We start from the raw sequence: 130367 nt of genomic DNA, 5'->3' as shown, positions 1-130367 counted from the left end.
GCCATTACCCCAGGCTTGTGGGTGTGCTCTGGGAAGGGGATCAGCTGGATGTAGGCACCCCAGGGGAGACATCTGAAGCATAGGTTTGGTTGAGCACAGTGGGGTGGGTGGCTTAGTGTAGTCGTGTCCCCTACTGTCCCACCACAAGGGCACTCTCCAGTTTTTAGGCAGTCCATTTCCTTCTCTTCTGCCACATCTTTATATACTACTTAGATGGAGAAGGACAGTGTGGGAGGCTGCCTTACAGATGTGGCCTTAGGGTTTGTGGCATAAAGTACATGGCTCCAGCTTTCTTCACACCATGCCTATCTCTACCGTGGGGTCTTCATGGCACTGGGCAACTACCAGAGTCCTCCGCAAAGGCTCACCGTGTTGTTGTTTGAACGCTGAACCCAGGGCTCAGTTCAGTCCAGTTGTCTACTTTTGGTCTTCTTACTTAAATTCTAATTATTGCAACCCAGAATAATCATTCAAAACAAGGAGTCATTATTTACTAACCAATTCCTCCTTCTCCCGGGGACCTTTATTTGCAATACATGGTATAATGAACTCCAAGGCACTGGTGGTACTTACCTGCTTTATACTTTTACAGCTCCGTCTCTGGTTTGGTTTAGTTTTTTGTCAGGGGTACTTTCCCAAGCTGTTATTCTTCACAGCACAGGTCTAATCTTCTCTTTGGCAGCAGTTGTGTTGTTTTTCCCTAAGACATGGCCAGGTTCTCCCCACCTAGATCTTCCTTCCCCAGGGTGGGTCTTGTCCCTTGGCAGGAGCCTGGCTCTTTACTCACTTTTTCTTTGTTCGAAATCTCTCTTTCTCTTACTTTTCACGGACAGGTCCAGTTGAAATATCCCCTCCGGCACTCAGCACATGCCAGCAGAGGACCAAAGACCAGCTTCTCTCTGCATCGCTCCCTGGGAAGACTGGTCTGTCCTTTTCCCTTCTCAACACCTCTGCACCAGTCCAGGTAAGTTGTTGTACCTGGTCTCAGCCCCTGTTTGGGGTCACTCTTTTCTCCTCTGCAGCTCAGAGTCTTCTTTCCTCCCCATCTCTGCCTCCCTTGTTTTGATTTCCTTTTCCCCCTGCTTCACTTTCATACGGCCCATTTCAAGCCCCTGCATCCCCTTTTAGTCTACTCTCACTGCTGGAACCCCAGCATCGGCTCATCTGCAGGACCAGCATAGCAGGGGTCACGAGGGATGTGTGGGGTGGGGAGAGGGTTGGTACGAGGGTAGCACCAGAGGGGCAGAAAGTGTCCCAAATTGATTAAACAACCAGGACTCATAGTAGAGGTGATAGCTTTTATTAGACCAACTAGATTTTTGCAAAAAAATATAAAAAAATAAAAAATTAATTGCAAGTTTTCGGGCATAAAGACCCTTCATCAGGCATCAAAGAAAAGATTGTAAAAGCTCTCCTGGGTAGAAACGAAAGTTCATATTTCATAGGTGAGTTGATTTTTCATTTCTACCCAGGAGAAAATTAAAGATTTTTTTTTTTTTCCAAAAATCTAGTTTGTCTAATAAAAGATATCACCTCTACCAGGAGTCCTGATTGCTTTTTCTTCTAGACCACTATGGCTACAACCTGGATACCAAATTTATTATGTCTTTGTGTCAGAAGGGGTGGAGGTGGGGAAAAAGGAAGTGTTTGATGTGGGGTTTTTGGACGATCATTTGCTGCTGGTAGAGCTCTGGGGTGCAGGGATGAAAGGAAAGGGGCTCTGGAAGCTCAATACATTACTGCTGGAGAAGGAGGAAGACTGCTTACTGTTTCAAAGGGAATATGATGGATGGACTCTTACAGAAGTATTTTAAAACACAATGGGATTGGTGGGTGATGGTTAAAGGGAGAGTGAGGGAATGGTTTTTGATCATGGGACAGAGGAAGGTGAGTGGGGCTGATTAGGGAGCTGGGACGGTTACAAGGGAGGGTGCAGAGGCTAATAAGGGAAATGATGTGGGGGGGGCGTGAAAAGGGAATTGGATGAAGCAAAGAAAGTGATTGAGGATTGGTTTCAGGAGCAGGTGCAGGACAGGTATTTTTTGGCCGAAGTGCCATGGGAGGAAGAGGGAGAAGACTGGGGTAAATATTTTGCTATAAAAGGGTGAGAAAGGGGAAGGGGGAGGTGGGGAAAATTAAGATTTCATAGATTTCATAGACATTAGGGCTGGAAGGGACCTCGGAAGATCATCGAGTCCAGCCCCTTGCCCAAAGGGCAGGAAGTCAGCTGGGGTCATAGGATCCCAGCAAGATAAGCATCCAGTTTGCTCTTGAAGGTGTTCAATGTGGGCGCTTGAACCACCTCCGGCGGCAGGCTGTTCCAGACCTTGGGGGCTCGGACAGTAAAGAAATTCTTCCTTATGTCCAGCATGAAATGGTCTTGTAGTAGTTTGTGACCGTTCGACCTAGTCGTCATCCCTTGGGACGCTCTGGTGAACAAACGTTCCCCCAGATACTGGTGGTCACCCCTGATAAACTTGTAGGTGGCCATCAGATCACCCCTGAGCCTGCGCTTTTCCAGGCTAAAGAGCCCCATGGCTCTCAGCCTGTCATCGTAGGGTCTGCTTCTTTGACCTCTGATCATGCGCGTGGCTCCTCTCTGGACTCTCTCAAGCTTCTCCACATCCTTTTTGAATTGTGGAGCCCAAAACTGGACACAGTACTCCAGCTGCAGTCTCACTAAGGCCGAGTACAAGGGGAGAATGATGTCCCAGGATTTGCTTGAGAAGCATCTATGGATGCAAGCCAGCGTTTTGGTCGCTTTACTAGCCACAGCATCGCATTGCAGGCTCATGTTCATCTTGTGGTCAATGATGACCCCCAAGTCTCTTTCTTCCATAGTGTTGGCCAACATAGCACTGCCGAGCCTATAAGGATGCTGCGGGTTTTTTTCCCCAAGGTGGAGAACCTTGCATTTATCGACGTTGAACACCATCAGATTCTTGTCCGCCCGCTTGCTGAGCCTGTCCAGGTCAGCCTGGATCACCCGCCTGTCTTCTGGTGTGGATGCTTTGCCCCAAAGTCTGGTGTCATCTGCGAACTTGGCCAGTCCGCTTCTGACTCCAGTGTCCACATCATTAATGAAGATGTTGAACAGTATGGGTCCAAGGACAGAGCCCTGGGGGACCCCACTGGTCACAGGACACCACGATGAGTGACTTCCATCAATTACTACCCTCTGGGTCCGACCCCAGAGCCAATTTTCCAGCCAGTGGATCGTGGAGGACCCAAGGTGACAATTGGCCAGTTTCTCCAAGAGGTGATCATGGGAAACCAGATTGAAGGCTTTTTTGAAGTCAAGATATATGACATCAATCTCTTCTCCCTTGTCCAGGTGATAGGTCACCTAGTTGTAGAAGGAAATGAGATTGGTCAAGCAAGACCTACCCACAACAAACCCGTGCTGGCTATCCCTTAAGATGTTGGCGTTGGCCAGTCCATTAAGGATGGCCTCCTTAATAAACTTTTCTAAGATCTTCCCCAGGATAGAAGTCAGGCTGATGGGCCTATAGTTAGCTGGATCCGCTTTCCTCCCTTTCTTGAAGATAGGCACCACATTGGCCTTCTTCCAGTCTTCGGGCACTACACCAGAGCGCCAAGAGTTTTCAAAGATCCGCGCTAGAGGCTGGGCTATGATGCTCGCCAGCTCCTTGAGTACCCTGGGGTGAAGATTGTCAGGGCCGGCTGACTTGAAGGTATCCAGCTTCTCAAGATGTTCCTTCACGAAGTCAGCATTAATGGAGGGCAGGGGATCACCCTCACCCGGACTTCCCTGTCCCGTAGTGGGCACGGGTGTCCCATGGGGCTGATGAAAGACTGACGCAAAGTACCTGTTTAATAGGTTGGCTTTTTCCTGGGCGTCAGTTGTCAGTTGCCCCATCTGGTTCAGCAGGGGTCCAGTGTTGCCCCTGCTTTTCCTCCGGCTCCCCACATATCTGAAAAAGGATTTTTTATTGTCCTTGATGCTCAAAGCTAACTGGAGTTCAGTTGCAGCCTTGGCTTTCCTGGTCTGCTCCCTACAGGACCGGACCAGTGCAGAATAATCCTCCTTGGAGGTGACTCCCATCCTCCATCCTTTGTAGGCCTTTCTTTTTAGCCTCAGGAGGTCTGCTAGGTCCCTGGAGAGCCAGGGGGGCTGCTGTGCCCTCTTGCTGCCTTTCCTCCGAGATGGAATAGACTTAGTTTGTGCATTGAGGATCGCTCCCTTGAGGAGCAACCACTCTTCTTGAACTCCCCTCTCCCTGTGGTCATGGTCCCTTAGGGCCTCACCGACAAGCCTCCTGAGCTTGTCAAAGTCGGATGGGAGGGGGGTGTGTGTAGAGGAACAAGGGAAGGTGCTACAGGAAATCACAGGGGTGTAGGTTGTAGCCATGTTGGTTTAAGGACACAGGCAGACAAGGTTCTTTGGGTAAATCCAATATCTTTCATTAGATCAACTCAAATAGCTGGAAAAATTATTCTTAGCAAGCTTTTGGGAAATCACACATTTTTATACAAAGTTGTATGAGCAAAAACAGATGGGTAGGAGAGGTCTGGAGAGTTTTGTGGAAAGATTGCAGGCAGAGGTAGAGGAAGAAGAGAGAGTTTCTCTTTAGAAAGAGAGATCACAGAGGAGGATGTAAAGAGGATATTACAATTAATGAAAAAGAACAAGGCACTGGGGTTGGATGCACTGCTAGTGGAGTTTTATTTGACATTTTGGACACAGGTAGGGAAGGATTTAGTGGAAGTATATAGGGAGATTATGGAAAGGGAACACGTAGAGGAGGATTTTGCATTGCAGGGGTAGTCTTGATTTATAGGAAAGGGGGCAGGGAATCACTGAAAAATTGGAAATTAGTCACTTAACTTCATATAGATTATAAATTATTTACGAAGGTCTTGGCACAGCAGATGGGAGGGGTTTGTCACAGGTGGGGGGTGGGAACAATGATGACCAGATGTATGCAGTGGCAGGAAGGAGGATTACAGAAATGCAATGGGTTTTGAGGGATGTATTGCAGTATGTGGGGGATAGGTGGACAGTGCTGGGAAGTATGGATTTGGAGAAAGCATATGATAATGTCTCTCATGAGTTTTTGTTTTGGGTGTTAGAGAAGATGGGGTTTCCATGAAAATTCATAGGACGAGTGAAGGCATTGTATGAGGGGGAGCAAAGTAAGGTGCAGGTGAGAGGGTTCTTGGGGAAGGGATTTCACGTAAAGGCAGGAGTAAGACGGGGTGCCTGCTGCTGTCAGGACTCTTTGTATGTGTGATAGAGCCTTTAGCACACCGAATTAGGATGGCTAGGGCAATTTTAGGGGTGTTGGTGCCACGGGAAGGAGATGTTAAGTGCCAGTTATATATGGATGATGTTACTGTAGTGGTGAGAAATGAGGGGTCTCTCGAGTGGGCATTGCACCATATTACAGATTATGGGGAGACAGCTGGGGCATGGATTAGTAGGGAGAAAAGCACGCTTTTGGTGGGGGGGATTGGGGTGAGTTAGGGAAGCATGGGGTGCAGGTGGTTCAGGACAGTTTGAAAGTATTGGGGGTCACTATGGACATGGGGGGGAAGGGGTAATAGCATGGGCTGAGTTGGCAACATGGGTGAGACAGGCATTAGGTTTGTGGGGAACACGGGGATTGTCATTTCCAGGAAAAGTTTGTTTGGTAAAACAGGTGTTGCTGCCAATGAGCCTTTTTGTATCAATAGTGTATCCATTGCTCTGGCTTCAGGCCAGGAAAATACAAGGACAGGTGTGTTTATTTTGGGGGGGGGGCAGGGATGGAGAGGGTGGCATGGTGGGAGTTGGATAAAGAGGATGATTATGGGGGGTGGTTGCCGGAGGAGGAGTTTTTTGTTTATGTGCACTTTTGGAAGCTGGTGGTGAGAGAGGTGAGGGCAGGGACAGGGAAAGCAGCGCAGGGAGGTATTTAAGACAATTGGGGCTATTTGGGGGTTGGTGGACAGGGTTATGGGCATGAAGGCCAGCATTGTACTATGCCTGGGGGTGGAATTTTCTTAGGGTTCATGGATTGGGGGTATTTGGGGTGAAAGGGTTGTAGGATACGAAGAAGGTGTTTATGGTTATTAGGGGGGGAGAGAGAGGATCCCTGGTGCAGGTGATTTATCTTTAGCAGAGGTGAGACAGGTGTGGAAGGGGCTAGTGGGGAAACAGCGGAAAGGGGAGTGTGAAAGAATCCCCTTCCAGCTTTCTCTCTCTTCGGGGTTGTCTGTTTCCCTTCTCTCTCGTGTCTATCAGCCTGGTTGCCCTGGGTTACTGCGTAGGTGAGGACCCTCGGTAAGAGGGTGTCAGTCTAGCCTCTTCTATTGTCTTGAGCTCTGACCTCACAACACGGGGCAGGGGCTTGAGCCCACGTCACTGCAGTAGGTAACTCTGATGTTTTTCAAATGATTGGCTGGCATCAAATGCCACCTGTCCCTGACTGGTCCCAGGTGGTGAGGTCAGCAGGGTTATTTAAGAGGGTCCCTTGAGGAAGAATTGGGGAGGTGGACATTTTAAAAACACACTCACATGAAAGCTTGGACCTCCGCAGCTCTCTCTGGATGTGAAAGTGAGTAACTTATCAAAAACTTAACTAGGATCTTAGCTGACTCTAATCGAGTTGTGAATCAAAAGGCTGACAAGCCACCCAGCTTTGCTCAGGGTTGACTTTCTTTCTATATGCTGCTACTGGTATTCCTTCCCCAGCCTATCCCTCTTTGATCAATAAATGTATCAGTCTTAGCACGCCTTGCTGTGCATGTTTAAGAGGGAAGGAACCTGCTAAGATGGGCTCGGCTATTTTACTTTCCTCCCATACAGGAGGCTGCTGGTGAATGCTTCAGGCTAATAGAAGCACCCCAAAATCCCAAGGTCTACAGGGCCTGTGCATCCCAGGCAGCACAGGGCCCAGGCAAAGACCTGAGTCTGGTGGTGGCAGCGGTACCCCAGGCTAATGGGCATGCTCCAGGAAGGGGGTCGGCCAGACATGAGGCACCCCAGGGGAGGCACTCAGAGCATGATTTTTGGCCAGGTGTAGTGAGGCGAGTGGCTTTGCGCAAGAGCACCACTTACTGGTCTGCCACAGGGAGCACAAAGACTTTGTGTGGAGGGTGGTGCGCCACATCCTTCCAGTCAGGGGGACACAACATAGAAGGGGTCTAGCGAGATCAGTTCAAGGGAGTTGTGCTGGCGGGAGGAGATGGCGTATCATGTTTTGTGGGAATGGTTCCTTGAGCAATGGGTGTGGGGGCAGGTGCATCGTTTTCTTAGGGTGACAGGATGTTGTCAAGCTATTAGTTTTGAGAATGTGGTGTATGGGTTAGTGGATGAAGGGGAGTGGGAGGTGAGGGTCTGTATACTGTGCATTAAAATTGCTATTTGGAAAGTGTGGTGCTTATTGTCACAAAGGGGTTGTGTTTTTTGGTTAAGGAACATCTGCAACTAGCTTTTTCTGAATTATAGTTTTATAGGGAGAAAGGGGGTAGGGCAATTAGTGGGAGAAAGGGAGATGGTACATGGGCGCGAGTAAAGTGGAATCTTTTCTTTGATCCGAGTGGTGTTGAGTGAGGTGGGTTAATGTACAGGGGATGGGGAACAGTGAGGTGATGGGATAAAAACATAGTTATAGTTAAGCTTTCTTTATAATTTGGGCCTTTTGATGGATGTTTTTTAGTTTTGGGGTTTGTGTGGGATTTGGGGAGATTATACTGCTACTATATATGAGGAATAAGAGTTGTTTGTTTGTAAAACAACACTTGCAGAATTTGTTTTGTATATAATAAATTTGTATGTAATTTGATGTAAATAAGTTTTCACATAATTAGAGAAAACTATCTGATTTGATGTATATTTGTATAATTGTTTTATTTAATAGTATTATTGTTGTATAATGATTCTTGGTATGGATTTGTCTGTTATGTTTATGGGGCTGTGTACTTTATGAGTTGTATATTTTGATGTGTGATTTTGTGTCTAGGTTCCTTATTAAAAAAAAGAAGAAGAACAAGCATAGCAGGGGCAAACTCTGACTCCCTGCTACACCTGGGGTCTCCCCTGGACCTGGGACCGGGACACCTGGGTTCTCCCCTTTGCATGAGAATTAGGCTCCTGTGGGAGGTGACCAGGGGATTAGGGCTCCTGGCTCGCTCGGGGTGGTGGGGGGGTTGCCCCTCGTCACCCTCTGCCACCCCCCAGCCAGGCTGGCTTCAGGCCATGATCACCAGCTGCTCTGTTCCCCACCAGGTGCTAGCCTTGGGGACCGGGGTGTGGCCCTGCCGTGAGACCCTGTGTCCGGACAGGAGGGCTCCTGTGTGACCATCGACTGCAACTACAGCATCTCTTGGGGTCGGGGGGAAAGGATCAGAGCCGTGTGGTGGATGCAGAACGGATCCATCATCACATATCACCCGGCTGAGGCTCAGATTGACGTGGCCTTCAAAGGCCAGACCCAGTCCTTCAGCGAGCAGCCAGACAACTGCTCTCTGCAGCTCGTGGCGCTGTGCCCAGAGGGTCAGGGCACCAACTGGGTCTGGATTCAGAAAGGCTGTGGTAGTGAACGGCAGTTAAGTAGTGGATCCATGCAGCAATATGTGATGGGTAAGTAGGTCCCGTCTGCCCTGCTGGCCACATCTGTGAGGAGAGGATGGCCCCAGAGCTGGTTCTGTCCCCCATACCCCCTGCCCCATCTCTGCCCTGCTCGGTCATCCCAGAATTCAGCACTGCCCACGGGATGGTCTGGGGCGGCTGGGATGCGTCTCCCCAGGGGAGCTGCAGGTCGGGATCCAGCAGCTGGAGGAGATGCGTCTGGTGCGGGAAGGTGTGCCCTTCACCCTGCACTGTGCGGCCTCCCCGCCATGCACCCGTGTCCAGGTACCTCTTATCCCATGGGGATGAGTGGCTGCAGGAAACCAGGTAGGATTTTCATGTCTTCGGTGCCAGCGCTGTCCACGGAGGTGTCTACACCTGCAGCATCTGGGTCCCTGGCCCCGGCTGGGGGCTCCTGGTCTCCTTTGCCAACAAATCCATTGAAGTTCAGTGTGAGTGTTGGGAGCCCCCACAATTGCACCCTGAACATGGTGAGCGCAGCTGAGGGCTCACCGGGGCGTTAAAGGGGCCAGATATGACATCCGGCAGCCACTTCAGTGCCCTCCGCTGGGTTTCACAGAGGGGCCTGAGCCTGGACATTTATGTCACGTTGGAGGGTCCAGAAGAGGGTCTGCACAGCATGGGTGCTGCCGCTAGTTAAGCTGACAGAATAAACGAGTATTTCCAGCCCCCCTGCCCCGCGGTTTGAGCGCTTGGGCCCTTCTGGCCTGCTCCAGCTGCGAGCACAGGGCACCCCCCGCAGCCCCTTTTTCAGGGGGTTTCACCCCAAAACGCCCCCATGCAAATAACATGCAAATGAGGTGGGTTGAGATAGGGTTGCCTGGTTCTTCACCCCTCGCCTCCCAGGGCAAAGGGGGCCTGGATGCCAGCTGGAGCCTGGGGCGAGGGGAGCTTGATCCCTGGGAAAGATTCATAGATTCACAGATATTAGGGTTGGAAAGGCCCTCAGTAGATCATTGAGTCCAACCCCCTGCCAGTGGCAGGAAAAAGTGCTGGGGTCATGTGACCCCATCCAGGTGCTTGTCCAGTCTCTTCTTGAAGACCCCCAGGGTAGGGGAGAGCACCACCTCCCTTGGGAGCCCATTCCAGATGCTGGCAACCCTGGCCGTGAAGAAGTTCTTCCTGATGTCCAACCTTAATCTGCTCTGTCAGTTTGTGGCTGCTGTTCCTCGTTATTCCAAGGGGTGCCCTGGTGAACAGAGCATCTCCTATTCCCTGCTGCCCTCACCTGGTGACTGTATGTACGGCCACAAGATCCCCCCTCAGCCTTCTCTTGCGGAGGCTGAAAAGGTCCAGGTCCCTCAGTCTCTCCTCGTAGGGTCATCCCTGCAGGCCCTAACCATATGCGTGGCCCTCCTCTGGACCCTCTCCATGCTGGCCACGTCCCTCTTGGATTGCAATGCCCAGAACTGGACGCAGTACTCCAGCTGCGGTCTGACCAGCGCCGCATAGAGGGGGAGTATCACCTCCCTGGGACTGTTCGTGATGCACCTTCTAATGCATGATAAAGTGCGGTTAGCTCTGCTAATTATTTTGACACATTGCCACCTCATATTCATCTTGGAGTCAACAATGACTCTGAGATCTCTTTCTGCCACTGTGCTGCTGAGAAGGTCATCGCCCAGCCTCTAGGTGTGCTGGTGATTCCCTCTCCCTAGGTGCAGCACCTTGCACTTCTCCTTGTTGAACTGCATCCTATTGTTCTCTGCCCACTTCTCTAACCTGTCCAGGTCCGCCTGGATTCGGTTTCTTCCCATTAGTGTGTTTACTTCGCCCCAAAGTTTGGTGTCATCTGCAAATTTGGACAGTGTGCTTTCCACACCCTCATCCAGGTCACTGATGAAGACATTGAACAACACCGGCCCTAGAAGTGAGCCTTGGGGGACCCCACTGCCCACATCTTTCCACGTCGATACCGACTCATCCACCGCCACTCTCTGGATACAACTCGTAAGCCAGTTTGCCACCCACCCGACAGTGTAATTGTCTGTGACACAGCTGTCTAATTTGTTTATGAGAATAGGATGGGCTACTGTGTCGAAGGCCTTCTTAAAGTCCAAGTAAACGACATCTACCTTGACTCCTGCGCCTAAGTATTTAGTGACCTGGTCATAGAAAGAAACGAGGTTAGTCAGGCAGGATCGACCTGCTATGAACCCATGCTGGTTGCCCTTCAGCATTATATTACTTGCTAGGCTCCTACAAATGTGATCCTTGATAATTTTTTCAAGGGTTTTCCCTAGGATAGAGGTGAGACTAACCAGCCTATAGTTACCCAGATCCTCCTTCCTCCCGTTCTTGAAAATAGGGACCACATTGGCCCTTTTCCAGTCCTCTGGGACCCATCCTGAGCACCATGAGTACCCAAACAGTCATGCCAGTGGCTCTGCTATGAGGCTGGCCAATTCTTTCAGCACCCTTGGATGGAGCCCATCCAGCCCCGCTGACTTAAGCACGTCCAGCCCCTCCAAATGGCTTTTTGTAGGTCAGTGCTGCCAGTAAAGGGACCCAGGTGTCTGCGCAGAGCGTCCCCTGCTCTGACCCTCTGAACCCCATGGCCCTGTCCCAGCTTGGGAGAACTCAGACATCTGGGCAGGGAGGTCTCCAGGCCTTTGCTCTAACCACTGGCCCTCTCAGCCACAGCCTGAACCCTTCCTGCTGGGGCAGACAGGGCCAAGCATGGCCAGGAGGATCCCAAACTGGGGCAGGAGATTGAGCATGAACCCAGCCAGGGCCAGGTCAGAGCTGCAGCCAGGATCAATGCTGCGCTGGGTGCTGTACGAACCCCTGGGCCGGAGCCAGCCCCTGCTCCAGCCAGGATGAAGCTGGCACCAGGTAACCTATGACCCGGTGCAGACCAGCTCCTAGACGCTTGGGTTCCCTCTCCAGGGTCTGAGGGTTTGGCGCCAGGAGCTCGGACACCTGGGTCCTTCTCATGCCCAGGGGCTCAGCGCCTCCCCAAGGCAAGGGTCTGGGGGTGGCCCCCGTCCTGGCTGCTCTGCCCAGGGGCTTCCTACAGCCCTGGCTATGAGGGGAGTGAGGCAGTGGTTAGAGGGGGGCTGAGAGCTGGGACGCCTGGGTTCCCAGGCGCATGGATTCAAGGGGGGAGGGGAAGGTTCCTCTTAACCCTTCCACTGCCAGGCTCCCACCTCCAGGGGCGAAGGGGCCTGGATCCCAGCTGCAGCCTCCGTCCCTGGAACCCAGGACTCCTGGCCATGCCCCTCCAAACCCATTCGACACCCTGATCTGGGAAGAACCCAGGCGTCCGAGCTCCCAGCACCCCCTGCTCTCACCCCCAGCCCAGAGTTGTAGAGCAGAGGTTGTCACCCAGGGGGACGTGGAAAGGTGCTAGGGGGGACGTGTGAGCAGGTGGGGACTGAGCACCACCACCCACCACCCCACACTGCTACCTCCCAGGAGCAGACTGGTGGGGGGTGAGGGCTGGAGGCACGGCAGCTTGCACGTGGCAGCTGCTGCTGCCATCCACCTCATGCCACCGCTGCCACCGTGCATCACACATGCGGCTCTGTGGTTTGCTGACAGGTGGTGTACGACTGGCCAGGTGCAAGGCACATCAGCAGCCTGTAAAGCGGCATGTGAGACCGGCCTTGCGACGTGCGACTGCCACTGCCACCCACTGCCCCGCACTACCACATGCAAGCACCCCCCCGCTCCGCATCTGACCAACGCCGCCACCCTTCTGCCCCTGCTCCATGTCTGGCTAGAAGGGGCCACTCCTAGCTTCAGGTTAGTTAGACACTCCTTAAAAAAGGCTGAAAACCCCTGTTGTAGAGAACCCACGTGTCTGGGTTTCTGCTCTAACCACTGGCCCTCTCCAGGGGCGTGGCCTATTTGACCCTTTCCTGCCCCAAGTTGCAGCATGGGGTGCACAGTGCCAGGTGCAGCTAGCAGTGGTTTTCTGCCTGGACTACCCTGCCTGGTGGAGCCGGAGTGAGGACCAGGACAGGGACCTGAGTGCCAGGCCAGGTAGGAGCTGCAGCCAGGATTGGGGTTACCCGGGTGCCAGGCAGGCCCCCCCCCAACCCAGACACTTGGATCTCTCCCTGCTGTGGGAGGGAAGGGGGCTGAGGGTTCAGAGCAGGGGTGCAGGGAGCCCGGACACCCGGGTTCTCCAGAGGGGAGTTGGGTGTGGGGGCAGGGGGGAGGGTTTGCAGCCCAGGCGCCTGGGTCCTCCTCATGCCCCTGGCACCACTGCCCCGTGGGAAGGCTCCAGAAGCAGTAGGAAGTGTGGTTGTGGTGATAAGATTTTGGTGTTGCAAGCCAAGAAGGGGGAAGTGGTGACAGAGCTGGCAGCCAAGGGGGGGTGTACCCTGGGGGATGGGGCTGCTTCCTGGCCCCAGGCAGACCTGCAGGGTTCCCTTGGGGAACAGGGCAGGGGGCTCTAGGGGCACAGTGCAGTGGCCAATGGGGCCCCCCAGGGGATGCCAGGGCTGTATCAGCCCAGCTGGGGCTGCAGTGGCCAATGGGGGCCACTAGGGGGCATTAGACATGTTGCAATATCTCTGGCTTGGGGGGGAAACTAGGGAGCGCTGAGCTCGGCCTAGGGGAGCCAGGGGCAGGCTCAGGCCAGGCCCCTGACCCCTGCCCTGGTGCTGCCCTCAGCTGAATCCCTGCTTGCTCCACCTGCCCCTGCCCCAATGGCCTCCCGGCGCTAGAAGTATGTGATCACGGCCCTGCTGACCACCCTCGGCCTGCTGGGAGGTGAGTTGGGAGTCCAGATGCCTGGGTGCCCTCCGGCTCTGCAGTTCAGGATAGTTAGAGCAGCGAGGTTCTGGGAGCCTGGACACCTGGGGTCTCCCCTGGACCTAATTCCCATGCGAATTAGGCTCCAATAGGAGGTGTCCAGGTGACTTGGGCTCCTGGCTTTCTCAGGGGGGGTTGCCCCTTGTCACACTCCGGCTGCTCTGCTCCCCGCCAGGCTGGCCTTGGGGACTGGGTTGTGACCCTTCCATGAGACCCCATGTCCAGAGACAAAGGCTCCTGTGTGACCCTCAACTGCAGCTATGGAGGGCAAGAGATCGGAGCCATGTGTTGGGAGCAGAACAGTTTAATCACTGTGTATCACCTGGACAAATCTCAGATTAACAAGGCCTTCAAAAACCAGACCTGGTTCTTCAGTGAACCTCTGGGCAACTGCTCTCTGCAGCTTGTGGGGCTGTGCCCAGGGGATCAAGGCACCAACTGGGTCTGGATCCAGCAAAGCCCTGGTCCTGAATGGCAGCCTGGCCGTGGATCTGTGCAGCTTTGTGTAACAGGTGAGCGGGTCCTGTTTCCCCTGCTCGTTGCATCCGGGAGGAGACAAGGACCCCAGAATTCAGCCCTGGCCATCTGGGAGGGCAGTGGGGAGCCCAGACACCTGGGTTCTCCGGGAGGGGAGTGAGGGACCTGGGCTCAGCCTGGCTTGTGGGTGTCTCCCCACGGCCCACCTCTGCAGGCCCACCCTGGGGACAGGATTGGGACCAGGCATCTTCCTCTCCTGCTCCGTGCAGCCCGGCTGCCAGGGATCCCCGGCCTGGGACAGCTGGGACGGGCAGAGTTTCCCGGGGCAGAACCAGGCCTGGCTTTTGTTGCCCCTATCCCGCCTGGGCCCCAACATAAAGCTGAGCTGCCAGGTGGATGGATACAGAGACCTGTGCAGCCCTGAGGAGAACTGGCCCCTGCAGCCAGGTGAGCTCTGCTGGGAGGGGCCTCTGAGCCGGGGGGACGGGACATGTCCCACAAGCGGGGGAGCAGGGGGGCCGGGGCCCGAGCGCCTGGGATCTCTCTGTCTGGGGGCTGTGGGAATGATGCAGAGGGGTCCGGGAGCCCGGATGCCTGGGTTCCCCTGGAAGGGAGTGGTGTTGGGACTGATGGGGCACAGGGCGCCTTCGCTCCAGGCCCTTACCCCGCTCTCAGTCCCCCGCCAGGGGTGCCACAGAGTGGGATCCAGCAGCTGGAGGGGAGCAACCCAGTGTGGGAAGGCACGTCCTTCACCTTGCACTGTGCGAATCTCCGCTGGGTGCCCATGGCCACATATCTCTGGTCCCACGCGGGCGAGTGGCTGCAAGAAACCGGGCAGGATTTGCACATCTTCAATGCCAGCGCTGATGACGGAGGCATCTACACCTGCAGCATCTGGGTCTCTGGCCCCAGCTGGGGGTTCCTGGTCTCTTCTGCCAGCAAATCCATCATGGTTCATTGTGAGTGCTGGGACCCCCCAACCCTAGTGGTGCCTCAAGTTCGAGCCGCTCCAGCTGACCCCGACTCCCCTCAGTCTCTCCTAGGGGTCTGAGCACAGGTGGCATCGACGGAGCAGTCCTTGGGCCCTTTCTCCCCCTGGCCGATGCAGGGGCTGGGTACTTGCTCAGGAGACCCGGACAGGGTAAGTTGGGGTTTAGTGGGGAACTGAAGGGGAGGGATGAGACCCTGGCTGGTCCCACACTGCCCCGCTCTCCCTCCGCAGGTGCCAGGGACTGCAGACTCCCGGACCCGGAGCCCCACTATGAGGTGAGGACAGGGGTCTTGGCGGCCCAGGACCCGCCTGCCAGCTCCACTGGGGCTCAAGGTGGCCAATGCTGCCCTAGTTCCTGTACTGCATCATGCAGGGGAGACTCACCCCGCGTCTCTCTCTATACCGACAGGGCCTGTGTGGCCTGAGCCAGGACATTTATGCCACATTGGAGGGGCTGGAGAGTGCGGGCACTGCCGGTCGTTAAGCTGATGAGGAATAAACTTGTGCTTGAGGCTAACAAAGAATAAGTGTTTCCAGCTAACGAAGAATAAACGAGTGTTTCCGGCCCTCTCCCCCTCCCACCCCGAGGGCTTGGGTCTCTCCAGCCTGCTCTGGCTAGAAACACAGGGCACTCCCTGCAGCCCCTTTTTTCAGGGGGTTTCACCCCAAAACCCTCCGTGCAAATAAGGTGGGATGGGATAGGGGTGCCTGTTTCTTAACTCCTCATCTCCTGGGGCAAAGGGGGCCTGGACCCCCCTGTCCAGTGGGCCCGGTGCCTGGACTGGGGCTGGGGGCCCAAATGCCAGGACAGGTAGGACCCACAGCCAGGATCGAGGCCACCCAGGTGCCAGAGAACCTCCCCCCACCACCCCTCTTGGGACCCCAGACACTTGGGATCTCTCCCTGCCGTGGGAGGGAAGGGGGACTGAGGGTTCAGAGCTGGGGTGCAGGGAGCCCAGACACACGGGTTCTCCAGAGGGGAGTATGGTCTGAGGGTCGGGGGGAGTCCGGGCACCTGAGTCCTCCTCATGTGCTGGGCACCACTGTCCAAGTGAATGCTCTGCGCACAGTGGTGGTGGTGGGGGTGATAAGATCTATGTGTCGCAAGCAAAGGAGGCAGAAGTGGTGACAGGGCTGTGGCTGGCAGCCAAGGGGGGTGGCACTGGGGGATAGGGCTGCTCCCTTCCCCCCCGGGCAGACCTGCAGGGTCTCCTTGGTGGTGCTGGGGTGCAGGGGGCAGGGCAGGGGACTCTACTGGGCTCTGTGCAGTGGCCAGAGGGGTCACTCAGGGTGTGCTAGGGCAGTATCAGCCTGGCTGGGGATGCAGTGGCCAATGGGGGCCACTAGAGGGCATTAGACCCATTGCCTGCCTCTGGGGCATTGTGCTGTGCAGAGGGCTCAGGCCAGGTCCCGAACCCAGTGATGCCCTCAGCTTGCTCCATCTGCCCCTGCCCTGATGGCCTCCTGACCACCCTCGGCCTGCTGGGAGCTGAGATGAGAACCTAGATGCCTGGGTTCCCTCCAGCTCTGTGGTCTGAGGGAGTTAGTAGAGCAGGGGGCTTGTGGAAGCCTGGACACCTGGGTTCTCCCGTTCGTGTGACAATTAGGCTCCTATTGGCAGTGACCAGGGGATTTGGGCTCCTGGCTTGCTCGGGGGGGAGGTGGCCACTTGTCACCCCCCCGGCAGGCTGGATCCAGGCCGTGCCCCCAGCTGCTCTGCTCTCTGCCAGGCGCTGGCCTTGGTGTGACCCTGCCACGAGACCCCAAGTCTGGGCAGGAGGGCTCCTGTGTGACCCTCAAGTGCAGCTACAACATCTCTGGGAGGGGGGTCGGAGCTGTGTGGTGAGAGCAGAACAGATCTGTCATTGCACATCACTCAGACAAGGCTAAGACTGACACGGCCTTCAAAAAATGCACCCGGTCCTTCCATGATCACCCGGGCGATTGCTCCCTGCGGCTTGTGGGGCTGTGCCCAGGGGATCAGCATACCTACCGGGTCTGCATTCAGAAACAGAACGACCAAAGTACTGAACAGTGGTACAGGTCTGGATCCAAGCAGCTCCATATGCTCCATTCAGGTGAGCAGGTCCCTTTTCCCTCACTGGCTGCATTCGTGAGGCGATAACAACCTCAACATTTGTCCCTGGCCATCTGGGAGGGCAGCAGGGATCCCGGGTGCCTGGGTTCTCTCGGGGAGTGGGAGACCTGGGTTCAGCCTGGCTCATGGGCATCTCTCCTCCCAGCCCACCTGTGCAGGCCCACCCCGGGGACAAGATCAGGACCAGGGACCTTTCTCTCTTGCTCTGTGCAGCCCAGCTGCCAGGGATCCCCAGCCTGGTACAGCAGGGACAGGCAGAGGACCCTGGGGCAGCGCCAGGATGGGACGAGGCAGAACTCACTCTCGGTGCCCCCGTCTTGGCTGGGGCCCAACACAGTGCTGAGCTGCCGGGTGCTCAGACACGGAGACCAGTACAGACCTGAGGAGAACCGGCCCCTGAAGCCAGGTGAGCTCTGTTTGGAGGTCTCTCAGCCTGGCAGCCTGGATACCTGGCTTCTTTCCCCACTCGGTGGGAGGGAAGCAGGGGGCCCAGGAGCTTGGACACCTGGGTTCCCTGGGAAGGGAGTGGTGTTGGGGGGTAGCGCAGGGCTAGACCTCCCTGCCGGTGCCTCTAGACCTCCATGCCGGCACCACCAAGGGCCACGGCTCTCGGCAGTCAACACCGTCCTAGCCCCTGTACCAGCCCGCACTGGGGAGACTCATCTCCCAGCTTTTTCTCTGCACCAACAGAGGGTGGTGGTGGACGAGTCGTGTTCGACCTGGAAAAATGTGGGCAGTGGAGCTCCCCAAGGTTCGGTCCTTGGGCCAGTGCTGTTCAATGTCTTCAACAGTGACTTGGATGAAGGCATGGAGAGCATTCTGTCCAAATTCACAGACGATACCAAATTATGGGGCAAAGTAAATGTACTGGAGGGCAGGGAACAGATTCAGGTAGATTTAGACAGATTGGAAAGGTGGGCAGAACAGAATAGGATGCAGTTTAACAAAGGTAGGTGCAAAGTGCTGCATCTAGGGAGAAAGAATCACCAACACACCTACAGACTGGGAGGTGATTTTGTAAATGGCACAGCAGTGGAAAGGGATCGCAGAGTCATAGGCGACTCCAAAACGAACATGAGTCGGCAATGAAACCAAGTGATAAGTAAAGCCAACTGCACTCTTTCATGCATTAGCAGGTGCATCATGAGCAGGTCTAGGGAGGTGATACTTCTCCTCTATGTGGCATTGGTGAGGCCACAGCTGGAGTACTGTGTCCAGTTTTGGGCACCACGCTTCAAGAGGGATGCGGATAACCTGGAAAAGGTTCAGAGGAGGGCTACCTGTATGGTTAAGGGCCTGCACGTAAAATCCTATGAAGACAGACTGAGGGACCTGAATCTCTTCAGCCTCTGCAAAAGAAGGCTGAGAGGGGATCTTGTGGCTGTCTGCAAATTCATCGGGGGGGGGGGGGGCAGCAAGGAATAGGAGATACTCTGTTTACCAGCGCACCCCCCAGGGATACTAGGAACAATGGCCATAAACTGACGGGGAGCAGATTTAGATTAGACATTAGGAAAAACTTCTTTATGGTGAGGGTTTCCAAAATCTGGAATGGGCTTCCAAGGGAGGTGATGCTCTTCCCTACCTTGCAGGTCTTTAAGAAGTGACTAGACAAGCACCTGACTGGGGTCATCTGACCCCAGTGCTCTTTCTTGCCCAGGGCAGGGGGTGAGACTCAATGATTTACTGAGGTCTCTTCCAACCCTAAAAATCTATAAAACAGGGGCTACGGGGCCCAAGCTAGGATATTTTATGCCATGTTGGAGGGTCCAGGCAGTGTGGGCACCACCGCTCATTAAGATGGTGGGAGTGGGCAATTCACGCTTGAGGAGGATGGAAGGGGTCATCGGCCATCTGGATCCCTTCACGTGGGAGGTCTGCTCCCTTCTGGGCGCCTGTATCTGGGTTGTGACAGAGAATTACAAAACTTATCTGGCCCTCTGATCACTTCCCCATGCTGCTCATCCATGTGGTCATGAACGACATGGCTAGGGTCAGCCCTGGATGTGTCATGAGCAACTACAGGGCTCCGGGGGTTGCATTCAAGAGGTTCTGTCCTCCCAGTCAGGGAGAGACAGTTGTATTGAGGAGGTCAATGGGAGTCTCAGGAGATGGTGCCACAGCAAGGGTCTCGGATTTTATGATCCTGCAATGTTGTTCTGAGATAGAGGCTTGTTGGGAAGAGATGGCATCCCCCTCCCACCAAGGGGAAAGAAACTGGTTTCTTCCAGGATGGCCAACTTGCTAGAGAGAACTTCGAATTAGGTGTGTTGGGCGAATGGATGTGCAGACAGGAATGCACACCAGGGGACAGCCGAGCAGGATGGACGTAGAGAGGGCAATCAGGGAGGTGTTGAGGGTCTGGAACGATGGCAGGGAACAGGGGATTACCAATGGGGGACTTAAGTGTCTATACACAAGTGCTAGGGGCGCTTGTACATGCCACGAGTCATCCACGTACACATTATGAAAAGTTACGATAAATCGTCATTTTGTAGCATAATGGCATAGCTGTGTACACGTGCACATACACATACAAAAGGATGGGGAATAAGCAGGACAGACTGGCACTCCTGCTAGCAAATAGGGAATCTGATCTCGTCAAAACAATGGAGATCTGGTGAGATGCCGCGTGTGACCTGGCTGCATTTATATAGGGCCTGCACAGAAGTGATTGGGGAGGGAAGAAGGCAGGAGGTGTCATTCTTTATGGAAAGGAGTGTTTTTTTCCTTGGAGACTCAAATTGGTTCGAGAGAAGTGCAACCTGAGACCCTGTGGGTCAAGATACGAGGAGAAGGGAACTTGATGAGACCAAGGGGAAGGCTTGGCTGGATTCAGTTCAAGCCAAAAGGGACAACCTGGTGAGAGATCCCAGGATTGAGGGTTGTTTGGAAGATAGCGATGATGAGAGAATTCGCTGTTGTAGGGCAGGGAAATCAGCCAGTCAGGCAGAAGTGCTTGATTCAGGAAGGCCAACTTCAATGAGCTTAGGGAAATAGTGGGGGAGACCCTATGGGAAGAGGGACTGGAGGAGAAGGCAGGTCATGAAGGGTGATCGTTCCATAATGGAAACGCAGAACAGGGCCATTCCTATAGGCAAGAAAGGTGGAAAAGGGGCCAGGAAGCCCTCTTGGCCTAACAGAGGAGTCAAGGGAGGGCTTTAAAAAAAAAGGAGGCTTACAGACAGTGCAAAGAAGGGGTAGTCATCAGGGAGGAATACACAAGTATCGCCCAGATTTATAGGGAGAGGATAAGGAAGGCAAGGGCGACCACTGAAGTCAGGTTGGCGACCAAAAGCAAGGGCAGTAATAAGTCCTTCTATAAGCATATGAGGGCAGGAGGAAGACCAAGGGGAATCTATATATTAGTGGTGTTTCATTTTAATCACGGGAAAATGTGGATTTGGGGCACCTCTGCCTGACTGGCCAGCTTCCTTGCCCTACAACAGGTAGTGAATTCTCTCATCTCTTGATCGCTATCAGCCAGACGACCCTCGATCCTGGGGTCTCCCACCAAGTTGTCCCCTTTGGCTAGAACTGAACACAACCAAGCCTTCCCCTGGTCTCATCAAGTCCCCTTCTCCTCATATCTTGACCCACAAGGTCTTGAATCGCCTTTCTCTCGAACTGATTTGGTTCTCTAAGGAGGCAACTGCTCCATCCCACAGAGCAACTCCTCCACCCTTCTTCCCTTCCCAATCCTTCTGTGCAGCCAGTACCTCTCTATGCATGCAGCCTGGTCACACGTGGCATCCCACCAGATCTCCATTATTTCAAAGAGATCAGATTCCCTATTTGCTAGCAGGTGCACCAGTTCCTTTTGCTTATTCCCCATCCTTGTATGTGTATGTACACATGTTCATGGCTACGCCATTATGCTACAAAAAACAGCTATTTTTCACAACTTTTCATAACATGTACATGGACGACTTGCAATGTGTACAGGCGTTGGTAGACATTTAAGTTCCCCATTGGTAACCCCCCGTTCCCCACCATTGTTTCATCTTCTTGACACCTCCCTGACAACCCTCTGAAAAAGAGGCTGCGAGGGGTGCCCTGTGCTAGAGCAGGGGGGGCCGGGGGGGGGCAGAAACACTCGTTTGTTTGTCATTAGCTGGAAACACTCATTTATTCTTCATTAGCTTAAGGACCAGTGGTGGTCATGAATTGGGGACCCTCTTCTGGACCCTCCAACATGGCATAAATATCCTGGCTCAGGTGCGACGACCCCGTCAGATGCAGAGAGAGAGAAAGAGATGCTGTGAGTCGCCCGTGTGGGGTGCGCTACAGGGGCTGGGATGGTGTCAGCTGCTGAGAGCCCTGGGTCCTGGTGGTGCCAGCCATGGGGTCCCAGGGTGCCAAGACCCCCATCCTCACCTTTTAGTTGGGCTCCAGTTCTGGGAGGCCATGGTCGCTGGTGCCTGTGGGGGTGGAAGGGGGCAGTGTGGGGCCAGTCGGGGTCCCAACCCCGCAACCATCCCATGACCCTGACTTACCCTGCTGGCGCCTTCCGAGCCAGTACCCGGCCCCTGTGCTGGCCAGGAGGAGAAGGGGCCCAACAATGGCTCTGGCAATGCTGCTTGCACTCAGACCCCTGGTGGGGACTGAGGGTGGCCAGGGTCAGCTGGGGAGGGCTCAAACCCATGGCACCAGTGGGACCCCGGGACACCCCCCTGGGTGATGGGGAAAAGATGAAGATGTGGGAGTGGGAAAGCATGGAGGGGGAATGGGGAGCTTTCAGGTGCCCAGGGTTCAGGCCTGGATGGACCTAAAGCTGCTGGGCTGGGAAACCCCAGGGTGGGGTTTCCAAGGGAGCAGGGGGAGCACCAGGGGTGTTGGACATCATGTCCAGCCCCTTTAAGGCCCCATTGAGCCCTTGGGGGTGCTCACTCTGTTCAGGGTGCAATTGGGAGGGAGGTCACGGCACTCACACTGAACCGTGATGGATTTGTTGTCAGAGGAGACCAGGAGCCCCCAGCCAGGACCAGAGACCCAGACACTGCAGGTGTAGATGTCTCCGTGAGCAACGCCAGTGCCAAAGATGCACAAATCATGCCTGGTTTCCGGCAGCCATTCTTCCCCGCGGGACCAGAGGTAACTGGCCATGGGCACCCAGGGGCGACCCGCACAGTCCAGGGTGAAGGACTTACCTTCCAGCACCAGTGCGTCCCCTCCAGTTGCTGGATTCTGACCCACAGCTCACCTGGCGGGGGGGGGGGGCAAGGGTGGGGTCAGGGCTGGGTGCTGGAGCCGAGGCAGAGCAAAGGGGACGTGCTCTACCCCCCCCAACACCACTGCCTTCCCAGGGAACCCAGGCGTTGGGGCTCTCAGGTCCCTCTGCACTCACCCCCCGAGTGGAGAAAGAGGTCAGGCATCTGGGATTCATGGCTGGGAGACCACTGAGCAGAGCTCACCTGGCTGTGGGGGCTGGTTCTCCTCAGGTTTACACTGGTCTCTGTGCCTGAGCACCCGGCAGCTCAGCACCATGTTGGGGCCCAGCCAAGACGGGGGCACCGAGAGCAAGTTCTGCCTTGTCCCATGCTGGCTCTGCCCCTGGATCCTCTGCCTGTCCTGGCCAAGGATCCCTGGCAGTCGGGCTGTGCAGAGCAGGAGAGGAAGGTCCCTGGTCCTAAACCTGTCCCCAGGGTGGGCCTGCATGGGTGGGCTGGGAGGAGAGATGCCCATGAGCCAGGCTGAACCCAGGTCTCCCACTCCCCAAGAGAACCCAAGCGGCTGGGATCCCTGCTGCCCTCCCAGATGGTCAGGGCTGAATTCTGGGGCTGTCCTGTCCTCGCGGATGTGGCCAAAGGGACAGACGGGACCTGCTTACCTGTCAAATGGAGCCGCACGGCTCCAGACCTGCACCACTGTTCAGTACTGTGGTCTTTCTCCTGCCAAATGCAGGCCTGGTAGGTGCCCTGATCCCCTGGGCGCAGCCCCACAAGCCGCAGAGAGCAGTTGCCTGGTTGCTTGTTGAAGGACTAAGTCCGGTTTTTGAAGCCTCATCTGAGTGTTGTGCAATGATGGATCCATTCTGCTCCCACCACATGGCCCCGATCTTCCCTCCAGAGATGTTGTAGCTGCAGTTGAGGGTCACGCAGGAGCCCTCCTGACCCAACACAGAGTCTTGCGGCAGGGTCACAACCCAGTCCCCAAGGCCAGCGCCTAGCAAGGAGCAAAGCAGCCAGGGGTCATGGCCTGGAGCCAGCCTGGCTGGGGGGTGACAAGGGACAACCCCCCCAAGCAAGCCAGGAGCCCTAATCCTCTGGTCACCTCCATTCAGAGTCTAATTCTCATGGGAATTAGGTGCAAGGGAGAACCCAGGTGTCCCAGTCGCAGGTCCAGGTGAGAACCTGGGCATCCAGGCTCCCAGAACCCCCCTGCTCTAAGTCCCCCAGACTGCAGAGCCAGAGGGAACCCAGGTGTCTGGGCACCCAGCTCACTGCCCAGCAGGCCGAGGACGGTCAGCAGGACTATGGCCATGAACTTCCAGTGGCGGGAGGCCATCAGGGCAGGGACGAGTGCAGCAGGCAGGGACCCAGCTGAGGGCAGCACCCAGGCAGGGGTCAGGGACCTTGCCTGAGCCCCGCACCCTGCTCCCCCATGCCCAGCACAGTGCCCCCTAGTTTCCCCCCAGACCAGAAATATTGCAACATGTCTAATGCCCCTTAGTGGCCCCCATTGGCCACTGCACAGCGCCCCCTCGAGCCCCCCCAACTCTGCCCCCTGCAGCCCAGCACCCCAGCCAGGGGGAACCTGCAGGTCTGCCCGGGGGGCCAGGAAGCAGCCCCATCCTCCAGTGCCCACCCCTTTGGCTGCCAGCCGCAGCCATCACCACTTCCACTTGTGCCACTGAGATCTTATCACCCCCCACCCCCCTGCTGTGCCAGAGCCTTGCCTCACGCACTAGTGCCAGGGGCCGACCCCCCTGCCCCCAGGCCCGACTCCCCTCTGGAGAACCCGGGTGTCCGGGCTCCCTGCACCCCTGCTCTGAACCCTCAGCCCCCTTCCCTCCCACGGCAGGGAGAGATCCGAGCGTCCGGGGTCCTGCGGGGTGGGCTCTTCTGCTCCCAGGTCTGCCGATCCTGGCTGTGGGTCCTACCTAGCCTGGCAGTCCAGGCACCGGCTCCACCAGGCAGGGGCGTCTGGGCAAAGGACCCCTCCCAGCTGCGCCCGGCGCTGCCCACCCCGCGCCGCGCCTCGGGGCAGGAAAGGCTCCCCCAGGCCCCAGCTCTGGGAGGGTCAGTGGCTGGAGCAGAGGCCCCAGCGCCGGGCTGGGGTGAGAGCAGGGCGGGCTGGGAGCACGGATTCTCTCCCCAGATCCTGGCGTCGAGCGCCGTCGAAGAAGGGGCTCCTCGGGTTCAGGGGCGAGGGCTGCAGCCGGGATCCAAGCCTCTTTCCCGCTGAGGTGGGAGCCTGGCAGCGGAAGGGGTAAGGGAAACCTTCCCCCACCCCTTGAACCCGCACCTGCGAGGGCAGCCTCCCCCAGCGCAGAAGAGGTCCGAGCCCCGCACGTGGGTGACGGAGGCACGGGCAGGCCCCGGAGGCACGTGCCCGCGCGGGGCCGCAACGTGCCTGCGGCGGGGCTGCGAAAGCGGCTCGCAGGATGCCTCAAAAGCAAGCAGACAGGCGGGGCCCCGCGAGACGCGTCGGGTCTGCGCAGCCTGGGACATCAGCACCCCAAGGGCTCTGTCTGTGGGGAGGGGCTCGGGTGCCTGGGCTCCCGGGGGGCGCGGGCGGTGCCGAGGGGCTGCTGCTGAGATGCGGCTGCAAATCCCTTCCCCCTCAACCCCCCGTGTCACCGTGCCCGGACGGGACCGGCTGGCGGAGCGCTACAGCCCTGCCCCGTGCTGGGACGCGCCCGGCCTGGGCGGGCTCGTGGGCTCAGGCGGCAGCGGGGGGCGCGCCCGGCCGGGAGAGGCCGCCGGGGGCCGGCTTGCAACCGCCGGGCCCTCGAGCTGCCGGCGGGGGCGGGGGCGGGGGCGGGGCGAGGGATACGGTGCGCTTCCAAATTACTAAAAGCGCTAATCGTAGCCTCGGCCGGGAAAGACTCCAACTCCCAGCACGCCTCGCGCCCCCGGGCGCTGAATGGCTGCCGGCGGGAGCGCGATGCACGCCGGGACTTGGGGTCTGTGCAGGGGCCGCTGCCCGCGTGGGGAGCCTGGGCGGGGACTACAGCTCCCGGCGTGCACCGCGGCAGGGGCGGGGCGAGGCGGGGCCGGCAGGGGGAGCGGCTCGTGCGCGCGGTCCCGGACGCCGGGTGCCGCGGGTTTCGCCCGTGCGGGCCCGCCGCGCAGCCATGACCTTGTTCCACTTCGGCAACTGCTTCGCGCTGGCCTATTTCCCCTATTTCATCACCTACAAATGCAGCGGCCTGTGAGTGGGGGCCGGGGCCGGGGCCGGGGGGCGGCGGCGGCGACACGTGCCCCCTACTCACCCCCCGCCCCCCCAGGTCGGAGTACAACGCCTTCTGGAGGTGCGTCCAGGCCGGGGCCACCTACCTCTTCGTGCAGCTCTGCAAGGTAGGTCCGCGCGCCGGGGGCGGGGCGGGGCGGGGCGGGGGGGGGGGCACCGCGGAGCCTGGGTCCTCTCCCGTCTTTGCCCCGCAGATGCTCTTCTTGGCCACCTTCTTTCCCACCTGGGAAGGCGGCGCCGGGGCCTACGACTTCGTGGGGGTGAGTCCGGGGCGAGGGGGGGCGGCGGGGGGGGGCGAGGGGCACCGCTGAGCGCCCCGCTCCCCCGCCAGGAGTTCATGAAGGCGACGGTGGACCTGGCCGACCTGGTGGGGCTGCACCTGGTGATGGGCCGCACGGCCGGGAAGGGCGAGTACAAGATCCTGGTGGCCGCCATGGGCTGGGCCACGGCCGAGCTCGTCATGTCCAGGTGGGAGAGGGGCGCCCGTGGGGGGGCTGCGGGTCGGGAGCGAGGGGACCCTGGGCCGTGTCCCCCCCAGCTCTTCCCCAGGACTAGCTGCATTTCCCCCCCAGGTGCATCCCGCTCTGGGTGGGCGCCCGCGGCATCGAGTTTGACTGGAAGTACGTCCAGATGAGCATCGACTCCAACATCAGCCTGGTGCGGTGCTGCGAGCTTCCTTGGGACAGTGCGCTGGTGGCGGGATGCGGTCAAGGGGTGGGGGGTGTCATGAGCTTCCCTGGCACAGTGGCTTGATAAGGAACGGTGCCCTGGTGGTGGAAGTGGCTGCAAGCTTCCCCAGGGCGGTGCCCTGCAGGGGGACCTGGGGGTGCTGTGAGCTGTCTCAGGGCAGTGCCGTGACCCCTAACCCCCACCCCCAGGTGCACTACGTGGCAGTGGCGGCGCTGGTCTGGATGTTCTCACGCTACGACCTCCCAGCGCGGCTGCGCCTGCCCCTGGCTGCACTGCTGGGCCTCAGCCTCTACAAGGCCTTCCTGCTGGAGTGAGTGGGTGGGGCCATAGCAGGGGGCGGGGCCTCTGAGCCTGTGGGGGGTGAGCCTGGCAGGTGGGGGTGGGGCTAGGCAGGGGTGGGGCAGGGTTTGTGGTCGGGTGTGGGGCCAAGGGGGAGGGGCCCCAGGCCTGGGGGCTGTTCCTGTGGGGCTCTGGGGGTGAGGCCTGGGTGCATTAACCCCTGGCTGCCTGCAGGGTGGCGGTGCACGTGCTGGCGCTAGGCCCGTGGGCGGCACTGGGGGCCAAGGCAGGGCTCAGCTCCCTGCTTGGCCTCGGTGCCCTTGGCCTCTTCGTTGCCCTTGGCCACGGGCCCTGAACCCCGACCTCTGACTCCAGACGGATGCATGGATGCACCAATAAACCCCTTGCCCGTGGCCTGCCCGCTGTCTATTCTGTGCTGGGGTTGGGGACCCAGACACCTGGACCCTGTGCGGAAGGGCTGTGTGGGGCCTGGATGCCTGGTTACCTCATGGGGAGGGGGTGGGAGCTTGTGTGCTGGACACTTGGGGTCTGGGAGAGGGAGGGGGGCATCCCAGATGCCTGGATCCCTGGGGGGTGGGTGTCCAGAATGCCTGGGTCCTGGGGGTGCAGGATGTCCTGGGTGCCTGGGTCATTGGGGGGGGGGGGGCGGGGAGGAAGGAGATGTGCCCCAGACGCCTGGGTCTCGTGCCCGGGTTGTGTCCAGCTTGTTCCCTGCTCTTCCACCCTCCTCATAGGATGCCAAACACAGGGTGAATGAGCCCCACAATTTATTTGCCCTCTGTACATGCCCCAAGGGGGTGGGGGGGTCAGAGGCACATAACCCCCCCCCCCTTGCAACCCACCCCCAAAGTCCCCTGTTCCAGGCAGGGAGAGAACCAAGGAGTCTGGGCTCCCAGCTCCCCCTTCCAGTCCTGGAGCTGGAGAGAAGAACCCAGACATCCAGGCTTCCTGCCAGCAGCTTCCCGGTCAGTAGTATAGCTCCTTGTCCCACCAGCCTGCAGGGGGAGAAAGGGCAGTGTCTGCAGTAACAGATGAGTTGCAACCAGCTCTGGGGTGGAGCAAGGGGGGATGGCCATGTATGACACCACTGTCAGTGCTGCCAAGATGCAACCAACTCTGGTGCGCAGCAAAGGGGGAAAGTATAACATCACTGTTGGTGCAGGCCTGGTGCTGAGATGCGACTAGTTCTGGGGTGGAACAAGGGGGGGAACGGTCAAGTATAACACTGCTGTCAGTGCTGGTCTGGTGCTGAGATGTGGTTGGCTCAGGGGTGGAAAATGGCTGCATGGAGATACAGCCAGCTCGGGGGGTGCAGGGGCCACACGTAACAGGGGTGGGGAGGGCAGGACTCACTTCCTGGGTGCCGGCGGACGCCCAGCTTGCGGATCTCGTCATAGACAAAGATGAGGAGGCCATAGGGCATTGGCACCAACCACCACTGAAAGCTGTGGAGAGATGGTAAGTCCTTGGAGGGCCAAGAACCCAGGTGTCCGAGTGCCCAGAGCCCCTTGTTCTCCCACCGCCCCGAGAACCCAAGCATCCAGGCTCACCGGATGGGCATGAAGTTGAAGATGTTTGGCATCCCGGGGCAGTAGCAGAGGAAGTTCCCCAGGCACACTTGGAAGACAATGGCGATGACAAGGACCCGGTTCCTGGGGGTGGGAAGGGGGGCAGTGAGCTTGAGAGATGGACCTCCTCTGCCTCCCAACTCCCAGTCCCTTCTGGGGGGAGAGAAATTGCCCCCCCCCCATATAGCTCAGAGTTGCAGGAGTTTCATTCGGGCTCAAATGCAGCCAGCTCTGGGGTGGGGCAGCTGGGAACAGCTGCATATAACAGGTCTATGGTTAGGTGTTTAGATGTAGCCAGCTCTGGCCTGGGTATGGCTGCATATAACACAGGTCTTGGTGTCTATATGTGGCCAGCTCACGGGTGCGCATGGTTGCATATAGCAGATCTTTGGCATCTAAATGCAACCAGCTTTGGTGCATAACACAGGTCTTGGTGGGCACAGCTGCACATAACAAGTTTTAGTGCCCAAATGCAGCCAGCTCTCGGGGGAGGGGGGTGGAATGACTGCTGATAATGCAGGTCTTCAGAGCCCAGATGCGGCCTGTTCTGGGGCAGGTGCGGGCAGGAGTAACGCACCGGAAAAAGCCCTGCTGGAAGACAGAGAGTCGCCGCGTCTTGCGGATGAGCACGTCTGCAATCTGGCACATCTCAATACTGATGAAGAAGCAGGTGTAGCACACGTACTGCTGGTACAGCCGCTGCCCGAAGGTCTGGGGGCCAGAGATGCAGGTCAGTGCCTGCTCTGGGCCCTGATCCTCCCCTCCAGGACCCCTTTGAGGGCAGGATGTGCTCAGTTCTGGGGTGGAGCAGCTAGAGGAGCAGCCGAGTACAACCCTGGGTAGAACAGGTTGGGATGCGCCCAGCTCTGGGGTGGAGCAGCTAGGTAAGAGCCATGTGTAACACAGGGCAGAGGGGCTTTTCTGGCCCCCTGATGCAGCCAGCTCTAGGGCACAGCAGCTGAGTATAATGGTAGCCGGGCTGTAACCAGCACTGGGGTGGAATGGCTGGAGAGCAGCATATAGAGGGGCTTTGCCAGTGTGTGCATGTGCCCAGCTCTGGGGTGGAGCAGCCACATGTAGTGCCGTACAGAGAGCAGTTTCTGGCTCCGGGGACTCACCCACTCCTGCCCGTAGCTGTCCTGCAGGTCCTGGAGGTGGTGGTTCTCCCAGTGCGGGCGCAGGCCGAGGCACAGCAGGGGCCACCAGCCTTCCTGTGCCATGGCCGTGAAGTAGTCGGCGAAGCCGGCAAAGGACTGGATGACACCTGGAAGGGGGCAGAGTCAGGGAGGAGTGGGGCTTCCTCCACCCTGCTTCTGGCCCTGCCCCCCAGCAGTGTCAGGTCTGGGCAGGGAATCCCAGGTGTTTGTCACCCCCTAGCCCCCACTTCAGTCCCCGAGAACTCAGGTGTCCGGGCTCCCAGTGACCCCCCCCCACCCGCTCTGACTCACCAGGCCCTACTCCTCTTGCAGAGAACCCAGGGGTCCAGGCTCCCCCTCTCCCCAGCCCTAAGAAACCCAGGAGTCCTGCCCTCCAGCCCAGAGGAGACCCAGGTGTCCAGGCTCCCATTTCCCCAGGCATCCTTCCCGCCCCCCTAGGAGGGGACCCAGGTGCCCGGCGCACCGATCTGGAAGTAGGAATAGGCAGCCAGTGGCTCATTGACCAGCCGGTCTCGGCGTGGGTTGCGCGGCTTCAGGTGCATGATGTCGCTCTCAGCTGCCTCGTAGGCCAGTGACACTGATGGGAACTAGGAGGGTGGAGGGGGTGGTGGTCAGGCCAGGGACCCAGGCCTCCAGGCACAACTCTCCCCAGCCTGACGTTCGGGGGACTTGAGGGAGAGCAGATGGCCAGGTCCAGGGAGAGGGGACCCAGGTGTCTGGGAACGGGGGGGGGCCGACATCGCTGCCGTCAGTGCTGAGCTCAATGAATGATCACAGGTAAGCAAGGTGGAGTGGGTAGCTGGGGGTGTCTGGTGAGGGGACCCAGGCCTGCCTTCCTAGGGCCCCAGGTGTCTTGGAAAGGAAACCGGGAGGGGACCCAGGTATCCAGGATAGGTGGCACTCCTCATGCCAGGGCAGAGCTCAGTGAAGAATCAGAGATGAGGGCAGGGGGGGCCTGCCTAGGGCCCCAGGGCGTCTGGGCCGGAGGAGGACCCAGGCGTCCGATGCACTCACGATGTCAGTGCACAGCTCGATGAAGAGGATGGTGATGCAGCCCAGGGGCAGAGGAACGGAGGCCGTGATGTAGATGAGGTACGGCGCCAGCTCGGGGATGTTCTTGGTCAGGGTGTAGGCGATTGACTTCTTCAGATTGTCAAAGATCAGTCGGCCTGGGCACGAGGGGGTTAATGTGGTGAGGGCGGGGCCTGGAGGGGCAGGGGCGGGGCTGAGAGCCAAGGCCTGCCCCTTTCCCTGGTTCTTGGGGGGGAGAAGGGGGCAGCAGCACTAGAAGTGGATACAATGTAACTAAGTGGGGGTGTGGCTTCGCAGCCCCACCCCCAGAGCGAGTTGCATGTTGTGGGTGTGGCCAAGGTTATGTCATTGGCTTAGGCAGTGGGGGTGTGGCCTTGAAGTGCCCCGAGCTAGTCCATGGGGAAGCAGATGAGGGCGTGGCTTAGGCTTGGGCGGAGCCTAAAGGGGCTAGGGTGGATTCTCAACCTCCCATAAGTGGTTAAGGGGCGTGGCTTCCTCCAAGGGGGAGAGGCCTAACTGAGGGCAGAGCCTAAAGGGGCCAGCAGAATTTCTCACCCCCTGCTCCACAGCTGGTTTTAGGAGTGTGGCTTCCTAAGGGGCGTGGCCTAAGTGTGGGCGGAGCCTAAAGGGGTAGGGGGGTTCTGCCAGCTGGCTATAGGGGCAGACTTCCCCAAAGGCGTGGCCTCAGCATGGGTGGAGCCTAAAGGGGCCAGGGCCGTTTCTCCACCCCCAGCTAGTTATAGAGGGGTCCTCCTCCAAGGGGGCGTGGCCTGTGGGTGGAGCCTAAAGGGGGGCGGTTCTCACCCCTCCCCAGAGCTGGTTGCATTGGGGAAGCACCAATGGGCCCCTAGCCTCAGGGGGCGTGGCCTCTGTGGGTGGAGCCACAAGGGTGGTGGTGAGGGTGCTTCTGGCCCTCCCCAGCCCTGGGCGCTTTCAATTAAGTCTCAATGGTCCCACCCGAGAGCTGGGTGCATTTTGCAGGGGGCGGGGGTGGGGCCGGGGCACCTTGTTCAACACCAGTAACGATGGAGGCAAAGTTGTCGTCCAGCAGGATCATGTCGGCCGCGTTCTTGGCGGCGTCAGAGCCCGCGATGCCCATGGCTACGCCGATGTCAGCTTTCTTCAGCGCTGGCGAGTCGTTCACGCCATCCCCGGTCACCGCCACGATCGCCCCCTGCGGGGGGGAGGACACAGGGCTTCAGTAGTGCCACTCCAGAGCTGGGCGCATCACCCTAGTTGAGTCCTTCCTTTGGGCTGTTCTATTCCGCCGGGCCTCAATAGTTCCAACCCGGGCCTGGGCACAGTGTGGCACCAGGTGAAACCTTCCCCTGGGGTGTTCTACTCAGCTGTTCCCTGTACGCCGTACACCCCAGAGCTGGCTGCATCTCAGCCCCAAAGACTCCTCCCTTACTATTCAGTGTTACACTTTGCCATTTTCTAGCTGCCGTACCCCAGAGCTGGCTGCATCTTGGCCCTAACTAATGCTCCCCCTTGCAATTCAGCATTCTACTCAGCCATTGGCTAGTTGTTCCACCGCAAGAGCAGATCACATCTTAGTACCAAATAAGTCCCCTCCTATGCAATGTTACACTCAACTGTTTCCTAGCTGTTCCATCCCAGAGCAAGCCGCCTCTCTTCCCTACACAAGCCCTTTCACTGCACTGGTCTACTCAGCCCTCTGCTAGGCTGGCTGTTCCACCCCAGAGCTGGTCTCGCTTCAGCTCTGAATCAACTCCCGCTGCTCCCTGTTGCCTGGGGGGGGCCCTCCCCAGCTTGGGAGGGCAAGTTCAGTCCCCTCCTCAACCCCATCCCCTGGGGCCTCACCAGCTTCTGGCAGCTCTCAACGATGATAAGCTTCTGCTGGGGGGACGTGCGGGCAAAGACCATCTCCGGGTGCATCTTGAGGGTCTCCACCAGCTCCTCGCCCTCCATGTCCTTCAGCTGCCCTCCGTTCACCACGCAGGCCCGTGCAGCCCTGCAGGGGCAGCACCGGATGCCTGGGTTCCCTCCAACTCCCCTCCGGGAGGGGCACCTGGACCCCACATGGGGTGGTGGTGGTGGTGGAGGCACTCACCGCTTATCCACCTGATCAATGGGCATGCGGAGGCGGGCAGCGATGTCCTCCACCGTCTCACTGCCCTCGGAGATGATGCCCACGCCCCTGGCGATGGCCTTGGCTGTGATGGGGTGGTCACCCGTCACCATGATCACCTGTGGGGGTGGACTCAGTGGGGGAGCGGCTTCAAGCTTCCCTCAGTGGTGCCCTAGCTGGTACGTGCCCCGCTGGGCCTGTGGGATTTGCCCCAGGGCTGCGAGCTTCCCTGGGACAGTTGCAGGGTGCTGCAAGATTCCCTAGGACAGTGTTCCCAGGGCTGCAAGCTTCCCTCGTGTCCCCCCAGTGCTGCAACCTTCCCTGGGACACTACCCCTCATGTTGTGAGCTTCCCCAAGACAGTGCCCTACCCGGATGCCAGCTGTGCGGCACTTGGCAACAGCGTCAGGGACGGTGGCACGGGGCGGGTCGATCATGGAGACGAGGCCGGCGAAGCAGAGGCCGCTGGTGGGGAAGTTTGGCTCCTCGGCGTCGAAGGCGAAGCCGGGCGGGAACTGCCGCTCATCCAGGTACAGGTGACAGAAACCTGAGGGGATCAGGGCACTGCTGGGGTGAAGCTCGCAGCAGCCCCTACCCCACCACTAGACCCCGCCCCTTCTCTTAGGCCCCTCCTCCTAGGACTCATTTCCCCCCCTCACCTCAGGCCCCTCCCCCCTGCTTGGTTAAGTTCCACCTGCTTCCCCTGGCAGGCCCCGCCCAGCTTTATTAGGCCCCGCCCCAAGGAGGCCCTGCCCCCACGCCCCCTGGGGGACCCAGTGCCTTCTCCCCTGCCCCGCCCCTTCCCCCCAGGCCCCTACCGAGCACGCGCTCGCCCAGCCCGCCCAGCTGCACGTAGGCCGTGTGAAAGGCCTCCTGCCACTGCGCGTCCAGCGGCAGCTCCTGGCCCTTGATGAGGATGGAGGCGCAGCGCTCGAGGATGCGCTCGGGGGCGCCCTTCATCACCAGCACGTGCCGCGACCCTGCGCCTGCCCCCGGGTCCACCTCCAGCGCATGCACCGACAGCTGCGGGGGGGCAGGGTCAGCATGGCGGGGGGGCCGGGTGCCGCGGTCCCACCCCAGGGTGTGGGGGGGATCAGGGGCAGACCCCTGGGTCCCACCTCGGGGTGTTGGGGGGGGGCAGGGGCAGACACCTGGGTCCCACCTCGGGGTGTGGGGGGGCAGGGGCAGACCCCTGGGTCCTACCCCGGGGTGTTGGGGATGGCAGGGGCAGACCCCTGGGTCCCACCTTGGGGTGTGGGGGGGCAGACCCATGGGTCCCTCCCATTTCGGGGTGTGGGGGGGCAGGGGCAGACCCCTGGGTCCCATTTTGGGGTGTGGGGGGCCGGGGCAGACCCCTGGGTCCCATCTCTGGATGGGGGGGGCAGGGGCAGACCCCAGGGTCCGACCCCAGGGTGTTACAGGGGGGTGGGCCCCTGGGTCCCTGGCGCACCTGGAACTTGTTGGTGGAGTTGAAGGGGATCTCGCAGGTCTTGGGGAAGCGCTCGCGATAATCCTGCACGTTCCCCACCGTCAGCTCCGCGAACTTGAGCAGTGCCGTCTCTGACGCGTCCCCGATCACGATGCGCTGCAGGGGAAGAGGGGTGTCAGCCGGGCTGGGGTGGGCACCCCCAGGGTCCCCCTCCTGCCCCACAGCTGGGATTGCAATGGGTCTAGTGTCCCCTGGGGGTGTTTGGGGGCCACTGCATGGAGTCCCTTAGAGCCCCCCCAGGCCACAGCACCCCCCAGAGTCCCCAGGGACATTACAGTGCATCCCCTAGTGGTCCCCATTGACCATTGCAGCTGGGTTGATGCCACTCTGGGGGTCCCTGTTGGCCACTGCGTGGTGCCTCCTAGACCCCCCCAGGCCACAGCAGCCTCCCCAGGGCCCCCAGAGGGATTGCAATGGGTCTAGTGCCCCCTAGTGATCCCCATTGGCCACTGCAGCTCTGGCACCCCTTAGAGGTTTCCCCATGGCACCCCCTAGTCACCCCCCCGCCCCAACCAAGTGCCCTGACCCCTCACCTTGGGCACCGGGACAGCATCTTGGCCCCCCTTGAAGAGGGCGCGGTTGCAGAGGCTGATAATCTTGCTCAGGGCCCGCCAGGTCTCTGAGGACTGGTCGAAACTCTGGCCTGGGGAAGTGGGGGAGGCAGTTAAGGGTCTTTTAGATGCAGTTGGTTTGGGGGTGAAACAGCAGGAGAGCAGCTGTGTTGAACAGGGAAGATGCAGGACTCTGGGAAGATGTGGCCAGCTCTGTGGTGGAGCAGCTGGAGAATGGCAGCATATAACACCATGCCATGAGGGCAAGATGCAGCCAGTTCTGGGACTGAGTAACAGCCACATAGAACAGCACCCTGGGATGGCTGCAGCAGCCAGCTCGAGTGGAGCAGCTGGAGAACAGCAGCATATAACACCATGCCACAAAGGCAAGATGCAGCCAGCTCAGAGGTGGAGCCCTGAGGAACAGCCACGTAGAACAGCACCCTGGGAGGGCCCAGTGTAGCTGGCTCTGGGATGCCCCATACCTGACTGGTCCTCAGTGGTGTCGGCCGTGTGGATCTGATTGTCGAACCAGAGGTGGGCCACGGTCATGCGGTTCTGCGTGAGGGTCCCAGTCTTGTCCGAGCAGATGACGGAGGTGGAGCCTAGTGTCTCCACTGCCTCCAGGTTCTTCACCACACAGTTTTTCCGTGCCAGGCGCTTGGCCGTCAGTGACAGGCACACCTGGGAAGGGGAGAGATCTGGGGCAGTTTGGGGCTGGTGGAGGCTTTTGAAGGGCAAGATGCAGCCAGCTCTGGGGTGGAGCAGCTAGGGAACGGCTGCATATAACATTGCACTGGGAGATGCAACTGGCTCTGACATGCAACGGCTGCATATAACAATGCATCCTGGAGCAGGTCGCATTTCCCAGTGCAACATTATAGGTGGCTGTTGCACCCCAGAACTAGTTGCATCTCCCAGCACAACAGCCACCTATAACATCGCACTGGGAGGCTGAGATACAGCCACCTCAGGGTGGATCCCATAGGATGAGGCAGGGGGCAGGGACACTCACAGTGACAGTGGCCAGCAGCCCCTCAGGCACGTAGGCCACGACAATGGCCATGAAGAAGACCATGGCCCGGAGGAAGGGGTAGCCGATCACCATGGCGACAACAAAGAAAGTGGCACCGAAGAAGATGGCCAGGCCGGCGATGATGTCGACAAAATGCTCGATCTCAATGGCGATGGGCGTCTTCTCATTCTCCACACCTGAGGCCAGTGAGGCAATGCGCCCGATAATGGTGCGGTCGCCCGTGTTGATGACGATGCCTGTGGCCGTACCTGGGGGTAAGGAAAAGGTTAATGGGGCCAGGAGGCAGCCAACTCTGGGGTCAACACCTGCATATAACACAGCAAAAGAGGTGCCCAGATGCAGCCATCTCTGGGATAGAGCAGCTGGGGAATGGCCACATAGAACATGCAGGGCAGCCAGGGCCTGAGATGCAGCTGGCTCTGGGGCGCACCTTCCAGGCACATGGTGGAGAAGAAGGCAATGTTTCGCGTCTCCAGGGGGCTCTCGTGGGTGCACTCCGGGGAGCGTGTCTGCGGCTCCGATTCTCCTGTCAGGGATGAGTTATCCACCTGGGGGGCAAAGTTGGGGGTGGGAGAGGAGGTGAACCATGCCTGGGGGACCCAGGTGTCCAGACTGCACATGCTGCAAGCCACCCCCCTGCCCAGAGCCCAGCTGCCCAGGGCGTGGGCACATGCACACACAGAACTCGGGCATCCAGGGCATGCACACATGCACATGCATAACCCCCAGTTGTCCAGGTTTCTTGCATGTGCGTACACCCCCCCCCCCAAGGCATCTGGGTTCCTCTTGCACATACTTGTGCACCCACAGCCCCTGGACACACCTAGAACCCAGGCATCCGGTTCTCTCACACATGCACCCACACGTGAAACCCAGGTGTCTGGGCCCCACAGATGCACATGAAACCCAGGTGTCCTGGGTCCACGCACCCTTCCACCACCAGCAAGCAGAACCCAGGCCTCCGGGCCACACGCACCTTGCAGCCCTGGGCACTGGTGATGCGCACGTCGGCTGGGACCCGGTCCCCTCCCTTGATCTCCACCAGATCCCCGACCACAAGCTGGTTTGCGTTGAGCTGGAACTTCTCCCCATCCCGGATCACCGTGGCTTGCTGGGGGGGCACAGGGGTCAGGGGCAGAGAACCCAGGCGTCCAGGCTCCCAACCACCCCCAAAGGCAAACAGGATGCAGGCATCTGCCATCCCCAAGCCGGATGGGACCCTGGCATCCGGGGTACCTGGGGCACGAGGTTCTTGAAGCTGGCGATGATGTTGGTGCTCTTAAACTCCTGGTAGTAGCCAAAGCAGCCAGTGACAACTACGACCGCGATGAGCGCGATGGCCAGGTACAGCTGGGGAGGGGAAGAAGGGGTCAGAGGCCCAGATGCCTGGCTTCTTGCCACACTTTGGGGGCCAGGGGGAGGGGAGTGGAGAACCCAGGTGTCTGAGCCCCCCCTCCCAAGGAACCCAGGTGTCTGCCCCCCAGCCCCATGGGACCCGGGTGTCCTGCCCCCAACACCTGGGAACTCCGGCATCCTGCCCCCACCCCAGCCCCCAGGAACCCGGGCATCCTGCCCCAGGGGCCCGGCTCACGTTGTCGGCGCTGGTGAGGTCGCCCTGGCTGCACTGGATGCCGAAGGCGATGAGGCAGATGGCGGCCGCCACCCACATCAGGCACTGCAGCCCCCCCGCCAGCTGCCGCGCGAACTTGACGTACTCGGGGGTCCCCCGCGGCGGCTTCAGCTCGTTGGGGCCGTCCCGAACCAGCAGCTCGGCCGCCAGCCCCCCGCTCAGCCCCTGGGGGCGGGGACATGCAGATCAGGGGGGCGGGGCCCGGCCAGGGGAGCCCCACGCCCTTGGGGTCGGTCTGGGGGGATGTGGGGCGCACCCCAGAAGTGGACGCATGCTGGGTGGGAATAGGAGCATGGAGGGCAGGGGGCGGAGATATGCAGATGAGCGGGGGACCAAGTTTAGGGGCACCTTGAGTAGAAGGACTAGGAGGAGGGGCCCGTGAGGGGGCGGGGCTATCGGTGGGCGTGGCCAAGAGGGGCGAGGCCTCACCTTCCGGACGCTGGTGCTGTACTTGATCTCCAGGTCCTCGACGCTCAGAGTGTGGTCGTCCTGGGGGAGGGGGCGGGGCCTGTGAGTTGGGGGAGGGGCCAGATTCCCCCCGCCAAACACACACACGAACGCTTCATGCCCTTCCCAGAGCAGTGAGAGACCGCAGGTGTCCGGGCCCCCTCCCTCCCCAGCTCGCGGGAGAACCGAGAGGTCCGGGCCGCCCACCCACCACATCCATCTCCTTCTTCATGCTCTCCAGCTTCTCCTTTTTCTTGGCCCCGCGCCCCTTCTTGACGCTGACGCCCAGCTCCCCGTCTGCGCCGCGCCGCGCCTCCACCTCGAACATGTCGTATGTCTCCTGCGGGCGACACCAGAGCTTGCTGCAGCAGGGCCCAGAAAAGCCTTTTGGAGCGGCGTTATGTGTGGCCGCTCCACCCCAGAGCTGGCTGCATCTCGGCACCGAGTCAGGGCCTCTTTTGTTGTGTTATATGTGGCTGTTCTTCCCCAGGGCTGGTTGCAGCAATGGGCCAGGAAAGTCCCTTGGGGTGGCATTAGGTCTGGCTGCATCTCAGCCCTTCCTATGGGTGTTCTATGTAGTCTACCCTGACTGCTCCCCCCAAGAGCTGGCTGCCTCTTGGCATCAAGGCAGTCCTTCTTGAGCTGTGTTATAGGTGGCTGTTCCCCGCTCCCCCTGCCCACCACAGCTGACTGCATCTCAGCCCTTTCTATGGGCTGTTCTTTGTGGGCATTCCCCTGCTGCCCCCCGCCAGAGCCAGCTTCATCCTGGCCCTGAGCAAGCTCTGGATGCAGCTAAGAGCCTGGGGGTCCCCGGTCCTGTCTCCCCCTACCCCCACTCCCACCCCCACGGCCGGGCTCTTACCGCCTTCCCCATGGTGGCGACTGGTTTCTGGTAACTGGGTGAACTGGGAAGGCCCGTGACCTTCTCCAGCCCCTTAAATAACACCCAGCCCCTCCCTTGCCCACGTCACAGCTGATAACCTCAAGGGGGGGGGCAAAAAGGCAGGGAGGGGGATCACCTTGGGGGAAGCAAACAGGGCAAGGTGACCCCGGGGTGGGGCCTGGACGCCTGGGTACTTTCCCTGCCGGGGGGAGAGCAGACGCCTGGGTTCTCTGGGAGGGGAGGAGGGCTGGGGAGTGGGAGAGACCCCAGGTGTCTGGCTCTCTGCCCCCCCACCCCTGCTGTCACCCTCCAGCCATCATGCCTTGCCCAGAGAACCCAGGTGTCTGGGCTCTAACCAGTGCCCTCCACTACCCTCCCCGTGCCCTTGTCGGGTCCTTATCGGGGCCGTGTTATCGGACACGGGACACAGGACACGCACAGGGCTGTGGGGGTGGGAACATGAGTGTACATGGAACCTAGTTGTCGGGGACACGCACACAAGCATGCACGCACGCGTGCGCACATACACCCCCCCACCCCACACACACACCCTTGGGCCTTGTCCATGGCACTTCTCCCCCCCACAAGGAACCCAGGCGTCCGGCCTCCCAGTCCACCCCCCACCCCCAGCTTCCTCATTCCCAATTAAAACCTGTGTGATGTCACTGGGGTTCCCCCCCACCCCAGTGCCCCCTGGGGCAGAGGGGCCAGGCAGAGGAGAGGAAGGTTTGGACACTTGGCAAGTTCCTAATTCACTTCCTCTTCATAGGGGTGATCCCAGCTCTCTCCCTCACCCCAGACTGGGACCAGCTGACTGGACAACATGCCCGGTGAGTCACGGTGCATGGCACCTCCCCAGAGCTGGGCACAACTGGGGACCAGGAGAGGCCTCTCTGCCCCTGAAGGGGCATTGCACTTGGCTGGGCCCCTGTGTCCCCACCCCAGAGCTAGGCACATGTCGGCCTCTCTATGGGGTGTTAAACTTGGAAAGTCCCTCTCTGCTCCACCCCAGAGCTGCGTGCATCTCAGCCTTCCTCACTGGGTGTTATACTTGGCTATTTCCCATCTGTTCCACCCCAGAGCTGGGCACACCTCTGCCCTCCCTATTGGGTGTTATAGTTGGCTGTTCCCCACTTGTTCCACCCCAGAGCTGGGCACATCTCAGCCCTCCTAAGCTGGTGTTATACTTGGTTGTTTTCCCCACCCCAGAGCTGGCTGCATTCCAGCCCTTTCCATTGGGTGTTATAATTGCCCATTTCCCATCTGTTCTGCCCCAGAGGTGGGCACACCTCAGCCCTCCCCACTGAATGTTGTACTGAGCCATCCCTGCTCTGTCGTAGCCCAGAGCTGGGCGCATCTCATTACTCTGAAACCTGTGTTACATTTGGCTGTTTTCCCAACCCCAGGGCTGGGCACACCACAGCTCTCCCCCATGTGTTATACTTGGCTGTTCCCCACTTGTACCCCAGAGCTGGGCACATTGCAGCCCTCCTAAGCCAGTGTTATAATATACTTGGCTGTTATCCCCACCCCAGACCTGGGTGTATCTCAGCTCTCCACACTGAGTGTTATACTCAGTCATCCCCTCTCTGTTCCACCCCAGAGCTGGACACATCTCATCCCCAATCACCCGCTTTGGAGCACATGCCTGGGCCCAGCTGTGGTTTTTATTGGCAGAGTCCAACCCCCGTGGGGGGGGACACAGCCCCCACTGGGACCCCCCTTAGGCGGAGAAGAGGTGTGATGAAGACGATGGTGAGGATGATGGTGAGGAAGATGCCGAGGCCCAGAGCCACATGATTGATGACCCAGGCCCATGCCAAGCTGCGCTGCACCCTTTCTACATCACCCACCAGGTTGGCATCCCGGGTCTGCGGGGAGAGAACAGTGCGCCCGGACGCCTGGGTTCCTTGGCCCCCTGGTCTCATGCCAGGGGCCCCTCCCCGATTTGGAGAGACCCCAGGCGTCTGGTTCCCCAGTGATCCCTGCTCTCACCCCCAGACCCCCTCCCCTCCCCTCCCCTCCCCTCCCCGGGAACCCAGGAGTCGGGGCTCCCAGCCCCCCCTCAAAGAACCCAGGCATCCAGGTTCCTCTGCTCCCCTCCCCCAGCCACCCCTCCCTTCTCAAACCTGGAGAGAGCCCAGGTGTCCAGCCCCCAGCCCCCCTGCTCGCACCCCCCAACCCCAGAGAGCCCGGCCCCCTGGGCTCCCAGCACCCCTGCTCCCACCCTGGACCCCCAGTGCCCAGAGAACCCAGGAGTGCGGGCCCTACCTGCAGGGAGTAGAGCAGGGCCACCAGCCCCAGGGGCAGGCAGCAGCATACAGTGGTCACTGGCAAGTAGGGCAGGTAGTCGGGGGCCTGGGCGGGGGGCAGGTAGGGAGGGGGTGGGGGGCAGGAGGGCACCTGTGGGGGCCTTGGCATCTGGCTGCACCATGACCATGTCCATGCTCATCTTCCTCCTTCCCTGCCCCGGGCTCGGCTCCTTCCTCCTGGGGTTGCCTCATCCTGGCTATGCCCAGGCAGAGAAGTCAGGCGTCCCGGTGGGCAGCCCCCACCCCAGTTGGGCAGCCCCCACCCCGGTGAACCCAGGCATCCGGGATCCCAGCCCTCCTGCGGTCACCCCCAGGCCCCAGAGAACCCAGGAGTCCGCCGGGCTCCCTGCCCTGCCCTGCCCTGCCCTGCCCTGCCCTGCTCTGCTCTACTCTACTCTTACCCTGCCAGATAACCCAGACATCCAGGGGTCCTAGCCCCACCCCCGCTCTCACCCCTCAGCACCCATTCCCTACCCAGATAACCCAGGCATCCAGGGGTCCTAGCCCCCCCCACTCTCACCCCTCAGCTCCCATCCCCTACCCAGAGAACCCAGGCGTCCAGGCTCCCACCCCCCTGCTCTCAGCCCCTGGGCTAAAGAGCCATAGAGGACCCAGGTGCTTGGGCCGGGGACAGGGCCCACGAAGTGCCGGGAGTCAACCCCAGTTGCCCGTGCACCAGGCCGGGGCGCCAGGCTGGGCCCCGACTCCTGGGTTCTCGGGGGGTTGGGAGCCCGGACACCTGGGTTCTCTGCAGCTCTGGGGGTTGAGTGGGGGGCTTAGGGACTGAGAGCAGGGGGTGCTGGGGGCCCAGACCCCTGGGTTTGCTGGGAGGCAAGGGGGAAGGTGGGGGTGGGGCTGGGAGCCCCGACACCTGGGTTTTCTGATGGGTTGAGAGCAGGGGGGTTCAGCTCAGGCCCCAGTGGAGATGACTTATGCTGTGGGGGGGGCATTGGGTCCGGCAGCTTGTATGGTGGCCAGCAACAGGTGGTTTGGGGGTCCCAGGGGCTCAAGGTGTCCCAAGAGAGTGGAGTCAGGCAGGGATTTGGGCTGTCTCTCCTGGGGGATGGACAGATGAGGGGTGGGGGAAGAGGGCTGGGTGGTGACTCAGCCCTGTCCCTTGTCCATCTGTGCCCCCCCCATGATGTCACCGGTTGTCTTTGCATCTATTTTTAGTCCCCCAGACAATGGGCGCTTCCTGCCCCCCCCTGCAACCCCCCCCCCCCCCCCCCCCCCGCAGCCCTCCGCCTCCAGTGGTGCAGTTGGGACAGGCTTCATCCCGGGGCTGGAGTGTGGGCATGGGGTGCCAGGCTGGGCCTGGATGCCTGGGTTCTCGGGGGTGTGGGGGAGCAGAGGGGCTGGGAGCCTGGATGCCCGGGGTCTCGGGGGTGGTGGGGGTGACAGCACCAGCTCTGGGAGGGGAGTGGGGACTGTGGGGATCAGTGGGGGGGGCTGGGGGCGCCTGGATGCCTGGGTCCTGGTGCGTGCGTCAGGGGTGGGGGTGCGGGAGGATGTTTGTGTCTCAGGCATTGTCTGTTTATCTGGGCTGGGTCCCTATAGCTTCCCCGCCTCATCCCTCCCAGTCTCAACCAGTAAGACCCAGTTCCTCCCAGTCTCTCCCCCTGTGCTCATTTCCAAGGCCTGCCCCCCCTGCCCTGCTCCAGGGGAGACCGCCCAGTTCCCCCCCTCCCCCCACCCCTGCTACTGGGAGGAGGCCTCCCCATACTGGGCACCAGCTTGGGGGCCACCCAGTGTGGCTGGGAGCCTGGATGCCTGGTTGCTCTGTGGGGGATGAGAGGGTTGTTGGGGATTGAAGTGGGGGGGTTTGGGAGTCTGCACGCCTGGGTCCCAATGTGGATATTCAGGTCCTCCTCTGGGTGGGAAATACCCCCAGCCTGGCCCCCCGCAGCAAGGCAGGGGCTGGTTCAGGTTGTGGGGTATGTACAGTGCTTGGAGCCAGGGGTCAAGGTCACCAGCTGGGAGCTGGGCAGGGCTCCTCCCCTCCCCACCCGCCAGGAAACCATCATGGGCCTCGGCCCTGGGCCTGGCGCCAGGGAGCTGCGTCCGACTGCAGCCACAGCACGTGCAGGGGAAGAAACCAGGCATTCAGGACACACACACACACACACACACACACAAAACCCAGGCGTCTGCCCTCCCCCCGCTGGACGGGGGTGGGGGCTCCGGGCATTTATACTCATCCCTGTCCAGGCTCCGGCAGCACTGAGCTGACCCCATGCCTGGCAGGATGGGACCCCTCCTCCTCCTCCTCCTCCTCTTGCCCGGTGAGGACAGCCCGGGCACCTGGGTCTGCTCTCAGGCACCTGTCTCCGGGTGGTCGACCAGTGGTGCAGCTCTCTGGGAGAGCCTGAGTGTCCGGGCTCTAGACCCCTCTAATGTCACCCCACCAGGCTCCCCTCTCTCCTCCCAGAGCTGGGGAGGACCCAGGCGTCCGGGCGCTGCGGTACTGACCCCTTTCACTCCCCCCCAGAGTGGGTGCATGGCAGCCCTGGGACCCTGGAGATCATCCCGGCTGACGGTGCTGTGGAGCTTGGAAACGAGACCTTCTTCCTGTGCCAGGGTGAGTGCGGGGCACGGGGCCCCCTCCTCCCGGCTCCCGTCCCCCCATCCCTCCCTCCATCCCTCATCCATTTCTATAACTATCCCTCCCTCCATCTATCTCTGTAACCATCCATCCATCCATCCCTCCATCCATCCCTCCATCCATCAACATGGCTACATCCATGCATTTCTATGACCTTCTCTCCATCCATCCATCCATCCATCTCCATGTCCATCTGTCCACCTCCATATCTATTTATCTGTCTATCTATCCCCCCTACCCCCCGGTGTGACGCCCTCATTCCCTCCCCGGTGCTGGCAGTGCGTGGCGGGGGCGAGGCAAGCCCGATGTGGCTGGGCCCGGATGAGGCCATGGTGCCAGAGGGGGACCACAGCGCCGAGGCGGGGCCGTTCCGGCAGCGGCGGGTTGACGAGCGCCGCGCTGAGCTGCATGTGATGCTGACGGTGCCGGGGCAGGGCGGGCGCTTCCAGTGCCAAGGGCGCCTTTGACTCTGGGGATGACGTTGCTGCCAACATCGACATCCGCCCTGCTGGTGAGAGCTGGGTGCTACGGCCCCATATGGACCGGGGCCCCTCAGGCATCATATTATAAGGGTCCCTGGGCCTTATAGTCCCATAGGGACTGGGGTCCCCCAAGCATCATAGCCCCCTATAGACTGGGGACCCTGGGGCCCTATAGCTCCGTATGGACAGGGGGCCTGGGGCCATATAGCCTCATATGAACGGGAGGTCCTTAAGCATCATATATGAGGGTCCCTGGGCCTTACAGGCCCGTAAGGATTGGGGTCCACCAGGCATCATAGCCCCATATGGATCAGTGTCTCTGGGCTGTATAGCCCTGTATGGTCCCTGGGCTCTATAGCCCTGTAGGGACCAGAGGCCATCAGGCATCATATATAAGACCCCCTGAGCCTTATAGTCCCATAAGGACTGAGGTCCTCCAAGCATCACAGCCCCATATGGGTCTCGGGGCAGTATAGTCCCATATGGACTGGGGTCCCAGGGCCCTATAGCCCTGTATAGACCAGAGGCCCTGAGGCATCATATACAGCAGTCCTGGGGCCCTATAGCCCCATAGGGATTGGGGTCCCCCAAGCTTCACAGCCTCATAGGGACCAAGGTTCCTGGGCCCAATAGGCCTGTATGGACCAGAATTGCCGGTATGAATAGTGGGCAGGGCTTACAGCAGCGGGGCCGGGGGAAATGGATGGGAACTGGGCGGGGGCCGAGGGTGGTGGGCGGGGCTACATAGCAGGGGCAGGGCCTATGCAAAGTAGCTGGAGGCTGCTGCTGCCCCAGCCCTCATGCCCCTCCCCTGCTTATTGCCCCCCGGGCCGCTTGCAGAGGACCCCCAGATCGTGGCCCTGACCCCAGCGCTGGAGGTGGCCGAAGGGGCCGCAGCCGAGGTCAAATGTGAGGTCACGGGGACCCCAACCCCCACTGTGACCTGGGAGCGCGGAGGGCGTGACATGGCCACCTTGGGGGACCGTGAGTGATGGGGGGCGGGGCAGGGCGGGGCGGGGTGGGGCGGGGCAGGGCAGGGCAGGGAGGGACATTATAGGATTGGGGGGTATGATAGGGGGGCCCAGGGAGGAGCATTATGGGATTGGGAGGATTGATGGAGTGGGGGCCCCCAGGAAGAGGCATTATGGGATGGGGAGGGCTATGATGGGGGAGCTCAAGGGAGGGGCATTATGGAGTTGTAGGGTCCAGGGGGCAGCTAGGGAGAGGCATTATGGGATTGGAGAGGGTTGATGGGGGGCTCCAGAGAAGGGCATTATGGGATTGAGGGGCTATGAGGGGGTGGGGGGCCACCCACAAAGCCCCAGGCCCCAGTTCTCTATGGAAATTCCCCCTCAGTCTCTACTGGTTTGTACTGGGAGCAGCCCCCAAGCACAGTCTTGGGGTCCCCCCCCTCACAACCAGGCCCTATCCTCCTGCTTGATTGACAGCTGCCCCCCATGGTGCTGTCTGCCCCCTGCCAGGCACCCACCCAAGGCGGGGCAGCAGAAGGGGGCAGGAGGGTCCCTCAAAGCCCCCTCGGGCCTGGGGGGTGATGTGTACGTGTGTGTGCCGCAGGCCGCCTGGTAGTGCAGGAGGGGACACTGGTTGTGGTGGCGGCGCAGCCGGGCGACGCTGGTGTCTACACGTGTCGCGGGCGCCAGGCCCGGCGTGGGCGTGAGGTCATGCGCACGGTCACGCTCAGCGTGCTCTGTGAGTGTGCGGGAAGGGAGGGGCACTGGGGTTCTTTGCAGGGGGTGGGGCTTTGGTGGGCCTCGATGCCCGTGTGGGGGCGGGGTTGTCCCGGATCCGGGGGGGTGCACGTGCGCTGGATAGGGCTGGGGCTTGGTGGACTAGGCCCAGGGGGGCAGAGCCAGGGGTTGGTGGGTCTGATCAGGCCCCACCCACGCCTCAGTTTCCCCCAGGATTGAGACCCCCCACAACAGCTCAGTCTGTGCCTGGCTGGGGACTCCTGTGACCGTGAACTTCACTGTCTGGGCCCACCCTGCCCCCACAGCCACTGTGGCCTGGCAGGGCAAGATCCTCGCCCTGCAGCCCCTGGGCCGGGATGGCGCCCGGCACCACTATGCCCTGCAGGTGAGTCTCCACAACACTACGGGGCTCAGGACATGTGTGCTTCTGGCATGCAACACCCCCCTCCCCACAGCCAGCAGGAGCCGCAGATACCCTGAATGCCTGGGTCCTCTGAGTGTGTGTGCGTGTGTCTGTGCACACTTGTGTGTCCCTTACACCTGGGTCCTGTGTGTACGTGTGTGTGTGCACAACGGTGTGTCCCAGATGCCTGGGTTCCATGTGCACGTGGCCCGGATGCCTGGGCTGTGTGTATGTATGTGTCCCAGACACCTGGGTCGTATGTGTATGTGTGTGTGCATGCATGTACATTTGTGTGTCCCAGACACCTGGGTTCCACATATGTGCATGTGCACATGCATGGCCCAGATGCCTGGGTTCTGCATGTGCCCCCCCACCACACACACAAGACCTGCCAGGCCTGGCAGGAGGAGGGGGGGGACCTCTGGGGCCCCACTTCCCACCTTGACCCGTGACTCCAGGTGACCCCCAAGACCCTGTGGGACTTCTCCTCGGAGCTGGTGCTGGAGGCCTCCAATGCAGTTGGGGCCGTGCACCATGCCCTGCGCCTGGAACAGGCAGAAGGTGAGAGCCCACCCCAGAGCCAGCCACATCTCAGCCCGTTCTACTTGGCCAGAGTCGGCTGCACCCCAGATTGGGAGCGGGGTGTGCAAAACCCAGGCGTCTGGGCCCCTCCAGGAGCTGGGGTGAATCCAGGTGTCTGGCCCTAGCTCTGCCCTCCCTCCCACAGGCTGGAGGCTGCCCCCAGGGTCCGTGGCTGGGCTGGTGGCCTCCATCTTCCTCCTTGTCCTGCTGGGCCTGGACCTCGGCTGCTGCTTGCGGAAGGGCCGCGGGGTCCTGGCTTGGACCCGAGACCGGCTGCGGCACAGTGGGTGAGTGCAGGTGCAGAGTTTATAGGGGCCTAGGGGGTGGAGCTAATAGGGACCCCAGGGGAGTGGGGTCAAAGTCTGAGAGGCGGGGCCAGGGGAGAGCTGGGTGGAGGGGTTTAGGAGCTTGGGGATAGAGGGGTAAGGGTGAGTGAGGTTTGCTGGGGGCAGGGCTTGCTTGGGGGTGGGGCTTGGGAGGCCCCGCCCTCCCCCACGCCCTGTTCTCATTGGCTCGTCCATTTCCTGCCACCAGCAAGGCCCCGGGGCAGTCAGTCGTGAACGTGTCTAGCCTCGACGCCTGAGCCGGGAGGGAACCCAGGAGTCCGGGGACCTGCCCCCGGCCCCATGCCTGTCCTGGAGCTGCTGAGAACCCGGGCATCTGGGCCACTCTGGCTCTCAATAAAGCTATTCCTGACCCTGCTGCTGTCTCGTGGCTCTTTGCTCCGTGCCCGGCACTGTACCTGGCCCTCCAGAGGTAGCCGCATTTCCACCCTCCACCCCGTCCTTCCCATCCCCTCCCCTTGCCTCCCGCTGGTGTTGAGCATCTGCCCTCCCCTCACACCCAGAGAACCCAGGCGTCCACCCCCTACTCAGTGACCCACAAGATGTGACCAAGGACCCCCCGCATTCGTCTGTGGTTTTATTTGGTTTGATAACAGCCCCCCATGCTGCATTACACTCAGCCAGTCTCTGGCTCCACGCCAGAGCTGGCTCCATCCCCTGGCTGGTTTGCTTCCATCCATGAGCTGTTACACTTGGCCAGTACCCAGTGGATGCCCCCCAGAGCTGGCTGCATCTTGGCACTGGGTAAGTCCCCCCCCATTTGCAGAGCAGTGTTATGCTCAGCACTTCCTAAGCTGCTTCCCACCCCAGAGCTGGCTGCAACTCCCAGAGCTAGCTTGATCCCCTGCCTGAGTTGCATTACACTTGGACGGTATCCAGCGGATCCACCCCAGAGCTGCCTGCAACCCCCAGAGTTGGCTTGATCCCCTCCCTCAGCTGTGTGATACTTGGCTGATCCCCAATGGATCCACCCCAGAACTAGTTGCATCTCCACCCCAGATATGCTTGTGTCCCCCCTACCCCAAGTGCAGTGTTACACTTAGCCCTTTCTAAGCTGCTCCCCATCAGAGCTGGCTGCATCTTGGCACCAAGCGACCCCCACCTCAAAAATGACCCCCTTCCCCCGTTATGGATATGGGGTAACTCCAACGCCTCCATCTGAGGCAGCCCCCGTCCCTGACCCCCACGTTCCAGATAAGGAGGCTGCAGTTGCCCTTGAGGTCACTGAGGAAGGAGACCCCGGAGGCCAAGACCGGCTGCGCAGCAGCCCTGACCTGGGCCAGCTCCATGCCGTTGTAGCCGCGGGTCTGGGGGTCCCAGCGGAGGTCCCAGTACAAGACAAGGGTCTGCACGAGCCCTGGGCTGGCACCGGTGAAGGGGGCGAAGCAGACCTGGTAGTGGCACGGGATCTACAGGTAGGTGCCCAGCCAGGCCAGCAGCATCGCGGGCATCTCCATGGTGTGCTGGCATCCGCCCAGGGTGCCTGGGGGCATGAGGGGGTGGGTACAGCACCTGGCACAGCCCCAATCCTCACCCATGGGAAGCGTACAGTGCCCGGTGTGGGGGGCAAAGGCACCTGGGAGGTAGCAGGGCACAGAGGAGACGCCACATGGTCCCCCAGTGCCATTCAAGGCCACTCACCAGTAGGACTCGGGGGAGGGGGGGCACCAGGCTGGCAGACAAGATGCAGAAAAGCTGAGGCTGAGGGGGATCACACCACACAACCAGGTGGAATGGAGGGGACGTGTCCTTGCCCTCGAGACTCCAGGCTGTGCAGCAGTAGGTGCCCGATGCCGAGGCTGTGAAGGCCAGCTTGGGGCCCTGCTCTCCTAGTACTTCCCAGTCCCGGGTCCAGCAGTACTGGAAGATGTGGGGGGTTGGTGCCCTTGGGGACGTTGCAGCGCAGCCGCATGGGCCACCCCTCAGGCACCATTGACCTCAGTGTTGCCGTCAGCATAACGTCCCTTGGTGGGTCTGCGGGGGGGCGTACTATACCCAGCAGAACCACCCCAGAGCTGGGTGCCTCATCAGGCCAAAGCAAGCCAGGGATCCCAGCTGGGGCAGGGATGGGGTGGGCAGGCCTTCTGGTGGTCATGCCTCTAGCCCCCACTTGGGGTGCTGGGCAGGGCCAAGGTTGGGTAAAAGCCTGAGCCTGGTATTGGAACCTGAAGGTGATGGACAAGCTGAGCTGGGCAGGGTTTGGGGTGATGGTCAGGTAGGTCCATGCCTGGGTTGGCTGAGTGCCTGAGCCTGGAGCTGGAAGGGGCGGGGCTTGAGGTGTTGGGCAGGCCATGGGTGCAGTGAGAGCCTGAGCCTGGTACTGAAAGGCGCAGGGCCTGAGGATGATGGGCAGGCTGGAGTGGGAGGGGCTTAGGGTGATGGACAGGATCTGGGTTGGGTGAGAGCCTGAGCCTGGGCCTGGAAGGGGAACCGAAGGATGACTGACAGGTAAAGTGGGTAGGGCCAGGGAGGTGGATGCCTGGCTTAGGTCAGAGTCTGAACCCATGGGGTACAAAGTGGGCGGGGCTTAGGCTGATAAACAGGCCTAGCTCTAGTGAGAGCCCGGTGCTGGAAGGGGGTGGGACTTGAGCTCACAAGGGGTGTGGTCTAGTGGCTGCTTGAGTCTGAGAGCCTGAGCACTGCCCCAGAAAGGGGGTGGAGCCTGTGTTGAAAGGGGCGGGGCCTGGCCTATTATTGACAGATGGGGAGCTGCCAGAATTGGCTGCCTGCCTCCTCCTGGTGCTGCCCAGGGCCAGAGCCAGAGGTTGACTGACAAGCTGGCAGCAGCACTCACAGCACAGCAAGGTTGAGGGGTGCGGAGCAGGTGGCGCCAAGGCTATTGTGGGCCTGGCACACCTCGGGCGGGCTGGACATAGCTTCAGCTGGGCCCGATCCTGCCCTGGCAGCTCCCGCCCATCCTGGAACCAGTGGAAATCAGCAGCTGGCGGCTTGGCCTGGCAGGAGCAGAGCAGAGCAGCACTGCGGGTGCCCTTGCGCCCACAGGCAGTGCCAACACCAGTGCCATAGCCCAGGGGACGTCTGCAATGAGGCGTGAGGGATACACAGCGGTGAGGGACAGGGCCCAGCTGTCCAGGCTTCCCCTACCACCCCCCACCTGTAATGCAGGTCCCACCCCCAGGGTCTTGCCCTGCCCCCTCACCACCTAGTTCCACCTCAGAGCTGGGCGCATCAGCGCAGCAGAAACCCAGGGCAGTCTCAAACTGGCGCACCCAGGTGGGCTGGGGGTTTCCCTGGTCACTCCCTACTAATTCAGGCCCTGCCCTCACCTACAGAGCACATGCAGCTCCAGGCACGCAGCGGGGGTGCTGGGGGCATCCAGGATGCAGGTGAGGGTGCAGCTGTGGTACCTGCACTGGAGGGTGACGTGCAGCTGGGCTGCGGTCTCAGCATTACACGTGTCCAGCCGTGCCCAGAATTGGGGCCAGGCCTAGGGGCCATGGAGGGCAGTTGTGGGGCAGGGAGCAGCACAGCTGGGTTGGGGCCCCCTCCCGCAGCTGCCCCGGATCATCCAGGCAGGGCATGGGGGAATCCACCGTGGGGGGCAGCACAAGTCAGGGCGACCGGATGCCTGGGTTTGCACCCCAGGGCCCAGATTCTTTGTCCCAGAGTGAGAGGGGGCTCAGACACCTGGGTTTGCACCCTAGGGTGGGAGGGGGAACAGACACCTGGGTTTGCACCCTAGGGTGGGAGGGGGAACAGACACCTGGGTTTGCTGCCCTGGAGTGGGGGGGGGGGCACCTAGGTTCTCTCCCTTGGGTGGGAGGGGGACCAGACACCTGGGTTCTTTGCCCCCAGGTGGGATGGGGCTCAGTGCCCGGACACTTGGGTTCTCTCCCCATCAGGGAATAGGATCCTGGTGGGGTTGGGGACCTGGACTCCTGCCTGGGGCAGGAGAGGGTTGGGTGGGCCGGAACACCTGGGTTCTCCCTGGGATGGAAGGGGGTTGGGGGGGCCCAGACACCTGGGGTCGTTCCCCAGGGCAGGAGGGGGCCTGGACACCTGGGTTCCCTCCCACTCTGGGATGGATATGGGGGCTGCAGTGAGGGGGAGAGAGCCGGGGTTCCCGGACACCTGGGTTCCCTCACCTGCCACCTCCACCTCGATCTCTATCCACCACTGGTGCCGCTCCTCATTTGGCCGCACCTTTCTCCCTGGGGGGTGGGTGGCGCTGACCCAGACCCCGTAGGTGCCACTGTCCCTGACCCCCATGTTCCAGATGAAGAGGCTGCAGTTGCCCTTGAGGTCACTGAGGAAGGAGACCCCGGAGGCCAAGACCGGCTGCACAGCGGCCCCGACCTGGGCCAGCTCCATGGCGTTGTAGCTGCGGATCTGGGGGTCCCAGAGGGGGTCCCAGGACAAGACAAGGTTCTGCACGAGCCCTGGGCTGGCACCAGTGAAGGGGGCGAAGCAGGCCTGGTAGTGGCACGGGATCTACAGGTAGGTGCCCAGCCAGGCCAGCAGCATCGCGGGCATCTCCATGGCGTGCTGGCACCCGCCCAGGGTGCCTGGGGGCACGAGGGGGTGGGCACAGCACCTGGCACACCCCCAATCCTGACCCATGGGGAACGTACAGTGCCCGGTGTGGGGGGCAAAGGCACCGGGGAGGAGCAGGGCACAGAGGAGAGGCCACATGGTGCTGCCAGGCCTGGGAAGGGGAGAAAAAATGTGTAATGGCTGGGGGGGACCCAGGTGTCAGGGGGGGCCTTTAGCCTCCCCTCCCTGCTGGGACCCCCCAAACTGGACTCCCATCCCACAGAACCCAGGTGTCCAGGCTCCCAGGTCCCTTGCTCTCTCACCCCCGCCCCCACACCCCAGAGAGCCCAGGGGTCCAGGCTCCCAGAACTGTCCCAGAGCTGCAGGGAACCCAGGCGTCCAGGCTCCTAACTCCCCTGGACCCCACTCCTCTCCCCAAGAACCCAGGCATCTGGGGTCCTAACTCCCCTCGACCCTGTTCCCCCCCGCCAGAGAGCCCAGGTGACAGGGCTCCCAGACCTCTCCCGGAGCTGGGGGGAACCCAGGCGTCCAGGAAAGGGAACCAGGAAATTGAGGAACTGGGGGTGGGAGGCAGAGTCCAAGGAGGGGCTGGGTGATCTGTGCCCCCTTCCTCCCCACCCTTGGTTGCCATGACACCAGCACCTTTGACACCCCCCCCTGCTTCCTAGAGGATGGATCCCACTGCTTCCACCAATCACTTGGGTGGGAGAAAGTGTCTTTATCTGGGCAAGAAGGGGGCCTCCCCTTTGGGGGTGTGGCCCAGAGGGGACCTCCTCCTGCTTGGGGGGGTGGAGCCAGAGCTTCTCCTCGGGAGGGGGTGGGGCTCTAGGACACTTGGGTTCTTCTCCAGCTGGGCAGGGCTTTGGGGTGAGAGCTGGGAGCCCGGGCGCCTGGGCTCTGCTCTGGGTGGGGGGCAGTGGGGCCGGGGACCCCTCTCCTCCAGAGCCACCGGTGTCCCATTCAGGCACCAACCAAGCCCCCACCTGCTTAGATACACCATCCCTGCCCCCCTCCACTTCCTGCCCTGGGGGCAGGATGGTGGGATCCCCCAGCAAGCCCCTCCCCCAGCAAGGGGCAGGGCCTGAGTTCCCCCCCCCAACTCCCCACATCCACCACAGGCATCACTGCAGGTACTCGACGCCTGGGTCTCTCTAGCCATTGCGGGGGGAGCCCTGGGGACCCAGGCACCTGGGTTCTCGGGGGGGGGGGGTCAAGGGGGTGCTGGCGTGATGGGCCCCGACCCTTGGGTTCTCTGGGAGTGGAGTGAGGCCTGAGCAGGCAGGGACCAGGGCAGGGTGCAGGGGGCTGAGAGGAGGGGACACCTGGGTTTTCTGGGAGGGGATGGGGTCCAGGAGGTTAGAGCAGTGGAGGTGGGTGCCCGGACACCTGGGTTCTTTATGTGGGGGCTGACAGGAGGGGGCAACGGGTCCCCGGACACCTGCGTTCCTAGGGGGGTGAGAGCAGTGGGGCGGGAGCCCAGATGCCCGGGCTCTCTGGCAGGGCAGCAGGGGCTGGGCTGCTCCCCAGGACGTGGGTTGCTTTTTTTTTTGTTGTTCCACAGGAACCAAAGGGACCCATTTTGAGCTTGTTTACCCCCAAAAGGAGAAGTGAGAGCGGGCAGGGTGGGGGGCGGTGGGGGCTGGGGATTGGGGCTGCATCAGGTGAGGCATGTCCTCCCCACAAAGCCAGAGCTCCAGCTACACTAAGCAGGGCTGGGACTGGTCAGTGCTCGATGGGAGACCCCCAGAGCCAGGGGCTTGGGGGGGGTTATAGGGGCACCCGCCTCCCCCATGCCCCCCCCCTTTGGGCTCAGTTCCACCCCAGAGGAAGCCACAGTGAGGCATGGGAAGCACTGGACCCTGAAGGCAGTTGTGGGGGGAAGAACCCAGGCATCCGGGTTTGCAGCCCCCGCACCCCCCCAGGCCCTGTCAGAACCAAACTGGTGCCAGAGCTAAGTTTAGCTGTGTTCTTCCGCCGCAACAGTGCTGCCGCCTGGGCCCTGCAGCTCTGGGAGGGCAGTGGGGTCAGAGACTGGGAGCCCAGACACCTGGGTTCGCCTTTGTGGTGGCCTGGCCTGGGCCTGTGCAGGGGGAACCAGGGGTCAGAGTGAAGGGTAGGACACAGACGCCTGGTTTCCTGCTCTCAGGTTCTCGCCCTTTGCCGTGCGGCCAGCACCATGTGGCGGCTGGCCTGGGCCCTGTTCCTCCCAGGTGAGTGGTGGGCGGGCTGGGGGCTCGGACGCCTGGGTTCCCTGGGTGGGGAGCGGGGCAGGGGGATGAGCCCCGGGGGGCTGGCAGCCCGGATGCATGGGATCTCTGGGAGGAGGAGAGTGGGATCTCTGGAGCGAGTGCGGGGGGTTGCCTGGGTTCTCTCCAGCTCCAGGAGGCTGGTGGGGTCTGGGGGGTGAGAGCAGGGGATTCTGGGAGCCTGGGTTTCTGCTAGCTCACGGAGACCAGGAGGGTCTGCAGGGAAGGGGCTTGGCATCTAGGATGCCTGGTTTCCCTGAGGGGAGCGGGCCTGGGGGCTCTGGGAGCCCGGACACCTGGGTCAGGAGTGGGGGTGCCAGGAGCCCAGACACCTGGCTTCTCTGGGAAGCTGCGATCCGCCAGGCACTCCCCTGTGCCCCCAGGCGCCCTGGCACTGTACATCCCCCTGGACTGGGATCGGGGCTGCCCCAAGCGCTGTACATGCCCCCTTCCTGCCCCCAGGTGCCCTGGGCAGCTGCCAGCACCCCGTGGAGATGCCTGCAACACTGCTGGCCTGGCCAGGCTCCTGCCTGCAGATCCCATGCCGCTACCAGGCCTGCTTCACCCCCTTCAGCAGTAGCACCCCAGGGCTTGTGCAGACCCTCGTCTGGTACCACAACCCCCGCTGGGACCCCAAGACCCGCAGCCACAAGGGCACAGAGCTGGCCCGGATCGAGGCCGCTGCACAGTCGGTCTTAGCCTCCAATGTCTCCTTCCTGGGCAACCTCGAGAGTAACTGCAGCCTCCTCATCTGGGATGTGGGGGTTGGGGACAATGGCACCTACGGGGTCTGGGTCAATGCCTCCCGCCCCCAAAAGAAGCCGGTGAAGGCAAAAGAGGAGCAGCACCAGCGGTGGATGGAGAAAATTGAGGTGGAGGTGGCAGGTGAGGGAACCCAGGTGTCCGGGAGCCCCGGTTCTTGCCCTTTCCCCAAGCCCCCATGTGCATCCCAGAGTGGGAGGGACCCAGGTGTCCGGGCCCCAGCTCCCACTGCCCCAGCCCACCTGCCCCCATGGCAAGGGGAGAACCTGACCCCTGACCACAATTCACCACAAAGGGGAATCACAGAGCAGGGTGTCCGCCCCCACCAACCCCCTCCTGCCCTGGGGCACAAACCCAGGCGCTGGGTCCTGTCCCACCCCAGGGAGTGAACCCAGGCATCCAGGCCCCCACCTGCCCTGGGGCACAAACCCAGGCATCTAGGCCCTCTCACCCCCTCCCGCCCTCGGGCATGAACCTAGGCACCCAGGTGCCCTGACCCATGCCCCTGTCCCCACAGCGGGCCGCCCCACGCTCCGCCTTGAGGGTTCGGGGCAGCTGCGGGAGGGGGCCCTGGCCCAGCTGCGCTGCTCCATGCCCCACCACTGCCCCCCGCGGCCCCTGAGCCTGGCCTGGGGGGGCCTGGAGGGCCTGCGGGGGACACGGTCCCAATCCTGGGCCCGGCTGGACACAGGCGGCGCTGAGACTGTGGCCCAGCTGGACCTCACCCCCCAGCGTGGGGACCACGGCCATGTCCTCACCTGCGCCCTGGATGCCCCCGGTGCCCCTGCCGCAAGCCTGAAGCTGCACGTGCTCTGTGAGTGGTGGTGGGGCTAGGACCTTGGGGCAGGGCTGGAAACAGGGGTGGGGCCAAGGGAGTGGGGTGGCAGAGGGCTGTGCCCATTTCTGGAGTGGACCTGAGTGCAGAGGGTGTGGGGCCTGGCTTGGGAGGAATGGCCAGTGGAAGCCCCGCCTCCCAGCCCACCCTGGGATGCCAGCTTGGGGCTGCCCTGGGCTGCTGGGACCCTGATGTGCCCAGCTCTGGGATGGAGGTGGGTGGTAAGGGGGCAGGGCAGGGCCCTGGGGGTGGGGCCTGCACTAGGGGTGTGTAGCCAGTGGAAGCCCTGCCCCCAACCCGCCCTGGGATGCCAGCTGGGGACTGCCCTGTGCTGCTCATGCCCTGATTCATCCAGCTCTGGTGTGTAATGGCCCCTGCCCCCTGCAGACCCGCCGAGCAACGTGACACTGACGGCGATGCCAGGGCCAGTGGTGACCGAAGGGCAGTCTGTGCGGCTGCGCTGTGACGTGCTCGGGGGTGCCAACCCCGCCATCTCCCAGTACCGCTGGACCCGGAACTGGGAAGTCCTGGAAGAGAAGAGCCCTCAGCTGGAATTCACAGCCCAGGTGCCTGGTTCCACTGGCACCTACTGCTGCACAGCCCAGAACGATGAAGGCAAGGACACATCCCCCGGCCTCAACCTCCGAGTACAGTGTGAGTGGGGGGGGTTGGGAGGGGCAGGGTTTGGGGTCAGGGCAAGAAGGTGGCTAGGACCATGGCATCTGACACACATACACACGCACACGTCACTACTAGGATTAGTTTTGCTAGAGCCCTGCAAGGATTTACACTCGGGTCTCTCCTTATGCAAGGGTTGCATTCCAAAAAAACCTTGCATAAAGTGAATTCACATAAAGCGAATCCATTATTACATGTAATTAATAGAGATACGTGCCATCCTCACTCTACTGCCCCCCCAAACCATGACAAATTCAAACAGTAATTGCACAATGCAATAACTGCTGCGCAGAGAGGCTGTGAGCTCCACACTGCAAGCAGCGGCATGCACCGCGGGCACTTTGACAAAGCAGCATGGGGTGAGCACCTTCTCCGCATAGCCCCGCTGTTCCCTGCCCGCCAGCCTCCACAGCCCGGCGGGCATCAAGCTGGGGCATAGGTGAGGACATGGCCATGGTCCCTGCGCTGGCAGGGTGAGGTCCAGCCGGGCCGTGGTCTCAGCACCGCCCGTGTTCAGCCTGACCCAGGATCGGGGCCGTGTCCCCCGCAGGCCCTCCAGCCCCCACCCCCAGGCCAGGCTGTTCATCCTGCGCTGCCCTGGGGATGCGCCTCCTGTGCCTGCTGCTCTTTGAGGGGTGCTACCCCATGCCACAGGAGGTGTGTGGCCAGCTCAGCGGGGTGGAGGGTGTTGGGACCAGGCAGGGAGAGGAGCTGAGTTGGGCCCAGGATCAGGGCCAGGGCCTGCTGTGCCCATGCATCTGCCCCTTCCCCTTGGAAGTGTGCACGGCAGCAGGGAGCTGGCCCTCCTGACGAGCCACTGGAGACTCTGTCCTGCTCCCTGCTGGGGCCCTGCAGCTGCACACTGCACACCCAGGCCCCAAGCAACCCCCCCGCTGGACAGCAGCCCCAGTCTTGCGCAGCTCCCTCCCTACAGCGTCCTCAATCCACCTCTTCCCCCCACTTACCTGCCAGAGCTGCCCTCGAGGCTACTTGGGGCCACGTGCATGTACTGTACGTGCACGTGGCGCCCCCGTCTCACCGCCTTCCTTCCGCTTCCTGCCAGCTCCCTGTGGGCTGGAATGCTGCCAGCCTGCAGGGAGCTCATTGCCGGCTGACTTCACATAACACTGTATTTTTCTCACACAAAGCAAATTTCTGGTATAAATAAGGTCGTCGCATATAAGTGAATTTGCACAAAACGAATTCACATAGAGAGAGACCCGAATGTACTTAAATAGTACCCCCTAATCACTATTACAGGTGTTCTCTCCAGAATATGACCTGACAAGTGGCTCCTTAGACATTACAGCAGCGACTGTTGGGGACACCGGCCTCGGGTCTTCCACTGGGTGAATGGGGTCTTAGTTTCTGGCTCCCCACCCCGTTCCAGCAGGGACTTGGCAGTTGTGTGTTATCCTAGGATCACAGCAGACCCCACGCACGCACACACGCGCACACGCGCACACACACACAGCCCAGGTGTTCGGGACACCCCCCAACCTGGGGCCCCAGTACCTGGAGGGTGGAAGCAGGCACAGCTGGGGGCCCTGTAGCAGGTTAGGGAGAGAGCCTGGGCGCCTGGGTCCCATCCCTCACCCCGTGTCTCTCCCCCGTGCAGATGCCCCGCGGGCTGTGGTGGTGATGCCGGAGACAGTGTTGCCTGCGCACGCGGGGGCACCTGCAGCGCTGCTCTGCTCCTGCCAGGCTGAGCCACCGGCCGCCAATTTCCACTGGTTCCGGGAAGGGCAGGAGCTGCCGGGGCAGGATCAGGCCCAGCTGCAGCTGAGCCCGGCCCAGCCCAAGGATGCCGGCGCCTATGTGTGCCAGGCCCATAACAGCCTTGGCACCGCCCGTTCTGCACCCTTTGACCTCGTTGTGCTGTGTGAGTACCGTTGCTGGCACTGGCGAGGAGGGGCAGGGCTTCCAGGCTGTCCACCAGCCCCTGGCCCCAGGTGCAGGCAAGCACCCTGAGCTGCCAGCTCCCTGTCTGTCAATCACGGGTGAGGCCTTGTCCCTTCCCAGCCCCAGGCCCTGTCCGCTTTCCAGGATCGGGCTCTCGGTGGACTCAAGCAGCTTCTAGGCCCCACCCCTTGTGACCTCGAGCCCCGCACCCTTTTGGCACTGGGCTCTCACTGGAGCCAGACCTGTCTATCAGCCTAAGACCCGACCCCTTTGTAGCCCTGGGTTCAGGCTCTTGCTCAAGCCTGACATCCCCCTCCCTGGTCTCTCCCACTCTTCCTGTCCATCATCCTCAAGCCCCACCCCTTCCAATTCAAGGCTCAGGCTTTCACCAAACCCAGGCCCTGCCCACTACCCCAAGCCCTGCCCATCTCAGCCCGTCATCCTCAAGCCCTCCCCCCTTCCAGCTCCAGGCTCAGGCTCTCAGCCAACCCAGGCATCCACATGCCTGCCCATCACCCTCAGGCCCCACCCACCCCAGCCTGTTCATCACCCTCAGGCCCCGCCTCCTGGCACTACCAGGCTCAGGCTCTCACCCTCCCCAGGCTCTGCCCACCCCTGTGAGACCCTCCTTTCGCCTGCAGACCCTCCGGAGGCCGTGTGGCTGACACTGGAGCCTGAGGGGCAGGTGCTGGAGGGCACGGGTGTGCGGCTGAGCTGTGCCGGGGGGGATGCCCGCCCTGCACCCACCTGGGCCTGGTACCGCGATGGGCGGCCCCTGCCACTCCACCTGCCTGGGCCCATGCTGGAGCTGAGTGTTGGCCCCCAGCACCGTGGTGCCTACTTCTGTGAGGCCCAAAACAAGCTGGGCACCACCCGATCCTTCCCTGCTGCCCTCGATGTGCTCTGTGAGTGGGGGCACTGGGGTGGGAGGGATTGTGATGGGGGGACTGGGGGCACTGAGATGGGGGACTGGGGACATTGGGGTGAGGGGCATTAAGGGGACTGGGGGCACTGGGGATGACTGGGGGCATGGGGATGGCAGAGGGAGGAGTGTGGGGGGTGTCCCAGACACCTGGGTTCTGTGCGCACGTGTGCGTCTGCATCTGCGTGTGTGCGCATGCACAACCCTGACCCCAGAGTTCCCTGCACATCTGGGTATCCTGGGGGTGGGAGGGGGGGCAGAGGGGGTGCACAGGGGGTACAGGAGTTGGTAGAGGGGGGCTGGTCCCAGGCAGGGGTGTGGCCAGCCAGGGAGGTAGGCAGAGCACGGGCCTGGCAGGGGGCATGGCCAGCTGGGCAGTGGGCAGAGCCTGGCTCTGACTGACAGCTCCCCTGTCTGTCCCGTTCCCCCCCCCCAGTCCGGCCAAGGGAGGTGCAGGTGGAGCTGCAGGCAGGGAGGAGGGTGCTGGCCGGGACCCCTGTGGAGATGCGCTGTGCCGTGGGCAGTGCTCAGCCCCCACCCACCACCTTCACCTGGTTCCTTGACAATGCCACACTGGGCCCCCCTGGCCCCGATTCAGCTCTGCACCTGCCCCATGCCCACCCCCACCATGCTGGGCACTATCACTGTCGTGCTGAGAACATCGCTGGCGCCACCAACAGCTCCTCCTGCTTCCTCAGCATCTGGTGTGAGTAGCATCCCACCCTCTGCTCCAACTGGGAGGGACCCAGGAGTCCGGGAGGGATCTTACCCCAGAGGGACCCAGAAGACCGGGAGGGTCCTGAGGCCCCAACCCCCTGCCCCTGACCTCCAGTGGGACCCAGGTGTCTTGGCCCTGACCCCAGGCTTAGAATCAAGGTGCGCTGACCTCTGACCCCAGGCATCTGACCCTAGAGCTTCGACCCCAGGCATCCAGGCCCTGACCCCAGGACTTGGACCCCAGCACCTGGGCCCCTGCCATAGGGCATGGAACCCAGGCGTCCGGGTCCTGACCCCTGACCCCAGGGCTTAGGATCCAGGTGCCTTGACCCCTGACCCCAGGCATCCGGGTCCTGACCCCTGGGTGTGGAACCCAGGCGTCCAGGCCATGATCCTTGACCCTGTGCCCCCGCAGACCCTCCACAAGCAGTGCGGTTGTTGGCGGAGCCGGGCGGGCGCCTGGTGGAGGGGGGCGCTGCGACGCTGCACTGCGAGGCCAAGGCGTGGCCCCACCCCCACCGCTACGACTGGTACCGCGATGGGGTGTGGCTGGGCTGGGGGGCGGACCCAGCCTGGCCTTTGCCCCGCCTCCAGCTTCAAGCCACTGGGACCTACCACTGCCGGGCCACCAACCAGGTGGGGGCCACCGACGGTCCCCACCTTGTCCTCACCGTGCACTGTAAGGAACCCAAGCATCTGGGACCCCCCCACCCCCACCCAGACCCCTGCCACAGATCCCATGGAGAACCAGGAACGCCCCCCACCCCAAGACCCACTGGGAGAACACAGGCATCTGGGAACCCTGCCCCCCAAGACCCCCCCCAGAGGAACCCCCCACACCCAGACCCTACCGAGAACCCAGGCTTCTGGGAAACAGGCCCCCCAAACCCAGGCACCTGGGAAGCCCCCACCCCCAGGGAACCCAGGTGTCCAGGAACCCCCTGAGGCCCCCCGGAGAACCCAAATATCCAGGACCCCCCCCGCCTCCCCCCCCGAATCCCATAGAGACCCAAGGTGTCCGGGCCCTCCCTGCTCTCACCCCTCCCTTGCAGACAGCGCAGCCACCATGGGGCGCATCACGGCCGTGACCTTGGGGGGCAGCTTGGCCCTGCTCATCATGCTGGGGGCGCTGGTGCTGGGCCTGCGGCGCTGGTACGTGCAGGGGACTCAGGCATCCGGGCCCCCACCCTGACCCCCCAGCTCCATCCCCCCAGAGAACCCAGGCGTCTGGGGTTCACCCCCCTGCCCCCACAGGAGGAAGCGGCAGCAGGTGCCCAACGACATTGTCCCGGTGGTCGGGGGTCAAAGGTCATTCCGGGTCAAGCGCAAGAAGGTGAGGTCATGGTGGGGCAGGGTGTTGTTCTATGTGGCTGTTTCCATGCGGCTGCACCCCAGAGCTGGGCGCATCAAGGGGCCTGTGTTACGCCACGTGCTCCACCCCAGCACTGGCTGCATCTGGGCCCAATCCTGTGCAGGTGCGGCACCAAGAGGGCGGAGCCAGGCTGGGGTTCCGCCCCTCGGGTCCCCCAGGGACCCCTGACGACGCCCTCAACTACTCAGAGATCCAGTTCCCCCCTGGCTCCCATGACGGGCCGGCCGCCTCCCCCAGGTAACCCAGGGGTCCGGGCTAGGGGGGATCCAGGTGTCCAGGCTGCTTCTTATTGCCCTCTCCCCCCAATTATTTCCAGGATGCTGCGGGGCGACACTGTGGTCTACAGTGTCCTAAAAAAGCCGGATGGGCCCCAGAAGGTACCAACCAGGGTGGGGCTGCAGGTCGGGAGTGAGGGGCACTGGCAGGTGTGGGGTGGCAGGGGCTGTGGGTCAGGAGTGAGGGGCACTGGCAGGTGTGGGGGTGGGGCAGGGGACTGCAGGTCAAGAGTCAGGGGCACCGAGGAGGCTGCCCCCTGCCCTTTGCCCTTTGCCTCCAGGCCGAGGCACGGGGCGACTACGAGAATGTGGGGCCAGCCGAGGAGCCCGAGCTCCATTATTGCTCCCTGGTGCTGCCTGTACGCCCTGTGCGCCGCCCTGACCCCGCCTGGGACTCGGACTCGGACTCAGGGGGCAGCGTGCAGTACGCTGCCCTGCGGCACTGAGCACCCTGCACCCATCTCTGGGGGGCACTGCGGGACCCTGGCCCCATAGAACAGCTGCCTGCAGAGCCCGGGTGCCCGGCTGTGGCTGAAGGATGGAGAACCTAGGCGTCTGGGAGAACGCTGCCATATAACATTGCCTGAGAGAGCTCCATCTGGCCTGAGATGCACCCAGCTCTGGGATGGAACGGCCAGAAGCAGCTGCATATAACAGCCCAGGTGGGCTTGATTGGGCCCAAGATGCACTCAGCTCTGAGGTGGAACAACTGAGAACAGCTGCATGTAACAGAGCTCAAGAAAGCGTGATCAGGCCCGAGTTGCGCCCAGGTCTGGGGTGGAATGACCTGGAACAGCTGCATCTAACACAGCCCAGGAGGGCTTGATCAGACCCAACATGCACCCAACTCCGGGGTGGAACGGCCAGAAACAGCAGCATATAACAGAGTCCAGGACAGCTTGAATGAGCCCAAGATGCGTCCAGCTCTGGGGTGGAGCTTCTGGGCCCCGGGTGAGTGTAATACCACCTGGTTTTCCTCCCCCAGCCATGCTTGGTCCTGTACGGGCCACACGCCAGCCACATGCCCCACCTCCTGCTCCCCGCCCCCTCCCCACAGTCATAAATGTCCTTTATGGACCATTACCCCTGGACGCCTGGGTTCTCCGGGATCCCCGGGGCGGGGCCTGTTGTCGGGGCCAGTCTCTAGGCAACAAGTCTCCATCCCTTCCAGCCCATTACCCTCGAGGCTGTGGGTGCGGGGCCACGTACAGCACCTGGCGTGCGGGTGAGACTGGTGTGGGGGGGAGCTGGGCTGGTGTCCTGGACGCCTGGGTTCTCCCTGCTGGGGGAGGGGTCCTGGCGGGGGGTGTCAGTCTCCCGGGTGCCTGGGTTCTCCCCACTCTAGGATGAATCTGGGAGGGGGCTTTCCTGGGTTCTCCCCACCCTGGGATGGGTTTGGGAGGGGGGTATCCTGGACACCTGGGTTCCTCATGCCCTTGGGCAGCTCCCAGACACCTGGGTTCCCCTCATCCTGGGATGGGACGGGGAGGGGGCATCCCAGATGCCTGGGTTCTCGCTGCTCCAGGATTGGGGGGGGGAGAGAGGGGGATGCCTGGGTCCCTTCTCACCCCTCTCTCCTCCCCACAGGCCCACCATGCCCACCCCGGACTGGCTGGGCCTGTGTGTGAACGCAGGGGCAGCCGCCTTGGGCCTGCCAGCGGCCGGTGCTGCCCTGTTCCACCTGGCCCGGCTCCCCCCAAGCCCCAGCCGCATCTACCGCCTGCACCTGCTGCTGGCCGACCTGGCGCTGGGTCTCTGCTTACCCCTGCGTGCCCTGGAAGCCGCCTGGCCTGGCTGGGCCCCGCCGGGCCCCCTGTGCCCCCTGGCCACCCTTGGACACCTGGGTTCCCTCTACGCCGCCGCCTGCTTCTCAGCCGCTCTCAGCGCTGGGCGCTGCCTGGGCGCCGTCTACCCGCTGCTGTACCGGCGCTACCGTCAGCCCCGCTACTCCTGCTTCATCTGCGGGGGGCTCTGGGGGGTTGTGGGGGCCCATGGTCTAGCCCTGGTGGCCCTCGAGACCCCCTCCACCTCCAATGGGACCCTGGCCTCAGTTTGCCCATCTGTGCCGCGCTTGGGCCTGCGCCTGGAGCTATCCATGCTGCTGTACTTCATGCCGCTGGTGCTGGCGGCTTTCTGCACAGCTGGCTGCCTCCAGGCCCTGGCACGGTCCCGCCTGGGCTGGCGCCGTAAGCTGCGGGCCGCCCGCGTAGCGCTGGCCTCACTGGCCCTGCTGCTAGTCGCCTCGGGCCCCCACAACGTGGCACACGTGGTGGGCTTTGCCCAGGGCCAGGATGTGGCCTGGCACCACCTGGCGTTGCTGCCTGCTGCTGCCACTGCTGTGCTGGACCCACTGTTGGGCCTTGCGGCTGAGGGACGGGGAGCTAGGAGTTGTAGTGGGGGGGGGTTGTCGGTGGTGTTCCACCCCAGAGCTGGCTGCATCCGGGGGGGATAGGTGGGGTTGTGTGTGGGGGTTGTGTTGTTGTACCCCAGACCTGGCAGAATCAGGGTGTGATAGGAGACATTATGTGTGGCCTTTTGTATTGTTCCACCCCAGAGCTGGCTGCATCTTGGCTATGGAAGGCTTGTCTGTATGCTGTTATGTGTGGCTGTATTGTTCCACCCCAGACCTGGCTGCATCCCAGTGTGATGTGAGCCCTTTCTATGTGCTGTTATATGTAGCCATGCTCCAGCTTGCTCCACCCCAGAGCTGACTGCATCTGGCTAGCAAATGAGCCCTGGTTTGGATGGTGTTATCTGTGGCTGGGTCACCTCATTGCTCCACTCCAGAGCCAGCTGCATCTGGATTATGGGAGGCCTTCCCATGTGCTGTTGCATGTGGCTGTCTCTCATTCCTCCACCCCAGAGCTGGCTGCATGTTAGTGGTGATTGAACTCTATTATGTGTGCCATTATATATGGCTGTCCCCCACACCCAGAGCTGGCTGCATTTCAGTGTGGAATGAGCCCTGTCCTATTCGTTTCCCCCTTATTGCAACACCCCAGAGCTGGCTGCAGCCTGGTGTTATGTGTGGCTGTCCCCATCTTGCTTCACCCTGGAGCTGACTGCGGGAGTGAATGAACTCTGCTCTGCATGGTGTTATCTGTGGCTGGGTCCCTCGTGGTCCATCCCAGAGCTGGCTTCATGTTCCTGTTGTATGAGGCTTGTTCTATGTCTCCCCTACACCAGAAGCGGCTGCATCTCGGTGGCAAACAAACCCTGTTGCATGTGGCCACAGCTCCACCCCAGAGCTGGCTGCATTGAAAGGAGCCTTCTTATGTGTTGTTATGTGTATGCATTTCCCACCCCCACAACTGCACCCCCTCCAGAGCTGGCTGCATCTGGGCCCCTGATGTCCGCTGTTATATGTTCCCACTGGCTGCTCCTCCCCAGAGCTGGCCACATCCCCAGCCAACAACCCTGGCCCCAAGGGGGCCGCGCATGGAACTGTACGGGGTTTACAATAAAGATTTCTCAGCTTGGATCTGGTCATTGTCCTATGAGTGGGGGGGCTGGGCCCGGATGCATGGGTTCGCTGGGGGGGGGCAGTGGGGGCTGGGGGGTGACAGCAGGTGCCCGGATGCCTGGGTTCTCTCCAGCTCGAAAGCAGTGGGTTTAGGAAGGGGAGGGCAAGGGGGTGCCAGGAGCCTGGAGAGCAGGGCGGTCTGGGGGCTCAGAGTCCTGGTTTCTCCCCCCAGCCAGGGATCTGAGGGCTCTCGTGGGAAGGTGCTGAGCCCAGCCAGCGCCACATGTCACCCACTTCCCCTTCTGGCCACAAGACTTATCGGCCATCTCGGGCCCTGGCTGCAGCCCTGTCTGGCCCAGGGTCCTCAGCTGGACAGACCCCCCCACTTCCTGTCCCAAACAGGCCCAGGCTGTTCCACTTGGCTGCCAGCTCCTCCCCAGAGCTGGCCACATCCTGAGGCCGGATGTGTCCCCACTGGAGGCAGTGTCTTTGGGGAGCTGCTTCCAGCTGCCCCACCCCAGAGCTGGGTGCATTGGACCACCAGGTAAGTTTCCCCCAAGGGCTGTTCTATGCAGCTGTTCCACCCCAGAGCTGGGTGCATCCCAGGCCCTGGATGTGACCCTCAGGAGTGGGTGACAGGGACCGGTGGTTGGTAGCCAGGGCTGGGAGGAAGATGCCTGGGTTCCCTGGGGAGGAAGTGGGGGCTCGGGGTGAGAGCAGGGGATGCTGGGAGCCCAGACACCTGGGTTCTCTGGAGGGTGACGGGTGTGGGGGGTGAGAGCAGGGGGTGCTGGGAGCCCGGATGCCTGGGTTCTCAGGGGGGTGACACCGTGAGGGGGCCCAGATGCCCAGGGTCTCTGCAGCTCAGGGAGGGGAGCTGGGGGGGAACTCAAGGGGGTCGATTTTTGTAGTGCAGTGCTACAAGCCATACGGTAATCCCCCTACTACCGTATTTCCAAGTATACCAGTGCAGCTGAATCGGGGGTCTGTCCAGCTCTGGGAGGGGAATGGGGGCTGCGAGGAGGGGTCTGGGTGCCTGGGCGGCTGGGTTTGGGGGATTCTGGACCTGAGTTCTCTTTCTCGCTGCCCTGGGGCAGAGGGGGAAGAGGAAGTTTCCAGGAAGGCCGGGTGGGGGCTGTTCTGGGACATCTCCCCCGCCCAGACTCCTACTTCTGCTTTCGGCTTCCGGCTCATCGTGTTCCCTCCAGTCCGGGGAGCCCCCCCCCCCCCCCCCCCCAGCCCTGCCGGTGCCCCTCACTCCCGACCCGCAGCCCCTGCCCCTTTCTCTCTCCCCCTCTCGGGGAAGCCCCAGGTGGGGGGAAGTTCCCTGCCTCAGTTCCCCTCGCAGGTGTGTTGTGGGGGTGGGGGGGGGAACACAGAGTCTGGACCCACTCAGCCAGCTCTGGGCCAGGAGCCGGGTGCCTGGGTTGTCTCCTCGACTGTCTCTGGCTCTTTCCCGGTGGAGCAGACCCCTGGAGATGGGATGTGAGTCGGGGGACCGGGGCCTCGGCGGGGGGGCAGGAACTCGAGCTGCCCCAACAGCGATGCTGAGAGCCCTGATCCTCGCCCTGCTCTGGAGGGGTAAGAGCCGGGGGCTGCGGGGCAGGAGTGAGGGGCACCGGGAGAGCACAGGGGGCTGCGGGGCGGGAGTGAGGGGCACCGGGGGAGCACAGGGGGCTGCGGGGCGGGAGTGAGGGGCACCGGGGGAGCACAGGGGGCTGCGGGTCGGGGGTGAGGGGCACCGGGGAAGCACAGGGGGCTGCGGGTCGGGAGTGAGGGGCACCGGGGGAGCACAGGGGGCTGCGGGGCGGGAGTGAGGGGCACAGGGGGCTGCGGGGCGGGAGTGAGGGGCACTGGGGGAGCACAGGGGGCTGCGGGGCGGGAGTGAGGGGCACCGGGGGAGCACAGGGGGATGCGGGGCGGGAGTGAGGGGCACAGGGGGCTGCGGGTCGGGGATGAGGGGCACCGGGGGAGCACAGGGGGCTGCGGGTCGGGAGGGAGGGGCACCAGCCCTGTGTCCATCCCAGCTCTCCATCCCCGCAGGGTCCCTTCCCCAGGGGCCCCAATCCACCGACTACTCCTTGACGGTCCCGGCCCAGATCAAGGTCCTGCGTGGCATTTGCGGCCACATCCCCTGTCGCTTCACCTACCCTTCCTGGATGGATGTACCCTACACCAGGGACAGTCTCCACGGCTACTGGTTCAAGGAACCGGCCGATTACCTCTGGGACTCCCCCGTGGCCACCAGTGACCCATCTCGGAAGGTCTCAGCCGAGGCCCGGGGCCGGTTCCGGCTCTCGGGGGCCCTGCAGGCCGGCGACTGCTCCCTGGACATCCAGGATGTGCAGACCAGCGACGCCGGGACCTATGTTTTCCGCGTGGAGCGAGGGATGTTCAAATACACCTACAAGCCCAACAGAGAGCGACAGCACACCCAGCCCCAGGTCTCTGTGCTGGGTAAGGCATCCCCCCTCCAGCCCCCAACCCTCCTTCCCCTCTGCCCCCAGCCTGCAGAGGCCTGGTCCTGGCCTGGCTGGGCTGTGGTCATCACCCCACCTGCCCCTTCCTCCCACTGGCCACTCTCCAAGGCATACTTGGGACCCATATGTGCCCAGCTCTGGGGTGGAGCAACTGGGGAATGGCCCAGGGGAACAGGGAAGCCAGCCCTTTGTCCCAGCTCTCCTGGTCCTCTTGGAGCCAGGATGCGCCCAGCTCTGGGGGGCGGTGAAACAATCTGCCCTGCTCCCCCCCTCCCCCATGCCAGCCAGAGTGCCCCCATCCCCTGGCCTCGTTGGGCCTCTATAATGCAGCCAGCTCTGGGGAGAAGCAGATGCGGATAACCCTGCCTTGGGGGAAGGCCAGTGCCCCCCACATACCTCAGCTTCTGGCTCAATAGGTCTCACAATGCAGCCAGGTCTGGGGTGGAACTCAGTCGAGTACAATGCCTGCCACAACCCCACACCCCCCAACCCTCCTCTCTCCCCACAGACGGGCCCATCATCCAGGCGCCCTGGCTGGACGCCACCCCCGGGAAGCTGCGGGCTGGTAATGCAGTGAATGTAACGTGCTGGACCCCCAGCTCCTGCTCCGAGCCCCCCCCCAGCGTGGCCTGGACGGGGCCCTTGGAGCTACCTCTGGCCCCAGCGAGTCGGGATGCAGGGGGCACCATGTACAGCTCTGAGCGCGGCTTCAGGCCCGTCGCTGGGGATGATGGGAGGGACCTCGTCTGCCGTGTTTCCTACCCTGGGTTCAAGAGGATCACGGCCCAAGCCAGCGTCCAGCTCCAGATCGTGTGTGAGTGCCCCTGTCCTCCCCCGGGGCTGCAGGGGACTCAGGTGTCTGGGCCCCCTGCTCTAACCCCTGGCCCCCACTCCCCTAGCAGAGCAGGAGGGAACCCAGGCCAGGTGTCCAGATTTCCAGCCTGATCCCATGCTCTGTGGTTCCCCCCAGATCCGCCCGGGACCCCAGAGGTAAACGGGACGCTGAGAAGAGACGGACATGCTGGTGAGAGGCTGGGAACTGGGGCCACTGGAGGAGAGGGGACCCTCGCAGGCTAAGAGGGGCCTGGGCTGTTTAGTGCCTGGATGGGAGACCAGTGGAGGCTCCACCCCAGAGCCAGCTGCCCCCAGCACTGTTACACCCAGCCACCCACCCCAGACTCACCCGCATCTCCAACCCACCTTGGTCCTAATCATTTTCTTGCCTTCCAGAAGCAGTCATGGTGGTGCTCGCGGGTGACCCACTTTTAGTACTGACCTGGGAGGGGGCCGCACTCAACCTGACCTGCAGGGCTGGGGGCAACCCCCCCGCCTCCGTGCACTGGACCCGAGGGAACAAGACCCTGGGAGACCCCGTCCAGGGGGGGCCGGCACACCTGGAGCTGCACAACTTAAGCGCCGCCAACACTGGGGTGTATTGGTGCCAGGCCCAGAACAGCTATGGGGCGGCCAACCGGAGCGTGCGGGTCCCCATGCACTGTGAGGGCCCCAGGAGGGATTTGGGGGGCACTGTGCAGTGGCCAACAGGGGCCCCCAGGGGGAGCCAGAGGTGGTAGAGCAACTAAACTGGGACCTGCAGTGGTCAATGGGGGCCACTAGGGGGCCATTCCGGGGTAGTTATGGCCTAGGGGGGCGCTGGGTGGAGTGGGGGGCAGAAAATCCAAGGTAGGGTGATAATCCTTCCCCCGTGTGTGTTTCAGATGCCCCCCGGGACCTGGGCATTAACGTCTCTATCTCTGGAGCCAATGGGAGGAACTTCAAGATTATCCAAGGTAACGTCGGGGACCTCCGGGTCAGCCCCCCAGCACAGCGCCCCCTAGAGGGGAGGTCCAGGGAGGGTCTCAGTGCCCCCACATGGGGGCATTGCAATGGGTCTAGGGCCTGTAGTGGCTTCCATTGTTCATCACCAGTTGGGTTGATGCCACCCTGGTGCCCCCTGGAGGACCCTGTTGGCCACTGCATGGCACCCCCTAAAGCAGGGGAGGGCAATTATTTCGGGCAGAGGGCTGCTTACTGAATTTTGGCAAGCCATCGAGGGCTGCATGACAGGCAGCCAGGGGCAGACAAATATTCATTTTTAAAATTTTTTAGGAGCCCCGCGGGCTGGCTAGACTGGCCTGGCGGGCCGTATGAGGTCCACGGGCCGCATTTTGCTCACCCCTGCCCTAGAGCCCTCCCAGATCCAGATAGGATGTGGCACCCCTTCATGGTCCTCAGGGGGGATTGCAATGGGTCTCATGCCCCCTAGTGGCCCCCTTTGGTCACTGCAGCCTCCAGTTGGGTTGATGCTGCCCAAGCGCCCCCCGGAGGACCCCGATGACCATTGCTAGTGCCTAGCCAGGCTGTGCCTCAGTTTCCCTCCTTCTCTCCCAGGCAACAACGTGAAGCTGAAGGCTGTGGAGGGAGGCTCCGTGTGGGCGCTGTGCTCAGTGGACAGCAGCCCCCCAGCCCAGCTGAGCTGGGGGTTCAGGGGCCGTGACCTCAACACCTCCCAGCTTGGAGCAGGGGGCAGTGAGGGCATCCTGCAGCTGTTGAAACTCCACCCCGAGCACGCCGGGAACTACCAGTGCCAGGCCACCAATGACCTTGGGGGCATCCAGGGGGGCTTCCAGCTGGTGGTGGAGTGTGAGTGGGGGGCCTGGATGCCTGGGTTCCCTGGGAGATGGGGGCTGGGAGCCTGGATGCCTGGATTCTCTGGGGGCATGGGAAGTGGGAGTGGGGGGATGAGGAGCCCAGACACCTGGGTTCCCTGACCCCCCCGCCCACCGCAGACAGCCCCCGCCCAGCTGCTGGCCCTGATCCCGGCCTGTGGTGCAAGCACGAGTCCGGGGGGCTGTGCTGCCACTGCTCCCTGCGGGCAGAGCCCCCGGCCCAGCTGCACTGGGAAGTGAATGGGGCCACAGTGCCTGGCAAAGACCACCAGACCAAGGGGAACTGCACGGACAGTGCCATGCACTGGGAGGGGCCTGGGGACTCCGTCGTCTGCATTGGCTCCAACTACCTCGGCTTCTACGCGCTGCAGGGGTCCGTCCACACCCTGGCTGCAGGTCAGCCCCCTTCCCCCTCCGCTGGACACCTGGGTTCTCTCGGCGGTGGGGGGCCCAGATGCCTGAGTTCTGTAGGGGAAGAAGAGCCCTGACACGTGGGGTCTCTGGGAGGGCTGGCCTGGGAGCCCGACACCTGGGACCCCAAGGCAACTCAGCCCTGCTCTGTGCCCTGAGCAGAGGGATCCTCCAGGCTGCTGGGTCTGGGTGCAACGATAGGTGCTGGCGCCTTCCTCCTGCTCCTCCTCCTCATCATCACGGCCCTCCTGTGAGTTCTGCTGGGTCAGGGGGCTGCGGGTCAGGAGCAGGGCTTGGGCGGGGGCAGGCAGGGGGCTGCAGGTCGGGTGTGAGGGGCACTGGCAGGGCTGGGACCTCACCCCCATCTTCTTTGCCCCCAGGCTCTGGGGCTGGCGATTAACTGCCCCCCAGAGGAGCAAGAAGCCCCCAGACCTCAGGGAGGCCCAGGCTGATGACATCAACCTAGTCTACAGCAATGTCCCCACCAGGGTAGGTCCCCATCAAGGCCCTGGTGTTTTGTGGCTGAGGGAGATCTGGGGTCCCCCATCCCAGTTTCATGTGCAATGCATTGTGGGTAGCAGGAACCCAGACACCTGGGGTCTCTGCAGGTCTGGGGTGGTGGGGGGCTCAGGGCCCAGACGCCTGGGTTCTCTCCCTGCTCTGGTAGGTCCCCAAGCCCAGTGCATCATGGGATGACCCCCATTACCCCCCCTCCAATAAACCTCTCCCCTCCCTTCTCTCCTCAGGGCCCCCCCAACCCGGCAGCCCCCCTGGACCCCCACAGCCAGGACGAGACCCCCTACGCCAACATTGACTTCTCCCGCCTGCCGGCCCCCAGCACCCCCTGCGACACCCCAGCCACTGAGTACGCCCAGATTCGCTGCATGGACCCACCCCCCTGTCGGGCGTGAGGGACATCATCTGGGCAGTTGGGGAGGGGGCTGGGGGTCAGGAATGAGGGGCACCAGCAGGGCCGGATGGGGCAGGGGGCACCATTCCCATAGGGCTGGGGTTGGGAGTGAGGGGCACCCGCCCCCTTGGGCTGGGGGGCAAGTGGCCAGGGAGATGGGAGTCCAGCCCCCTGCAGATCCTTATATGGGAAAGGGGGTGGGGCTTGGTCTGGGCCTGGTGCATTGTGGGATACTTGCCCCAGTGTGTTGTGGGTAGTAGGGGGTCCAACACGCCCTCCTGTCCTATCTACTTGGGCCTGATGCATTGTGGGTAACTGGCCTCCCTTGACCTTTACCCTGAGGCTTGTGCATGGTGGGAACCTCCCCCACCAGCTGCCCCAGGGCATTGTAGGAAGGCATCCCCTGGGGCCCAGGGTATTGTGGGTAAGACCTGGGATGCCCCTGCCCTTGCCTTTGGGGGCTCCAGGCTGGTGCCTTGTGGGCAGATATTGATCCCTGAGTCCTCCAGAAGCCTGGCGAGGTATCCCAGCATGCTTTGCACCGGCCCCAGGCTTGGGAGGGGGGCTCCTTACAATACAATGTGTTGGTATTTTGTGGCGTGAACGACCCAAAAATGCAATAAAAAACCCCAGAAAATGCCCCCAACCCCCTGTTCTGATGTCATTTAACTTTAGCCCTTCCCTTCCAGCAGCGGGGACAACCCAGGTGTCGGGGCCTCCAGAAGCCCCCCCATTTCACAACCAGCCACAGCCTGAGGCAAGGCTGGGAACCGGATGCCTGGGTTCCTTGCCCCCATTGGGACCTTGGTGGCGGGTCTCCCCTCCTAGTGCCCCCCCAGGCCATGACAGCCCCCCAGTGGCCCCCAGGTGAGGGGTTCCAGTGGGTCTAGCACCCCCTAGTGGTACCTGTTGGGCACTGCAGCCCCCAGCTGTGTTGGTGCTGCCTTGGTGACCCAGGTGCTTGCAGTTGGCCACTGCCCGGTGTCCTCCTAGCACAGTGCCCCCTAGTGCTCCCCCAGGTGGGTCCAGCCCAGTTCCAGCCCATGAATGGGAGCACTGGGGGCACGCCTTGCCTAACATTGCTGTACCCTTGTGGGGACAGGAGGAGGGGCTGGGAGCATGGACACCTGGGTTCCCTCGCTCACACTGCCACCCCCCAATCCTCTTATATGCAGCTGTTTACTGTTGTTCCACCCCAGAATCAGCTGCATTTCTGCTCCAGGGAAAAGCTATGGGGAGGGGGAGGAGATCTGTTAGGTAAAAGCTTGTTAATTAGGAACAGAGCAGGGGTCAGGGGGTCACAGCCCCCAAGATGCTTGGGGGAGGGCTGGGGGGGGGGCAAGGATTGGGAGCCCAGATGCCTGGGTTCTCTTGGAGGGGAGCGTGGGGTGATGGGCGCCCAGATGCCTGGGTTCTCTCGACTCACCCCTGCCTCGGTTTCCCTCCCGCCCCTGCCCCCCCCCACTACCGTAAGGCACCTAATAGTGCAGAAATGCCAAAGCTCCCTGCAGTCTGAGCCCTGCCTGGGGGGAGAGGGGGGCCCGGATGCCTGGGTCCATTGCCTGACTCTCCACCCTGCCCCCCCAGCCCCCCATCCCCTCCCAGAGCTGGAGACAACCCAGGCGTCCGGGCTGCTGTGTGTGTGTGTTGGGGGGGGGGCCTGCGGGGTTCCCCCCCTCATCCCTGCTGCAGTAACAAAGACCCCCTCTGCTGTCACCCTGGCTGCTCTGCCATTGGCTGGCCCCCCAGCTCATTTGCATGCCCCGCCTCCCCCAGGCTTCCCATTGGTCCCTGGTTGACTGCTCACCTGCCTGTCAAAGCTGTCCCCCCAGTGTTCCCCCCCATTGCACCCCCCCCCCCAGCATGTCCTGATGTGATGCACCAGGGCTGGCTCTGGGCTGCCGGGCTCCAGCCGCGTGTCCGGGCCTTGCACACGCGTGTGCAAGCGTGTGCGTGGGGGGGTGCATGTGGGGGTGCATGGGGGGGGCCATGGGGCAGCCCCGGCATGACCGGCTCCTGCTGAGATTGGCCTTCCTCCTCCTCTCACAAGGTAAGGTGCCCTGGATGCCTGGGGTCTTTAGGGGGACCCTTCTGGATGCCTGGGTTCTCTAGGGGGCCCCCTCCCAGATGCCTGGGTTCTTTGGGGGCGTCCTTGATGTCTGCAATCTGGGGGGGTCCCTCTGGCAGGGGTGGGGGGGCCTGGACACCTGGGTTCTCCAGGGTTTGAGGGGTCCCCCGGACACCTGGGGTCTATGTGGGGGGTGTCCTGGATGACTGAGGTCTGGAGGGCGGGGGGGCGGGTCTTGGACACCTGGGTTCTGCAAGTGATGGGGTCCCAGACACCTGGGTTTTCTGGGTATAGGGTGGGGGGGACCTGGACACCTGCATTCTTTGGGGGGGTGTTTGGGGAGGGAAGTGGGGGGTCTTGGATACCTGTTTTTTGTGGGTGATGGGGGGTGCCCAGATGCCTGGGTTCTTTGGATGCAGGTCTGGGGGGGGGGCGGTTCTCAGACCCCTGGGTTCTCTGGATGGATGTCTTGGAGGGAGGGGGCCGGGACGCCTGGGTTTTTTGGGTGGGGGGTCCCTGGACATCTGGGCTCTCTGGGTGGATGTCTTGCAGGGAGGGGGCCCGGATGCCTGGGTTCTTTGCTGCATTGGGGGCGGGGGGGCGGTCTCTGAGGTGTGTGATGGTGTCTGGGCCTTGCAAGGGGCCCCAGTATATGCCCCGGGGTGTTCCCCGGATGCCTGGCTTCCATGTGCTGCAGGGGAAGGGGGGCGCAGTGGGCCCGGACACCTGGGTTCCTTGTGTGCGTGCGCTCACACTGCACCACGGGGCCGGGGGCGCCGCGGGGCCTGCGCGTGTTGGACTGCAGCACAGCGCTCAGGACACGCGCGCGTGTGTGTGCGTGTGTTAGGGGATTGCAGAACCCGACCACAGTGATGGGCATGCCACGTGTGTGTGTGTGTGTGTGTGTGTGTGTGTGTGTGTGTGTGTGGCTCAAGGGCAGTGGGAGACAGGTATGCATGTGTGTAGAGTGTGTGTTGATTATATGTGGGTGTATAGATTGTGTGTTGTGTAGCTTGTGGGCTGTGGGGGGCACAGGTGTGTTTGTGTAGATTGTGTGTTGATTGTGTATGTGTGTGTAGCTGGAGGGCAGTGGGAGAGAAGTGTGTATAGATTGTGTGTTGAGTGTGTAGGTAGAGGACAGTGGGGGACAGGTGTGTGTGGATTGTATGTTGATTTTATGTGTGTGTAGATTATGTGTTGTGTGTGTAGCTGGAAGGCAGCGGGGGACGCAGGTGCGTGTGTAAATTGTGTGCTAATTGTATGTCTGTGTGTGTAGCTGGAGGGCAGTGGGGGACAGTTGTCTGGAGATTGTTGATTGTGTGTGTGTATAGACTGTGGGTTGTGTGCGTAGCTGGACGGCAGTGGGGGACACAAATGTGTGCGTGTGTAGATTGTGCATGTGTGTGTATATATTGTGTGTAGCTGGATTGCACCATCCTGGATTGGTGTTGCAATGGGATACACCATGGTGTGTGTGGTGGGGGGGTCTGTGTATAGCTGGATGCACAGGTGGGTGGGTGTAGTTTGAGTGTAAGGGATACACAAGTGTGTGTGTGTGTGTGTGTGTGTGTGTGCGCGCGCGCGCATCCTGGGCACCAAGGGTGTCTGTGTGTGTGTAGTTGGATGTCAGTGGTACACAAGTGTGCATGTCTGTAGTTAGATTTTGGGGGCTACACAAGTGTGTGTGTGTGTATGTGTGTACCTGGATTGCAATGAGATGCATAGGAGTGTGTGTGGAGGGGGTGTCCTGGATGCCTGGGTTCTGTGTGTGTAGGTGTGGCTGGGTATTGACATGGGCTACATGTGTGTGTGTGTTTTTGCACAGTTTGAGGGTGAGGCAAAACACAATTGTTTGTGTGTTTGTGCAGCAGGATTAGAGAGTGTGTATGTGTGTCCCAGGTGCCTGGTGTGTGTACGTGCATGTGTGCATGTGTGTACCTCCCAGATGCCTGGGTTGGTTGTGTGTATGTATCAAATGCCTGTGTGTGTGTGTGTGTGTGTCCTGGACACCTGGGTTCCACATGATGAGAAGGCACCACCTGAGCCATGCCTGTGTGTGCGGTCAGAATGCACAATCCGGTCAGTGCGTATGTGTGTGACACTTATGTCATCTGAGCTGATCCGGGGCTGGCACAGAGGGCTGGAGGTGTGTGTGTGCCCCGGACACCTGGGTCCTCTGCGTGTGTGTGTGTGTCCTGGACACCTGGGTTCTGTGTGTCTGAGCTGTATGGGTTTCCTGGGTTAACTCCCTGATACACAGTGATTTGTGTGGGGGTGTGCACCTGTCTTTGCAAGATGCTATATTGTGTGCGTAACTGTGTGTGTGTCTGTTTCTGTGTGTGTGTGGCCTTGAAGTGCTGCTCACCCACATCCATGAGTGTGGTTCTGCAAAGGTGAGATGCACAATTTGGATGTTTGCATGTCCCAGATGCCTGCGTGTGGTGTCCTCTGTGTGTGTGTGTGTGTGTGTGTGTGTGAGAGAGAGAGAGAGAGAGAGAGAGAGACACACACACACACACACAAACACACCTGGGTGCCCTGTGTGTGTGTCCCTGATGCCTGGGGTGTGTGTGTGTGCATGTGCACGTGTATGTATCCATCCTAGGCATCTGGAGGAGTCCGTGCCCATCCCAGCGGGATGGGAAGGGGGGCACAACATCTGGCCTTTGGAGGATGGATAGAAAGAGGGTCCATAGTGGGGGGAGATGGATCAAGGGGGGCTGGGAGGGATGGATAGGTGTTGAGAAATGGGGGTGGATGGAGGGATGGAAGGCTATAGAGAAGGGATGGAGGCACCTGGGGATGGACAGACATGGGGTGGATGGATGGACATAGAGATGGATGGGTAGAAGGTTATAGGGATGGATGGATGGGTGGGTGGACATGAGGATGGAGGGATAGGTATTGAGAGGTGGATGGATGGATGGATGGACAGACGGACATGGGTGAATGGATGGGAATGGACACATGGACAGATGGATAGATAGAAGCTTATAGAGATGGGTGGGTGGGTGGGTGGATGGACATGGAGACAAATGGATGAATGAATAGTTACTGAGGTGGATGGATAACTCAGCATGTATGAAGATGGAGGGCCTGATGGACAGATGGATTATGGACATGAACATGGATGGATGCTTATAGAGATGGATGGATGGACGGACAAATATATGGACATGGGGACGGGTGGATGGTTGGATAGATAGAGGGTTATAAGGATGGGTGGAGGATTGGGTGGGTGGATGGACAGACACAGAGTGGTGGGGGTTGAGAAAGGTAGGTGGGTGCATGAATGGATGGATGAGGGGTGTGTGTAGAGACAGATGGGTGGCCAGAGTGACAAGAAGGGTCCATCCATTCGAAGGCCGGGGTGGACCCTCCTCCCAGCTCCACAACCCCCCCTGCTCCACCCTGACCTTTGCGATCCGCACTGCATGGGGTTGGGGGCTGCTGGGGTGGGTCAAGCATGGTGGTGTCACTCTCAGCCCCCAGGACCCACCCTTGCCATGGTGTCAGGGGCATAGAGACTGTGGGTGGGGGGGGTTATGTGGCCCACGGGGATGTCCATCAGGGTGATATTGTCAAGGTGGATATCGGTTGCACTAGCTGTGGCCATCACCAATGGCAGTGCTGTTGGCCTCCAGCAGGGGGCTGACAGATGTGGAGATGGATGGATGGATGGTTGGTTATAGAGATGGGTGAATGGATGGATGGACAGATGTGAAGATGGACAGACTGATAAATGAATGGACGGACGTGAAGATGGATGGATGGGGAAGCTGGCAGTGCTGTTTGTCGGCTCGGTGGTTCCTGGTTTGTTGGCACCTTTGCTCTCCTCGTTGCTGTGGGTTGGGTGGCTGTTGTTTGTGCTGGTGTATTGGTGTTGCCAACGGCCTCAGTGTGGGCCTCGGGGTGGTGTCAGTGGTCTCAGTGGGGCATTGGACATGGATCACCCATCTGTCTCTGCACACCCCAGCCATCCCGGGGGGCACATCGTTGATGTCTATGGGGACGGGGTTGGTGTGAAGGGTGGGGCCGGCTCCCAGAGGAGTAGGGGTCGTGTCACACAGTGCTACACTGGCCATGCTGGGCGGGTCGTGGCAGTGGCAGGGCTCTGCCTGGTGTTGGCATCAGTCGGGTCACCCCATCTCCGTAATGACCTGTCTGTCCTATCCCCTCCCCTCCCCCCTCCGTCGTGAAAAAGCCGTCCAGACAGCCAGCCATCCCTGTAGACTCCATCCTCCTAGTCCTGCCTGCCTCCCTCCAGTCCTACTGCCTTCCTTCCCCGCACTATCTGTCCATCCATCCATCCATCCATCCATCCATCCATCCATCCATCCATCCATCCTCTCTGCCCCGTTTCTCCCGCCATCCCCCTCTGCGTACCCCGCATTCCGGCCCTGCCTCGCCCGTGCCTCCACCCCGGCCCGTCTCTCTGTCCGCCCGGCCTCCTCCCCCCTGTCCCTGTCCCTGTCCCTGTCCCTGTCCACCCATCTCCGCGGGCGGCGGCTGGCACCCTCCGCGGGGTGCGCCCGTGGCCTGGGTTCTCGCGGGGAGCGCGGGCGCCTGGGTCCAGTGCCCCGCAAAAGGGGGCAGGAGTGACGGGCACGGGCCGCACACGCACGCACACGCTAAGACGCGCGTGCGCTCCCACAGGCCCAGTCACGCACACACGCGGGGGCAGGACAGCACCCAGGCGTCCGGCCCCCGCCCCAGGCACCGCGGCAGGAGCTGGAGCGGGTGACGCGGGCGGGGACGTGAACCGAGAAATCGCTCCAAGGCGGCTCTGCCGCAGGCCCCGCGCCGCGGTTCTCGGGCGGCCCGACCCGGGCAAAGCCGCGCGGGCGGGAGTGAGTGTGTGTTTTGGATACCGCGGGGGGCGGTCCTGGACACCTGGGGGATGTGTGTGTGTCTCGGACGGCTGGGTTCCCTGTGTCTGAGTGTGTGTGTGTGTGTGTGTGTGTCCTGGACACCTGCGGGGGCGGAGGGGTCCCCTGGACACCTGGGTTCCCTGCATGTGTACACCTCCCGCTATGTGCATGCAGGGCTCTCGACCCCTAGGCGCGTACACACACACACACACACACACACACACACACACAAACACACTCTCTCTCTCTCTCTCTCCCCCATGGCATGAGGTTGTAGTTTTCCTGGTGTGTGTATGTGCGTGTATGTCCCAGACACCTGTGTTCTGTGTGTATGTGTGCACCAGGTGCTGACCCCTCCCACGCATGTGCATGCACACACCCCCACCCTAATTAGAGGCAGTAATGAGGAGGGCTCATTATATGAATAATTTCTTCTAATTTTTCCCCCTTCCCCGAGTTTTCTTTCTGCCCCCAAGACCTCACGCTGCAGGGGGAGAATCCAGGCTCCCAGCCCCCCCCATCTGCCCCAAGCCACCTTCACTGCATTGCAATTTGCATAATCGCCCAGCGCCTCCTCGCCCTAACTAGCCAAGAAGTCACTAAATGCCACGAAGGCAGCGGGCTGTGGGTTGGGAGTGAGGGGCACGGGCAGGGCTGAGGGGTGAGAGCAGGGGAGCTGGGGACCCGGATGCCTGGGCTCCCTGGCCATCCCCCGTCCACTGATGCTTCCCTGTCCTGCAGGGCTGCTGGCACAGGGCCTCGACTACAACCAGCCCCCCGAGAACTACACCGTGTGCCAGGGTGACAATGCCACACTGAGGTGAGTGCCTGCACCCCGAGACCCCGGGCAGGGGGCTGGGCCCTGCAGGTTGGCAGTGAGGAACACCAGCTGGGTGGGGGGGGCTGTAGGTTTGGAGTGGAGGGCACCATGGTGTAGGGGACAGAAAATCCAGGGGCCCAGGCCCCCCAGGAAGATAAGAGACCCCAGGTGTCCGGGTCCCCGGGTGGATAGAGACCCCAGGCGTTCGGACCCCTGGGTGGATAGAGACCCCAGGTGTCCAGGGAGGGAGACCTCATGCATCAGTGGGGGAAGAGGGGGAGGCCCTAGGTATGACCGGGGGGGGGGCAGGGGGGCTAGACCCCACACCATGCTATGCTGACCCAGCAATCCTGGCCCAGCTGTGCCATCGACACGGAGGTGACCCGTGTGGCCTGGCTGAACCGCTCCAACATCCTCTTCGCTGGGCGCGACAAATGGTCACTGGACCCACGCGTGCAGCTCCTGGCACACAGTGCTGCTGAGTTTGCCATTGCCATCGCCCGTGTGGACGCCTATGACGAGGGGCTCTACACCTGCTCCTTCCAGACCCGCCTGCGCCCCCACACTGCCCAGCTCTACCTCATTGTGCAGGGTGCGCCATGGGGGCGGCAGGGCCTGGGGGTGGGGCCTGCTGAGCAGGGGGAGGGATCTGGGAGAGGAGGGAGGGGCTTGTGGAGCAAGGGAACGGGCCTAACGTGGGGGTGGCCCATATAGGACCAGAGGTGGGGCCTATGGGGCAGGGGGAGTGGTATATGGGGAAAGGGGCGGGACCTGTGGAGCAGGAGGTGGTGCCAATAGGGCATGGGGTAGGGTCAATGGAGCAGTGGGTGGGGCTTATGGGGAGGGGCCTATGGAGTAGAGGGAGGGGTCTGGGGAGGAGGTGGAGTCCTTGGTGGCAGAGGGCGGGGCCTGTTGGCTAGGGGCTGTGGCCTGGGGTGAGGCCTATGGAACAGGAGGTGGGGACTGGGAGAGGGGTGGAGCCTGTGGATCAGGAGGCGGGGCCTCTGGAAGAGGGTGATCTAAGGGGTCTGGGGAGGACTAGGGCAGGACCTGAGGCCTTGCCTCCCCCTGGCCCCGCCTCCTCCTTTCCCAAGGAGGTTGCTGCCAAACTGGCAGGAATGAGGCACCTGGAGATGGGACAATGGGAGCTGATTGGCTGGGGTGGGGGGGGTGGAGCTGGCACCTGGCCCATAGTTCTCCTTGATTGGCCGGAAGGAAGGCAGCAGCAACGGCCAATCAGAAGGCAACAATAGGCCTCATTAGCAGCTTTATTCCACTCTGAAGTACCCTGAGTCAGGGGTTAACTCCTTCCTGCCTGCTGCCAGGAGTCTGTTGCTGGGTGCCAGGGCTGGGGGCAGCTGGCTCTGGCAGGGCCAGCCTGGGATTAAGGGTTCTAGGGGTGCTCATTCATGTGTCATTCCCCCCACCCCCCAGTCCCTGCCCGGATAACGAACATCTCGTCCTCGGTGACGGTGAACGAGAGCAGCAACGTCAACCTGCTCTGCCTGGCGGCTGGCAAACCTGAGCCCAGTGTCACCTGGCAGCAGCTGAAAGGTAGGTGGGGCCGGGGGGGCAGGGTGCTCCTCACTCCCAACCTGCAGCCCACTGCCCCCTGGCCCTGCTGGTGCTCCTCACTCCCAACCTGCAGCCCCTGTCCCCTGTAGTCCTGCCAGTGCCCCTTGCTCCCGACCCACAGCCCCCCTGAACCCCAGCCCTGCTGGTGCCCCTCACTCCTGACCTGCAGCCCCTGCCCCCCCCACCCGTGCCAGTGCCCCTCACTTCTGACCTACAGCCCCCTGCCCCGCCCCCCCAGGCCCAGTGTCTGAGGAGGTCGATAACGGAGGTGTCATTGTGTGTGTGTGTTGCGTGTTTCTCTCGTGCGTAAGTCTGTGTTTGTGTCTGTCTCCGGGCCCCACCTCCCCTGCTCTGCCCTGCCCCTCCTCCCCCATCCCCCCACAGACGGCTTCACCAGCGAGGGCGAATACCTGGAGATCACAGGGATCACGCGAGAGCAGGCCGGCGAGTACAAGTGCATCACAGACAACGGCATTGCCTCCCCTGACAGCCGCACTGTGCTGGTCACTGTCAACTGTGAGTGAACCTGCCCAGGCATCTGGGGTGGAGCAGCTTAGTGGAACAGGGTGGTCTCTAACCCCAGAGCCAGCTGGTGCCCATGAATTGTGGCATCTGCCCTGCTTCTGGGTTTATTTGGCCCCATGATGTAGGCAGTGGTGGAGCAGCTGGATGTAACATTCCCCAAGAAGGAGGAAATCCTCTCCCAGAGCTGGATGATTCCCCTCACTACCAACTCACATCCCCCTTGGTACTGAGACAGCCCCAGCTTGGAGTGGATGAAGCAGTTGCCCCTAGGGGAGATGGGTTCCCGAGACAGCCAGCACCCAGGATTGGGGCAGGATTGTGGCCCCCACCTCTGACTCTTCCCTCCCTCCCCCCATAGACCCACCGGTCATCTCAGAGACGAAGAACTTAAATCCCCCCCTGGGTAAATCAGCCATCCTGCGCTGTGAGGCCATGGCCGTGCCCCCCGCCAACTTCGAGTGGTTCAAGGATGACAAGCTGTGAGTAATGAGCCTCCCCATTGGCCAGCAGGGAGGTTGTGCATCATGACTGGTGTTTGTTTGGTTGGTTGATTGGTTTGTTGTTTGGCTAGTTTGTTGCTCATTGCATTGACCACTTGTTGGGTGGTTGGTTGCATGTCGAGTGTGGTTGGTTGCATGTTGAGTGTGTTGGTTGATCAGTTGTTAGTGGGTTACATCATGGTGGAAGTCCTTCACTGGTGGGTTGTTGAGTTGATTGGGCATTGGATTTGGTTTGTTGGATTGGTTGTTGGTCGTGATGGTTGTGGGTTGAGCAGGTTGGTGGTTGGTTGTGGGTTGGGTGAGTTGGGTGGTTGGTGGTTGCATTGGTTCATGGCTGGGGTCATTCATTGGTGGGTTGTTATGCTGACTGGATATTGAATAGCATTGGGTGGGTTGATCCAGTTGGTGGTTCATTGCATTCGTTGGTTGTGGGTTGGGTGTGTTCATTGTTGGTTGCATTGGTTCATGGCTGAGGTCATTCATTGGTGGGTCATTGCATTGACTGGGCATTGAATAAGGTTGTTGGGTGGGTTGAGCTAGTTGGTGGTTCATTGCATTGGTTGGTTGTGGATTATTGTTGTTTGCATTGGTTCATGGCTGGGGTCATTCATTGATGGGTTGTTGCACTGACTGAACATTGAATAGGGTCGTTGGGTGGGTTGTTGGCTGTGTTGGTTGTGAGTTGATGGTTGAGCTGGTTGGTTGTGGGTTAGTTGCATTTGTTCATGATGGTCATTCATTAGTGGGTCATTGCATTGACTGGGCATTGAATAGGGTTGTTGGGTGGGTTAAGCCTTTTGGTGGTTCATTGCATTGGTTGGCTGTAGATTGGGTGTGTTGGCTTGTTGTTGGGTGCATTGACTCATGGCTGAGGTCATACTTTGGTGGGTAATTGCATTGACTGGGGATTGAATAGGGTTGCTGGGTGGGTTGTTGGTCACGTTGGATGTGGGTGGAGCCACTTGTTGGTTGGTTGTGGGTTGCATTGGTTCATGGTTGGGGTCATTCATTGGTGGGCCGTTATATCTGATGATGAATCAATGAGTTTGTTGGGTGGGTTGGTTGGTTGTGTTGATTGTGGGTGGAGCTGGTTGGTGGTTTGTTGTGTTGGCTGCTTATTGGGTAGATCTCTTTGTTCTTGAGTCGGTCGGTATTTTGGGTTGGCTGTTGTGAACCCTTTGTTGGCTTATCTGGGGTGTTTAGCTGCTGATTGGTTGTGTCAGTTGAGCAGGGCTCACTAGCTGGTGGGTTGTGTTGGTTATTGGGTAGGCAGATGGTTTATTGAATGGAGTGTTGGCTGGTTGTTGATTATGGGTTGAGCTGATTGGTAGTTCATTGTGTTTACTGGTTATGGTGTGGGTTGGCTGAGTGGTTGCCTTGCCTGATGGTTGGATCTCATTGTGGTTGGTTGAAGGGTGGTTGGGTTGAGTGGGTGGGTAAGGGGAGGTCTGGGTAAGTGGCTGGGGTGGGGTGATATGGGCAGGGTGGTTGGGTTGAGGGTGGTATCAGTCAATGGTTGTTTAGGTTGACAGGGTGGGTTGATGATAGGATGGGGGGTTGGGTTGAGGGTTGATTGGATTGGGGGTGGGGTGATTGGGTGGAGGGGGTTGGGTTGATGGGGGGGTGAGGTGACAATTAGGGGGGTTGACAGGGATGGGGGGAGGGTTGTTTGGTTTGATGAGGGTGGGTTGATTGGGTGGGGGTTGGGTTGACCATTGATTGAATTGATGGGGGGGGATGATGATTGGGTGCAGGGGGTTGGGTTGACGGGGGGCGGGTTGACCATTGGGTTGATGGGAGTCAAGTGATGACTGGGTGGGGGCTGGGGTGGAGGGTTGATTGGGTTGATGGTGCGGGGGTGTTGGTTGGGTTGAGGGTTGGGGGTGTGCTGACGATTGGATGGAGGGTTGTTTGGGTTGCTGGGGGGTGGGTTGACAGTTCCTGCCCCTGCAGGCTGACTGGGCGCCTGGAGGGACTGGAGATCCGCAATGAGCGCACACGCTCCATGCTGCACTTTGCCAACGTCAGCGCCTGGCACTACGGCAACTACACCTGCCTGGCCTCCAACAAGCTGGGCACCTCCAGCATCAGCCTGCGGCTCATCCGTACGTCCCTCTGCCCCTGCCCCACTCCCTGGGCTGGGAGGACCCAGGCGTCTGGGCTCCCAACCCCCACTGCTCTCACCCTACAGCCACCCCCCACCCCCTGAGCTGGGGAGGACCCAGGCATCTGGGCTCTCAGCGCCCCTGGACCCCACTCTCCTCTCAGAGCTGGAGAGAACCCAGGTGTCCAGGCTCCCAGCCCCCCTGCTCTCACTTCCAGACCCCTATCACCTCCTAGCGCTGGGGAGGACCCAGGCGTCTGGCATCCCAGCCCCGTCCTTCCTCTGTTCTCCCAGACCCAGGAAACCCAAGTGTCCTGACCCCCCCCAACTCTTTTGCAGGCCCTGATGCCCTGGAGAGTGCGGCTGGGCTGGGCCTGGGGTCTCCCGTTGTCTTGGGGCTGCTGGCGTCGGCCTTTGTGACCCTGCTGCTGAGGCTCTAGGGGTGGCAGCGGCGCCGGGGACTCCCCATCCAAGGGCTTTAGGCGCGCGAGCGAGGGGAAGAGGAGCCGGGACCTGCTCCCGCGGCGCTGGAGTGAGAGAGAGAGAAAACGAGGGGAAAAAAAAGAAAAAGAAAAAAAAAAAAGCAAGAAAAAATACAAAAAAAACCACCCAACACTGTGAAGGAACCAAAACCCCGTGAATTCACCCTGAACCCGAGCCATCCGCATCACCTGTCCCGCTGCCGGAGAGACTGCGCTGGAGCGCCCTGAAAGGGTTAAGGACCACCAGCCTTGCCCTGTGGAGCCCCGCCCACTGCTGGCAAGCCCTGTCCATGCCCCTGGGAGGGGGTTGAGAGGGTGCCTGGTAAGCCCCGCCAACTGGGGGGAGCCATGCCCCCCTCCTGGCTTTGGAAGAGCAGGGAGTGAAAGGGTTAAGGTCTGGGGGTGAGGCTCCCCCCCCCCTCCTGGTTGAAGCCCTGCCCTCCCAGCCTAGATCCGCCCCCCCCGCCCTAGGAACGAAAGGGTTAAGAGCTGTGGGTGAGGCTCCACCCCTGTCCTGCCTGAAGCCTGCCCTCCCAGCCTGGCCCCGCCCCCATCTGCCTGCTTTGGGAGCTATTGGTTTAAGAGCTCCAACCCCATTTCGCTGAAGTCCCACCCCCCTCTGCCTGTTTTGGACATGGAAGGGTTACGGGAAGCAAGCCCTGCCCCCACTTCTTCCCAGAGCCCTGCCTCTCCTAGCTGGCAAGCTCCGCCCCCCTTAGGCCATCAGTGGGCTTGAAAAGGCCAGCCCCACCCCTGTAGCCCCACCCCCACCCTCGTAAGCCCCACCCCCAAGCAGGGTGGATTATGTGGCCTCCCATCGGTGTGTGTGGGGGAGTAATCTGAATGGAACAGGGGTTAATAAAAGCAAGCCCCGCCCCCTCCCATAGGGTTCGTTGGCTTTCTAGGGGATTCAGGAGCCACAAGCTTCCCCCACTGGCTGAATTTTGGGAGATGGGAATTTCCGCTCGTGGGAGAGGCCGCGAATTTCCTTCCCAGGCTAAATTTTGCTGGTTAAAAATCCTCTGGTTGTGGAGGGAGATGAAGCTGGGGGTGGGACCTGGGAGGACTGAGGACCCCCCCTCATTGGCTGGAGGGATCTTGGAGGGGTTGAAAACAGCATTTTTTTTCCTTGCTCCATGTTTGAAAATGGCATCGGTTTTCCCCATTTAAGCTATAAATTCCCCTCATTGCCTGGATCTTGGAGCCGAACGTGTCCTAGCTGGAGAGATCTTGGAGGGGTTGAAAACAGCAATTTTTTTCCGGGAGCTGGGGTTGAGAATTGCATTGATTGATCCCACTTTGCAGCTGATGATCCCCCTCATTGGCCAAAATGGCATTATTCCCCCATGATCTAGGATTGAAAATGGCATTGATTTTACCCAGTTTTGGGGCACCCCCATTGGCTGGATCCTGGAGCTAAACATGTTGCAGGGCAGGGACTCCTTGGAGGAGTTGAAAATGGCGTCTTGTTGCGTGCTCTGTGTTTGAAAATGGCATTGCTTTTTCCCCCCATTTGAGCCAGGAGTTCCCCACATTGGTTGAAAACTGGACTGAAAATCCTCTCCAAAGTTGATGTTTTGTCAGCGGTTGAAAATAACGTTTCTTCCATGTCTGAGGGCGGAGACCCCCCCTCACTGGCCGGATCTCAGAGCCGAACGTGTCATGGGTTGGAGATGCCTTGGAGGGGCTGAAAATGGCATCTCTTTCTTTGCTCCAGATTTGAAAATGGCATCAGTTTTTCCCATGAAATTTTGAACCATGAATTCCCCTCATTGGCTGAAAATTAGACTGAAAATCCCCTCCAATTGTGAGCTAGTGCAGGCGGAGTTGAAAATAGCATTGGTTTTTCCATTTTCTCAGAGCCAAACATGTTATGGGTTGGAGAGATCTTGGAGGGACTGAAAATGGCATCTTTTCCCCATGATCTGGGGCTGAAAATGGCAGTGGTTTTGCCCAGTTTGGGGTCTTCAGATCCCCCTTACTGGTTGGATCTTGGAGTTGAATGTCTCACAGTTTCAAGAGATCTTGGAGAGGTTGAAAATGGCATCTTTTTCCTTGCTCCATTTTTGAAAAGGGTATTGTTTTCTCCCCATTTCAGTCAGAATTTCCCGTCATTAGCTGAAAATTGGGCTGAAAAATCCCCTTCAATAGGATGCTGTTTTCATAGGGGGTTGAAAATGGCACCGGTTTTACTGGTTTTGGGGCTGAGAACCCCCCCTCATTGGCCAGATCTCAGAGCCAAATGTGCCGCTAATTGGAGAGATCTTAAAGGGGTTGAAAACAGCATTTTTTTCTGTGATCTGGGGTTGAAAATTGCATTGGTTGATCACACTTTGCGAATCAAAATCACCCTTGTGGGCTGGATCATGGTGCCAAGCATGTTGTGTGTCAGAGAGATCTTGGAGGGGTTAAAAATGGTGTAATTTTCATTGCTCTGGGTTGAAAAATGGCATTGGTTTCCCCCCATTTGAGCCAAAAATTCCCTTCGTTGGCTGAAAATTGGATTGAAAATCCCCTCCAACCGTGACATTTTGTAGGGGGTTGAAAATGGCACTGGTTTTTCTGTTTTGAGACTGAGGACCCCCCTCATTGGCCGGATCTCAGAGCCAAACCTGTTGCGGGTCAGAGAAATCTTGGAGGAGTTGAAAATCGCATTTTTTCCCATGATGTGGGGTTGAAAATGGCATTGGTTGATCCTCCTTTGCACTTGAAAATCCCACTCATTGGCTGGATCCTGGAGCTGAATGTGTCACAGGTCAGAGAGATTTTTAGAGGGTTGAAAATACCACTGGTTTCCCATGATTTGAGCAGTGAATCCCCCCATTGGCTAAAAATTGGACTGAAAAACCCTCTTCAATGGTGACATTTTCTTGGTGGTTGAAAATAGCACTGGTTTTACCCCATTTTGGGGCTGAGGACCCCCCTCTTTGGCTGGATCTTGGAGCTGAATTTGTTGCAGGTTGGAGAGATCTTGAAAGGGTTGAAGATAGCATTTTTTCCCATGATCTGGGGTTGAAAATTGCATTGGTTGATCCCACTTTGCACCTGAAAATCCCTCTCATGGGCTGGAGCTTGGAGCTAAATGTGTCATGGGTTGGAGAGATCTTGGAGGGGCTGAAAACAGTGTCTTTTTCCCGTGATCTGGGGTTAAAAATGGCACTGGTTTTAGCCAGTGTTGAGGTTGCAAATCTGTCATTGGCTGAATCTCAGAGCCAAATACGTCACAGGTCAGAGACATCTTGGAGGGTTTGAAAATGGCACCTTTTTCCTTGCTTCATGTTTGAAAATGGCATTTTTCAAAATTCCCCTCAATGGCTGAAAATTGGACTGAAAATCTCCTCCAGTGGGGTGACATTTTGTTGACGGTTGAAAATAGTACTGGTTTTCCCTTGTTTTGGGGCTGAGAACCCCCCTCATTGGCTGGATCCTGGAGCTGAATTTGTTGCTGACTGGAGAGATGTTGGAGGGGTTGAAAACAGATACTCCCTGTCATTGAGAGGCCAGGTCTGGACCAGGATGACCGCAATGTGCCACAGGGGATGGGGAGGCAGTAGCCAGCCAGGGGCTGTGTGCCTCTATTTCCCCCCACCCCGCGCTTGGTGCTGTACGTAGGCCGCGACCTGGAAATCTATGCAATTGCTGTGCCCGGGCGCGGGACGCCTGGGTCCCATTCGCTGCTTGGACAGAGGGGTTGGGGGGGCGGGGAGGGGGGCCACTGTAGGGCTCGTGTGAGGAAGAGGTGGGGCTGCACACCTCTGCCATCACAAGACAGCATTCGGAGGTCATGGCGGGCAGCAGAGGCCTGTGACATCACCCTGGGTGAATTGTCCCATTCCCCTCCCCTCCCCTCGCTCTATGATGTCATTGGGCTGGTGCCTCTGACATCAGAGCCGCAGCCTGTGCCATCACCTTCATGATGTCTCTGCCACATCCCAGGTGTCAGATTGGGGCTGACCTGGTGATGTCACGGTAACCGGGGTGTTGTAAGCTGTAATATCATAATGGTGGGGTGTTCTCTCCTCCCTCCACCCTCTGACATCACAGCTGTGACCACATTGCATTAGCTGACATCATCCCCCCTGGAATTTAATCATTGTTGACAGGATGAAGCTGCCTTATACACTTTGACATCACACAGTTGTAGGCCCAGCATCATTGGTGATGTCACAGTCATGGCACCACCTTGAGCAGTGATGTCACAGCCCTGCAACTAGACACCACCTCGGGCCATGATGTCACCAGCCAGGGTAGCATCATTGGTGATGTCACAGTCACAACACCATCTCAAGCAGTGATGTCACAGCTATGGTAGCAGCATCAGTGATATCACAGCTGTGAAAGCAGGCAGCTGGCTGATGTCACAGGTTACAGCGTCCTCTGTTGGTGACATCACACTCTGATATCACAGGCTCAGAGTTCTTTGCCCCTGGCCCAGTGCCCCCTGCTGTAGGGGGAGGGCGGGGGGAAGGGCGGCTGAGGCAAGAGGATGAAGGAGTCGGGGGGACAGAGCCTGGGGGGATTGTCCCCCCACAAACAGCACACTGTGTTGCGGTGGGGTGCAAGCACCACACACACATCATACAGAATACATACCACACTACACATACACACACAGGGAAGGTACTGTGTATGCATGCGTGCTATGCTGTATGAAGTGTGTGCATGCTATGTATTCTGTATAGTATGTGTGGATGTGTATACACACACTCCCTCAAGCACCACATACAATATAGAATACATAGTGTGTGCGAACACACACACACACAGGCAACACACAAACACCCTCCTCCACATACACGCATCCCCTCCATACACACACACACACCGCCCTCCCACACACAGATGTCACACCCACACAACTCCCACCTCATTCAGACACCCACATAATGCCCCCATACACACAGCCACACAGGTAACACAAACTATGTACAGCTCACACATAACACGTTACACAGACTAGATGGCCCAACACACCTCACTATATGCATCTACCCAGCACACGCACACACATGCACAAAAACCTCACATCCACATCACATCCCTGCACACACATGCAGAACACACCACAGCCAATACACCTGCACACACACTATGCTTCCCAACTGCCACAACCAACATGCCGACAACCCACTTTTCACCCTGTGAAAAAGGCTGGGGGGGGGAGGGGCACCCACAACAGGGAGGGGGACTGACCAGGTCTAGCGTGAGGGGTGCACAAGGGTGCGCTAGGCCAGAGAGGTCTGAGGGGGCGTAGGTAAGAGGCAATACTTGATGGCACTAGACCCATTGCAATCCCCATGGGTAACTGGGGGGGGCAGGGGGGCTCTCAGGGGGTGGGCACCATGCAGTAGCCAACAGGGAACCTCATGGGGCTCTGGGCATGAATCTACCCAATTTCAGCCCGCAGTGATCAAGGGGCACCACTAGGGAGCACAAGACCCATTGCAATCATCATGGGGGTGGGTGGCCAGGGCAGGGCTTTTGGGGCAGGCACCCCGCAGTAGCCAGTGGGGACCAGGCATGAACCTACCCAATTGCAGCCTGCAGTGACCAAGGGGCAACACTGGGGGGGGGGGCAATAGACCCACTGCAATCCCCATGGTGGGGGCTGAAGTGGCCTGGGGGGATGGGGGAAGTCTTGGGGGGGTCACCATGCAGTGGCCAATGAGGACCCCCAGGGGGTGCCAGATGTGGGTTAACCCAACTGGGAGTTGGAGTGGCCACTGGCCCCTGGGGGGTGGAGACCCCCACAACCAGACACACACAACACCCACTGTATCCCTTTCCCCAGAGCTGGGCTCAGCCGTGTCCTGCCCCCCCACCACAAAAAAAAGACGACATAAAAAATGGTTTAAAAAAAAAAAAAGGGGCAAAACACCTCCCACTCCCCCAAAAAAAGAAAAGAAAAAAAGAGACTTTCTTGCAAGAAACCAACTCTACATCGTCTTCCATCCCCGCGGGGCCCTGGGGCGGCATCCCCCACCGCCAGGGTCCCCCCGCGTTTCCGTTAGTTTTTGGGACGTTAATTTATTGCCGGGTTGTTAATTTTTTGTTCTTTTGGGAGTTAATTTGTCCGAAATCCATGAACCGGGAGAGGACGGCGGAGCGAGAGTGCGAGCAAGACACACGCGGGCCTTTTCCAATAAAACCTTGTAAAAGCAACACCAACAGGTGGTATTTTTTGGGGGGACAATGTGTTGCGGGGGGGTCTAACAGTGATGTCATGGGGGGCAGGGGCTAGGCCCAGACGTGAACTGCCCCAGCTGGGGCTGCAGTGATCAACTGGGGCCATTAGGGGACAGAAGATGGGGTGGGGACACTTCCCTATCCCTTAAACCTGTACACCTGGGTTCCCTAAGGGCAGCTCTGGCCTGTGTCAACACATCCTATTGGCTCACATCTTTCCCCAGTTGCAGGGGACTCTAGCCATGCAGCAGCACGGCTGGGAGCAGCAGTGGCCAATCCAGGGCATAGGGGGGTGCTAAATGCCCACTGGGAAAATCACTGTGTAGGGGGGCACTAGAGGGGCCATGTACCCTGTGTAGCAGTGCTGGAGCTGAGGTCAGGGCAGAGGGGGTGGTGGTCAGTATTTTAGGGGTGTTGGCCAGGGTGCATGTGTGCACATGCATGTGTGTGTGTGTACATGTACACAGGGGCACTACTATGACCCTGGGGAATGACACGCAGAAAAAGTTTAAAACGGTGCAAAAGTTTAATTTGTTAAATAAAAACAAAAATCTGACGCGGTTTGACCCTTCCTCAGACGGAGGTGCGGGTCCTTTGTGATTGTACAACTGGACAACACATTTTATACCAATTTCTGGGGGGGGGGGGTTGTGTGGTTTGCAGGGGATGTGCAGTTGGTGCAAGTGTGCATGGGGGGTGGGAAGGTGTAGGAGTATGTGTGCAGTTGGGGGGAGTGGGGATGCCGGGGGGGCGTTGTGAAGGTGTGAGGTGCAGTTGGTGGGGGTGTGTGAAGGCGTGGTTGGTAGGAGTATGAGCGCATGGGGTTTGTGAAGGGGTGTGGGTGTGCGCACGGTTGGCGGGGGGCTGTGAAGGTGTGTAGGAGGAGTGTGCATGGGGCTGAGGTCTGTGCATGTGGATGTGGTTTGTGCAGTGAGCCCCTCCCCCACCCCGTGGCTCACAGCTGCACCCCCCCAGCAGCTCAGCAGAAGTCCCCCCTCCCCCACTTGCTGCCCCCATGCAGGGTCCCAGGAGCTGCCCCAGTGCTAGAGGCACAGACCCCGGCTGGAGTTAAATTATGCAAAATTATGCATAATTATGTGGCACTGCCTTCTATGTGCCGTAATGCCCCAGGGGCCAACTACAATTGCCATTGGGGCAGGGCAGGGCGGGGGGGGGGGGAAGAGGCAACAAACCTCTGCCCCACGGAAGGCTGCAGTGGCCAAGGGCAGCTACTAGGGGGCATCAGACCCATTGCAATCCCACTGGGGGGCACTGGGGCTCTGGGTCAGGAGTGAGGGGCACAGGCCGGGCTGTGGGGAGAGGGGCCGCAGATCAGAAGTGAGGGGCACGAGCAGGACTGGGGGTGGGGGGCGGCATCTCCTGGACACCTGGGTTCTCTCCCAGCTCAGGGCCCTGGAGAGGGGACCCTGGCCAGGTCTGTGTGTGGAAAGGAGGGGCAAGGACACCTGGGTTCTTCCAAGACAGCTGCCCCTACACACACACAAGCAAGCACGCCCCCACTCTTAGATTCCCCCCGTTTCTGGGTAAGAAGCCCCCACCCCTCAAACCCTGCCTTCTCACCCAGAAACCGCGGGGGGGAGGGGGGGGGGCACCAATTCCCCCCAACTCCCAGGGAATTCCACTAAGCCCCGCCCCCAACCCTAGGGCCCTCCTTCTGAGCAATAAGTCCCAGCCACTCCTCCCTACCTGCCCCAGGAAGCAGGGCTAGGACAGACCAAGGCAGACAGATATATCTCCAGCTGGTTTAATTCTGCCCTGGAAGGGGAGGGGGGGCAGGAAGGCACCTTGTCGGGTCTGGGATTATCCCCCCCAATAGCAGCAGGATCAGATCCAAGGGCTGCAAGAGAGAGATGGGGGTCAGTGGGCCCGGCCGCCTGGTTTCCCCACAGCTGGGGGGGGGTGGAGATGTGGGGGGGCTCACATACCTGTGGGGGGGGGGGGGTCAGATGCAGCCGCTCTCACGCAGTTTGGCCACCAGGTCGGCCACGGTCTCCACACGCAGCCCGGCCTGGCGCTGGGGCGGCTCCTCCACGCGCAGCACCGTGACTCGCGGTGCCAGCTCCACGCCCAGCGCTGCTGGTGCCAGCACCGCCAGCGCCTTCTTCTTGGCTTTCTGCGGGGCCAGCCATGAACCCAGGCACCAGGAACCCAGACCCAACAGCCCCCTGCTCTCACCCCAGGGACACCCAGCGTCCGGGCTCCCAGCCCCACTGCCGCCTCCCCAGAGAACTCAGGTGTCCAGGCTCCAAATGCCCCCGGCTTTCAGCCCCCAGAGAAGCCGGGCGTCCGCCACCCCTGCCTGGGGGCCCATGCGCACCATGATGTTGGGCAGCGTGGCGTAGCGCGGCTCGTTGAGGCGTAGGTCGGCCGTCACCACCGCGGGCAGACGCAGCCGCAGTGTCTCCAGGCCCCCGTCCACCTCCCGCTCCACCCGCAGCCACTGCCCATCCGGCTCCAGTGTCAGCGCCGATGCGAACGTGCCCTGCGGGGACCCAGGTGTCTGGGCATGCACCCCCTGCAGCCCCCCGGGGAACCCAGGCGTCTGGGCCCCCAAGTCCCCTAGACCCCTCCACTCTGCTCCCAGGGAACCCGTGCTGACCCCTGACCCCTTGCAGCTTAGCCCCGTTCCCAGAAGCCTTTATCCTCCTTCCCACAATCCTTTGCAGCCCGCATTCTCCCCAAGTCCCTCCCCCTGGCCCCGCCCCTGGGTACCTGAGGCCAGTCCAGGAGAGCGGCAGTCATCTGCCCCGTCTGGTTGCAGTCGTCATCGATGGCCTGTTGGGGGTGGCACAGGGGGCGGAGTCGCATCCTAGGGGGCGGGGTCATGGCTCATAGCCCCACCCCCACGGCTCAGTGCAGGCGGCAAGGCGTCGGGGAGGGCTCACCTGCTTGCCCAGCAGCACCAGGTCGACCTCCTCGCGCCGGGCCAGGGCAGCCAGCAGCTGGGCCACCTGGAACGGCCCGAGGCGCTCGTAGTCGGGGGCCGCCACCTCCACGTGGACCCCGCGGTCGGCCCCCATGGCCAGCGCCGTGCGGATGGTCTCCTGGCGGGGCGGGGCGGGGCGTACCGTGAGGACCCAGGTGGCCAGGAGTCCCCTCGCCTCCCCTCCCCCGGGAAAGGGCGGGGCGGGGTACCTGGCAGGCGGGCGGCCCGCAGGACACGGCCAGCACCTCGCGCACGGCCCCGCGCTCCCGCAGCCGCACGGCCTCCTCCAGCGCGATCTCGCAGAACGGGTTCATGGAGTGCTTCACGCCGTCCGCCGCCACCCCCGCGCCGTCCGCGCGCACCCGCACCTGGGGGCGGCCGGCTCAGCCCCACCGCACCCCCCCACGGGACCCACCCGTCCCCCCCCCGCCCATAGCAGACCCAGGTGTCCTGCCCGCCCCTCCCCCCACGGGACCCAGGCCTCTTCCCCCCCTCTATACGGGACCCAGGCACCCTGCCCGGGACGCAGGGCTCCTGCCCGCCCCGCCATAGGAGACCCATGCACCCCCACGGGACCCAGGGGTCCCGCCCCCCCACCTTGACCGCGTAGTCGATGACGCGCTTGACCCCGACCAGGGCTCGTAGCGCCGCCATCGCGCCCTGCTCCGCGGCCCCGCCCCCTTCCAGGCTCCTCACCAATCCCCGCTGGGCAATCAGAGGAGCCGCACAACCAATGGCGGCCCAGGGGGGCGGGTTCCCGGGCGGGTTCCCACCCAGTCAGGGACCTGTTGGGGCGCAGCCAAGGGAGGAGCAATGGGAGAAGAGGATTGGAAGCTCGCAGCCAATCGCAGAGCGCCGTTTCCCGCCGGCCTGCCGTGCAATGAGCGGGCCGTCCCGGAGAGGGGGCGGTCCTTGCAGAGACCCCAGGCTTCCCAGTGAGCCTCCCGCTCCCGTTACGCGCCGCCGCGGCGCCCAAGAAGCAGCTGCATTTCGGCCCCAGGCCTGGTTTAATGGGGGGGGCCGCCCCGCGGGGTCCCGATCCGCACGTGCCACGCGCCTGCAATGGGGGGGGGGTATTACACTGCGCCGCTCCTCCCCAGACCCAGCGGCACCTGCCTCCCCGTTACACTGCATCCCCTGCTCCCCCCGGGCCCAGCCACACCCGCCTCCCCATTACAGTGCCCCCCATGTCTCCCAGACCTAGCCTCCTCCCGTTACACTGCACCCCCATTACCCCCCAGACCCAGCTGCACCCCCCGTTACACTGCACCCCTACCCCCCGCGGACCCAGCTGCCTCACGGCTTACCTGCACCCCCAAGGGCGGCTACGGCGGCCCAACCCAGCGCCAGGGCCCAGCCCCAGCCCCAGCTGCGCTCGGGAACGTGCGCCATCCACGCCATGAAGTTCACCAGGCCGAGGCCGGTGGTCAGGGCTGTGGTGGGGGTGAGGGATAAAAAACAGGGGTGGGAGGGGGGTCTCAATACGGGGTGGGGGGAGTGCAGGAGCTGAGACTGAGATGCAGCTGTTTTTGGGGGGCAGTGGCCAAGTGGAACAGGATTGGGAGCAGGGAGACCTCAGAGGCCCCCCCACACCCAAGGCTCCAACAAGCCAGGGGATCTAGGCATCCCAGTCCACCCTGCCCCGTGGGACCCAGGTGTCCCCGGGGACCCAAGCATCCGGGCCTACCTTGCCCCAGGGAACCCAGGCATGCCAGCCTACCCCAGCACAAGACACCGAGGTGTCCAGGCCCACCCCACCCCAGGGAATGCAGGTGTCCAAGGCTCCCCCCTACAGGATCAGGCCTTGGGGTGATGGTCTCCTACCTGCCCCGAAGCAGAGCCGGGCAGCCCAGCGCCGCCAGCCGGGCCCCAGTACCCCGCCAGTGGCTGCCAGCACCCCCAGCCCTGTGCCCAGCACCAGCAGCACCCCCGACAGCCTGCGCGGCCCTGTGGGGGGCGGGGCAACACAGCATCAGATCTGTCCGGGTGGGGGGGGATAAGAACTGCCTAGGGGAGGGAGATCTGCCCCCTTGGACCTGGCTGGGGGCTGGCGATACAGCCCTGGGGGTCGCATTCACGCCACAGCCCCCCCCAGCGTGGCCCCCCCGGCCCCTGGCCCTGCAGCCACCCCTCGGCACCCAGCACTGTGCCCAGCACCACCACCCCCAGCCCAGCCAGCAGCACTGGGGGCAGGGAGCGCCGGGCAGGGGGCACTGGGGTCAGGGGGCGTGGGGTGGGGGGCGCCGGGCTCGGGGGTCGCAGGGCCTGGGTCGTCGAGCTGGAAGCCATGGCGCAGTAAAGGCATAGAAGGGTCCCAGGTGTTCCAGAACCCAGGTGGGCCTTAGCTCCGCCCCCTGGGCCAATATAGGTTGGCTCCGCCCACTCAGCCCTGGCTCCTCCCCCTGGGCCCATATGGGCTGACTGCCTCCTGGGACCATACAAGCTGGCTCTCCCCCCCCTGCCTTGGCACCACCCCTTAGGCCAATGCAGGCTGGCTCCTCCCCATCCTGGCCTTGGCCCCGCCTTCTGGGCCCCCACAGCCTGGCCTTGCCCCCTGAATCACAGGCACACGCAGGCTGGATGTTGAGGGAGGGGTTTATTTGTTGGGGGGAATGGGGAGGGGGCGAGCGGTGCTGGGGGTGGGGCTCTGGGGGCGGTTCTGCCACCCCCACTCATACCCAGTACGGTCTGTGGCAGAAGGCCACCTCTGTCTCTCCCCAGAAACTCTTCTCTGTGACAATCTGGTTCTCGTGGGCCCGGCAGAGGGCAGACATCCTTTCTCTTTAGGTACCCTGAGGGAGGGGGGAAACCTGCTCCCTCTGCCCACGTGACTGGCATCACATACCTGGGTGAGGGGCTCGGGCTCCCTGTTGTTCAAGAGACCCTGCCAGTCTGCCCGGCAGCCGGTGTTGCATTTCAAATCGGTTGGCTGGCAGCGAACAGGTGCTGGCCTCCATTGGACCAGGTAAATGAGGTCACAAGGGCTATATAAGTTAAGGACTGCCCTGGAGGAGGAGGGGGCAGCAGCCATGAGGAAGACTCAGAGAGAGAGAGACGAGCTAGACCACCTGAAACTTGCTCTCTCTCTCAAAACTCATGATCAAGGAACTGCCTGCCTCCAGGGGGAATCTCCACCTGCCTCTGCATGATCTTGTGAGTACGCTACCTGAGATCCAACTAGATACATAGCTTGTAGTAACTCGGATGCGTGATGAAAGGCTACCCAGCCATGCCAGTTTGCTCTGTGGGATTTCTCTGACTTTGCTTTACCCTGTACCCTAGTCCAACCCTACTCCTTGTAACCAATAAAGTTCTCCTTTGTACCCAGTGTGGCAGACTTATTGGGTGTGGGTCTAGGTTATGCCTTGGGGTCCCCTTGGTTCGGCTAACTGAGGGAGACCGCTACTTGTGCTTCAGACTGAGGGAAGCACCCCAAGTTCTTGAAGTGGATCAAGTACCCTCAAGGACTATGAGGCCTGTGTTTCCCAAGGGGTACAGTGCCAGGATCAGACCAGACCCTGGGTGGTGGCAGCACTACCTCCAGGCTAGTGGGTGTGCTCCGGGAAGGGGGTAGGCTAGATGTGAGGCAACCCCTGGGAGGCACTCGGAGCCTGGAAGGTGGTCGGGTGCAGTGAGGTGGGTGGCGCAGCGCAGGAGCACCCCCTACTGGCCCGCCACAGGTCAGATGCAGCTGTAGGGGCCACGGCGAAGATGCAGCAGCAGGGCGCAGCCACCTGGGGAGTGCCCGCCCACCCCTATAGCCCCACCCCTCCCACACCCAGCACAGCCCCTTCCCCTCCCAGCCCCACCCACAAATCCTGGTCCCTCCCCCCTAACCCCATGGCACCACCCACATGCTGTGGCCCCACTCACTAATCTTAGCCCTGCCCCCTCCACCCACCCACCCACACTCACATTGACTCCACCCTTTGCGCCACGTCTTTGCCTCACCCCTGCACCTAGACCCCCACCCATATAGCTCCATAGGTTCCTCCCCTAGGGTTAGCCCTTCCCCTTGGCCCATAGCCCTGCCCTATGGCCCATAGCCCCACCCTCAGGGCTCACCTACAAGCAGCAGGGCGCGGGGGGGTCTGGCCCAGCCCAGGCCAAAGGACCAGCCATAGCTGCTCTGAACCTGGGGGGATGCGGCGGAGTCCCAGACGCCGGCCATGAACACCACCATGGCCGCCAGCCCCAGCACCCCTAGGGCAGGAGAGAGGGTGTGAGACCCCCTGGCCTGCGGACCCAGGCATCCGGGGGCAGGGGGAGGGGGCAGGGGATCTTACCTGCAGCAAAGCTGACGATGGTGGTGCCCGGCCCAACGCCCGAGTCCCTGCAGGGGCAGGAGGTGACAATGGTGACAGCTGGCACTGTGCACAGCACCCCCAGCAGCGCTGCCAGTGCCAGGCAGATCCGTGTGGCCTGGACTGTGCCTGTGGCACACAGCAGGTTAATGTTCTGCCCCAGAGCAGCTGCAACTGGTGCCATTACACCCGGCTGGGCCAATCCAGAGCCAGGTGCAACCAGTGCCATTACACGCAGACGCCCACCCCAGAGCCAGCCGCAACCAGAACTGTTATACCCAGCCACCCACCCCAGAGCCAACTGCAGCCAGTGCTGTTACATCCAACCACCTGCCCCAGAGCCAGCTACACCCAGGCCTGTTCCACCCACCTGGCCCCCGTACCGGTGACATCCGTGGGGGTGACGCAGATCTCTTGCATTCCGGTGACGCAGTCCGGCCCGAACCCGCTGTGCCCCGTGTGCTGGGGCCTGTGGCTCAACATCAAGTACTCGGTGCTCAGCGCCGTGAGAAGCAGCATCTCCCCTAGCCCTGCTAGCAGGCAGGCGGCCGCCCCCCAGCCTGCAATGGCCCTGCTGAGACACCCCAGAGCTGGACACAGCTGCCTGGGATGGACCCAAGCAGGTGTCCAGACTCCTGCTGCCCCCCACCCCCTTCTCAGCCCCCAGGTCTCATGCCACACCCAGACAAGCCAAGTGTCCTGCCCCCCAGCCTCCCCCCCGCCACTCTCACCCCCCAGGTCTCACTCCACCCAAAGAACCCAGGCATCCAGGCTCCCAGCCCCCTGCTCCCACCTCTCGGCCTCACTCCCCCACAGCGAACCCAGGTGTCTGGACACCCAGCCTGCCCTGCTCTCCCCCACACCATTTTCCCAGCACTGGTGGGGAGACGCCCCCCAGAGCTGGGCGCATTGTGGTGGCAAAGGGACGCCCCATCTCCTGAGGTGACTCATTTCTGCCGCGAGGTGGCTAGGCCTCAGCCCGGACGCCTGAGTTCTCTGGAAGGGGGGTGGGGGCTGGTGTGAAAGTGGGGGTTGGGACCCTGGACGCCTGCATTCCCTGGGAGGGAAGTGGGGGCTGGTGGGGGTGAGAGTGGGGCGGGGGCACTGGGGGCCGGGATGCCTGGGTTCCCTGCCCTTACCTGGCTTTCGGGGGTTTCTGCAGATCCTCAGGGGAGACAAGGTCTTGTTGGTCTGTCCCCAGCCACTCTTGCTGCGTCTATCCTGCGCGCCACCCCCTCCTAGCCTCTTCCTGTGCATGTGGGTTTGGTGGAGTAGGGGCGGGCGTTGTTCTATGCTGCCATTTGAGCTGCTCCCCACCAAAGCCAGCCGCATCCAGCACCATTACACTCAGTCAGGCCCAGCCCAGAGCCAGCTGCCTCCAGGCCTGAAATCACTGCTCTCACTCCCACCACTGAGCAGGGACAGTTCCCTATCCCCTGTACACAGGGCTCTTGGTTGTGGGGGGACACGGTCCCACAGGGAATCCAGGTGTCCAGGCACACACACATGCTGAACCCAGGTCTCCAGGAGACTGGCAGTCATGGGACCCAGGCATCCGGGTAATACTGGCACAGGGCACCTGGGTGTCTGGGACTCGGGCAGTGGGGGACCCAGGCATGTGGGTCATACAGGGAACAGGGATCCCAGGCTTCTGGGACCCAGGCAGTCAGGGGACCCGGGTGTCCGGGTTACGCACGGGCAGGTGTCCAGGCCTAGCTGGGGGAACCAGGCCAGGGGCGGCGTCGGGGCCGGCCATGCTGTCGGTGGCCTGTAGTGTCTGGGGGTTGCTCAGGTAGGTGATGAGGCAGAAGAGGCCTGGGGAGGCATTGAGGGGTACAGGTTGTACAGGCAAGACAGAGTGGGGAAAAATGGTGGGGGTGTAGCTCTCTATGTTGGGGAGCAGTACACACCTTCGATCAAGGCGGTGGTAGAGGAGGGGAATAGCGAGGTACCGTGGGTCAGGATGCAGGGGGGTCCTGGGGGAAAAGGACTTGGTAGTGGGGGTCTACTACAGACCTCCTCATCAGGATGACGAGCTACACCTGGTATTCTCCAGGCAGCTCTCAGAGGCCATTCAGGCGAGAGAGTCAGTGGTCATGGGGGACCTAAATTACCCAGACATCTGCTGGGAGAAGCAGACAGCCAAATCAAACTGCTCACGTAGGTTGTTAAACGGTGTGCAGGACATCCACGTAACCCAGGAGGTGTCCAGTCCCACAGGGGTAGCGGCTTGCTAGACCAGGTCTTAGCAACAGGGATGATCTTGTGGGGAACCTGCGAGTGCACAGTAACCTGGGAGACAGTGATCATTATTTGGTCGAATTCACAATCCAGCAAAGGGTGGGAAAAATAACCAGCAAGGCTAAAGTGTTAGACTTCAGAAGGGCCAATTTTAGTAAAATTAGAAGGCTAGTCAGCAAGGTGGCTGAACTCAGGAGCATCGAGCAAATGGGGGTCCAGGAGGGTTGGTGGTTTGTCAAGGGAGTGATCCTTGGGGCACAAAAGGAGACTATTCCATCATGCAGGAAAGGGGGCGAGGGCACAAAAAAGCCCCCTTGTCTGAACAGGGAACTCCAGAAAAGACTGGGGGCAAAGAAAGAGATGTATAGGCAGTGGTAGCAGGGGGCAGCCACCTCCCTGGCGCGCTATTGCAGGGAGTCAGGCAGGCCAAGGAGCTCTTCAATGAGTTCTTCACTTCAGTATTCCTGAGTATGGGCCAAGACAATTCCCCCAACTTGAACATAGATAGATGTCCGGGAGGCACTAGACCGCCAAAGGTTAGTGCTGACTTAGTGAAGTAGCACTTGGAGGGGCTGGATGGGTACAAGTCAGCCGGCCCGGATGACCTCCACCCACGGGCGCTGGAGGAATTGGCCAGTGTCATAGCTGAGCCACTGGCACAGCTGTTTGAGCACTCATGGTGCTCCGGCCAGGTCCCTGAGGACTGGAAAAGGGCCAACATGGTGTCCATTTTTAAGAAGGGGAAAAAGGATGAGCCAGGTTACTTTAGACCAGTCAGTCTTACCTCTATCCTTAGGAAAACAATGGAAAAATCATTAAAGAGCGCATTTGTGAAAGGGAAACAATGTTGAAAGGAAACCAGCACGGGTTCATCACAGGTAGATCCTGCCTGGCAAACCTTATAGCCTTTTACAACCAGGTCACGCACTGCCTTGACACAGGAGCTGAGGCTGATATCATCTACAGTTCGCACAGTTTCACATCCTATTCTCATAGGGAAGCTAGCAGGCTGTGGGGTGGACGCCTACATGGTCGGGTAGGTGGCAAACTGGCCCAGGGACTGCACCCAGAAAGTGGTGGTGGCCGGGTCGGTCTCGCCCTGGAGGGCGGTGGGCACTGGGGTCCCACAGGGGTCGGTCCTTGGACCGGTGTTATTTAATATCTTCATCAGCAATTTGGATGAGGGTGCGGAGAGCAGCCTCTCCAAGTTCGCAGATGACGCCAAGTTATGGGGCAGAGTTAACACACTGGAGGGCAGGGAGAGGCTACAGGCCGATCTGGACAGGTTGGGTCAATGGGCAGAACAAAACAGGATGCAATTCAACAAAGACAAATGCAAGGTGCTCCACCTGGGGAGGAGGACTGCCCAGCACACCTACAGGTTGGGGGATGACCTCCTCAGCAGCTCAGCAGCTGAGAGGGATCTTGGAGTCATAGCTGACTCCAAGATGAACATGAGCCGGCAGTGCAACGAGGCCGTCAACAAAGCCAATCGCACCTTGTCGTGCATTAGCAGGTGCATGACCAACAGATCCAGGGAGGTGATGCTCCCTCCCCCTCTATGTGGCACTGGTCAGGCCGCAGTTGGAGTACTACGTCCAGTTCTGGGCGTCACACTTCAGGAAGGACATGGAGGATCTGGAGAGGGTTCAGGGGAGGCCACTCACACGATTAGTGGCCTCCGAGAAAGACCCTACGAGGGGAGGTAGAGGGATCTGGATCTCTTGAGCCTTCACAAGAGACGTCTGAGGGGAGACCTTGTAGTCGCCTGTAAGTTTATCAAAGGAGTGTCACAACCCAAAGTTGTGATTTTTTGCTTGTGTACGTGCTTCGGCACCGCTAAATTATTTCCTGCCAATTTGTCGCTTCCTTTGCACGGCAGAGCTCTCTGCTGCGGGAGAGAGCTCTGGTGCAACGGGGGATTTCCAGCCAGATTACAGCTTCTTTGCAGGGTGCATCTCTTTTTTTGCATCGTAGTGATACACGCTGTAAAGAAGTTCCCGCCATTTGTATTAGGAGTTGCGCCACGTTATTGGCCCATTCCTAACGTAGGCATACATGGCTAGCGATTGGCTTGCTAGCCATACAAAAGGCTTGGGTAGTTTCCGCCCAAGTCGGAGGAGGGAGGACGAGAGAGATTCTGTGTGAAGATCTCCAAACGCTGCGGGCCCTCGCAGACCCGGCGCGCCTCTCCTAAGCAGGCAATAGAGGCAGTAGAACCGAGCCTACGGAGCTTTCGCTTCTCGCCTCTCCCCATCGCCGAGCGCAATCCTAGACGTATCCCTTTCCTGTAACTTTGGACCTGCGGAGCCTAAGTAACTCCGGGGAAACTTTTCGAACCCAACCGAACCGGACCCGCGGAGCCTAGCAAACTCCGTGGGAGCAATCGATTTGTCGTGTTCCTCTAGTGAGGATCCAAGCGGGAGCTGTGCCTGGAAACCTGTCCAGCCTACACCAATACCATCTTTGGGTGTAAGTAAACAATCTTTTCAATCAACCATTACGCCTCCGTGACTGATTCTAACTCGCGCGTACCAAACCGCCCTGCGGTTCTCTCCAGCCCCGCATGCCCGGGCTGCCGGCCACAGCCCGTGTGCAATGAAGACGGGTCCGGTTCGACCCCGGTTCGCCCATGGCGGCCAGAATGGGATCGGAATCGCTGCCACACATGGCGACGAGGGCAGGATTGGGGCCCGGCCCGCACAAGGAGGACAACAGAGGGTTGGAGATGCGCTGTTTACCAGGGCACACCTAGGAGTAACTAGGAATAATGGATACAAACTAGTGGAGAGTAGATTCAGGATAGACATTAGGAAGACATTCCCAGGCCAGAATCTGGGATGGGCTGACAAGAGGTGGTGCGATCACGTGACTCGGAGGTCTTCAAGAGGAGGCTGGATAAGCACCTGGCTGGGGTCATCTGACCTCGGTCCTCTTTCCTGCCAGAGACAGGGGGTCGGACCCATGACCCTTCTGGCTCCCTTCCAACTCTGCTATCTAGGAGGGGAGGAGAACTGTGGGGGTGTGGTGTCAGTAGCCCCACCCACAACAGCCAAGCTCCGCCCCCTGCCAAGAAAGCCCTATCCCCAGGTCTACCACCGAGCAGCTGGGCCAAGGAGCTCGTGAGCGCCGCCGAGAACGACCAGTAGAGCTGTACCCACACCCTCATTACATTGCGCCCCCCGCTCACCCCAGATCCAGCCGCACCCCTCGTTACACTGCACCCTCATTGTCCCCCAGACCCAGCCACACCCCCCATTACACTGCACCCCTACTCCCCCTGAACCCAGCCGCACCATGGCTCACCTGCACCCCCAAGGGCGGCTATGGCAGCCCAACCCAGAGCCAGGGCCCAGCCCAGCCGTGCTTGGGAACCCACGCCATCCACGCCATGAAGTTCACCAGGCCAAGGCTGGTGGTCAGGGCTGTGGTGGGGGTGAGGGGTAAGAAACAGGGGAGGGAGGGGGGTCTTGATGCAGGGTGGGGGGAGTGCAGGAACTGGGGCTAAGATGGAGCTGTTTCTGGGGGGCAGTGGCCAAGTGGAACAGGATTGGGAGCAGGGAGACCTCAGGAGCCCCCCCCCATGCCCAAGGCTCCAGCAAGCCAGGGGATCCAGGCATCCCAGTCCATGTTGCCCCATGGGACCCAGGTGTCCAGGCCCACTCTGCCCCAGGGACTGCATGTGCCCAGGGACCCCCTTGCAGGCTCAGACCCTGGGGGGGGTGGTGTCTCTTACCTGCCTTGAAGGAGAGCCAAGTGGCCCAGCACTGGCAGCCAGACCCCAGCACCCCTTCAGTGGCCGCCAGCACCCCCAGCCCTCTGCCCAGTGCCAGCAGCACCCCTGACAGCCTGCATGGCCCTGTGGTGGGGGGGCCATGGGGCATCAGCTCTTCCCCGGGGGGAGGGTAAGAACTGCCCAGGGGAGGTAGATCTTTCCCCTTGGACCTGGCTGTGGGTGGCAATACAGCCCTGGGGGTCGCACTCACACCGCAGCTCGCCCCAGCGCGGCCCCCTGGCACCGCAGCCACCCCTCAGCGCCCAGCACCACCACCCCCAGCCCAGCCAGCAGTGCTGGGGTCAGGGGGCCTGGGTCATCGAGCTGGAAGCCATGGCACCATAATGGCACAGAAGGGTCCCAGGTGTTCCAGTGCCCAGGTGGGCCTTAGCTCCGCCCCCTGGCCAATATAGGTTGGCTCTGCCCCCTGGGCCCCCACAGCCTGGCCCCACCCCCTGAATCACACAGGCACAAGCAGGCTGGATGCTGACAGAGGGGTTTATTTAGACTGAGGGGGACTGAGGGTGGGGCTGTGGGGGCAACCACCCCCCCAGCCATTCCCAGTGGGGTCAGATGTGGCTGTAGGGGCCACGGCGGAGATGCAGCAGCAGGCTGCAGACACCTGGGGGCAGAAACAGGAGGCAGTGTTACTTGAGACCCCGCCCACCCCTAATGCCCCACCCCTCCTGAACCCGGCACAGCCCCTTCCCCTCCCAGCCCCACCCACAAATCCTGGTCCCTCCCCACAACCCCATGGCCACACCCACATGCTGTGGCCCCACTCACTAATCTTAGCCCTGCCCCCTCCACCCACACATGCCCACTTGCATTGGCTGCACCCTTTACACCACGCCTTTACCTCACCCCTGCACCTAGACCCCCACCCATATAGCTCCATAGGTTCCCCCCCCCAGGGTCAGCCACGTCCCTTGTCCCAGGGCCACGCCCCCTGGCCCTTAGCCCCACCCTCAGGACTCACCTGCAAGCAGCAGGGCAGGGGGCCCAGCCCAGCCCAGGCTGAATGACCAGCCGAAGCTTCTCTGAACCTGGGAGGATGCGGTGGAGTCCCAGACGCCGGCTGTGAACACCACCATGGCCGCCAGCCCCAGCACCCCTAGGGCAGGAGAGAGGGTGTGAGACCCCCTGGCCTGCGGACCCAGGCATCCGGGGGCAGGGGGAGGGGGCAGGGGATCTTACCTGCAGCAAAGCTGACGATGGTGGCGCCTGGCCCAACGCCGGAGTCCCTGCAGGGGCAGGAGGTGACAGCAGCGACAGCCAGCACTGTGCACAGCACCCCCAGCACCGCTGCCAGCACCAGGCAGATCCGTGTGGCCTGGACTGTGCCTGTGGCACACACGGCAAGTTAATGTTCTGCCCCAGAGCCAGCTACAACTGGTGCCATTACACCCAGCCACCCACCCCAGAGCCAGCCGCCCCCAGCCTTGTTCTACCCGCCTGGCCCCCGTACCGGTGACATCCGTGGGGGTGTCGCAGGTCTCTTGCATTCCGGTGACGCAGACCTGCCAGAGCCCGCTGTGTCCCGTGTGCTGGGGCCCGCGGCTCAGCATCCAGTACTCGGTGCTCAGCGCCGTGAGAAGTAGCATCTCCCCTAGCCCTGCTAGCAGGCAGGCAGCCACCCCCCAGCCTGGCATGGCCCTGCTGAGACACCCCAGAGCTGGACACAGATGCCTGGGATGGACCCAAGCAGGTGTCCAGACTCCTGCTGCCCCCCACCCCCTTCTCAGCCCCCAGGTCTCATGCCACACCCAGACAAGCCAAGTGTCCTGCCCCCCAGCCTCCCCCCCGCCACTCTCACCCCCCAGGTCTCACTCCACCCAAAGAACCCAGGCATCCAGGCTCCCAGCCCCCTGCTCCCACCTCTCGGCCTCACTCCCCCACAGTGAACCCAGGTGTCTGGACACCCAGCCTGCCCTGCTCTCCCCCACACCATTTTCCTGGCATTGGTGGGGAGACGCCCCCCAGAGCTGGGCGCATTGTGGTGGCAAAGGGACGCCCCATCTCCTGAGGTGACTCATTTCTGCTGCGAGGTGGCTAGGCCTCAGCCCGGATGCCTGAGTTCTCTGGAAGGGGGGTGGGGGCTGGTGTGAAAGTGGGGGTTGGGACCCTCGGCCACTTCCTGGCACTTTTCACAGGTTCCTGACGTCATTGGCAGAAGGGCGGGGAGCCCAGACACCTGGGTTCTCTGCAGCTCTGGGATGGGAGTGGGGCCTAGGGGTGAGAGCGGGGTTGGCGGACACCTGGGTTCTCTGGGAGGGGAATAGGGGCTGCAGGATTCGAACCCAGGCATCCGAGCCCACCCTATCCCAGGGGGACCCAGGTGCCCAAGGACTGCCCCTCCTCCTCCATGCCAGGGAAACAGCAGGCTGCTGTGTGGTGGGGGGGCACTGGGATCCCGGATGCCCGGGGTCCCTCTTTGCTCGGAGGGTTGTTAGAAGGGGCCTGGACACCTGGGCTCTCTCCCGGCAGTAGGAGAGGAGTCAGGTCCGGTGTGGGGGGAGGTGTACAGCAGGGTGCTGTGAGCCTGGACACCTGGGTTCCCTGGGAGGGAAGTGGGGGCTGGTGGGGGTGAGAGTGGGGCGGGGGCACTGGGGACCCGGATGCCTGGGTTCCCTGCCCTTACCTGGCTTTTGGGGGTCTCTGCAGATCCTCAGGGGAGACAAGGTCTCGTTGGTCTGTCCCCAGCCGCCCTTGATGCTTCTAACCTGCCCCCCACCCCCTCCTAGCCTCTTCCTGTGCATGTGGGTTTGGCGGGGGAGGGCAGGTGTTCTATGCTGCAATTTGAGCTGCTCCCCACCAGAGCCAGCTGCATCCAGGCCTAACATCACCGCCCCTATGGCCCCGCCACTGAGCAGGGCCTGTTCCCAGCACCTCGGGTGGGGGGAAAGATGGGGGCAGCTGAGAAGAAGATGCTGGTTTCCAAGACAACTATCATTTATTGTCCCCCCCATACAAAAATACCCACTATCCTCTGTACACAGGGCACCTGTAGGGGCGATGGGACACAATCCCACAGGGAATCCAGGTGTTGAGGTGCACACACGTACACACACACACATGCACACTGAACCCAGGTCTCAAGGAGACCCCCAACCCAGGGGCAGGGTTAGGGTCCCAATGGAGTCACCCCACCCCCACCGACCTAGGCTCCACCCCCACTGGGTCTTTGGGGTCCGGGCATGAGGGCCCCATGGTGGGGGCCAGAGCTGGAAGCTGAGAAGCCCTGGCAGGGGGGAGAAAGAGGGTTAAAGCAGGGCAGGATCATAGTGTTATACCCCACTGCTCCCCTGCCCCCAGAGCTGGGTGCATCTCAGCCCTTCTTATGGACCATTTATTGTGGCCGTCCCCTGACGGCTCCACCCCAGAGCTGGGCACATCTTGGCTCCAAATCAGGCCCTCCTCAGCTGCATTATACGGGCTGTTCTCCCACAGAGCTTGGTGTATCTTGGCCCTTCCTATGGGCTGTTACACACAGACAGCTCTGCCCCAGAGCTGGCTGCACCACAACTCCCAGTGAACCCTTGTGGGTGGGCTGTTCAATGCAGCTGTTTCCACTCAGAGCTGGCCGGGCCCCATTGCACCTGCTGAGAAGCTGGCCCCAGCCCACACCAGGGAGCGTGAGACCCTCGGGGAGGAGGAGGCAGGCGATGGCCCCCAACAAGGCCCGCCGGGGCCAGAACCGGATGGACCCAGAAGGTGTCTTTGGGGGGAATTGAGGGGTTAATAGGGCAGGGGAGGGCTGTGGGCCAGAGTGAGGGTCCCTCACTCCAGACCCTCAACCTCCCCAAGACCAGTGTTGGGTGTGGGGGGCTGGGAGCCCGGACGTCTGGTTCTCTCCAGGTCTGGGAGAGGCCCTGGGGCTGGGGGCTGAGAGCAGTGGGAGTTTGGCCCCCGGCCCATTTCAGACTGGGACATACTGGGCTCCTCCCTGTGTGGGTCTGTCCAATCAGGGGTGGGGGGCTGCGTTTGGCTGGGCTGGGTCATTGCTGGTGGGGAGGAAGAGCCGGGGGGCAGAGAGCCAGGGAACCCAGGCGTCCGAGTCTCTCGCAGACACGCGCACAGGACCCAAGGACCCGGGTGCGGCTCAAAGAGGGAACCCAGGTGCCCGGGAGACCGGCAGTCATGGGACCCAGGCATCCGGGTCATACTGGCACAGGGTACCTGGGTGTCTGAGACTTGGGCGGTCGGGGACCCGGGCATGTGGGTCATACAGGGAACAGGGATCCCAGGCGTCTGGGACCCAGGCAGTCCGGGTCACACGTGGGCGGGGGACCCAGGCAGTCAGGGGACCCGGGTGTCCAGGTTACGCACGGGCAGGTGTCTGGGCCTAGCTGGGGGAACCAGGCCAGGGAGTGGCGTCGGGGCCGGCCGTGCTGTCGGTGGTCAGTGGCGTCTGGGGGCTGCTCAGGTAGGTGATGAGGCAGAAGAGGCCTGGTGGGGGGAAAGGGAAGAGTGGGGGTGTGGTGGTTACTAGCCCCACCCCCAACAGCCAAGCCCTGCCCCCTGCCAAGCAAGCCCTATCCCTGGGTCTACCGCTGAGCAGCTGGGCCAAGGAGCCCGTGAGCGCCGCGAAGAACGACCAGTCGAGCTGCGGCCGCACGCTGGGGTGGAAGGTGTTGGGGAGCGGAGACACCGTGACACCCAGCATGGCCAGGCCAGAGAGCCCTATCAGCCCTGGAGGTGTGAGGGGGTCGTTACGCCTGGCCAGCACCCCAGAGCCATCTGCAACTGGTGCCATTAGACTCAGCTGCCCACCCGAGGCAGCTGCGACCGGCACCGTTACACCCAGCCGCCCACATGAGCCAGCTGCAACTGGCACTGTTACACCCAGCCACCCACCCCAGAGCCAGCCACCCCCAGGGCCGTTATGCCCAGCCCAGCCCACCCGAGCCAGCTGCATGGGTGCCACGGTACCTGTGAGGGTGTTGGCGACGGCTCCCACCTTGAAGCGGGGTAAGCGGCAGCAGGACGTGAGGATGGAGCTGACGGCCACGAAGCTCAGGATGGCCGAGACCGTCAGGAGCCCCTTGGCCAGCTCGAAGGTGGCTGTGGGTGGGTGGGAGGGTCAACTCGGGGCCAGGGGCTGCGGGTGGGAGCGAGGGGCACCAGGGCTGCGGTTCAGGAGTGAGGGGGTGCCCGTGCCCAGGGTGGGATGGGGGCTGCAGGTGGGGAGAGAGGGGCAAATGGGACTGCGGGTTGGGAATGGGGTCCCAGGGGCCGGGCCGGGGGCGCGGGTCCCTTGCGGGGTGCGGGGATCTCACCGCGGCCGGGAGGCAGGCGGGTGCAGGTGCGCCCCATGCACAGGGTCCACAGCCCCACGCTGGTCTCGAACTCGTGGGTCCCGACGCCGGCCCAGTGCGGCGTCACCAGCGCCAGCAGCTGCAGCAGGAGCCCCAGGAAGGACAGCGCCGCGGCTGCCCCCTGCAGCGACACCATCTCCCGGCCCGCCTGTGGGGGGCGCGCGTCAGCCGGGACCCCCAACCCCGGAGCGGGCACCTGGGCTCTCCAGGCCCCGCCCCCCAAGCCGGCGCGGGGGGCGGCACCTGCTGCGCGTGGGGGACCCCGGTGTCCTGGGCTGGGCCCCGGCAGGATCCGGCCCCTCAACTGTCATGGAACCTTCCGGGGGGTGGGCTGGGCAACGGGGGCCCCTGGGGTGCCAGACCCCTTGCAATGGCCAACGGGGGCCCCTAGGGGGCTCCAGACCCATCGCAACCCACTGGGGCCACTGGGGGACTATGGGCAGGGCGGATGATATAAGGGAACCCTGTGTCAGTCACCCCAGGGCGGCGGGGCCAACGTGTCGTGGGGGGCACAGGCGTCCGGGAGCTGCTACCTCTGGGTGGGGCCTGTTGGGGGCGGAGGGATATCAGATGGCTCCTGCGTGTGGGCGAGTAGTCCCAGCAGCAGAGGGACACGTGATAATGCCAGGGAGTGAGATGGTTAAATAGTCCCGGCTGTAGAGGGATACAGGAGAACGTAAAGAGGGTTGTACGATGACATCAAATAGTCCCATCATGGGAGGGATACGATTGGGAGATGGGAACGTTAATTAGAATCTAGGTTAATTATTTCCAGTGGTGGAGGGATATTTGATAGTAATCTAAAAGAAAAAGTAGTCCCAATTGCAGAGATCTATTTAATGGCATGAGGGACAGAAAGTAGTCCCGGCGGCAGAGGGATATTCTCTCATGCTACAGGAAGTTTGGTGGAGCATATTTCAAGGGCACAATGAGAAATAGTCCCTGGGGAGGAGAGATATCTCCAGATATGCGGGGGTAAATCCCAGGGGCAAAGAGTCCCAGTGGCAGAAGGATACGTGATACCAGGGTCGAAAGTAGTCCCCAGTGCCATGAAATGAAGGGGTAACGGGGCAAGGGTGGCAGATGGATCCTCAAGATGGAGAAAGTAGTCCTGGCTGTGAGCCATAGGCCAACGGGCAGCTGTGGAGGTCCAGGATTGGCTGGTGGTCAGGCAGGAGGTGGAGCCAAGATGATAGTGGAGGCTGAGAGGGACCGGTGCGCAATGAGGCCTGTCATGCCTGGGGGAAACCAAGGCACAGGGGGTGGGGAAATGGTATGTAAGGCCACCCCTGGAGGCTAGGCCACACCTCTTCCAAGCCCCGCCCCATTGGGGAACCCTGTGCCCATTTCCCAGCCCCTGCCATTAGGTTTTACAATGCCCAGACCCTCACTGGCTGCCTGTCCATACGAGGCTGCCCTCATTGGCTGCCCATCCCTATGAAGCCCCGCCCCCCAGAAGCCCCGCCTACCGGACAGCAGGCAGGTGGGGCAGCTGGCCCAGCCCAGGTAGAAGGCCCAGCCGTAGGCACGTGCCACCAGTGGGTGTGGGGGAGTCCGCGAGGCCCAGAGCGCAAAGGAGCCCATGGCCAGCAGTGACACCACACCTGGAGGGGATGGCGGGGGGGATTACGCGCAGCCGCTGCCCCCCCCCCCCCCGAGCTAGCCGCATTGCCTGCCTGCTAGTCTGCCACTCCCCCCCCAGAGCTGGCTGCATCTTGGCCTGGGCTGCCTGTGCTCTGCTATGGGCAGCTGTTCCCCCCACAACTAGCTGCATCTTGCCCTTCCCTATGTGCTGTTATATGGGGCTGTTACCCAGTGGCTCCTCCCCAGAGTCAGCCACATGTCAGCCCTCCTTATGTGCTGTTATATGCAGCCGCTACCCAGCGGCTACCCCCGCGCCCAAGCTAGCTACATCTTGGCCTTCCTTATGTGCTGTTATATGTAGTCATTACAGAGCAGCTCCCCCCAGAGCTGACTGCATCTTGCTCCTCCTTACATGCTGTTGTATGTAGTAGTTACCCAGCAGCTCCCATCCAGAACTGGTTGCATTTCCATCTGTCCTGTGTGCTGTTCCTATTGGCTCCTCCCCAGAGCTGGCTGCATCTTCCCCCTCTACATGCTGATATTTGCAGAGCGGCTCCCACCCAGAGCTGGCTGCATCTCGACCCTCCCTGTGTGCTTGTATATGGGGTTGTTACCTAGTGGCTCCACCCCAGAACTGGCTGCATCTTCGCACACGCTGTGCATGCAGTGTTATACGCAGTGGCTCCCCTCCAGACCTGGCCACATCTCAGCCCTCCCAAGCTGCCGGTCTATGCAGCTGGCCCCTGGGCCCACCTGCAACCAGGCTGGTGATGTAGGAGGCCATCGAGACAGCAAAGAAGCGGCCGAAGAAGCGGGCGACAGGGCCCAGGAGGCAGAGGACGGGGATGAAGGCGGCGAGCAAGGACACCAGCATCAGGCCGCGCGAGACGTCCAGCAGCCCTGGGGGGTAGAAATGAAGGGCACTGGGAGGGCAGAGCACTGCAGTCGGGAGTGAGGGGAACCGGCAGGGCAGGGGGGGCAGGGGGCTGCAGGTCAGGAGTAAGGGGCACCAGGGGGACAAAGGGGGCGTTACCGGGGCCAGGGGGCAGGCGCAGGCAGGCGCCATCGGCGCACAGTGCCCAGAGCCCAAGGGCCGCGGGGCCAAGCTCTGAGCGCAAGCGCAGCCAGCCAGGGGCGCCGGCCACCAGCAGCAGCAGCGCCAGGCTGAGCACGGGAAGGACTTGTCGCACCCACTGCAGCAGCACCATCCTGCTGCCACGGCCGGGTCCAGGGCACCTGCGAGCAGAGAGACAGTGCCAGGCAGTCGGGCCCAGGATGGGGCCCCTCTGTCACCAGGGATCGGGCCCTCCCTGTAGGCCAAGATCAGGCCCCCTGATGCTGCAGGATCGGGCCCTGCCGGGCACCCAGCGGCGGGGCTGGTGGGACCTGTCAATCACTTGCCTGGGACCTCCTGGGGGGCAACTGCCATGGAACCCCCGCCCCTCCCTCCCGACCCACAGCCCCTGCCCAGCCCCCGTCACAGACCTAGAGGATCTGGATGGATCCAGGGCCCCTCCAGCACAGGTGCAGGCTGGGCACTGGCTCAGCAGATTTGCAGCGCCTGCTGGGATGGGGACAGAAGGAGCTGGGGGCAGCCGTCGCCCCTCTGGCCCACCCCAGAGCTAGCTGCATCCTATGCAGCCATTTCAAGCTGTTCCACCCTGGAGCTGGCTGCATCTGCACTATCCTGTGCCCTGGTACATGCAGCCATTCCCAGTGGATCCACCCCAGAGCTGGCCGCATCCTGTGTTCAATGTGGCACTGTTACATTTGGCTATTCCCAGCCAATCCACCCCAGAGCTGGCTGCCTCTTCACTATCTTGCACCCTGTTATATGCAGCTGCTCCCAGCCAATCCACCCCAAAACCAGCTGCATCCTGGACTCCATTTGCAGTGTTATATGCAGGTGCTCCACCCCAGAGCTAACTGCAACTGCAGTATTCTGTGCCATTATCTGCAGCCATTCACAGCATTTCCACCCCAGAGCCGGGCGCATCCTGCCGTTACCCCCGGCTGCCTCACTCACCGGCCAGGAGGAAGAGAGGCCCCACAGCCCAGCCCAGGCGGAAGCCGGGCCCAAAGCCCACATGGCCACGGGTGAAAGGCTCGGTGCCAGCAGCACCATGGGCGAACACGGCCGTGGCGACCATAGCGCTGAGCCCTGCGGGGTTGAGGGGGGTGAGTGTCCAGACGGATGGGGCACCAGGGGTGGGGGCAGGGACAAGAGAGGTGGGGGCAGGTACCTGCGGCGAGGGCGGCGGTGCTGGGCAGGAGGGCTTGGGGCTGGGAGAGGCCGCGGGCGCTCAGCGCCACGGAGACAAGACCCAGGCCCAGAGACAGGAGCAGCAATGCCCGGGGGACCTCCACGTAGTCTGGAGTGGGGAGAGAGTACCCAGGCGGCCGAGCTCCCAGCGCCCGCCTCCCCAGCCCCAGAGGTCCGGGCTCCCAGCACCCCGTCCCTGGAGAAACCAGGCATCTGGGCACTCACCTGGTGCGGTGGGGGGCTGGGCACAGCCCCTAGGGGTGCAGACGATCCAGAGACCATAGCCAGCACCATCGCCCCCCTGCAGCCACTGCCCCGAGCCCAGAGCCCCCAGCAGCACCAGTGAGCCCAGTATGGCCAGTACCTGCCCCAGGGATGGGGGGACCTTCAGGGGCCTGGGGGGAGCAGGGGGCTGTGAGGGATCCTGGTGGAGGGGCAGGGGACCCAGCAACCAGGCCCCTCCCCCCCACTCTGGGGGGCAGGGCTAGAAAGAACCCAGGCAGCTGGGCAAAACTCCACCCTATGCCCCGCCCTCCTAACCCCACGTGTCAGTGCCCCTCCTATTGCAACCTCACCCCTAAACACCCCGCCCCCAGTACCCCACTCCCTTTGCCCCTCCTGTTTGTCCTAATCCCCACTACCCCGCCCCTTTTAGCTCCACCCCGAGGCCCCACCCCCTTATAGCACCCCCACTCCTACCTGAGCATGAGTCCTGAAGTCACCAAGGTGCGCCCCTTCTCAGACCCCGGTGGGATCCCCTTGCCCTGCCCCCTCCCGGGTCAGGGTGACCGCCCAGCTGGAGCCCAGGGGCCCCCAGGGTCTGCCTCCCCACTCCACAGAGGCTGGCGGAGGGGTCCCCATGTCCCCCTGGGGGCCGAGAGGGGCAGGATGTGGCCCCAAATGTGGGCAGGAGGTGCCTGGGCGGGGCTATGCAAATTAGGAAGGCCAGCAGAGCTCTCCCCCCAGTGGCCAGCAGGGGGCGACAGAGAGAGATCCCAGGCATCCCTAGGCCCCACTGCCCTCCCAGAGCTGGAGGGAACCCAGGCATCCGGGTTCCCAGCACCCTGCTCCCACCCTCGCCCCTCCCACACCTGGGAGTACCCAGGTGCCGGGGCAGAGGCTCCAGGCTGTGAAAAGAGGGATCTTTAATGTTGGGGGTCACGGGGTCATGGGAGGCTCCAGAGGGGTGGACCCTGGCGTCTGGGCCGCTCGTGCAGAGAGTACCCAGGAATCCGGGTCGCCACAGCACCAACCCGGACCCTGGGGGCCTCAGCCTGGAAGGACTCGAACAGCATCATTGCACCTGGGCGTGAGGGGGACACACACAGTGTTACACCCAGCCCGGCCCACCCCAGAGCCAGCCGCCCTCGGCACCAGTACACCCAACCACCCACCCCAGAGCCGTTACACCCAGCCACCCACCCCAGAGCGAGCCGCATCTCACCTGCGAAGAGGAAGAGCGCGGCGGCTGAGACCTCCATGAAGTAGGGGGAGCTGAAACGGGGGGTCCCCATCTGGACGCTCCTCACGGGCAGGTACCACAAGGCGAACAGGATTGTGGCTGCCAGCAGCAACGTGCCTGGGGGGAGCATCCGGACACCTGGGGTCTGTGCTGCTCTAGAAGTGGATGGGGGGCCCAGACACCTGGGTCCTCTCCAGCTCTTGCGTGCGGGAGCCCGGATGCCTGGGTCCCGGGTGTCACGCACCTGTGAGGAGGCTGAAGAGGGCGGCGAAGGGAGCGACGGGGTCGCGGCCAGCACGAGAGCCCAGGGCCGAGGAGGTGATGAGGATGAGGGCCACGATCCCCGTGATGAGCCCAGCCACAGTCAGCATCCGGGATGTCCTGATGTACTCTGGGCCGGGAGCCGGGGTCAGGACCGGGGACCCCGGCACCCAGGTTCTCCCTCCCCTCCCACAGCCGGGAGAAAACCCCCGCATCCGGGCTCCCAGCTGCCCCCCACACCCTCCTCCCCTCCCAGAGCTGGGGGAGACCCCGAAGCCAGGCATCCGGGGTGCCCCGCATGGGATAGAGGACCCAGGCATCCGGGGGCCCTTCCACTGGAGAGAGGACCCAAGTGTCTGGGACCCCCGGTTCAGACCTGCATGGCGCCCAGCCCCAGCCTGCCAGCGAGGACCCCGGCGTCCAGGCCCTGCAGCAGCCCCCAACCCCCCCACCCCGCGGCCCCCGCACCTGGGGTGAAGTCCATGGCGCGGCAGCGCCGGCCCAGGCAGAAGCCCCAGAGCCCGCTGGTGCTGAGCCCCTCGGCCGTCCACGACGTGAGCCAATGCCCTGACACCAGCGCCGCCAGTACCAGCCCCAGCCCAGCCAGCGCCAGCCCCAGCCCCAGCAGGCGCGGCCCCCGCGGGCCCATGGCGCCCACCTGCCGGCATGGGGAGAGGGGGACAGAGGGAAGATTACAGGGGGACGAGGGATGGGTGGGCGGAAGGAGAGACGGCGGGTGGAGGGCAGCAGCGTGGGGGTGTGGGTGGGCGGGTGGGAGGTCGAGGCGTGGATGGGCACAGGAGCCGATGGGCAGGTGAGCGGGTGGCGGGCGCAGGGGGAGGGAGGTGGGTGTGGGGGGCAGGGATGGCGGGGGGCAGGAGGGCGATGGGGCGGCGCCGGCCCCGGCCCCGCTCTCACCCGCCGGCCCTGCGCCTCCAACTGCCGCGGAACCTTCCCCGCCGGGGGTCCCACAATGCACCAGCCCCCCCCCGGCCCATCAAGGGGTGTCTGAGCCCTGGGGGGCCCAGGAGTCCGGCAGGGGGGCAGCCACGGTTGGGCGGAGGAGCTGCCAATCCCCCGGGCAGCCGGGTGGGGCTGCAAGGGATTCTGGGTAGAGGGGACCCCCCACAGAAAGGCCGGCGTGCCCCAGTCTGGCTTGCACGGGCGAGGGGGCAGAGGTCACTCCGCTCACCCCCTGGCCTGGCCTGGCCTGGCAGGGAGAGATCCCAGGCGCCCGGGCTGCAACCCAGGCAGCCCCCCTCCCCTCCCGGAGACGCCAGGCGTCCGGGCCCTGCGGGCGGGGGTCTCAGAGGGAACAAGTCACAGCAGAGGCGGTTATGAGAATAAAACCTTTAACTCATGGATGTGGCGGCCGCGCTCAGCTGAAGTCTGGCTTCTCTACCAGCAACAACAGGGTCCCTGCAGGGGAGGGAGGAGACGGAGCCTCAGCCCCGGTGCCCACCCCAGGAGGAGCCTCATCTCAGCCCCCCTCTGGCACTATTATACGTGGCCATTCCCCATGCGCCCACCCCAGCTGCAGCTGCCACCAAGCACTGTTATATACACAGCACCCCAGAAACAGTCGCATCTCACCCCCCAGGTATCATTATATACAACCATTCCTTGCCAACCCACCCCAGAATCAGCCACATCTTACCCCTCCCCCCCACATTGTTATACATGGTCATTGCCCACCACCCCACCCCACCCCAAAAGCAGCCACATTTCACCCCCCTCAAGCACCATTGTATATGCCTGTTCCCCTATCAACCCACCCCAGAGCTGGTTGCATCTTGCCCTGCCTCTAGCATGATTATACATGCCTGTACCCATGTCAACCCACCCCAGAGCTAGCTGTATTTTACCTCCACCATAAGCAGTTATACACAGCTGTACTCCACCAACCCACCCCAGAAGCGGCTGCATTTCATCCCCCCTCAAGCTCTGTTAAATGCAGCCATTCCCCACCAACCCACCCCAGCCACAGCTGCCTCTCACCGCTGAGGATGGTGAAGGGGAAGACGAGCCAGCCCATGGCGAAGGCTGAGCCAAAACAGACGGCATCCCCATAGAGACTCACACTCTTGCTCAGCTCCATGCTGTACACGCTCATGGCCACCAAGGTGAACAGCCCTGGGCAGGGGGAGGATGGGGGGCAGCTGGGGGTACCTGACCTGGCCAGCATGGGCAGCCCAGGGTGGGATGGGGGGCGGGTACCTGCGATGAAATAACCCCCCATAGCCAGGAGCTGCAGGGGCTGGCCCAGGAGCCAGGGGTAGGTGAAGGTGGCTAGGGACATGGCCAAGGACACGAGCCCGGCTCCGGCTGCCAGAATCAGGAAGGCTCGGGAGGACGCCAGGTAGTCTGGGGTGGGGGGAGGAGATGAGAGGCTGGCTTCTATCCTGCCAGGCCCCCGGCCCCCCGCAGGATAGGACCCAGGTGTCCAGGCCCCCAGCCCCACCGGCAGGAGAGATGCCAGGCGTCTGGGCCCCCAGCCCCACTCCGTCTGGACAGAACGGACCCGGGCATCCGGGTACCTGGCACGATGAGAAAGGGCCTACAAGCATCGTTGAGGCAGATGCGCCAGAGGCCGGAGGAGGAGGCAAAGCCAGGGCTGCGTGCCACAAGCCATGTGTCTGAGCTCAGCGCCCCCAGCGCCAGCCCCAGGCTCAGCAGTCCCAGGCCTGCGCCCAGGCCTTGCAGCGCCCGCATCTCGGATGGACAGGCTGACAGACGGACCAGGGGGACGGGTGCTCGGGGCTGTGCAGGGGGCTGCAGACAGGCAGGGGTTAATGGGGTGCAGGGATGGAGGGAGGGACAGATGAAGACACAGGGAGGGATGGAGGGATGGACAAGCAGCTGGGGTCTGCATAGCTGGATGGATGAATGGAGGGACAGAAAGCTGTGTGTGTGCATGGATGGAGGGACAGGTGGTTGCATGAAAGTGGGCGGGCGGAGGGACGATAGAGATGGGTGGGTGGACAGAGCGGGTTGGCAGGGCAGACAGGTGCGCGGGGCTGGACGGACAGACACGGGGTGGGGGATGGGAAGGAGGGACACAGAGATGGGTGCACGGATGGATCGTGCCTGGATTGGGACTGGTACCCCCTGCCCCATCCCCCACAGCCCCCCCAACTCCCCGCATCCCCCCAGCCTCCTGTGTGCCCCCCACATCCCCCCCATCCTGTGATGGTGTCAGGGGTTGGGGGGGCCGGGGGGTCCTTATACCCGAGCTGGTGTCTCCTCAACTGCTGTGGAACCCCCCCCCACAATGCACTGGGGCCACTCTCTGCCCCCCCCCGGGACCTGCCTTTGGTGCCCCCCACCTAGGCCACAGCCTGCCCTAGCTGCCCTGATCTGCCCCTTGCAGGTTACCATGGCGATGCCCCCCACCCCCGGGGCAGGATGAGGCCCACGGGGGAGTGGCTCTTCCCCGCAGTGCCCGGTCACTGGGGCAGAGCCCAGGTGTGTGTCCCCCCACACACCTGCGGGGTGGGGCTGCCCCTGGTTAACTCCCAGCAGCATGGCCGCGATGGGCCAGGTAGGGGCTGCCCGCGTGGGCCGGGCGGTGGATCCCCTCCAGCTCTGGGCGGGGATGGCAGGAGAGCGAGGGAGCCTGGTCCCCACTGACCCTGCAAACGTGGCGGGAGCCAGTACACCCGGCCGGCCCTCACCTTCTCCCGGGGCCCTGGGAGGCGACTGGAGTAGCCAGGACCCACACGGACGCCCAGGTCCCGTCCCTGCAGGTGCCCCCCGACCCGGCGGGGCTGGTGCGGGGGCACCGGGAGGCGCTGCTGGGCTGGATCGGGCCCGATGCAGGACCCGTGCTGCGGCAGCTGCATGACGCAGGGGCAGGCGCTGCATCGGGCTGAGTACCACACACTGCTGGACATGGCGCCCCGCGCCCACCGGGCCCTGGCACTGTTGGAGGCAGCCAGGCAGCAGTCCCGGCATGCCTGCGCCCTACTGGATGCCCTGGAGGCCCTTCGCGACCACTATGGCCCCAAGCTCGGAGACTGGCTGCACTGGCACCTGGGCACCCCTGGCCCTGCAGTGCCCACGCCCGTCTGCACCGAGCCCACCGCACCTGCAGGTACAGTCACAGCCCCCGCCCATACCCCCTGCGCCCCTGTCATCCCTCACCCACCCACCCACCCATCACCCATCTCTATAACCTTCCGTCCGCCCTCCATCCACCCACTCATCCATCTCCGTGTCCATCCATCCCTAAAACCTTCTAAGCATCCCTCCATCCAACCATGCATCATCCAACCATCCCCCATCCCTATATCCTTATCTCCATCTCCATGTCCATCCATCTATCCCTATAACCTTCTAACCCTAGAGCCATCCCTCATCCAACCATCCCCCATCCCTCCAACCCTTCATCCCTCCATCCACCCGTTCATCCATCTCCATGTTCGTCCCTGTAACCTTACCATCCCTCCATCTCCAACTTCACTCATCCATCCATCCACTCATGCATCCCTACAGTGATCCCTCCTTTCCTCCCTCCCTCCACAGCCCGCTGCGCTCCCTCCCTCCTCCACAAGCCACTCTGCAAGGTGACCAAGAAATACAAGGTCCCACTGGAGATCCCTGGTGAGACCCCCTCCCCACCCTGTGCTGCCCAGATACCTGGGTTTTCTGTGCGGGGAGTGGGGGTAGAGCCAGGGGCGCAGCCTAACTCCCATCTCCCCCTGGGCTGCCAGGCAAGACCCCCAGACAGAACCCCAGCTTCCGTGAAGCCCCCAGCCCCCAAATCAAAGGTACCAGGGAAGGGGTTGGTGGAGGGGGAGGGCACACGGATAATATGGGGGGTTAGGCGAGCGTGGATGTCTGGGGTCTCTCATCATGCCCCTCTGCTCCCCCAGACGCCCTCCAGTGCCACCGTGCCTCCATGCTCCAGCACATGTTCTGCCTGTGCCCCCTGCCCAGCCCCCCCAGCTGCCAGGGTCCCCTCAAGATCCTCTACACGCCCCAGCTCCTGCTGCAGCAGCCCCCGGACCCCTGAGGCCACGAGCATGTGGCGCTGGCTGCCCCTCGTGCCCACCTGCCCCCAGCCCTGCACTACCTGCCCCTGGCCCAGCTCCTGTCCCCAGAGCCGGGTGGTGCTGCAGGGGGCCCGCAGAGTGTGGCCGTGACCGGCGTGGCTGGTGTGGGCAAGAGTGTCCTGGCGCAGAGGCTGCTGCACGAGTGGGCACTGGGCGCCGCTTTCCGCAGCTTCCTCTGTGCCCTCGACTTCGCTGCCCATGACCTGGCACGGGAGCCCAGGCCCGTGGTCCTCAAGGGGTTCATGGGCTCCCAGCACCCCCATGTGGCCTCAATCCCGCCTGCCTTGCTGGCCCGGCCCGGCCCGGCGACCTCATGGTGATCCTGGACGGCTTTGATGAGCTTCAAGCTGGGGTTCCTGGGGCAGCTCGTGGCCTGGCCATAGGGGCCACTGAGGCGTCTCCGGCCACGGGGCACCATTTGGTGTCTCCTGCATCAGCCGCATGTGGTTTCCAGGTGTCATCTCAAGGGTCTGCCGTGCCATCTCCAGCCAGGGCATCTTCCATCAGGGCCCTGGTGTAGGACCTCATGGCTGGGACCCTGCTGCCCGGTGCAGCCATGGTAGTGACATCGCAGCCCTGCCTGGCACTGCCCAGTGTCATCTTCCGGCACCACGTCCTGCTGCTGGGGTTGGCAGAGGACACCGATGACTATGTATGCCGCTTCTTCCCCAGCTGTGAGGAGCCTGTGGCGGCTGTCGCACGGCGCCTAAAGGCCCACCTGGGCCTGGCTGGGCTGTGCTTCGTGCCCCTCTATTGCCACATGCTCTGCTCCGTGCTGGGCTGCTGGTGGCAGGATGCACTGCCTGTACCTGCGCCCACCACTGTCACTGAGGTCTATGCCGCCTATGTGGCCGCACTGCTGGGGCCCCAGCCGGCACCACAGCTCTGGGCGCAGCTGCTTGTGCTGGCGGGCCGCATCCTGTTCGCCAAGGCTGAGCTCCGTGGTGTCCCGGGGAACTCACCGCTGCGGTGCCTCCTGGCCCCCAAGGACGATGGTGTGGTTGAGTTCTTTCATCCCACAGTGCAGGAGTTCGTGGCTGCCATCTTTGCCATCGCCACGCTGTGACCTGGGGAGCTGTGCACCTGCCTGGAGCTGTGGTAGGGTCATGGTGGCAGCGGGACCCAGGATGCCGGGGATGGGGACGACTTGGCATCTCCCAGGCAGCCCCTGCCGGGGTCTGCCACAGCCACGGGGGATGACTCAACGTCTTCTGCACCGGCTGCACGTGGCCTCCCAGAGTCCAATGGGGCATCTATAGGGTCCACGAGAGATGAATTGGGGGATGCCCGTGGTCTCCCCGAGTCCAACACTCTGTGGGATGACTCCAGGGACCCGGCTGCCCGCAGCCTCCTGGAGACCACGGGCACCGCGGGGCTGTGCTGGGAGCCCTTGCAGCTCTTCGCCCACTTCTTCCTGGGCCTGCTGGGCACCCAGGCTGAGGAGCGGCTGCCAGGGCTGGCCGGACCCCTGGGTGGGGATCCCGAGGCTGTGACCGAGGCTGAGGCTGAGGCCTGGCCGGAGGTGGCACTGGAGGGGGCGGCAGGGCCATGCCTGCTGGGGCTGCTCCATGGGATGGTGGAGCTTGACTAGGCCACGGGCCTGGCCCAGGTGGACCTCTTCAAGACAGCACTGGGCCGTGCTGATTGTGCTGCCCTGGCCCAGGCGCTGGGGCACCAGGAGCTGTGCAATCCCAACCTCAGCTACAGCAGCCTGGGCACCCGGGCGCTGCGCCTGCTATAGGGGCTGCTGCCCTGTTGCCGCAAGCTGCAGTGAGCGTGGGGTGGGGGACGCCCGGTGTCCAGGAGGGCCTGGTCTGCTGGGTTCTGGGAGGGAGGGGATGCAGCCCCGACAGCTGGGGTCCCCACCTGCCTGTGCGACAACCTGCTGGACAAGGAGGTGGGCGAGCTGGTGGCCAACGTGCTCAACGACCCCTGGTGTCCGGCGAAACGGCTCCTGCAAGTCTACGCCGATTCCTGGCGCTCTGTGCTGGCTGCCCTGGAGGACCCTGGGGAGGCCACAGCGAGGCCCAGCCTGAAGCCCAGGCCCGGGCCCAAGAGCTGCGCGGGGAGGTGGCCACTCTGCTGGGCGAAGAGGATGGATGACGGAGCGCACGGTGCTGTATGTTGCTTGCGGGGGCTTGCTGGGAGACCTTCTGGGGTGCCTTAACCCCCCCACCCTATTACTGCCCCAGTCCCCCCCCACAGAGCCTTAACTGCCCCCACGCCCCGGGGAGGGGGGGGGGAGCAGGAAGGAGGTGCTACCACATGCGTAGAAGCCCCGCCCACCTATTGGAAGCCCCGCCTAGCCCCCGCAGAAGCGCTGAAGCCCCGCCCACGTGGGGGTCGAGGCCCCGCCCCAAGCCACCATAACTTCCCAGAAGCCCCGCCCCCTCCAGTCGCAGGCCACGCCCCTCCTCTAAGCCCCGCCCTTCTATGGGTTCGCACCCCGCCTTCTCCCTCACGTTTGCCCCGGCCCCGCCCTCCAGGCCCCGCCCCGCCCAAGCCCCGCCCCCAGCTCGGGACACAGGCCGGAGGCCAGCGGGAGCCCGGAGGGATCATGGCGGAGCCGGCAGGGGGCGCCCCGGGGCCGGGGTGAGGCCGGGGCCCGCCCATAGACACCCCAGCGCCCCCACCCCAGAGCCGGCCGCATCTCGGCGTTGGGATCCCCTGTCACCGGCCCCAGCGCCCCCACCCCAGAGCCGGCCGCATCTCGGCGTTGGGATCCCCTGTCACCGGCCCCAGCGCCCCCACCCCAGAGCCGGCCGCATCTCGGCGTTGGGATCCCCTGTCACCGGCCCCAGCGCCCCCACCCCAGAGCCAGCTGCATCTCGGCGTTGGGATCCCCCGTCACCGGCCCCAGCGCCCCCACCCCAGAGCCACCTGCATCTCGGCGTTGGGATCCCCCGTCACCGGCCCCAGCGCCCCCACCCCAGAGCCAGCCGCATCTCGGCGTTGGGATCCCCTGTCACCGGCCCCAGCGCCCCCACCCCAGAGCCGGCCGCATCTCGGCGTTGGGATCCCCTGTCACCGGCCCCAGCGCCCCCACCCCAGAGCCAGCTGCATCTCGGCGTTGGGATCCCCCGTCACCGGCCCCAGCGCCCCCACCCCAGAGCCAGCTGCATCTCGGCGTTGGGATCCCCCGTCACCGGCCCCAGCGCCCCCACCCCAGAGCCAGCTGCATCTCGGCGTTGGGATCCCCCGTCACCGGCCCCAGCGCCCCCACCCCAGAGCCAGCCGCATCTCGGCGTTGGGATCCCCTGTCACCGGCCCCAGCGCCCCCACCCCAGAGCCGGCCGCATCTCGGCGTTGGGATCCCCTGTCACCGGCCCCAGCCAGCCGCGTCTCAGGGCCCAGCATCCCTATCCCCTTTTTCTGCTTCTAACCTCCTTTCTTCTGCCCCTCCGCAGCTGCCCGATGCCCCCTGCCCCGCTGAAGCTGACGGTGCTAGAGCAGACCCCTGAGCCAGCCCTGCACAGCACCTGCCCGGTGCCCTCCAGCCTCGCCGCTGTCGTGGTGCCGGTGCGTCTCGATGTCCTCTCCTTCCTCCTCAAGAGTGCCCTGGCTGGGGTGCACACAGCCTTGCGCCCAGCCGGGCATGGTGGGCTGACCCCGCCCGCCTCAGGACCCCGGCCGTGTTGCTGCGGCCCGTGCCTGGCCCCCCGGGCTTGGCAGGATGGCACCTCGACCCCCCAGGATGGCGTGAGGGGCCCCCATCGAGATGGCCACCGTTGGGCGTCTGCTCACACCGAAGGGCGGGCATGGGGCCAGGCCCTGGAGACCCCCGAATGGGGTCCAGGGACCACTCCGGGTGGGACCTGGGGCCCCGGGTCACGCCAGGCCGGGCCCTCGGGTCACAGCACGAGGGGGCGCGGCCCAGGTGGCCGTCGGTGGGCATCCCGCCACGCCCCCTCGGACACGGTCCCCCTCCACGCCGGGGGGGCGGCGACTGCCCCCCACAAGGTCTGGGGCACGGGGGTGCCCCGAAGCCCCGGGCAGGCGCAGGCCGTGGGGGATGGCGGGAGGAAGCGGAGCCATGATGGCCACCCGTGGGGGTCCCCCACTGCCAAGATGGCCTTGGGGGGCCCCGGGGAGGACTGGGAGGCAGAGTACGAGGGGGCCCCTGCCCCTGCGCCGGGGGGCTTCCCTGGGTACCTCCAGGGCCTCTACGTGGACCTGCTGGCCCCGGACTCACGCCAAGGCCCCGAAGCAGGGGAGGCCCCCCCCGAATTGCAGGGGACCCAGGGTTCCCCGGGGTCGTGAGGGTCAGGCCGGGACAAGCGGGGGGTGGCTCGGTACCCACAATCCCTCAGGGCTCTGCCAACATGGCCACCTGCTCACGTCCCTTCCCCCACCCACAACCCCCTGCTCCAAACCAGCCGCCTACCCATAATCCCCCATTCCGAACCCCTGTCCTCCAGCTGTACCCATAATCCTCCATTCCTCTCCCTGCCATAGACCCCCAAATCCATCACCACCTCCTGTGCCTCTTCCATCTTTACCCCTAGGTCTCCATTCCTAATTCCTGCCGGAGACCCCATCCGCCATCTCTACCCACACCCCAGTCCAAGCCCGCCTGCTGCCCACGGGCTGACCGAACACCACCCTTGCTCGTTCTCCGCCTCCCGGGCGCCTGGGTCCTCTCCCAGCCATGTCCTGGAAGTCAGCCTCCAAAAATCACATTTTATGGGGGAAAAACACCCAAAATTGCACCTGCGGGTGGTTTATTTTGACACTCTTCATTTGAATTTTGCAGTATTTACTAGTTTTTTTTTAAAGGAAAAACCACAAAACCATATATTTTGCCCTAAAATCCTGGGATTTGGGAATGGTTTCTCTTTAAAAAAGAAACAGAAATCTCTGTTGTTTTAAGTCTGAATATTTAGAGGGGTTTTTCTGGGCTAAAAAGACCAAAATTGGCTCATCTGTACGTTGGTTATAACAAGTAGATATTGCCATTAGGAGATTTTTATTTGGAGATTCCAGAGTTAAAACCACCAAAGAAAGACTCGTGTCGTGTTAGAAAGAGATTTGTGTAAAGAATTTGACAGCTTGGAGATCTGTGATACAATTTCTGGGTTGAAAACTACCCAAAATGGCTCATACATTACTTTAGTTAAAAACTGTTCTGTTATGAGGTTGTCATTAGAAGGGATATGGTTGACTTTTGGGGCTAAAAACTCCAAAATTGGGTCATATTCCATGCCAGCTAAAAAGAGGAGGAGGAGATTTTTATTAGGAATTTGTAATTTTCTGGATCTATTTTTGGGTTTAAAAACATGGAAAATGGATCATAGATTGTCCCAAATTATGTAAAAAAATGATTCTGTTGTGACCCTGAAATGTGGGTGTTGGTAGTTCAATTCTGAGGCTAAGAAAAAGAAATCAGCTCATCTGTTGCATCGCTGGAAAAACAATCCAGCTATTTCTATGAAGAATCTGCAATTCTGGAGATTTGTAATGTCGTTTCTGGGTTGAAACTGAAAAATAGATCTTATATCTTTTTGAACTGACACAATACATCTGTTGTGGGTCTGTAATGGTGAAGCTTTATTTTTGGGAATAAAAGCACTAAAAATGGTTCACATATTGGAAAGGTTAAAATTTGTTTTTTTAAATTTAGTGCTAGTTATTTGGGGATTTCAGGGGTATTTGGGGTTTTAAAAGGCTGTGTGTGAAGCTGAAGAGCTGGATTTGTTTTGGAGATTTGTGGCAATTAATACTACTACTACTAATAAAAAGCTGAATCCCCCAAAATTTTACCTTGTGTTTGTGATGTGAAGGATTTTGGGTGGGTTTCCAGGATAAAAAAATTAGATGCATTTAGGGCAAAAAAGATGCATTTTTGGTGTGGGTTTGGGATTCTCCCTTTGCCTGGCCCTCCCCAGTGCCGTTACAACCAGCCCAGCCATCCCAGAACCAGCCGCCCCCAGCACCGTTACATCCAGCCTAATCCCCCACCCCCCCGCCAGCTGTATCAGCGCCAATACACCCAGTTTAGCCATCCCAGAGCCAGCCGCCCCAGCACTGTTACATCCAGCCTGCCCCCCGAGCCACCTGCAATCAGCACCGTTACACCCAGTTCAAACTCCCCAAAGCCAGCTGCCCCCAGCCCCAGTCCCCCACCCCCAGCCCTGTTGTATCCAGCCTCTGCCCCCGCCCCCTGAAGAGCCTGGACTCCTGGGCCCCCCACACAAAGCCATCGAGACCCCGAGAGGCAGTTCCATAAAAAAGCTGCTTTATTACCAAGGAGCGACAGGCGAGGGGCAGAGAAATAAATAAGGCAAGGGGTCGGAGGTCACAGACCCTAGTTCACACGCCAGGGTCGAAGGTCGCAGGTCAGGGGTCAGGTCCGGCAGCAGAAGCCACAGCCCTTGTTGTGGCAGCAGTTGCAGCAGTAGCTGCAGATCGGAAAGTGGCTGTTGAAGCGCTTGGATCTCCGCAGTGGGACCTGGCGGGGAGACGGGGTCAGGTCACCTGGGTTCCCTGGTCTGGAGCAGGGGGGGCTGGGAGCCTGCATGCCCAGGCTCTCCAGGGGTCAGGCGGAGAGCAGAGGGGTCTGGGAGCCCGGGCGCCTGGGTTCCCTCCAGCTCTAGAATGAGCCGGGCCGGGGGCGGGTCAGAGCCCAGACGCCCCCAACAATTACCCCAAGGGGTTTAGGGGCTGCACTCACCTCCAGGCCATGGCTCCGGGCTCCGATCTCAGGACGGGGCATCAAATCGGCGTCTGCCTGGAAGGGGGAGGAGGGGGACATCAACCCAGAGCGGTGGGTTGGGGGCCCAGACACCTGGGTTCTCCGAGGGGGTAGTGGTGGGAGCCCGGGCGCCCGGGTTCTCTGCAGCTCTAAAATGGGAGTGGGGTCTGGGGGGGCGCAGAGCCCAGATGCCCTCCCCACAGCACAGCACAGCACCCGCTACTGCCCCTCCACACCCCAAGAGGATTAGGGGCTGCACTCACCTCCAGGCCGTGGCTCGGGGCTCCAGTCTCAGGATGGGGCATCAAACTGGCGTCTGCCTGGAGCGGGAGGAGGGGGATGTCAACCCAGAGCAGGGCGTTGTGGGGCCCGGAGCCCTGGGCTCTCTGACGGGGTAGTGGTTAGAGCAGGGGGTGGGAGCCCCAGGGATGACATAGATGTAAACGGCATGGTGAGTTCGACCAGAGGACACCGAGAGCCCAGACACCTGGGTTCTCCTGCTCTGGGTGGGAGGGGGCCCGGGTTCCCCGTCTGCTCTGGGGTGCTGCTAGCAGCCTGGGGTCTTTCTATTCATTGACCAGGAAAGCTGTCCTCCGCTAGCAAAGGGAGTGGGAATAGGCTTTTCCTTGCCATTTGGGCAGGTGGGGGGCAATTTTGGATGGAAATCCCCCCCAATGGATGGAAATACGGGGTATCGGGGCAGAGGCTCTGCCCAGGGGTCCGCCCAGCGCCTGGCGCGGCCCTGATCCTCACCTGGGCTCTCAGGGCTGAGCAGGCCGCAGGGGACCCATGCAGGAGGACGAGGAGGAGGAAGACGCAGACTGCGGGCACCTTCATGGTCCGTCTGTCCTAGGCCGGGGTCCGTGTGTCCAGTCCGGAGGCTGCCCCGGTGGCTTTTATGCTCCCTCCTGATGCCCCACCCAGGCCTTGCCCGACCCCCAGGACGGAGGGGGGTGGGGAATACCCCTGATAAGCTTATCTGGGGTCATGGGGCCAAGGGGCCTGCAGGGGGAAATGGGAGAAAGGCCAGGGGGTAAATCCGAAGGCAGCCTGGACACCTGCGTTCCTAGCCCTGCCCCCCCCTCTGGGGTATCCCCAAATACTCCAGAGGGGTCACTGGGGTATGACATCATCATTGCATCATCCTGTATCAAGGCGGGGGTGGAAAACAGATTATTTATTGGCACTGGGGGGGAGGTGTTGCAAACCAGGGGGTTATGACATAATCATTGCACCATCATGTATCAAGACTGAGGTGGAAAATCAGATTATTGTTACTTGGAAGCGGGGCATTGAAAGCTAGGGAGTTATGATGTTCTCACTGCATCATCCTGTATCAAGATTGGGGTGGAAATCAGATTACTGTGACTGTGGGTGTTTTTTGGAAAGAAGGGGGGTTATGACATCATCACTGCATCATCAGTGCCAAATCACAGATCAGCCAAAGACAGAAGGGGAAAAATAAGGTTTTTGTCACCATTTCAGCTGTGACATCATCATGCCTTCACTACTTAGTGATCAATTATAATAAGGGGGGGGAGGGAATCAGCTGTTTAACCATTTTTATCTATTTTTACTATTTCCTAACCATTATGACATCATTATTGTCTCAGAGAAGAGTGACATCAGCTCGATTAGAAGCAAAACGCCACTGTACTTTTGTTCCCATTTGTAAAGGTTGTTCAGTTATCAGGAGGCGCTACTTCACAGTCAGGGCGGCTAGGATCTGGAACCAACTTCCAAGGGAAGTGGTGCTGGCTCCTACCCTGGAGGTCTTTAAGAGGTTGACCCCAGTACTCTTTCCTGCCCATGGCAGGGGGTCCGACTTGATGATCTGCTCAGGTCCCTTCTGACCCGACCAACTATGAAACTATGACATCATCATCACATCATCACTTCTCAGCAAGAAGCAAGGGCAGGAGATCTGAGTTTTCATAGAGGTTTTGTAAAGTTTGGTCGTTATGACATCATCACATCATTACTCAGCAACCAACTGCAAATAAGGGATGGGGGGGGAAATAGGTATTTTAACGGGAACAAAAAAAATTAGTTTAATTATGACATCACCATTGCATCATTGTTTGACAGCTAATTAGGAGTAAAGGGCAAAGGAGTGGAAAACAGGTATTTTCACTGTTTTTTTAAAGCGATTAAAACATGACATCACCATTGCATCATCACAAATCAACAAAGAATCAACAAAGAGCAGAATGGGAAAAATGATTTTTTTCCTGCCATTTTGGATGATTACATCATCACATAGCAAGAAACCAGATGTTGTGGTGATGTCTTAACTACCAGACTTTTAAATTATTTAATTAAAAAAAAACTTCATTTAAAATTATTTATTTCAAAATTATTTCAAAATTTCAAAATTAATTAAAATGACAAAAAAAAAATCAGATTATTCCCCTCTGCCATTTGGTTTTGCAATTGACAATGACCATTTAGTTATGATGTCATCATCGCATCATCATTCGCCGATGAATCGTTTAGATTTTGGAGAAATTATTCCAATCCTTCATCAAATACATTGTTTTTATTTCCTTTGTGTGTGTGCAGACGACCTAATAGAGCATCTAATCCAATGATCCACAGGGTTAATTTCCTTAATAATGAATACTAATAATCAATGAATGATTCATAATTAATTAATGATTAATAAGTATTATTAATAATAAAGAAATGATTCATAATGATTAATAATGCATGACATTCATGAAGCCGATTGCTTTGTACTCCAGCAGACGGCGGGCCACTATCTCTGCTCATTTCCATGCATTCAAATACGTCCCCCTCTTATTCCTCGCGTGGCCTTTCATCACAAGCTACTCAAATTTATTCACATTATCTCCATTGATGTCAATTGTTCCTAGTTCTGTGCCGGATTTCGCTGGGAAATGGATTTTAATCGGCTTCAATGGGCCATGAAATACCTCCACTAGGCCTCGTCTTCCCTCATTTCCCTCCTTTCCTTATTATCGCGGATCAATTAATGAAGCAACAAAATAGATTTTAAATTTCCAGGCAGAGGAGGATAAACTTGACCTGCTTTCAACAGCCTTTTCCTGTTACTGGACCCTCAAACCCCCCCTTCCCCCAGCTCCCCCAATCAATATTAATTAATAGCTGGGTTAATCATTAGTGCGCACATATGCCAACCTCGTTTTCTAAGATGATTTTTTTTTTTGAGGTCAAATTGATCCAATGAAGCCAAGAGATTGTTTTTTAATCCACCCCCTGGAGCCATATGACAAATAAGATGTTTAAAATCATCAAAAAATAAATCATAAAATAAAAAAAAAAATGTTATATAATAAATGCTATCCAAATAAAATAATGTTATCTAAATAAAAATAAAATAAAAGAAACATTCTTTTTTTCTTGGGCAAAATCAGTGGATTTCAAGGAATATTTTAAAGTATTTTTAATATTTTTTAAATATTACGGTTTTCAAAAGCAGATTCTTTTTAAGGGTGGGGGCAGGAAACCAGTGGATTTCAGTCAATATTTTAATAATTAGTTTTTCAAAGGCATATTCTTTTTTGGGGAGGTGAAACCAGTGGACTACAGTTATTATATTTTAAGTTTCTTTAGGTAAAAATCAGTAGATTTCAGTCAATGTTTTTAAAATATTGTTCTTCAAAAGCAAATTTTTTTTGTGGTGAAATCAGTGAATTTCAGTCAACATTTTAAGGCTAATCAGTTTTTCAAAAGCTGATTTTTTAGGGGTTGAAATTAATTGATTTCGTTTAAAAACACTTGCTTTTAAAATAAATATGCCTTTTTGGGTTGAAATTGGTCTCAGCCATTATTTTAAAAATACTAATTTTTCAACAGCAGATTCTTTTTTGGAGGTTGAAAACCAGTCAATTGAGATATTTTTCTTTCCCTCAAAAATTCCTTTTCAAATTAATCATTTTTTAACAATTAGATCCTTATTTTTGCTGTTGATGTGAATGACTTGTCTACAGCTTTTTCTCCAGGAATCTCCTTATAAATATATTAATTAAAAAATAATTTTTCAAAAAGCAGATTTCTTTTTTCTTGGGCTGAAATCAGTCAATGATCTGTGAAATATTAATTTGAAATGCTATTTTTTAAGTGAGGGTTTTGGGGTTGAAATGAGTCAATTAAGTGGATATTTCTTTACACCTCTCATGCTTTTTTGGGGGCTGAATTCATTCAATTTCCACTACAGAAGTTTCCCTATTAATCTCCATATGAAACATTCCTTTTAGGTGAAAACGGTTGGATTTCAGACAATATTTTAATAAACAGTTGTTCAAAAGCAGATTCTTTTTTGGGGGGTGAAAGCAGTCAGTTCTGTGAGGTTTTCTTCTACCTACAGAATACTCCTTCCCAAACTAACCCCTTTTTAAGAAGTTGCTACGTTTTGAGGGTGAATCTGTTTGATTTTGTTGGCAGAGATTTATTCCAATAATCTCCATGTGAAGTAGTCATTAAAAATACTAATTTTTAAGAAAAAGCGCTTTTTTTTTGTAGGGTCAACTTTTTCCAGTGTCATCG

General features: G+C 60.9%; 14 protein-coding genes across 26 annotated transcripts; 7 read left to right on the top strand and 7 right to left on the bottom strand.

The window, feature by feature from the left end:
- Positions 1-20974: 20974 nt before the first annotated feature.
- LOC109285117 (uncharacterized) lies at positions 20975-23477 on the bottom strand. Of its 2 annotated transcripts, none has more exons than XR_009457298.1 (3): positions 22757-23477; positions 22341-22591; positions 20975-22129 (listed from the first exon to the last, which is right to left on the bottom strand). XR_009457298.1 is itself a non-coding variant. In XM_059718222.1 (3 exons), the coding sequence occupies exons 1-3, from the start codon at positions 22609-22611 to the stop codon at positions 21300-21302; spliced, it is 591 nt and encodes a 196-aa protein (XP_059574205.1). In that variant the 5' UTR covers positions 22612-23477; the 3' UTR covers positions 20975-21299. The 2 variants fall into 2 exon arrangements, 1 of the variants encoding a protein (XP_059574205.1); XM_059718222.1 differs by having other exon boundaries at positions 20975-21347; positions 21858-22129; positions 22341-23477.
- Positions 23478-25143: 1666 nt separating this feature from the next.
- Positions 25144-26723, top strand: TMEM147 (transmembrane protein 147). Its single transcript, XM_059718243.1, has 7 exons — positions 25144-25302; positions 25379-25448; positions 25536-25601; positions 25673-25809; positions 25914-25998; positions 26220-26341; positions 26545-26723. Exons 1-7 carry the CDS (start codon positions 25226-25228, stop codon positions 26663-26665), a joined length of 678 nt encoding a protein of 225 aa, XP_059574226.1. The 5' UTR covers positions 25144-25225; the 3' UTR covers positions 26666-26723.
- Positions 26724-27081: 358 nt separating this feature from the next.
- Positions 27082-38276, bottom strand: ATP4A (ATPase H+/K+ transporting subunit alpha). The gene is made up of 23 exons (XM_059717920.1): positions 38195-38276; positions 37544-37672; positions 37315-37374; positions 36847-37050; positions 36492-36605; positions 36232-36366; positions 35686-35803; positions 35235-35503; positions 34705-34903; positions 34202-34311; positions 33630-33764; positions 32998-33202; positions 32551-32726; positions 32163-32299; positions 31913-32063; positions 31094-31262; positions 30071-30225; positions 29520-29643; positions 29018-29163; positions 28477-28610; positions 27882-27983; positions 27685-27776; positions 27082-27326 (listed from the first exon to the last, which is right to left on the bottom strand). Exons 1-23 carry the CDS (start codon positions 38204-38206, stop codon positions 27298-27300), a joined length of 3105 nt encoding a protein of 1034 aa, XP_059573903.1. The 5' UTR covers positions 38207-38276; the 3' UTR covers positions 27082-27297.
- A 144-nt stretch (positions 38277-38420) lies between these two features.
- Positions 38421-47006, top strand: LOC109286052 (uncharacterized). 2 transcript variants are annotated; one of them, XM_059718650.1, is made up of 10 exons: positions 38421-39045; positions 39819-40071; positions 43016-43105; positions 43409-43640; positions 44452-44595; positions 45187-45321; positions 45524-45705; positions 46182-46284; positions 46451-46592; positions 46840-47006. In XM_059718650.1, exons 5-10 carry the CDS (start codon positions 44577-44579, stop codon positions 46886-46888), a joined length of 630 nt encoding a protein of 209 aa, XP_059574633.1. In that variant the 5' UTR covers positions 38421-39045; positions 39819-40071; positions 43016-43105; positions 43409-43640; positions 44452-44576; the 3' UTR covers positions 46889-47006. The 2 variants fall into 2 exon arrangements, with proteins under 2 accessions (XP_059574633.1, XP_059574634.1); XM_059718651.1 differs by lacking the exons at positions 38421-39045; positions 39819-40071 and adding an exon at positions 42653-42809.
- Positions 47007-52259: 5253 nt separating this feature from the next.
- Positions 52260-63261, top strand: CD22 (CD22 molecule). Its single transcript, XM_019496643.2, has 15 exons — positions 52260-52294; positions 53311-53374; positions 53873-54295; positions 54690-54986; positions 55395-55661; positions 57304-57567; positions 58229-58492; positions 58946-59215; positions 59642-59905; positions 60279-60378; positions 60481-60559; positions 60702-60835; positions 60915-60975; positions 61155-61824; positions 62461-63261. The coding sequence occupies exons 2-14, from the start codon at positions 53341-53343 to the stop codon at positions 61317-61319; spliced, it is 2622 nt and encodes an 873-aa protein (XP_019352188.1). The 5' UTR covers positions 52260-52294; positions 53311-53340; the 3' UTR covers positions 61320-61824; positions 62461-63261.
- FFAR1 (free fatty acid receptor 1) lies at positions 62468-63520 on the top strand. The gene is made up of 3 exons (XM_019496644.1): positions 62468-62624; positions 62748-63225; positions 63499-63520. Exons 1-3 carry the CDS (start codon positions 62468-62470, stop codon positions 63518-63520), a joined length of 657 nt encoding a protein of 218 aa, XP_019352189.1.
- Positions 63521-65565: 2045 nt separating this feature from the next.
- On the top strand, positions 65566-71452 carry LOC106738738 (sialic acid-binding Ig-like lectin 13). Of its 2 annotated transcripts, XM_059718261.1 has the most exons (12): positions 65566-65684; positions 65805-65917; positions 66380-66793; positions 67325-67630; positions 67787-67840; positions 68047-68313; positions 68535-68606; positions 69208-69459; positions 69606-69881; positions 70059-70146; positions 70277-70385; positions 70643-71452. In XM_059718261.1, exons 2-12 carry the CDS (start codon positions 65815-65817, stop codon positions 70805-70807), a joined length of 2106 nt encoding a protein of 701 aa, XP_059574244.1. In that variant the 5' UTR covers positions 65566-65684; positions 65805-65814; the 3' UTR covers positions 70808-71452. The 2 variants fall into 2 exon arrangements, with proteins under 2 accessions (XP_059574244.1, XP_059574245.1); XM_059718262.1 differs by lacking the exon at positions 68047-68313 and having other exon boundaries at positions 65566-65917.
- Positions 71453-72666: 1214 nt separating this feature from the next.
- Positions 72667-87073, top strand: IGLON5 (IgLON family member 5). Its single transcript, XM_059719211.1, has 8 exons — positions 72667-72856; positions 78487-78565; positions 78925-79157; positions 80000-80119; positions 80525-80656; positions 81024-81144; positions 83119-83270; positions 83609-87073. The coding sequence occupies exons 1-8, from the start codon at positions 72772-72774 to the stop codon at positions 83707-83709; spliced, it is 1023 nt and encodes a 340-aa protein (XP_059575194.1). The 5' UTR covers positions 72667-72771; the 3' UTR covers positions 83710-87073.
- A 4615-nt stretch (positions 87074-91688) lies between these two features.
- On the bottom strand, positions 91689-93587 carry ETFB (electron transfer flavoprotein subunit beta). The gene is made up of 6 exons (XM_019496346.2): positions 93482-93587; positions 93094-93252; positions 92844-93002; positions 92671-92733; positions 92276-92440; positions 91689-92071 (listed from the first exon to the last, which is right to left on the bottom strand). Exons 1-6 carry the CDS (start codon positions 93536-93538, stop codon positions 91901-91903), a joined length of 774 nt encoding a protein of 257 aa, XP_019351891.1. The 5' UTR covers positions 93539-93587; the 3' UTR covers positions 91689-91900.
- Positions 93588-96911: 3324 nt separating this feature from the next.
- LOC106737807 (protein NKG7) lies at positions 96912-98397 on the bottom strand. Its single transcript, XM_059718714.1, has 3 exons — positions 98328-98397; positions 97171-97759; positions 96912-97087 (listed from the first exon to the last, which is right to left on the bottom strand). The coding sequence occupies exons 2-3, from the start codon at positions 97415-97417 to the stop codon at positions 96939-96941; spliced, it is 396 nt and encodes a 131-aa protein (XP_059574697.1). The 5' UTR covers positions 97418-97759; positions 98328-98397; the 3' UTR covers positions 96912-96938.
- A 5291-nt stretch (positions 98398-103688) lies between these two features.
- LOC102575392 (protein NKG7) lies at positions 103689-109243 on the bottom strand. Of its 5 annotated transcripts, XM_059717912.1 has the most exons (7): positions 108137-108562; positions 107756-107896; positions 107534-107653; positions 104673-104860; positions 104402-104548; positions 104184-104318; positions 103689-103826 (listed from the first exon to the last, which is right to left on the bottom strand). In XM_059717912.1, the coding sequence occupies exons 4-7, from the start codon at positions 104854-104856 to the stop codon at positions 103774-103776; spliced, it is 519 nt and encodes a 172-aa protein (XP_059573895.1). In that variant the 5' UTR covers positions 104857-104860; positions 107534-107653; positions 107756-107896; positions 108137-108562; the 3' UTR covers positions 103689-103773. The 5 variants fall into 5 exon arrangements, with proteins under 5 accessions (XP_059573895.1, XP_014456217.1, XP_059573896.1 ...); XM_014600731.3 differs by lacking the exons at positions 107756-107896; positions 108137-108562 and having other exon boundaries at positions 105846-107550; XM_059717913.1 differs by lacking the exons at positions 103689-103826; positions 104184-104318; positions 104402-104548 and having other exon boundaries at positions 104773-104860; positions 108137-108268; positions 108484-109243.
- A 101-nt stretch (positions 109244-109344) lies between these two features.
- On the bottom strand, positions 109345-117220 carry LOC106737300 (protein NKG7). 6 transcript variants are annotated; one of them, XM_059717910.1, is made up of 8 exons: positions 112595-112916; positions 112350-112478; positions 112133-112267; positions 111592-111670; positions 111140-111342; positions 110860-111006; positions 109992-110126; positions 109345-109760 (listed from the first exon to the last, which is right to left on the bottom strand). In XM_059717910.1, exons 3-8 carry the CDS (start codon positions 112254-112256, stop codon positions 109690-109692), a joined length of 759 nt encoding a protein of 252 aa, XP_059573893.1. In that variant the 5' UTR covers positions 112257-112267; positions 112350-112478; positions 112595-112916; the 3' UTR covers positions 109345-109689. The 6 variants fall into 6 exon arrangements, 5 of the variants coding, with proteins under 5 accessions (XP_059573893.1, XP_019351886.2, XP_059573894.1 ...); XM_019496341.2 differs by having other exon boundaries at positions 111592-111667; XM_059717911.1 differs by lacking the exon at positions 109992-110126.
- A 4425-nt stretch (positions 117221-121645) lies between these two features.
- On the top strand, positions 121646-124900 carry LOC109285402 (translation initiation factor IF-2). Its single transcript, XM_019496349.2, has 2 exons — positions 121646-121738; positions 122554-124900. The coding sequence occupies exons 1-2, from the start codon at positions 121704-121706 to the stop codon at positions 123404-123406; spliced, it is 888 nt and encodes a 295-aa protein (XP_019351894.2). The 5' UTR covers positions 121646-121703; the 3' UTR covers positions 123407-124900.
- Positions 124901-125364: 464 nt separating this feature from the next.
- On the bottom strand, positions 125365-128225 carry HAMP (hepcidin antimicrobial peptide). The gene is made up of 4 exons (XM_014600736.3): positions 126591-128225; positions 126101-126157; positions 125817-125873; positions 125365-125594 (listed from the first exon to the last, which is right to left on the bottom strand). The coding sequence occupies exons 1-4, from the start codon at positions 126672-126674 to the stop codon at positions 125490-125492; spliced, it is 303 nt and encodes a 100-aa protein (XP_014456222.1). The 5' UTR covers positions 126675-128225; the 3' UTR covers positions 125365-125489.
- Positions 128226-130367: the final 2142 nt, after the last annotated feature.

Source organism: Alligator mississippiensis, chromosome 15, assembly GCF_030867095.1.
Source record: "Alligator mississippiensis isolate rAllMis1 chromosome 15, rAllMis1, whole genome shotgun sequence".
Classification (NCBI taxonomy): Eukaryota; Metazoa; Chordata; order Crocodylia; family Alligatoridae; genus Alligator; species Alligator mississippiensis.
This window is presented reverse-complemented; position numbering and strand designations above follow the sequence as displayed.

What these genes read in the sequence shown, in the direction of transcription:
- LOC106738738 (XM_059718261.1), top strand. Translation starts at nt 65,815, where the DNA reads ATGGGATGTGAGTCGGGGGACCGGGGCCTCGGCGGGGGGGCAGGAACT. An exon ending in CGTCCAGCTCCAGATCGTGT is followed by an intron (nt 67,631 to 67,786) that starts GTGAGTGCCCCT and finishes GGTTCCCCCCAG; the next exon opens with ATCCGCCCGGGACCCCAGAG. An exon ending in CTCATCATCACGGCCCTCCT is followed by an intron (nt 70,147 to 70,276) that starts GTGAGTTCTGCT and finishes CTTTGCCCCCAG; the next exon opens with GCTCTGGGGCTGGCGATTAA.
- ATP4A (XM_059717920.1), bottom strand. An exon ending in CTCCACCATGTGCCTGGAAG is followed by an intron (nt 35,504 to 35,685) that starts GTGCGCCCCAGA and finishes CCTTACCCCCAG; the next exon opens with GTACGGCCACAGGCATCGTC. An exon ending in GCTGGGCGAGCGCGTGCTCG is followed by an intron (nt 32,727 to 32,997) that starts GTAGGGGCCTGG and finishes TGATCCCCTCAG; the next exon opens with GTTTCTGTCACCTGTACCTG.
- LOC102575392 (XM_059717913.1), bottom strand. Translation starts at nt 108,658, where the DNA reads ATGGTGTCGCTGCAGGGGGCAGCCGCGGCGCTGTCCTTCCTGGGGCTC. An exon ending in CGTCGCCAACACCCTCACAG is followed by an intron (nt 107,897 to 108,136) that starts GTACCGTGGCAC and finishes TCACACCTCCAG; the next exon opens with GGCTGATAGGGCTCTCTGGC. An exon ending in CTTGGCCCAGCTGCTCAGCG is followed by an intron (nt 107,654 to 107,755) that starts GTAGACCCAGGG and finishes TCCCCCCACCAG; the next exon opens with GCCTCTTCTGCCTCATCACC.
- LOC109285402 (XM_019496349.2), top strand. Translation starts at nt 121,704, where the DNA reads ATGGCGGAGCCGGCAGGGGGCGCCCCGGGGCCGGG. An exon ending in GGGGGCGCCCCGGGGCCGGG is followed by an intron (nt 121,739 to 122,553) that starts GTGAGGCCGGGG and finishes GCCCCTCCGCAG; the next exon opens with CTGCCCGATGCCCCCTGCCC.
- LOC106737300 (XM_059717908.1), bottom strand. Translation starts at nt 117,209, where the DNA reads ATGGGGCAGGGGGTACCAGTCCCAATCCAGGCACGATCCATCCGTGCA. An exon ending in GCCCTTTCTCATCGTGCCAG is followed by an intron (nt 116,457 to 116,629) that starts GTACCCGGATGC and finishes CCCCCACCCCAG; the next exon opens with ACTACCTGGCGTCCTCCCGA.
- LOC106737807 (XM_059718714.1), bottom strand. Translation starts at nt 97,417, where the DNA reads ATGGCACTGGTTGCACCTGGCTCTGGATTGGCCCAGCCGGGTGTAATG. An exon ending in CATCGTCAGCTTTGCTGCAG is followed by an intron (nt 97,088 to 97,170) that starts GTAAGATCCCCT and finishes CTCCTGCCCTAG; the next exon opens with GGGTGCTGGGGCTGGCGGCC.
- LOC109286052 (XM_059718650.1), top strand. An exon ending in GGTCACGCTCAGCGTGCTCT is followed by an intron (nt 45,322 to 45,523) that starts GTGAGTGTGCGG and finishes CCCACGCCTCAG; the next exon opens with TTTCCCCCAGGATTGAGACC. An exon ending in GGCACCACTATGCCCTGCAG is followed by an intron (nt 45,706 to 46,181) that starts GTGAGTCTCCAC and finishes CCGTGACTCCAG; the next exon opens with GTGACCCCCAAGACCCTGTG.
- LOC109285117 (XM_059718222.1), bottom strand. Translation starts at nt 22,611, where the DNA reads ATGGGCATCTCTCCTCCCAGCCCACCCATGCAGGCCCACCCTGGGGAC. An exon ending in GAACCAGCCCCCACAGCCAG is followed by an intron (nt 22,130 to 22,340) that starts GTGAGCTCTGCT and finishes CCCCCCCGCCAG; the next exon opens with GTGAGCTGTGGGTCAGAATC. An exon ending in CAAATCCATCACGGTTCAGT is followed by an intron (nt 21,348 to 21,857) that starts GTGAGTGCCGTG and finishes CCACCCCCACAG; the next exon opens with GCACCAGCGACCATGGCCTC.
- ETFB (XM_019496346.2), bottom strand. Translation starts at nt 93,538, where the DNA reads ATGGCGGCGCTACGAGCCCTGGTCGGGGTCAAGCGCGTCATCGACTAC. An exon ending in TCATCGACTACGCGGTCAAG is followed by an intron (nt 93,253 to 93,481) that starts GTGGGGGGGCGG and finishes GGCCGCCCCCAG; the next exon opens with GTGCGGGTGCGCGCGGACGG. An exon ending in CTCTCCTGGACTGGCCTCAG is followed by an intron (nt 92,441 to 92,670) that starts GTACCCAGGGGC and finishes GGGTCCCCGCAG; the next exon opens with GGCACGTTCGCATCGGCGCT.
- IGLON5 (XM_059719211.1), top strand. Translation starts at nt 72,772, where the DNA reads ATGTGGGGGTGCATGGGGGGGGCCATGGGGCAGCCCCGGCATGACCGG. An exon ending in CTTCCTCCTCCTCTCACAAG is followed by an intron (nt 72,857 to 78,486) that starts GTAAGGTGCCCT and finishes CCTGTCCTGCAG; the next exon opens with GGCTGCTGGCACAGGGCCTC. An exon ending in GGTGACAATGCCACACTGAG is followed by an intron (nt 78,566 to 78,924) that starts GTGAGTGCCTGC and finishes ATCCTGGCCCAG; the next exon opens with CTGTGCCATCGACACGGAGG.
- FFAR1 (XM_019496644.1), top strand. Translation starts at nt 62,468, where the DNA reads ATGCCCACCCCGGACTGGCTGGGCCTGTGTGTGAACGCAGGGGCAGCC. An exon ending in GCTGGCCGACCTGGCGCTGG is followed by an intron (nt 62,625 to 62,747) that starts GTCTCTGCTTAC and finishes CCTGCTTCTCAG; the next exon opens with CCGCTCTCAGCGCTGGGCGC. An exon ending in ACTGCTGTGCTGGACCCACT is followed by an intron (nt 63,226 to 63,498) that starts GTTGGGCCTTGC and finishes GTTCCACCCCAG; the next exon opens with ACCTGGCTGCATCCCAGTGT.
- CD22 (XM_019496643.2), top strand. Translation starts at nt 53,341, where the DNA reads ATGTGGCGGCTGGCCTGGGCCCTGTTCCTCCCAG. An exon ending in CTTTGACCTCGTTGTGCTGT is followed by an intron (nt 57,568 to 58,228) that starts GTGAGTACCGTT and finishes TTTCGCCTGCAG; the next exon opens with ACCCTCCGGAGGCCGTGTGG. An exon ending in TCCGGGTCAAGCGCAAGAAG is followed by an intron (nt 60,560 to 60,701) that starts GTGAGGTCATGG and finishes AATCCTGTGCAG; the next exon opens with GTGCGGCACCAAGAGGGCGG.
- HAMP (XM_014600736.3), bottom strand. Translation starts at nt 126,674, where the DNA reads ATGAAGGTGCCCGCAGTCTGCGTCTTCCTCCTCCTCGTCCTCCTGCAT. An exon ending in CCCCGAGCCACGGCCTGGAG is followed by an intron (nt 125,874 to 126,100) that starts GTGAGTGCAGCC and finishes TCCCCCTTCCAG; the next exon opens with GCAGACGCCGATTTGATGCC. An exon ending in CCCGGAGCCATGGCCTGGAG is followed by an intron (nt 125,595 to 125,816) that starts GTGAGTGCAGCC and finishes TCTCCCCGCCAG; the next exon opens with GTCCCACTGCGGAGATCCAA.
- TMEM147 (XM_059718243.1), top strand. Translation starts at nt 25,226, where the DNA reads ATGACCTTGTTCCACTTCGGCAACTGCTTCGCGCTGGCCTATTTCCCC. An exon ending in TCTTCGTGCAGCTCTGCAAG is followed by an intron (nt 25,449 to 25,535) that starts GTAGGTCCGCGC and finishes TTTGCCCCGCAG; the next exon opens with ATGCTCTTCTTGGCCACCTT. An exon ending in TACAAGGCCTTCCTGCTGGA is followed by an intron (nt 26,342 to 26,544) that starts GTGAGTGGGTGG and finishes GGCTGCCTGCAG; the next exon opens with GGTGGCGGTGCACGTGCTGG.